The 121,065-nt window shown below is 44.9% G+C and overlaps 1 protein-coding gene across 3 annotated transcripts; it reads right to left on the bottom strand.

Annotated features, from left to right (window-relative positions):
• Window positions 1-18,894: 18,894 nt before the first annotated feature.
• On the bottom strand, window positions 18,895-61,144 carry USP38 (ubiquitin specific peptidase 38). Of its 3 annotated transcripts, none has more exons than XM_029076647.2 (10): window positions 60,411-61,144; window positions 49,163-49,298; window positions 47,203-47,332; window positions 46,348-46,449; window positions 37,726-37,884; window positions 35,536-35,729; window positions 31,700-31,793; window positions 29,112-29,218; window positions 27,163-28,516; window positions 18,895-20,128 (listed from the first exon to the last, which is right to left on the bottom strand). In XM_029076647.2, the coding sequence occupies exons 1-10, from the start codon at window positions 61,090-61,092 to the stop codon at window positions 19,967-19,969; spliced, it is 3,120 nt and encodes a 1,039-aa protein (XP_028932480.1). In that variant the 5' UTR covers window positions 61,093-61,144; the 3' UTR covers window positions 18,895-19,966. The 3 variants fall into 3 exon arrangements, with proteins under 3 accessions (XP_028932480.1, XP_028932481.1, XP_007666618.1); XM_029076648.2 differs by lacking the exon at window positions 60,411-61,144 and adding an exon at window positions 58,328-58,514; XM_007668428.4 differs by lacking the exons at window positions 46,348-46,449; window positions 47,203-47,332; window positions 49,163-49,298; window positions 60,411-61,144 and adding an exon at window positions 42,434-42,511.
• Between the last annotated feature and the right edge of the window lie 59,921 nt (window positions 61,145-121,065).

Here is a 121,065-nt window from a genome sequence, read left to right on the forward strand (position 1 = left end):
TCATAACTCTCCCAGGACTTATCTTTATACTCTATTAATTCCTTCTATCAATCGATTATTTCTATACATAGAGAGAGAGAGCCCTTACTGTTTGCAGAGCACCGTACTAAGCCCTTGGGAGAGTACAATCTAACAGAGTTGGCAGGCACATTCCCTTCCCACAATAAGCTTACAATCCAGAAGAGGCAGACATTAATATAAATAAATTAAATTGCAGATAGGTTCGGAAATGCTATGGGGTTGAGGGAGGGGTGAAAAGGGTGAAAATCCTTGTGCAAAGGTCGCACAGAACAGGGTAGGAATAGAAACAACCAGGGCTTAGTCGGGGAAGGCCTCTTGGAGGAGATACTTTTTTAATAAGGGTGGGGAGAGTGAACAGCTGTCAGATATGAAGAGGTAGGGAGTTCCAGGCCACAAGCAGGACATGAGCCAGGAGTCCACCACGAGGTAGATACCGTCTGTAATTTATTTTAGTTTGTCTCTATCCCTAGATTGTGAGCTCCTTGAAAGGAAGGATCATATCTATTAATACTATTTACTTGCTCAATTGCACTTCAGGAGCTCAATAAATAATATTGATAGTTTAGGGATAAATACTTTACCCCATTAGAGTCCTGGGAGGCTTTAAGCTTCCCTTCTATGCCACCATCAGGTGTTTCCTTGTCCCCGGAGCAGTTTCTCTCTCTCGCCCCTTCACCCTTTACCTGTTATATCAATCATCTACTTTGTGATGAATTTGTGAATTTTGCAGAAAAAGTCATCTTATGCTTTTAAACCACTAGAAGGTAAAGCAGTTCCCCCTGAAGAGGCTCCTGGGGAAGAGGTTCTCTCTTGACGACCCTCTGAGAGGCTGAAGCCCAGCTTGAGGTGCAGATGATTTCATATGCACGAGCTGCTAAATTAGAATCAAAGGAACAGGCTTGCTTTCATTGTGGTGCCAAGGCCCAGAACTTCTGGTTTGCAACATTAAAAAAAACAAAAGCCCTGCTAAATACTATCGGCTGCATGGGGATTCAGCTTACTGGACCCAGTTGGAAAAACTTTTACTGAAGTTAGGAAGCGACTCCTGGAAACTCTAAGGGTAAATGAAGGAGTTAAGTCGACAAACTTCCACTGGAAATTCGCTTGGCAGAAATGAAATGATCTTGGCCTGGCTTGAGGCTGGGCAGTTTCTTCATGGAAAATAAAAAGCTAAGTATGAATATAGGTTTATCTCTCTCTTTTAATCCATGCTACAACAGATCAATACCAGCTGATTAGCCTCAATGCCCTAGGTTACTTATAGGTGAAAGGTCTGAAATGGGCTTTGATTCATGCCCTATCCTGCCCTCTCACCCTCTTTGTTGCAATACTTTCTTCCCCTCTTTCAAATTCTGCCTGGAAAAGCCACGTCCTCCAGGGAGCCTCCCTGGATTGTCCTACATCGTAGTCACTCCATCCCTATTCCAACTTCAGCATTCACACACCATCAAAGGAAGTTCCACGTTTTACTTACATTTGAGGTTTTCAAGAGCCTACTTACCTAGCTTTGCATGTTCAGCCCTGGTTTTACTTGTCTCCCTTGTAGAGTCAAAGCTCTTTGTGAGGACGGACCTTGCCTGGAGAAGCAGTGTGGTTTAGTGGATAGAGCCCCGATCTGGGAGTCAGTAGGATCTGGGTTCTAATCACAACTCTCCCACGTCTGTTGCGTGACCTTGGGCAGGTTGCTTCACTGCTCTGGACCTCAGCTATCTCATCTGGAAAATGGGGATTAAGACTGTGAGCCTGTGTGGGACAGGAACTATGTCCAACCCAATTACCTTGTATCTACCCCAGGACTTAGAACAGTGTCTGGAACATAGTAAGTGCTTAATACAATTATTACTATCATTTTTTTTCCATCCATCCTTGAAGGACTCAGCAGAGTGCTTTGCAAATAATAAATGCTCAATGAAAAGAGCAATGATGGTGAGGAAACCTTCAGTGCCAAGGCCATCGGATCAGATGCGGACCCACGCTAAGTTCACAGAAGGCCGTGGCTGGATTGACGGGGGATTCGGACACCGGAACAGTTTAGAACCTCAGGCCCCGCGAGGGGCAGGAATCATTCTTGCACCTGGTTCTAATGCTTACGTAGAGTAAACTGAAGAAAAGCCAGGTGGAGAGTTAAGGCATCTAGGAGCCAAAGATGGAGCCTGGCCAGAGGGAGGTCGGTCACCATGTCAAAAAGGGAAAGCCCAAGGCACTGGGCTGGCAAGGGGAAGAGCGTGCAAGCCCCGAAGTCAAACCAGGCCCAGTTTAGTAGTCACTGCTTTTCCTACACTGATTAGAGGTAATTAATACATCTCAATGACAGCGGACCTTTGATTTCACTTGCACTCTTTCGCAGTCCAAGCCTTTTAACAAAATTGTCTCCCTCCGTATCAACCAATAGGATTTATTGAGTGCTAACTGTGCAGAGCACTGCATCGAATGCTTAGGAGAATACAACAGAGTTAGTAAACATACTCTTCATCATAAGGAAGAGTGGGGCAAAAGCTTTTATTTGATGGACAGAGAAACTGAAAGCCAGAAAGGTTGCATGACCAAGCCTAAGAGTCAGGGATGAAGCTGGGTCTTAATTCACAATTCGTGACTCTCAGCCCGATGCTCTTCCCATTAAACCTCCATGTGCTGAGCAATGGCTGCCTTGTTTGGATTGGCAGTGGCTGTGCTGGTTGAAATTCAAAGGGAATTATTGTGGGCAATCACTTCCCTAAAGCAACGCACTAGCTTGGAATATTTTTCCTGTTTTGTTTTTTTCAGGAGGAAAAAAATGTGTCTTGAACTGTTCTTTCAGGCTGTAGTAATTTTCCAGAATGAGAGAGGTGACAAATGCCAATCGAGGGGTTGCCTCAGAGACACGGGCTCTCTGACAGTGGATGTCAAGAGGGTAGATTTCTGAGGGCCGACTCGGGCGAGGACGGAGCTGGGCCCGGCCTGACCATAAACCGGGGCCTCAATTACCTTCAATGTCCACAGCAGTTCCTCCTCAGTTTTCATTTGTGGTGTTTTGAGACCGGTTGGGAACAAGCTGTGCCAAGCTGAGGTTCAATCACATCTTTCACCCCCACCCCCAATGTCTCTGGGAACACGAGCTGTCAAAAGTGCCATGTGAGCAAAGTTCATAAATACTGTGTGTGTCTTAGAAGAGCCGGAAGAACTGGGCTGGGAATGGGCACAGCAGCAGTGCTCTCTACTGGGCGTGATATGAAACCCAGAGAAAGCCCACATGGAGAGGATCTGAAATGCCCTCATTTCCACCCCCTGCTCTGGAAACTAGTATTGAGCTTGAAAGTAGTGGAGAAAGCAGAATGGCTCACGCTCAGACAGAGACAAAAACGTCTCCCTTGTTCAAAGTCAGAGGCAGACTAATTCCCACATGGATGGTTCTCAGATGAATTTGGGAACTCTGTAATTGAAAAGCCATAGGGACATTCTAATGCCGAAATGACAGGAAACCTACCCTTATTGACCCTTGTTTTAGCAAAGAGCCAATTAGCAAAGGCCTTCTTTTCATGCTGTGTGGCTATGGATTTTTGGTCTGACTTCTCAGCATAAAGAACCCTCAGTTAGGACTACACATAAGCAGCGTGGCCAGGTGAAAAGAGTATGGATTCTGGGGGTCTGGAGACATGGGTTTCAGTCCCAGCTCTGTCGCTGGCCGGCTGTTAACTCTCTTGACTCTGTAAAGTTTCTTCTGTAAAATGGGAATAATCTGTCTCAAAGGGAAGTGGAGTGGATACAATAATGATGTGAAAATAAAAGTGCTGGACAAATTCAAGATGTTCTTTAATATACCATCATCCCAGGCAGATGGAGGGGCATTATCTATTCTAATCTCATCCCCCTAGGAAGGTTATTCTCTGGTCTCCACTTAGAATCCACATCCTTTACCTGTTTGAATGGCTGTGCCATTTTAAGGGGTTGTTATGTGATGCTTTCCTCACGAGAGTCCATGTCCACACAGAGAGAATTCAGACCCCCTTGGACATATCTTGAACTCTTTCTCTACCCACCTGTCAATTGTAGGGCTCTGCAGACAAGCAATCAATATGCCATGGTGGCCCCTGTAAAGACTGGAAACTATACAACTCATTATCACCAGAGAGTATGGTGCCTAAAGAGGGATTGGCAGATAGCTTGTTTTTAATACCGACACCAATCGTTCATCAATCAATGGTATCCCAGTGTTTACTGTATGCAGAACACTGTGCTAAGCACTTAGCAAAGTATAATACAAGAGAGTAGGTTGATGTGATCCCTGCCCACAGGGAGCTTACAGTCTACAGGGGGACTAATGATAATAGTATCAATAATGATAAAAGAGCACAGATCTGCGAGTCAAGAGGACCGGGATTCGAGTCTGTCACTAACCTGCTCTATAAGCTCGGTTTGCTTCAGTTTCCTCCCTTGAAAGCTGGAGGGTCATTAATGCTTGCCTTTTCCTATTATTATTATCATTGTTATTATTAAGGTAATTGTTTAAGCGCTACCGTAAGCACTTTTTCTAAGCACTAGAGTAGATACAAGTTAATCAGCCTGGACACACAGTCCCTGGACCACAGTCTAAGTAAGGGGGGAAGAGGTATTGAATCCCTATTTTACAGCTGAGCATGGTGAGGTGGAAAGAGCACAGGCTTGAGAGTCGGAGGACTTGTGTTCTAATCCTCACTCCTCCACTTGTCTACTGGATGACCTCGGGCAAGTCACTTAACTTCTCTGTGCCTCTGTTACCTCACTTATAAAATGAGGATTAAGACTGCGAGCCCTAAGTGGGACAGGGACTGTGTCCAACCTGATTATCTGGTTTGTACTCCGGCACTCAGTACAGAGCCTGGCACCTAATAATGATGATGGTATTTGTTAAGTGCTTACAATGTGCCGGGCACTTAACTAGTAGGCATCTAGACACCATTAAAAAAAACCAAACCAGGCACAGAGAAATTAAGTGATTTGCCCAAGTTAGCACAGCAAAGTGGCAGAGGCAGAATTAGACCCCAAATCCCCTGAATCCTAGGCACATGATCCTTCCACTAAGCCTCACTGCTCCTACTTCACAGAAACACCGTGAGAACAAAAGGAGGTAAGCTACCTGAAAACGTTCCGGAAAACAAAAGTGCTAGATCGATTCAAGGTATTAGCCTCTCTCGGCTCATGGGAAGGTGGCTGCCACTACTCCTGGGAACCCCGGGAGCCTGGGAGTCAGAGGACCTGGGTCCTACTAGTGCTCTGCCACATGCCCGCTATACGACCTTAGGCAAGTCACAACTTCTCGTACCTTAGTTCCCTCACCTGCAAAATGGGGATTCAACACCTGTTCTTCCTCCCATTTAAATTGTGAGCCCCATATGGGACATCATTTGTACCTACTCCATGGCGTAGTGGAGAGAGCATGGGCCTGGGAAGCAGGTTGTGGGTTCTAATCCTGCGCTGCCACTTGTCTGCTGTGGCACCTTAGGCAAGTCGCTTCACTTCTCTGTGACTCAGTTTCCTCATCTATAAACAATGCTCTCTATAAAACAGGTAATTCATGAATACTCAGCTCACAATGTACTATCGTTTTACAAATGTGCACACTGAGGCCCGGAGAGGTTAATTGAATTGTCCAAGATCACAGAGTTAGACCAGTGGCAGAGCTGGGACTAAAACCCCGGTGTCCTGATCCTTCACCCTGTTCTCTGTCCGTTAGGGCACGTCGTCTCCTTAATGGTAGCCTTGTACATGCCTAAAAATGTGGTTAAGCAACCCTCAAGTCACACTTGTAAACTTCCAAAGTTTGATAGCCATTCCCCTGTCAGATGCTGTCTAAACTCAGCGTGGCTCAGTGGAAAGAGCACGGGCTTTGGAGTCAGGGCTCATGAGTTTGAATCCCAGCTCTGCCACTTGTTGGCTGTGTGACTGTGGGCAAGTCACTTAACTTCTCCGTGCCTCAGTTCCCTCATCTGTAAAATGGGGATTAAGACTGTGAGCCCCACGTGGGACAACCTGATTCCCCTATGTCTACCCCAGCGCTTAGAACAGTGCTCGGCACATAGTAAGCGCTTAACAAATACCAACATTATTATTATTATTATTAAAATGGGGATTGAGACAGTGAGTCCCCTCTGGGACCTATAATGCATCCAACCCAATTGCCTTGTATCCACCCCAGCGCTTCGTAGAGTGCCTGGCACACAGTAAGCACTTAAATACCAGAATTATTACTATTATTATTATTACAGTGCCCGGCACATAGAAAACACTGAACGAATACTGCAATCATGTTACAGAATGGCCATTAAATCAGCTTGATTGACTCATAAGTTGTGGGAAAGCCCCAGCTTATCAAAGAGAGTGGAATGAGGCTGCCACAGGGGAATAGCACATTCCATGCTAGTGAATGAAGCAAGATACAATAACCAAGTGGGGTCTGGAAGAGATTAAGTGGCCAAGGAACTAGAGAAGAAGATGGTTCTGAAGTCCTGAAACAAGAGAAAAGAGGAAAGAACTTGGGTTGGAAGCTCTGCGGGACTTGATGAGGGACTTTAGTTATGAGAAGCAGCTTAGCCTAGTAGAAAGAGCTCGGCTCTGGGAGTCAGAAGAACTGGGTTCTAGTCCCAGCTCCCCGACTTGTCTGCTGTGTGACCTTGAGCAAGTCACTTAACTTCTCTGTGCCTCAGTTACCTCATCTGTAAAATAGGGTACATGGGACACAGATTGTGTCCAACCCGATTTGCTTCTATCTTCCAGAGCTTAGTACAGTATTTGGCAAGTAGTAAGTCCTTGATAAATACCATTAACCTCCTCCCCCTCATTCCCAATAAAAAACAGGCTTTTATAGAGCTTTGAAACTGCATTGCAATACATTCACCTCGTGTAAAAATCAAATCAGTTTACCGAGCACCTACTCTGTGCAGAGTGCTGTTCTAAGTACTTGGGAGACTTCTTGAGAGTGATTCCTTCACTCAAGAATTTTACAATCAACTGATAAATAAAATACCACCTGTAGTTCTTTTCAGACTTTTTAATTTTGCAGCTTTTGACTTACGGATGATACAACACGTATTTTAATAGAAAAGCTCAGTCATACAGAATACTTATCCAGTCGGGCTTGGACTTCGGCAATCTGGATAAAAGAGTTATTATTCGTGAACAGGAGGGGACGTAGACCCGGAGATGGTGATCTGCTTTCTTAAATTAACTGTTAAATTGTTCATGGGCATAATATCCAGTGTTAAACTCTGCACAACCATGCAGTATCTAATTCAAGATGGAGTATGGCAAATTGTGCTTTGAAGTGATTTTTTAGAAAATACCAACACAGTAAGGATGTAATTACTTCACATCCAAACAGATGAAATAGTTACGGTTTCTCCACACAAGCTGGAAACTGGAAATTAAAGTCTCACACTGATTTTCAACTAGACTATTTACCTGGAGCAGTAGGGTTCTGAGGACTTTCATTTTCAAAATCCATTCTTTTACTTCTGATACCATTGGCTCTGCTTGTTGACTCTGTTGCTTCTTGTTACAATCCATTTTTATCTTTTTCTTCACTGAATGTGGGACAAGGACTGTGTCTAATCTGCTATTTCTACCCCGATGCTTAAATACTGCAGTTATTATTCACACAATGCTTCATACATAGTGTCTACAAATACTACAATTATTATTATTAGCAGTGCAAAATAAACACTCACAAACATGATCGAAGAAAGGAGCTCAAGTTGCACAGAGGTGCTCAGAGTTGGCCTGCTACAGGTACTTTATGAAGAACAGAAGCCTACTTTTAACCTAAGTTGGACAAATTCTTCACTTTGAAAAAACCATTACCATCAGAACAAATTTCTTCTTCTGCAGCCTCCTGCCAAGGCTTGTAATTTTATTACAACACCTCATTTAATGTTTTGATGTTATGCTTGGATTACTTCAAGATTAAACAAGAGTTTAGTGATATCTGTCATTATAATACAGCACATAAAGGAACATTACTTTTTTTGAGGTTCTGGAATGTATCCTAATTTACAACATATAAGTCTATGGGAAAACATACCTCACAATAATACTACGTCACGTTCCTTGAAGTTGTGGTTGAGCATATGAAATTTGGATTTCAAATGGGTTGGTGACTCTCCAGATGGAGATTGGCTGGGCTTAGAGGGCAAGTGTTGTGAGCAGCCCGTAACACCCCGGTTTTGCCCCCTCCCACCACCACCTTTGGCAGCCTTGCGGCTACAGAGTATGGTACTATGGGACTGGGGGGAGGGTGGGTGGTGGGAAGGAGAGAATGGGATGAGGAAGAAGGGCCGTTTTCAGTCCACCTTTCTCACTGGCTGTCACGGAAACCCCAACTCGTAGAAGGGGATACAGTGGGCTAAATCTCAAGGGTGGAGAACAAACACTGGATTGGTCTCTTCAGGGTCCCTCCAGAACAGGGTAGTCCGACTGGACCTGCAGAACTGGCAGAACCAATCTGTCTTCGAGAGGGGGGACGATCACCTTACTGTCTTCTCTTCCCTGTCACACATGTTGATTTGGGGGTGGGGGGTGGGTGGGAGGACTACCTTCCCCCTCTCTGTCACAAAGGTTAAACTGAAAAGAATCTCACAGTAGATGCTAAATAAAGTTCAAGAGATGCACTGTTGCCTAGTGAATAGAACACAGGCTTGAGAGTCAGCAGAAACTGGGTTCTAATCCTGACTCTGCCATTTGTCTTCTGTGTGACCTTGGGCAAGTCACTTAACTTCTTTGTGCCCCAGTTACCTCATCTGTTATTAAATGGAGATTAAGACTGTGAGCCTCATGTGGGACGTGGACTGTATCTAACCTGAATAGCTTGTATCTACCCCAGTGCGTAATATGGTGTCTGATGCATAGCAAGCACTCAAATACCATAAAAAAAAGCAGCTTCATCTGCAAGGGATTTATAGATTCCTTTATTCAGGTGGTTTTCACAGACTGGTTAAGAGCAACTCTCACTTCCCTCATGCTTCTTTCACCAAGCCTCGATTGTCATCAAGTGATTCCCTCTTTACCCCCGTCGAGACCCTTTAACTCACCTCTGCTGTTTGCACACACTAACCTTCTTCCAGCTTCCTCTTTTGGAAGGATGGCAAGTGTCCTGTGTCTCCAACCAGTCAATAAGCATAACCCTCCCTCCTCGCAACTTGGTGGGACTTTACTCCAACACTCTTCTCTGCCACTGCCCAAATCTACCCATCAGCTGAGTAACCGGAAGGTGATTCCTTGCTGATTTTAGGTCAGAATCACGAAGACTCTCCTATTACTTAATGCGAGCACTGACCCTGAAATCCATGGGAAAGAGAAACATTCAATTAAAAGCTTTAAAAATACACTGTTGAAACAGAGTGAAATCCCACTTTTGGCTACCAAGTCTCCAGGCTCTTCCACTGGCTCTCACTTTCCTCTCATCCATCTCTGCTCCCTAAATACATGAGGGAAGCACAGTTTGTGGGTGATGAGCTGTGGATTTGGGTATCTATTCTCTACATCTCCAATGCACAGCACATTTTGAACCATGTTGAAGGAATTGAAAAGTCCAGGATTTCTACCATAAAAATGGGCTAGAAACCCAGTCAGTCAATTGTATTTATTGAGTACTTACTCTGTGCAAAGCACTATACTAAACACTTGGGCGAGTACAATATAACAATATAACAGACACATTTCCTGCCCACAATGAGCTAACAGCTAGTCAACTGGCACAAACACAGTACAAGTTATTTTTTAAACCCCATAGTGTAGTCTGTGTTGAAGATGGGGAATTCAAACAGCACACAGCCATATTTGGGAGAGCTTTAACAAGGGGAACAAGGTAGCACACTGATTCCCTTATATGTTGTAAAATAAGAAGTCATCTCCCTAAAACAGTGTTGTGGGAGCTGGCTTACTGACATCATTTTCCTGAAAATATGAACCAGGCAAATGTGATATAGGATAAATTACTCGACTGGAATTCAGGAATCCTGGTTTTGGATGATACAAACTAGATTTTACTGCTTCACAGTTCCTCCAAATAAAGAAAAAAATCATAGTACAGAACTTGCTACCAGGAAGCAACCATAATTTCTGATTCGTGTGCAAGTCGAGCAATTTAGAGACATTTTAAACAGTGCTAAAACATGAAGCAATTTTTCTTAAAAACCACAATGGTGCTAAATTACAAATTTGAGGACAGGGACCATTTCTCTTTTAAACACGCATCCTTTGGCGCTGATTGACTGGCACTGCTGAGAATTGCTAGAATGACATGTATTCTGTTTTGGAATACATCTTTTTTTTCAACTTTAAAGTTGCCTTTTACCTTTCCATCTTCTCTTTGCCAGCGCTCAATCAATGGTATTTTTTGAGTGCTTACTGGGTGCACAGCACTGTCCTAAGCATTTAGGAAAGTACAACACAATAGAGTTGGTAGACACCAACCATGCCCGCAGGAGCTTAGGGGCAAGGAGAAGACAGAGTTACCCACTCCACGGGGGTGATGGGAGTGCCTGTCCCCACAGCACTTAGAGCTGGATTACTAGCTTTATTCACCTCAGGTCTCTGTGTTTCCAATCAAAACTGAAAAGATCCAAAATGTTAGTTCAATCGATCACATTTCTTGAGCACTTACTGCATGCAGAATACTGTATTAAATATGAAACGGGCAGAGATAATATATAAAAAATCCAGCAGAGTTGGTAGACATGTTCCCAGCCCAAGGAGCTCAGTCTGGTGAGTGTTCTTTCAAATCTGATGCCTTGCCAGCCCCTCCCCGTCCCCTCCTAAAATCTTATCTCATTCTAACCCCTGCACTGAAAATGAAAATTTGTCATCTAAACGGAGGAGAGGAGACTGGTTCTTTCAAGTCTTGGGGCAAGAGAAGGGAGAGAAAGGAGGGGAAGGTTAATCTCAATCACAACCTTACAGTCACCACAAAGCTGAGTTGGGACAAACTGCTCCCACCTGGCTAGAGATGACTTGCCTAGTGGTTGATGGCAGAGATGTTCTTAACCCTTATGGAAGCAGCACGCCTAGTGGATAGAGCATGGGCCCAGGAGTCAGGACTTGGACTCTGATCCCATCTCCACCACTTGTCTGCTGCGTGACCTTGGGCCAGTCACTTTTTCTGTGCCTCAGTTACCTCATCTGTAAAATGGACATTACGACTGAGCCCCATGTGGGACATGGACTGTGTCCAACCCCATTATCTTGTATCTAACCCAGTGCCTAATACAGTGTGGGCACATCGAAAAAAACCCCAAACCCCACTTGCCTCTGAATATCTAGGGTGGCTTTTTGACCTACTCCAATATAATGCCTCTTGAAATGTCAATTTATTTACAACTTATGTAGAACTTTCTCTAGTATATATTTCCTGGCCATGCTAGAGGAGAATTTAACTGCTAGGGAAAGGGAAAAAAGTTCAGCCACGTACATTACTTAGGAATTCAATTTTTTTTAAAGTGTTAAGGATCGTTCTTCCCGCATTTATTTTTAAAAAAGGCAATTATCTTCCTGCTAAGAATTGGGGGCAGTTCTGCTCAGAGGTAGGGCGATGGAACAGGACACATGGTTTTCAAAACTTAGCAGGCTTGCAAATATTTCTTTTGGCCCGTTAAATCTGCACTGATCCCAAGGCTCATTTAGCAGAGCTAAATTCTCACTTCTTTCTACTCCTCCACTAGGCTAAAATAATACAAGCAACTGCCTGAAAAACCACTCAAAGTTCATCCACTAGATGAAAGAACCCCGGGAACCATCAAGAATGACGGGACTAAGGAGAGGCAGAGACAACATGTATAAAGTTGTTTTAGGCCTTGGAAACGTGGACCAGTGTTCATTTTCCTGGCTGGACTGGAGGAACTTCTGACCACAGCAGAAATGGAGATGTAGGCTACAGAGAAATCAGTTTAAAAAGTCAAATTCAAATGGATTACGATAGAAAATCTAATTCAAACTCTCTCTGTAACAACTCTTATCATGCTCAGGCTAAAATGCTTATATAGATGAAGGCACAGGAAAGGAAGCGAAGAACTCTGGAATTTTTTTTTTAAGAGGCAAGCCTTCCAGGTGGCAAGAGCCCAGAACCTTTCATCTGGTTTCTGGCAGGGACAACAGCTTCCCAACCGACATATCCAGTAATAATATTGTTCCGTATCATTCAGTTCCACACTTAAATTATCCTGCCCTACCAGAAAGTCTCAGAATGATTAATTTATTGGTTTACCATCTTGATGAAAATCATCTTCACTCTCATCAATTTCTTTTTTCAATCCAAGAGGATTCTTACATTAAGCAGACAGGCTCCTTTATGGAGTAGATCTGTTATGATTCTTTTCTGGGCCCCTTTTCAGGCATTTGTAAGCTGTAATTAGGCCAGTCCACTTATATCAATCAGTGATACTTCAGTGCTTACTGTCTGCAGAGCACTGTAAGAAGCATTTGGAAATACAATAGAATTGGTAAACATGTTGATTCCTTTAATGACATTTGATTTCTTCAGCATTTTATCATGAGACTTCTCCTTCCTCCCTTTCACCTCTTACATTGAACACAACTGGGTCACTCAAGAATCACAACTTTTGGTTTGAGTTCTTATGGCAGTATTGCTACTTCAAGGGCTCCCACAAGAGAGATTTTATCCCATGCTCAGTGCTTGTGCACATCATCATTTGTATTTTCAATTTTATGTATTCAACTACTTCACTCTGACAAATTCATACTACTACATATTATGTCATTCTTCCTTGCACTCCTAATTTTATGCAAATAATTTCAGCCCATCCTCTCCATTAGATTGTAAACTTCTTGGAATATGTGACTGCTTCTGTCATATGCTCCCTGTTCCTTAGCTCTAAACAAAAATCCTTTACAAGTAGGTAGGTCAGGATACACATGTCAATCATTAACTGAATAAAGACCATTGATTATCCTTTCTTACAAATAATTTGATATGTCACCTGTACAAGTTCTTGCATGGCATGGTAATAGAACAAAAGCTGCTTCAAGTACCTAGTTCAGCGTTATGCACCTTATGGGCATTCAATACTTGCCAACAGTCTCTTTTCCTTAGATCCCCCTGAGAATTGCATTTATTCTTTTCTGGCCATTAATTAAATTGCTGCTTCAATGCATCCTGGTTAAGATGGAAGCTGATTATCTGAACTGATCATTTATCTGAACGGGAGCTGGCTTTAATAACCAAACAAACAAAACCAGGCAACTTCCCATTTGAGGCCACTAAATTCCATTTTATTTGAATAATGGAATCAGCCTTTGTCTCAGCGCAAGCAGGTTTCTAGTGCTTGGAAGAAGGGAAGGATCAAAAAGGAATCGATGACACCATGAAAGTGAATACGTTTGGTGACGAGAAGACTTTAAATAGAGCAGCATATTGATAATTTACATAAACCTACTTATTTACGTCCCTTACTGTAATGCCTTTCCTTTTAAGCGGTATTAAACGTGACTCGTGAAATTTTTTTTCCCTATTTTTCATTCCTATCTCATGGGCATCAGAATGAAGTTATCCAATGAGCAGTTTTTCGGTGTAGAAGTTTTTCTTAACTCAAAGTCATATCATTTCTCCTCATGCTCACATATCTTTATTTAAACACCTGCTTTTTGGCTTTATATCTACACAATACTAGTTAAGTTGAAAGTCCTAAGGCTGGCACTGGAAGCAGTGTTGGTGATCTGAGCTGAGGGACTGGAAGTGTGTGGCTTAAGGTTTTTCACGATTTTAGTAGGTGGGATAGTGCTGTGGTAGGAGACAAGTTTTTTTAATGGCTTGAGGTGTTGCTGTGCTAGTCCAAGAAACCTCATTCATGGAGTTTGTATTTTTCCCCTTAAATTTAACTGCTGAAAGAAGAGTGAACAGTTTTGTTTAATTACCCCTGTTTGTTCTTGAAAAAAAAAAAGATTCAGGCCAAGGGTGGTGGAAGAGAGGCTACTCACCAGGGATAGTGAACACGCTCTCCTAGGAGGAAACTTTCGCTCAGAATTGACTCTAGTGGAAGACAGAAATCCAAAGCAGAAAAACTCTGACCCCAATAACTGTGATGTAAATTAACAACCAGCTGAAAACACCATGCAAATGCTCTGTGGTGGAACTAGAGAAACGGCTTGTTGCCCAATGAGAGGCTTTCAAGCAGGCAAGGAAGGACAAAGTTAATGTTGACGAGAATCTTAAAAAAACCTTGCAGGTACAGGGTTCAATTATTCCAAATGCAGTATAACCTATTAATTCATGTGCAGGATCTTCTATTTGCATTTCTTTTCAACATCTCTACATCAAGCTAGCTCAAACTATTCAAGAGAGAAACTCGGTTTTCACAGATAAAGACCCTCAAATATTTCTATTGTCTGTAAATCCAGTACTGTGTACACTGACCAATACTTTCCTTCCACTCACCCCTACAACTCTACCTCTGTGCTCCCTATGACTAGCTGAAGAACCACGAGCAAAAAATTCAACTTTAGCAACTAAGAAAGAAAAAACAAAAAATATTAAATTTCCATTAGGCCAATTTCAATTCCTTTTAGTATTTTTTTTTCTTTTTGGTTACATCAAGGGGTGGAAAGCCTGTTCAGTCTACTCCTTATGTAGTAAATCCTTAAGAAAAGTTAACCAACGATGAAATTTCCTAGGTCCAGGTTTTGCACACAATTTCCAAATGCAGTATCATTTACACTGCTTTAGTTGACAAATTTACATTCAACCATCTTACAACTCTGGGAACACATGGTCAATTTATGTTCCTCAGGGCACATTAAATAACATTGTGCTAAGCATTTTACCTAACTAGCCCTTTTGAATGATTGAAACAAGATTGAAGACTTTTAAGTCTCTTGATTTTCATTTCTTTTAAAAATATTTATACAACAGAATGAGGTCTTTATCATGCCAGAAAATTGAAGGTTTTTCCAAAAAGCCTCTTTTTTGCGGGGGGAGGCAGAACATGCAGAGAATACCGTTACTCCTAGTCCTGGCTGCTTTTTCCATAACATGCTAATTTGGCATAACAAAGTAAAGCCAACAAGGAAAGCTCACTTAGGAAAACACAATCAAAAACAATCTCTGATGGTATAGTACCCTGCTTAAGAAGTTACAAAAATACTGAATGTAACTTACATTGGAAGCACACTCTATTACAGCCAAACTGGCATAAAAGCCCTTAAACCACGTTTCCCTACTGGTACAACGCGTACTCATCGGAGAAGCAGCATGGGTTGGTGAAAACAGCACAGGATGGTGCAGAGGAGTCAGGAGACCCAGCTTCTAGTTTGGGCTCTCTGGGCCTCTTTTGCAAAATGGAGATAAAATACCCGTTTCTCCCTCTCTCCTAGAATGTGAGCCCTGTTTGGGGCACGTACTGCCTTCAATCTGATTACCTCGTATCTACTCCACTTATCCCACTTCCTAACATTAATTATCTGGATACACTGGTACGGGGTACTTTCTCGACATACCCCACGTTAAGGAAAACCCATATTGCAGTACGTGTGCAAATGACAAGTGCATGCATACAACAATTTTCTCTGCTACTGCTTCATGCTCTGTCCAAATAGACATCTCTTAGAAGAACGCTCTCTAATTCCCCAACAGCATTATCCAAAACGCATCATGAAGACATGCATTCATGGAAGACCGGAGTGTGTGTATCAGCTAATTCCTGCATCCCTTGCAATCAGTTATTTGCTATAATCAATTTCTTCAGGACATCCCAGCCGCAAGACCCTTACTTGACTTCTATCCTATTTATTAACAACTGCTTACTGTGCGCAGAGCACTGTCCTAAGTGCTGGGGAGAGTACAATATGCCAGAGTTGGTCAATGGTATTTGAGCGCTTATTGTGTGGAGAGCGCTGTACTTGCAATCGGATTTTTCCATGTAGCATACTTACGACGTATTAAGTCTTGCACTAAAAAAAAAATCCAGCCTGGATTTCTACCTTCTCCTTTCGCCTGCAAGCACAGTTTAACGTGCTCCATTTGAGCAACAGCAGTCGGCCTCATCAGTCAAAATGAATACCTTTGGCTGAACTGAAGAGAAGCATTAACTGGCTCCAACCAGTTTTATCCAGTCAACCTTAGTTCAGGGGGCTTATTTGCAGTACCTGGAAGCTCTGGGAGGAAGAAGGAGGGGAAGGTGCTAGCCACGTCTGGGATGCAGAGGAAAGAAAATATCTTAAAATCCTAGGAAGCTGTATTTTTCAAGTGAACAGCTTGTTCAGTAAACTGGGGAAAATCATACTTCAAATCATAAGGCTTTTCTCCAGTCAGATGGGTTTTAACACACTTCCAATTTATGAATCATGCTTCCGATTCTTCTGGTGCCAATCCTTTCTAGACAGAAAGTCTCGCAGCAAATATTTTTAACATTAAGTCGGCAAGATTTTTAGATGCAAATCCTGAGTGCGCTGTTGCTCTAAATCTTTATGAGATGAGCAACGTGTGTTTCTGATATCAGGTTTTCTTCACTGTTTTGAAAAATCAAATGTATCACATTACAAGGAAACCCTGGTTGATCTCTCAGGAATTATAGGTTCCGCCCCGTCCCAACTACAGAAGGCGGTATGGCCTGATGGGAAAAGCAAGGGACCGGGAAGTTGGAAGACTTGGATTCTACTTCTAGCTCTGCTTCTGGCCTACTGTGCGACTGGGGCAAGTCACTTGGCCCAGCTTTCTCAATAGTAAAATGGGGTTAAAATACCTCCTCTCCCTCTCTGAGTGAGCGTCCCAGTTGGTTCAGGGACTAGGTCTCATCTGATTATTTGGTTTCTACCCCAGCAGCCTGACACATAGTAAACCCTCAATAAATACTTTAACTATGAGTTCAGACTTAGTCCTCCTAGTACGGACTTGGAGCATTTCAAACTCCCCAGGCAAGGCGGCTACCCAACTAAAATGTACCTCAAAGACTGCGACACCTCTAGGGATTTTGAGTCCCCTTCTGGATTCTCCGGCTGCCAAGCTTCCTTGCAGGTTAGCCAGTGTCAAAAGAAGAATACAAAATCCCAGCGATTCCCAGTCTGTTTGCTTGAGAGCAAACCTGACCCATCAGATTAGACTGTTCAGCAGGATAGAAGCAACAACCTCGGGGCAAACCTTAGGGAAGCAGTGTGGTTAGTGGAAAGGGCACAGGCCTATGCATCAGAGGACCTGGGTTCTAATCCTGACTCTGCCACCTGTCTGCTGTGATCTTGGGCAAGTCACTTGTTTGGGCCTCAGTCGCAACTGTAAAATTGGGGGTTCAATATCTATTCTTTCTATTTAGACTGTGAATCCCATGTGGGACAGGGACTGTGCCTGACCTGACTGCTGTGAATCCCATGTGGGACAGGGACTGTGTCTGTCCTGACTGATCGGTATATATCCCAGTGCTTTCCCCAGTCTCCTCAACTGTAAAATAGGGGGTTCAATATCTATTCTCCTTTCTATTTAGACTGTGAATCCCATGTGGGACAGGGACTGTGCCTGACCTGACTGATCGGTATATATCCCAGCGCTCAGAACAGTGCTTGACATATAGTAGGATCTTAGATAAGGTAAAAAAAAAAATCCTTTAACCCAGCATTTAATAAAACATCCCCATATGTGACCTGAACCAGAGTGACTTTAATCTGAGATCTGGAGGCCTGGGTTCTAGTCCTGGTTTTGCAAATAGGGGAACGCCTGCTTGGGCCACGCTACCTGCTTCGGCCAGGGTGAACCACAGAATATGTTTTGAGAGATGGACAGAAATCCCGAAAAATAGCTTGGAAACATGGGTGCAGTGGGAGAAGCAGCTTGTGGAAAGCAAGCTTTCCTGTGGGAAACCTGTGGAAAGCAGCTTGGCTTAGCGGGAAGAGTACGGGCCTGAGAGTCAGAGGACCCGAGTTCTAATCCCAGCTCCACCACTTGTCTGCTGTGTGACCTTGGGCAAGACATTTCATTTCTCTGTACCTCGGTTACCTATGGAAAATGGGGATGAAGACTGAGTTCCATGTGGGACGTGGGCTGTGTCCAATGTGATCAGGTTGTATCTAACCCAGTGTGTAGTACAGTGCCTGGAACAGAGTAAGTGCCTAAATATCATTTTTTTGAAAAAAGAAAGAAAGGAAAAAGCCGGCACTGACTTTTCAGGCAAGCCCCCGCTGGGTCACGGTGCCAGAGCCCACAGCACCAGCTTTAGGCTGCAGTCGTCGGCCACAAGTAGATTCCGCACATAAAAAAGGCTATGGGTTCTCCTGGCAATGAGCTTCCCACCTGCTCACCCTTCACAGTCTACGCCCCAGCGGGAACACGAGGGCGTGAGCGCACACGCCATTACCTCTAGGATCCATTCTGCTGTGCAGGTTTTCGGCCTATCCTTCTTGAGGGGAAACCCCCCTCACCACCACAATTTGCCTAAAGCCATTCCCAAATGCCAAAGAGGCAAGTCAGCAGAGGGAACCAAGTGGACACCCAAGAACCCACTCAAAGATGCAGATTCAAAGGAGTGACACCGAGACTATCCCCTTTTTCCCCATCCCTATTCCTGAGCACCCTGGGCCCGAACACTGGAGTAGGTCATCGTTTCTGTACAAATGGTTAAGGAAAACACTACAAGTGAGCACCAAACTATTCCTCCTGACTCCGTCTGCGAAGGAAAAAGTAAATAAAACAAATCTTGGAAGACTGATGAAGATGCGTTCAACACCTTTGGGTCGGGGGAGGAGGTGGCCAGCCTCTGCAATCCAGAGCAGGGCAGTCATGCACATTTTGTTTGTGTCGCTAGGCGGGCTTTGCCGCACCTCCCTGTGCTTTCACAAGACTTGGCAAACACTGCTAGACAACAACGAGCGTGCAAACGAGCCGTAAGACAACAATTTACAGGTCCACGGATCCGGGATCAAAATTCAAGGATCTTAGAGGGGTTTCCTTTTAATGCGGTCCAAAAAAAAAAATTACACTTGACTTTTGAATTCCTTTGATTTTCAGGAGTTGAAAATGAACGGCCGAACTTAGTTTTAGAATCACTAGACTTTACTTCTGGAAAAGCTAAGACCTCTCCAGCGAGCTCTAATAATTCTAATAGACAACACAAGAGTTCACGTCTAGCATTTTGTGTTCTTCGACTTTTCTGCGGCCTCAGGAAAATTCGCATTTTGAATTATAGTACTGCAAGGCACAATCAGAACCCACCTCCTTCCACACACACAGCAAGTATACTCCCTGAAATAGAATTTAAAAATCCCTTAAAACAATTAGAAATACTACAAAGTTAACAATTTCTAGTTAAAAATTTTGCTTCTACAGGACCATGCATTTTTCCTGAAAATGATTTAGCAAACATGTATAAATGTCCTTTTCCTTTTTAAACATTTGTATTTGAAATGCAAATACAGCGCATCTGAATTCAGCAGCACTAAACCTGGAAAGACAACCGGAGCGGGACAGATTTCAAGTTATTGCCTTCATTAGAGGTTGCATCATCTCTGATATATTTTCATGGACTAACAAATGTAATACTAGGAATATTATGCATGAAACCAAACAGGTTCTGAATCCTTTCCCACCCCCAAAATCATTGCTCAGTTCAATATCTATTTCCTATAAAAGTACATCGAATGAGTGATCTTTCTTTCACTCAGTAGACGACTAGGGGCAGAACAGTTTAACCGCGCCTTCTAAATTCAATGCAGATCAATTAGGGACCATGTACATATTTCCTTGGAAAGTTGTATTTTCTTTTGGCCAAGCATATCTAACCATAAAAGCAAATGGACTTTTAAGAGGTAGATTTTTCAATGATGCATTTTGTTTATAAATGAATTGTCAAGAAAATAAAAATCAGCACTAGGTAATTTTTCTTGGTACAAGGATCTAATTTGTTTTTTTTTTAAAAGAAAGCTAGATATGGTGTTGATTCAGACATTTAACAGTCATTAAGTGTTCGATGCGGTTTCATGATCAGTGCATGTGGGACTGCTCCTCCGATTAAAAAACTAGCCTGCCGATAGTACTGAATCCCCCCCCACCTCCTCCACCCGTCGGTCCACAGCTGCCTGGGGGGTCGTTGTCATCAAATCCATTGGGGCGAAATGAACAAGAGGCAGAAGCAGCTTGGAGGGCCCGGGTTCGGGCATTCAGCTCTTGTTCCTGAAACAAAAGACAAAAACAATAAATGAACACCACACTGAAAGTTGGGAGAACCATCCTGCCCCTAAGGTGATCCTGAGGGACAAGCACATTTCACGCGGTTATAACATCACTCAGAAGGAAAAACTGTGCTCTTCCGTGGGCCTTTTCTTGCCCACATCCTGCCTCTGGCCTGGAATGTCCTTCCTCTTCATATCCGACGATCACTCTCCCCACCACCTTCAGAGCCTTACTTATTAATAAGCTCCGAGAGGCCTCCCCTGACTAAGCCCTCCTTGCCTCTTCTCCCACTCCCTTCTGTGTCACCCCTGCACTTGGATTCGAACCCTTCAGTTCCCCCTCCCTCAGCCCCACAGTACTTACGCACACATCCGTAATTTATTGTCTGTCTCCCCCTCTAGACCGTAAGCTTGGTAATTCATTCATTCATTCGTATTTAACGAGCACTTTCTGTGTGCAAAGCACTGTACTAAGCACTTGGGAGAGTACAATATAACTATAACAGACACATCCCCTGCCCACAATGAGCTTACAGTCTAGAGGGGATTATTATTGTGTCCAGTCGTTTCTGGTTCAGAGCGACTCCGAGGATATACCTTCTCCAGAACGTCCAGTCCTCTGCCGATATCTGTATCCTTTCTACCCGTTCTTCCATTATCGATGTTACTGACTCTATCCGTCTAGCTGCTGGTCTGCTTAATATGCATAAATACGTTGTGGGCAGGGAACGTGTCTACCAACTCTATTGTCTCGTACTCCCCCAAGTGCTTATTATAGTGCTCTGACACATTGTAAATACTCAATAAATATGATTGATTGACTGACTGATTTTCAGACCAAGAGCATACCGGTCCTCAGCACATTCTAACCAAGTACCTGGCAAATCACTCCTTTTTTGCAGATGGGAAAACGTGCTAATTATTTTGTCTATGCTCACTGAATCAGAGTACAGCTGGGACTGGAACCATTCCTTCGGAACAAACTGCTATTCAAAATGTCCCCAAAGAAACTATTAGAGTGTGAATCACACCCACAAACACCTTGAATAAGGAATTTTTTTCCCTCACACATACACACCTGGCACGTAAACATCAAAGCCTACCCCAAAGCCCTATCAACTCTCCACCTGGGACAGTTTGGGGAATTTTTCTCTGATTACTGTCCTAAACAGGGGCCCTGGAAAAAACTGATTAGTATTACAGAAGCTGAGTTTCCCCTCTGTCCTCAGCTTTTACGCGGCACACAACTACTGACTTCTTTTAGATAGTTATACTCATGTCTCGGAGACAAAATAAATATAAATAAATCAACGGCAAATCCACCTGGCTCAAGCGCAGAAGTCATCCACAGACTGTTACACAGCAAAAGCCTTAAATTGCTATACCTATAGTGTCTTTAAGAGCCCAGTTAACTATGTCATCCATTAAAGTAAAAGCGAAAATGAAAATAATGCAAGCTATAAACTTCATTTACTCACCATTTACCCCAAAGTTTTAAACAGCCCAGTAAGATCAAACCTGACTGTCCATGCCTATTTTTAAGGCAAGAACTTTAATCCCAAGTATGCCAACTTCTCAGATGAACTTTTTGATTAAACATCACTCTTCCGTAGCAAGGTCATCTTGAAAGATTATCCAGTAATGTGAAAAAGAGCACATTTTCCAGGAGTTCCAACCTTTTTATTACCTCATCCATACGGTATCAACTTGAGATAAACAGCAGGAAGGCTAAAGTTATCACCCAATTCTACACTTGCAGCCTGCATAGAGGGATCCCTTCCTTTAACAGGGCTCAAATACAATACAGCACGGTTTGGGACAGGAAGCAGAAACTGTTTTGCATTTAAAATTTCAGGCATAATTCAGGCTCAGCATGTAATTACCAAATTTCTAATTTTGATGGCACGCTCACATCCTTTCACTTGCACACTGTTATGGGGTAGTGAATGGGGACTGTTGTATTGTTGATAATTTATTTTTTGGCTGGGGTAAGTGGGAGGGGAGGGTGTGCTAGGTTTGGTATCTCTTGTTCCTATAGCTTAAACTTTTTTCCTCAAGAAACTATCAAACTATTTTGTCCACCTGTTGTTGCAGCAAAGAAAAACAAAGAAATCCAGTTGGTGCCTGGCTGATCAGCACACTAAATCTACCATTACAAAAAGGCCAAGGTTTAAGGGATATAAACCAGTCTGTATGGCTGCTAACCCAGCCACGAATCTGTCAAATGCTGTCCAACTATCTTAGGCGAGTAGACATGCAAATGAATAACTGTAATCTTGGAAGAGCCATTCTAAATTTTCATTTTTAGTTCTGCACCGTTATTTCCACTGATTATCCAGGCCCATCACACCCATCCGACTACTCTGCTTCACCTTAGCTCATCCAAATGTCATTCTGTTACTTTTTAGGAAAGTTGTTCCCTGGAGACAGTAAATGTCTCAAAAATATCATACTACCAGGGCGAAAATAATTCAGGACTCCCTGTGGAAAACTTCAAGTATCAGCTGAGTGGACTGGTGGAATACACTGGGGTCACAGCATGCTGGTGATCTCACTTCGGGATAAACATGTGTGGGCTCTGGGCTACTTGTTGACTGAGACAAAGCTACTCAGCACAAACTGTGATGGAGGGAGGACTTCTCGGGGATTTTTCCCATTTGTCTGCTTTGTGACCTTGGGCAAGTCCCTTCATTTCTCTCTGCCTCAGTGACCTCATCTGTAAAATGGGGAGTAAGACTGTGAGCCCCATGTGGGACAGGGGCCGTGTCCAAGCCGATTTGCTTGTATCTACCCCAGCACTTGTCAGCCAACAGTGGCTGACAAATAGTAAGCACTTAAATACCAAAATTATTATTATTCTCTTGTCATCCAGAGCACCCTGCTCACTCCAGTCCAGATTAGAGGAAGGCCCAAACCCACAAAATGTGATACCTACGGCTTGGATAATCATGTCCTTAAACCTAGTTCGTTATTAGAGATGATATAAACATGAAAAAACATAGGCCCGGAAAAGAGTCAAGACGAGGGAGATAAAGGTGCACAGTTCTTGTGCTCTAACCGGCCACCTTATTGAACTACAGTCTTAAAAAAACAGCGGTGGAACACTTCACCAAAGGAAAAACTCTTAGTTGCCGCAGCCTCACTCAGTTTGGGGGAATTTTCTGGTAACTGTTGCCTAGAGTTAAAAAAAAAAAAACAAAAAAAAACCCACCCCTAAAACAGAATGAATACGCAGTGCAGAGAACAAGAAGTTCTGCACGAAACTCCCAAGGTATTTGGTGGGAGTTTTGCCTGAACTCCAAGCAACTCGCTGCAGGACAGAGAACTTGCGGCAAAGTTGTTTACTTCCTTACTCCTCTGAGAGCCTTGAAGTTTCTGATAGTTCATGGAACTTCCTAAGAAAGCAGCAGATGGAAACTGACATTTCTTTTCAATCCTGCCAGGACTGAACTGACATGTGATAGTACAACTCCACTTAAGATACTCTAAATAGGGAAGAGGGGAAAAAAAGAAGAGACTAAACAGGAAGTTGGCTTTGAGAGTCTGAGAAAAAAAGATGCGTATCAGGGAACAGCATTCTGCTTGAAATTTCACATTAACGTCAAGATTTGTGTTTCAATCATCAAATTTTGTGTACACCGCATTCCCACTAGGAACTCAAGTTAATTCCATATACGGAAGCAGGGCTAGACCAGGAGGTGCGCGTTACCAGAAGGGCCGATAACTATCAAAATTTTTTTGACATTGACATTAAGACGGCAAAGTCAAATAGTCAAAATTAAACTGTTACCACAGAGAACCGTTACCAGAGAGGAGGTAAACAGGCGGTAGCATTAATAAAGCCACTGATGCTTTTCTTGGCTTTTTCCACTGGATCCCCATACTATCATTTAAACTGCTTGTCCAACAAAGAGGTACAGGTACGTAGCGACAGCATACTGCTTGGTTACGACTTTTACTCAGATATCTGACTACCTTCTCGGTAGTCAGCGGAAACATTCTACTCCACTATCTGCTACACTGGAGCAGTAGCAGAAGTGAAATAACTTACTAGAGATGGTCCTCTTTAAAGTTCTAACAGTTCCCTGCACAACAATAAGCTGGAGAGAAAATGCTGTCTGACTCTATTAGGGTGAAAATCAAACTAGGCTTGTACTAAAATACCGATACTAATTTTCATTCAGTTTGGAAGTCTTTTATTTAACTATGCAGGTTACCTAAAATTAGATACAAGCCCTTCAATTTTAATTCACTACACGAAAATCAATTTATAAGCATGTGCAATATATCCTATTGAGATATAGCATTACGGAAAAAATGCTATATACAATGAAATAGAAGTCCTGCTTTAATTTTGTACTAAATAAGAGTGCAGCTATTTTTAAAAAACTTCATCCTTCTATATCTCAATAGTAAAAATAACTACAGAAAACGTCAATGGAGCTTCTGTTCTGCCACAATTTTTTTTGTTGCTTGGCAATTATGATGTTTATTTCCTTGACAGAAAGTCGCTTGGCATTAAAAATAGAAATAAGAATGATCCTATTTTAACTTCTGTAGCTGAACAACTCATATCTTATCCACTTATCCCACACTACAGAAAATTGTGAAGTCTAAAATAGGTATCACCTATGACGTATCCTAGTATTTCATGTGGTCTTACACTTACTCAAATTCTATCAGTTAAGGGTTTTAAAAAGATCCCATCTGCAAAGAAGGCTTAGAGGAACAGGATGGCCATTGCCCTCCTCAAGATTCGGGATTTACTTCCCAATGTGGCTCTCCTTTTCCCTCTATGGTAAATTCTTGCTCAAGCACCCATTCTCCTCCTTTCCAATTTGGGAGGGGGTGAACAGTTCCTCATTCACCGTATCTGACCCTTCATGACTTCGTAAACTTTAATAGTGCCCTCTCTCACACTTCAGCTTTTCAAATTGAAGTCAGAATTTTTTCCAGCCTTTTTTGTACTCAAGTGGCTCAACTCCCTTAATTATTTTGATCTTTCCCTGCACCTTTTGATTTTACAGGTGGTCTTTATGTTGCTAAAAGTTCATTTTCATTCAGTTTCAGTTCTACAGAGAGGGAGCCTGTGCACACACAGATACCCTAAACTGGATTATGTGAGTTTTTCTACTAGTGTAGATTTGGTAATACATGCTTTTTTCACCCCTTCCCGAGAAGCAGGTAATAATAGGGAGGTGGGGGAGAGGGAGGAGTGGAAGGGAAGGATTCATTCAGGAACAGGTTACTTCCAGTACTTTGTACTTTAGCAATGAAGAGGAAGAGAAGAATAAACTGTACTTAATGAGCATATGGTACATGTGAAGCGCTATACTAGGCGTTTTGGAGAGTGTGGTGGAGCTATGACATGATCCCCATACTACAGGACCTAATAACCACTCTCCTGAGCGGATGTACTGAATCCTATATGAATAGGATGGTAAAATCACTCTCCCATACCTTATCCAGGAGTTAGGCTATATTGTTCCTCAAGGGCAGGGGCCATTCCTGCCAGTTTTATTGTATGCTTAATCCAGTGCTCTGCGGAGTAGCTACTCAAAAGGTACTACCGGCTGATGGGATTTCAGCCAGCTACCCTTTAGTCGCACATTTTTACTTAGTTGCTATTCCTTCCTAAACGGCAACCTGTGTGGATGATATTCCAAATGAATGTGAGTGCCCTAGCATTTTCCTCTCCCAAAAGAGGCTGGGCAGAAGTCAACAACTCATTTCACCTTCATGTTCAGGAAGCCCAGCTAGTGTTTCTGACCCAAGGGAGGAGGAAAGAGTACACCACTGAAGCCGCACTCTTCCTTGTCTTATGGTCACACATTAGTGAGAGAAAGTGATAAAGGAGGTGCTCTCTGCTTTGTTACACTGGATGTTAATCCTTTCTCTTGCCCACCAAGAATCTACAGTTTAGTCTTCCTAGAGATTAATGACATTCCAAGGATTTATTTTTTACGGTATTTAAGTGCTTCCTATGTGCTGGGCACTGTACAAACTGCTGGTATAGATACCCCCATAGTTAGATGGTTGCTTCTGTTTACAATTTTCACCAGTTTCTAGTATCACCTACAAATCCTGCTAAACTTCTGTTCACTCACAGTCCAAATGTTAAATAATTCCAGACAGACAGAGCTTCCCTGATTTCAATATCAAATGCTATTTACCATTTTACAGTGTTATCTTTCACCCAAATTATTTGTACCACATCCAATCTGGGTAAGTTAAATTAAATACAAAGATGTAATTAATAAATCATTGGATTTTACTACCTTTTCCATCAACTACAAGAATGAATTAAGACAACTAGCCAGGTTACCGGCAGGATTTTCTTTGTAAGTCTTCATGCTGGGTGTTCTCATGGTTTTTAGTCAGTCCCTGACCTATCTTTCCACAATTTAAATGTGACTCAGACAATTATCGTCTCCAGCAAGGGAAGATCTCCAAGGGCAAAACACAGTTGTCTTTCCCTCTATTGCTTTGGTACTGTTTTCGGGAACTTTGTGCCGATTTCCTTGAATTTGGGAGGTGAACTAGATTACATTCTCTTATCTGTATTGCTAACTGTCATATTGCTTTCAGCTACAGTATCCTGACAGTTTTGGCAACTGCTGAATTAAAAAGGTTTTTTTTTACTACTTCTCTATTGGCAAATCACTCGTTTTGTTGAAAGAGTATTTAATGAACGAATTCAGACTCCACCGCGCGAAAATATTTACTTGAAGAAAATACGCTAAGAACTATCTGCTACCATTTACTTCAGCCTATTAGCTTCTCATCCAAGTGTCACTTCACATCATCACAGTCTCATACAGCTTCATAAATGACCCACGATCCCCATTAGGATGACATGGAAACTTATGGATCTACATCCATTCCCAAATTTCCACTTGGAGATGAATTCCCTAAAAACGTACAAGCCCTTTTCCAAAGTTAAGGATGTAAATTGATTGGACTTGCCAGATGCTGGGCAACTTCTACAAGCGAAGACTTTGGCAAGTCACTAATTACACATGATTTTGATCTTACCTGCAAATACAGTTTATTATCTTTCGTGATAGCATCCATAAGCTCCTTCTGCAGAGGGGGATCTCCATTTACCCAGAGTCCGTTGGATGAGCTAGCATTGAAACCACTAGTGCTATTCTGTTTCTTGTACAGCAGGACATAAGCGGTGTCCTTTGGAAATCTACTGGTAATTTTCTGGACCGACTGAAATGAGGTAAATGTCACTCTGCTGTCATTAAATAAAAACCATTCTTTCGACCCGTCCTTGTCGCCCAGGTCCTGTTCGGCAACTTGCTTGGGAACCTCTCCCCCAAACAAATGACCCTGAGGGGGAGCTAAAGCCAGAGTTTCAGACTGATGGCACAATTGAAAGGAAGGTTCTGAACCTGTGATGTTTCTGGCATAGGAATAATAATGTCCGCTTTCAGATGATATGCCAGAGTGAACAACAACAGAGCTTAACAAATAGGGCATCGATTGCGGGCAGCATGCTTCTTCAACCCCAGAGGGCTTCAGTTTTTTAGCTAGGTTCTCACTCACGTCAGGGAGATCCACATCTACGGCCCAACTTCCGGACACGGAAGTTAAAGAGGAAGTAGTTCGTTTGACCGGTAATTCCAAAACCAGCGGCAGTGACACGTTGTCTAGGATTTTGCGTCTTACGTGGCATTTCTGATCATATGAGAATCGCAGGAGAGTGAGAATTAAATATTCAGGCTCCTCCATGATTTGCATAGTTTTCTCTGCATTCTGCAGAGAGGCACAGTTTTCACAATAGTATCGGTTATCCCCATTCAGGATTTCTGGTGCCAGATAATAATTTAGCAAATCGGTAACTGAGGGAGTCATTTCACCTCCCGGTTTCTGAGATGCCTCTCTATTACTCTGAAATCTGTAGGGATCTTCAGAGGCGGAAGTGTTTTCGTCAGTACGGTGAAGTTCCGAGGGGATATCGTCTAACGTTCCTTCGTTCATAGCCGTTTCATAGCCAAAGCCCGCCGTGAGAGGATGACAGGGTGCTGGTTCTTCAGGAAGTACAGCTGACTCTACACCGGCTTGCACCCCTGGAGAACGGGCCGAACCTTGCGAGGAAACGTTTTCTGCGGCGGGGGAGGGACAAAACGCTAGAGAGAGATCTGTGAAGGCCTCCTCTTTCTGTGAAGTACTTCTGCAGTTCAAACAGCAGATGTTAGTTTGCAGCTTCCCTCCAAACATTTTCTCTATTAATGTTTTCTCTCCGTCCTTCGTATAAGAGATCTCTGCAAATGGTGGGGTCTGGTTGGCTACCTCTTGAGATGTCATCTCTTCAGACCCCGGATTTTCAGGAGGCTTAAGTGAAGACAGGGCTTTCAAGGTTCTCTCTTCTTCGTGGAGTCTGCAAAGAAGTCACAGATCATCCTTCACAACAGCACTTTTAGAGAGAGATCTTTGGGGAAATCTGATGTTATCTTGTAATAATAATAATAATAATTATGGCATCTGTTAAGCGCTTACTATGTGCCAGACGCTGCACTAGGTGTTGGGGAGGATAAAAGCAAACTGGGTTGGACACGGTCCCTGTCCCACGAGGGGCTCACAGTCTCAATCCTCACCCAAGCGCTTAATACAGTGCTTTGCCCAGTGTAAGCACTCAATACATACGATTAATAATAAGAGTAATAATAATGAAAAAACTCATCAGGTTACTTAAAGGGGCCGAGTCCTGTTTAAATTTAATAAATGTAAATTCCTTATTTTTAAGGTTTGTAGCTTACTAACTTGTGGGTACAGGTACATTATGCGATATTTAACCAGCGCCTGCTGAACCTGGTTCTTCTGCTGCTACAAGATCAATTGAGAGACCCTCAAGTGGCATTTCTTAAAGTACAAATTAAAATTTAAAACAATCGCGTCAAAATTGAAATGATGCTCTAGTTAAGTTTGACCGCGAAAAGCAAAAAATTACAAGAGGAAAAAAACCCAAACCATACCTGTCTAGGAGAAATCTGAGATATTCAGAGCAGTCCTGCTGGGATCGAGGAGCAAACCAGGGAGGTCTGGAAGCCTCAAAGAAAATCCGAGGGGCATACGCCTCCCTCTGTTGATGGGCCCGGAAGAAACACAAGAAGGAAGTGATTTATGCACAATGAACTACACAAACAAGTCATCTTCTGAAGTGGCTGATTAACCCAACCATTAAAAAAAAAAATTTAGGCACTCTATTTTAAAGACTCAAAACAAGGGGAGTCTCCTACATACGTCAGTCATATTTGGGTCAAAATATATTTAACCAAAGTTCAATACCTGATGAATTGCTATGCCTTACAGACTTGCAGCATTTACAGTGTTCTAGCATGTGCATGACAAATTCAAAGGAATTAATGAGTTCAATGTTCCAGTGAGGAAAAAGACACAGGAAAAAGGTGGTTGAGTATTTCAGTTTTAACTGAGGAAAATTGACAAACAGGGTGGCAGGTCGCTCTGGATTTTTCACACTGCAACTGGAACTGCCAGGAATCCAAATATCCCCCAAATCTCATGCAAAGCAGGCGGAACGTTTAAAGAACCCCACATGGGAAAGAGGATTCAAGGCCGCCTGGGTGCAGCTCAAGTCATTTTTGAGCACATTCACTGAAACCTGGACAATTAGGCCTTTGGATGATTAAGCATTCATTTAATTTTTAAAAACTCTCTCTTGCATCAACATAGCTGCACTTGTTCATTCTCCTCCAGTGATAGTGGTTTGGTAGGCAGAAATCTCTTTACCAAGCCCCTACATTCTGTTTCCCTGTTATTTTGCTAAGAGATACTACATTTTTTCACCACAGCACCCAGAATTTAATGGTACAATCCCTTAAATTTTTACCTATCCTGACTAAATCATCCAGTCCATCTGCTTTAAGTAAACAAGTTAGCAACTGCATTTCTCTAACAAGCAGAGAGTAAGGGAGAATCAGCCCTTCCTATAATTGGAGGCTCTTGCTCCTGGCCACTGCTTCTCCAGAGCCTTCTGTCTCGAAGAAAGGAGAGTGGTTAAAAGCCACCACCTCATGGCTTCCTGGACGGTGCAGCAGTCACTCACACAGGCCCCACAGTCAGAGGAAAGTGGGGAAAAGAAACTCTAGAAGATGAGAAAATTCACTCCTGAGGACCCTCTCCCTGAGGGAAGGTTAACTGTATTAGGTAAAAAGGATGTATCAGGTACCTCCACCTGCAACATAGCCAATCACAAGGGAATATTAGGAAAGCATTGGCTGGGGGGGGGGGGGGGGGGGCTAGTTATTTGCAGGAAAGAAGAAAGAAGCCCCTCGGTCATTTTAGGGATAAAGGTTTGAGATAGGGAAAAGCAGAAGATCCTGGCAGATCAGGACTCAGAAGGATTTAGGATCCTGGGGCCCAGGTCTCCCACGCTGTTCCCACCCAAGAAAAGGGGTGAGGGGAGAAGTGATTGTTTAGACCGACAACCGAAGATCCTGAGAGGAGGATTCAAATAGGTAAATTTAGTATCTGGGACACTCTTAGGGAAGAGGGGAAAGAACCAGAAGAATATATGCAACCTGGAACTTAGAGAGGAAGAAGAGTCCCAAAGAAAAAAGAGCAATCAGCATTAGAGAAAGGGAAAGGCATTTCGGAGTGGAATTCTGTCCTATCTGTTGCCTAAACATTGTTTGCAGTTCACCTCTTAAAAACCCATTCAGAGCTCTAGCGCTGGTGCCCAGCCATGATTTGGGCTGAAGCAGCTCTGGGTTGCCCGAAAGGGGCATTTATCTAAGAAGCTGAGGGAAGAGAAGGGAGGCCTTTCCTCCACTGAGCATCCTCAAGTCAGCATCATGAGGGGAGAGGGGACATCTAACTGAAGAGCGAACGAACCCCTTCCTGATGGAGGGGTGCTTGTTTAAAAGATAAAGGGTGGTGGCAGGGGCCAATGGGGGTGCAGGAGTGGGCTTTGCTAGGCAGAGAGCCTCAATCCCCTGAACCCCAGTGGATGTTATCTCCCACATGTCAGGGTCTGTTTTGGCTGGGATTTACGGCTGTGTCGCCCGAGTAAGCCACAGTTTCATAAATTATGGCATGACGGCTAAGTTGAATATAAAGAAAAAGAAATTCCTAGTGGTGGGATTTAAAAGTTGCTTATTTTCCTTTATTCATCTTCTCCTTAATGCTGCCACTTCTCCTTTCCCCCATCCCTCCATTCGTCCTCGCCTTCTTGTCTTTGTTAAAAAACAAGGCATCCACTAAAGAAGTTAGAAGATTTTCTGAATAGCAGCAACAAGTACTCTGCGAGGTCTCAGTGAATTACAAATACCACAACTTTTGAAGGCCACCAGCAATCCTCTTTCAAAAGGAAGGAGTCATCTTAAGCCTTTCCACAGTCTCGGGGTGCGAAATTAAGACATCACAGATGGGGTTAAGTGTCATGAAATCAGAATGGTCTGCTTTCATCTCATCCAGGATACGGGATGTGCATCATTATCATCTGGTATCTTGAATTTCACCCATCTGGCAGCATCACCACAGCAAGCACAGGTGTGATTTCGGTTGTATTTTAACTGAGATAAACACATACATTCGCACTTACCTGGGTATGTGCCAAAAAGGCAAAAAGATGTTGCAATTTTTTCATTAATGAATTGCACCCATTTAGATTTAAGGATAATACATGTCTCCTGAAACTGAAAGAATAAAAATGCAATAATGTATACCGTTGTCAGATTTCTTTCGATTTCAATGAACAAAGTATCAAACAGAAAAGAGGTCTGACCGACTGAATTATGGTCCCCGTAGCCTTGTTAAGAGTCAAGCAAAATGGAGTTTGGAAAAGTGATTTTCAAATCAAATGAGAGAATAGTTAAGGATACTAAAATTGATTTGTACGTTAAACAATCCCCCTCCAGTCCCCAGCTGCACTCAGAACATGAGTCCCCCAGCGCCTTCTCTCCTTTCAGAGTTTGGAAGAAAAACGGGCAGCAACAGGGGGTGCAGGAACCTAGCCTGGCACTGCCTTCGCCTCTCCACTGTTCCCTCCAGGTCAAGATTGAACACCCTAGCTCTCTTTGGGTTTTTCGGGTCCAGGGCAGTCACCCAGAAGGTTTCTGTTCCTGAACGCTGGAGAAGGAGAGTTCGCTTCAAGGCTGGGGTACCTTACTTCCGAAGAAGTGAAGGCCAGTGATCTCAGTGGAAGTCTGGGCCTTGGGAGTTCTGGGATATTTCCTTGTGACTTTAGGGATGTAAATCTTCTTCAACTCCATCAGATTGTAAAGAAACCAAGTAATTCTATGAAATCATTATCAACGAGGGGGAACGGAGCCCACGGAGAGACCTCGGCTTCCAGGCCTTTATCGCTGCCCCCAAAGAACAGAATTGAGTCACAACATGTGGCAGAAGAGGGGAAAGAGTAAAAGTATATCAAGGATCTGGCTTCTACGGTTTCTCTGTGGCTGGGGTGAGTATTCTCTATCCTCAGGGGTCATGCGACACTTCGTAGGTGGATAGATTGCTTAGCGGACTCTGGAGAAAGGCAACATCCTCCTTAGCACTCAGGTATATATGTATAACTATTCTGACCACACAGATTGTAAATAATTTTATGTTTGTCTCTCCTGGTAGAGGGTAAACTCGCCGTGGGCAGGAAAATGTGTCACTTTAGTTCTTCGAAAGCACCTAGGCCTTTGTATTGCACCATATAAGGGCCCAGCAAATGCTCCTACTCCTAGACTGTAGGTGAGCACACTGACATTTTGCATAATTGCATTCATGTTTTATATTTGAAGCATATCAGACGAGCATCTGTCAAAGAATAACGTTTCTCAGTGTGTCACTGAGAAACATTCACCGACTGCCTCACTGTGCTTCGATAAACAGAATTTAATAATAATAATAATGTTGGTATTTGTTAAGCGCTTACTATGTGCCGAGCACTGTTCTAAGCGCTGGGGTAGACATAGGGGAATCAGGATGTCCCACGTGGGGCTCACAGTCTTCATCCCCATTTTACAGATGAGGGAACTGAGGCCCAGAGAAGTGAAGTGACTTGCCCACAGTCACACAGCTGACAAGTGGCAGAGCTGGGATTCGAACTCATGAGCCCTGACTCCAAAGCCCGTGCTCTTTCCACTGAGCCACGCTGAATTTAATCGTAGGTGATTCTGAAATAATGGATCAGTCAAATGTGCGTGACTGCATCACACACCCTTCAGCCGCTTTGCCAAAAGTGATTCGTGCAGAGAAAAATACTCACATCAACTAGATCCCTTTGGAAAACTTTGGAAAACAGAGCTGTTGTTCAAGAGACTTCACGAAGTGGAAAGAGCACAGGGCCACGTGGGTTCTAGTCCCAGCTCTGCCCCTGGCCTATAGTGTGACCGTGGCAAGTCACTTAACCGCTCTGTGCCTCAGTTTCCTCATCTATAAAATGGGGATAAAATACATGATATGGCCCACATGAGACAGGGACTGTGTCTCAGCTGACAACTACGATCCAACCCCAGTGCTCACCATACAGTGAGCATTTAATAAATGCCATAATTATTACTCTGCAGGTGGCAAAATAAGTGCTTGAATTAATCAGTTTCATCTAAGCAACTGTTTTTTAAATTGTTGAATTTATACATATGAGGAAAGACAGAAATTCTCAATTTCAAGAAAGGTTTTTTAATATCCAATCCTCCATTTTTTCTCCTAACAACGCTTCTGTGGATACATCCACCCTTAGACTTTATATATACACATTGATTTACATATTCACTTACTCATTTTCTTCCCGACACTCTTGCTGCTTCTAGTTGTATCTTAAATTGCCGCCCTCTGTTTACGTACAGTTTCTATCTGCCTATTCTCTCCCAACACACAGTAAACTCAAGAGCAGGGACTAGGTCTATTACACTCTCTCAAGCTTCCAAGACAGTGCCTGCGTGTGGTAAGTGTTCAATAAAAGGTACTAAATGAATACCTTAAAATGACCTCATTTCCCTGAGAACATACCTGTCAAATGAGGTACATAGTTATTACAATTTGTATGATATAGTGATGTCTCTTCCACCACCTCATCTTCTTCATTTGCTGTTCACACTATCACCATATCAACTGTAACCACGGGTAGTTATCTTGTAAAACTCTCTTAATAAAGCCGTTTCCAAAAGTATTTGACCTATCTCTTTTGGACTTTGTCTCGTTGCCTGGGATAGCCTGGAGGTAAGACACCCATTTTAATCCCTCCCAAGGCAAAAACATGGTCGCCCTCAACCTAACTGCACCACTTGCCAAGTTCCATACGAAAAGGCTCTGAGAGATAGAGTGCTTAGAAGAGGGACCAGGCCATTTCTACGTTCTGTGAGTTTTGAATACATTGTATGTGCTCAATAAATATTAACAATATTAACATTCTTCGGAAAAAAACCTGCTCCCACCTTGTTGACTCAACTGTTTTTTTTCACGGAAGGAGCTAGTAAAAACTGTTCTGTTGACTAAGGGATAATTCTAAGCAACTATTAAAAATATTTATCTTCTGGGAACAGGCCCTAAAATGATGGCAGTGGTCCAAACTATCACTTGCCACGCATCCTATCACATCCACATGTTCCTATGTGGCAAGTGAACCACTATATGCTGAACACCAAAAAAACAAAATAGGAACTTGACTGTAAAGATGACAAATAGGCTAAATTCTCTAGGGGAATTTATAGAGAAGCAGCGTGGCTCAGTGGAAAGAGCCGGGGCTTGGGGAGCCAGAGGTCATGGGTTCGAATCCCAGCTTGGCCACCTGTCAGCTGACTGTGGGCAAGTCACTTGACTTCTCTGTGCCTCAGTTCCCTCATCTGTAAAATGGGGATGAAGACTCTGAGCCTCACGTGGGACAACCTGATTACCCTGTATCTCCCCCAGCGCTTAGAACAGTGCTCTGCACATAGTAAGGCTTAACAAATACCAACATTATAATAGACCACCTCCACGCCCCCCAAACAACCCAGATCTATAATTTGAAAAAATATATCGCTAAAATGGTCACCTATCCTGGACAGTTTAGTCTTTCATTGGACCAGATGACTTTGTGAAATGAAACCCCACTCTGGGGAGAACAAAGCAAAGGGCAGCGGTAGGTTAAAACCCTTCTCCCATAAATGCAAACACACAAGAAATACTCTGAAATTATACCGATATCCTTTTACAATCATCTTTGTAGTTAAACCTTTTTTTTTTTTTCAGTCAATGAAGTCCCAGCTCAACAATGTTCTTATGTGTTTGTGTTCCTAGACTTGTTTTCTGACCACAATACTGTAGGGACTATAGAAAGCAGTTTCATTAGTCCCTGAATAATACAAAAAATATTCTCTCTCCCTTTGCTGTTAACATAATCTGCAACAGGTTTTCAAAGTTAACAAAAGCCTGAATTAAAAAAAAAATTAAAAAAAGACTTACTCTGTGGCCATAAACAATGCCTGAATTACACTGTTCATATAACATGTATTTCCTAGGTTAATCAGACCAGTTTTCCCAGTTTCAGATTTTCCAGAAAGTCTAGACAAACAAGATGCCAAAGAATTTGATTGAGAAGTCCAGGCACTTTGATTGAGGATCAATTTAATCTTTTCTTCACTGGGTTTGGGAAGATCCTGTGGACAAAAGCAAAACAAAGACAGAGTGTTTAGCAGCATACTTTCTACTGTTAATTGAAAACTAGAACTCACATCAACACCTTCTTGAGTTTAACTCTTTTCCCTGCCATTTTGCAATTTCCCCACTTCAACAGTCCAAAGGGTGTATTTTTTATGATATTTGTTAGGCACTTACCACTCGACAAGCACTGTTCTAAGCACTGGGATAGGTACAACTTAGTCAAGACGAATACAGTTCCCTGACCCACATGGGGTTCCACGTCTATGTAGGAAGGACAACAGGCAGAGAAGTTAAATGACTTGCCCAAGGTCACCCGACAGGCAAGTAACAGAGCTGGGATTAAAACCAAGATCCTCGGTCTCCCAGGCCCATGCCTTATCCACTGGGCCACACTGCACCCAAAGGATATGACTTCTATCTGGTTTTGCAATTACTCAATACAATCCTTTGGCCACTCAAATGATCAGAATGAACAAAGCCAAAATTAATTTCTCTTAGAGGCACATTATGTCAGCTTGAATGATACTGCAGAATCAGGAATCACCTCTGAACATTTATTCTTTGTATGTTAGAAAAGTAACTACCTCAATGTAAATCAGGCAACCACAGTGGTGCAAATTAGTCAGAAAAATGAAGGAGTTAAATTTGTATGTCACATCAAAATAGAACAATGAGAACAAAGATAAAACATGCTTCAAGTCATTATACACCTTTTCTCAAAGAACTTTGTAAATATTTGTATCAAAATGCAATTTTTCTTAGTTATCCAAGGACAGACTGCTTTCCCAGCTGGCACCAAGAATCTGGAAAGATATGGGATTTCCTTTTTCTTTTCAAAGTTTTAGAACTTTGCTTCTGAGAAGCAGTGTGGCCTAGAGGAGAGCGTAGGACCTGGGAGTCGGGACTTGGATTCTATTCCCAGCTCTGCCACTCGCCTGTGTGACCTTGGGCAAGTCGCTTAACTTCTCTGTCCTGCAACTTCTTCATCTGTAAAATGGGAATGAAATACTGTTAGCCCTCCTGTTTAGGCTGCGTCCGACCTGGTTAGATTGTTTTTATCCCAGTGTTTAGTCCAGTGGTTGCCACATAGTAAGCACTCAAATATCACTATTATGAGCTTAGCTGGGAAAATGAGTGAACAACCTTTTCTGACGATTTGGATTCTCCACTGAAATATTATATTTGGTAGGTACTATAGGTTTCTGCAAATAGCAGTCCCGATGTTTTTATGTTACCATTGCCTCAATTACTGTAGCTCCTTGTGGGCAGGAATAATTGTTCTCTCCCAAGCGTTTAGTACGGTGCTCCACACACACATTAAGTTAGCACTCGAAACAATCCAATATTTTTCAGATGCATAAGAAATAAAGACATGGCAACTGGGGAGGGGGGGAGGGAAGAGTCGAGAGGACAAACTTGGGGAGCCACGTTCCTGACTGAAAAAAGCATAAGAAAGGGGTGTCTGCAACGTGTTACCCTTCAAGGTGACAGCAGATTGCCCGACATAGAGGTAATTTGAGAAGAGGGTCACACACACAAGATATTTAAAATTTGATCCCATGGTGGTAACAGGTGAAGAAACAGGAATATAGAAATCAATAAAAAGCAATTAACCAGACTATGAGATAAGCCCAAGTATTCTAAGTGACGTTATTTGTCTGGTGCACTGCTCTCCAGTGTGTCACCAATCCGCAAAAAGAGATTCTTCGCCGACCTTCCTCCTTTCTTCACTCCTCTTTGTCTTAGTTCCCTCAACGACAAAATGGGGATCAACGCTTACACGCCCTCCTACTTAGCCTGTAAGCCTCATGTGGGACCTAATTACCCACCCCAGTGCTTAGTAGATAGTAAGCGCTTAAATACCACAATTTTAGAATGGACCATATTTATAGTAAGAAGCTAGAAGCGTACTTTTCTATTTCCCTTTTGCAGCAGAACACAAAAGGAAAACCACCACAGTTCATTAACAGCTGCATGCAGAATTCACAGTACCTTAATAGCCTCCAGAATAGGCTCGTACAGATCTGGAAATCCTGAATAGTGATACATCATACAATGAATTAATTCTGTCAACTGCACTAAGAAGGCAGTACTGGAAGGTAGGCCATCACTTTTGAAAGAGCGAAGCAAGGTGACCACATGAGGAACGATCTGCGGAAAAAAAGGGAAAGAACGACTTTAGTTCGTGCCGATGTTTTCTGGGTATGTCTCAGTCGGCAATAGCCCCATTAGGACTGAATTGCTGAAATTTGGACATTCCTAAAGAGAAAACTTTATACATATGCAGTATAAAGGAGAATGCAACATAAAATTTGGACATTCCTAAAGAGAAAACTATAGTCGTATGCAGTATAAAAGAGAATGCAACAGCAGTTGAGATCACTGCTGCTTTCTTAAAAAATGCTTTATTTGAAGGTGTAAAATATTAGTTCCTATAGTCCCGGATTCTTTCCCCAATTCACATCCTCAAAAGGCAATCTGAGGATTAGTTTAGAGCTCCACCTAGTGAAAATCTCATCTTTACTTTGAAACGGATTAACCGGCATAACTCCCGGCTGGGGCAAACTGGAAAAGTTAAAAGGACGGATAACTGAAAAACGCCTCGGCCGGCCGAGATTAAGAGCTTTTCTCACATTAGGCAGACCGACTGATCAGCTGACATGACGGTATACCGAAGGGGAAGAACTTCCAAGCCTCCCTGTGGAAGCAGAAACATCGTGGCTCTGGCGCCCTGCCCAAAGAGCTCGTACGGCGGCGTGCCCGAAGCGAAGGACTTTTGGACAACCCCGTCCACCACCCGAGCCCCGTTCGATGGACGCTGTGATCCGCCCGTCAAAGTTCTGGCTGGGTCAGTAGCACTTAAACTGTGCAGCATCAAATGCATGGTTCATCCTCATTATGGATGCACCACACCTGGTTAACAGAATACACTATATCTACTTGACGGTAAATTCTACTTATCCTCAGTGTGGACAGTCACAAGCAGTAATGGGCGCAGGAATACTGCCCCGACAACTTATCTCCCCCAAGGGTGGTGAATGATATCCAGTGGCGGAAGTGCCCATTCCTTTGGGTGATGGAGGTGCTCACCCCTAAAAGCAGTCTGAGCTGGTCTTCTGGTCTCACCCCAGCTCTCTGATCACAACTCGGAGTTCCCAATCAGGGCTGAAAAGACCCCAAATTGTGATCTTTCGACTTACTGGCTCTTTGAAGCCGGCCTCACCTCAGCACTAACCCCCACCTAAAATTCCCACCCATTTTTCAGAGGGTAATTTCAGCCAATGCAGTTTATATATGTATGTGGTAGGTAATCTGTTCAAAATTACCTTAGTTGAAGGGAGGCAAAAATTGGGAATGGCTGGAAATTGGACCTGCCTAGTATTTTGGATGGTCTAGACTGCACTCCTGGATAGGAGGACCCCGATCCAAGGCTAACCAAACCATCAAACTTAAGTAATCCTCCTTCCTGGATGACTGTTCCACTGTCTTTTTTTTAAAAATGGCACTTAAGTGCTTACTATGTGCCAAAGACTGTATTAAGCGAGGGGGTAGATACAAGATAATCGGGTTGGTCGCTGACCCTGTCCCACATGGGGCTCACAATCTCAATTCCCATTTTACAGATGAAGTAACCGATGCACAGAGAACTTAAGTGACTTGCCCAAGGTCAAACAGCAGACAAGTGTCTTGCAAATGACCGAAGCATGGAGGATGTACCGTAACATGGATTTGAAAACCCGGAGTATAATCATCGGTCTTCAAAGTCTTCCTTCCGAAATAATGGTGGATACACGATTTGGTGGAATGTGAAAAGGAGAAAATCTGATGTGATTGCAATAACTTAAAAGATCTTTATAGTCCGGACTTTACAAACAGCACAGCATATGGACACCCCTATAGGAAAAGGAACAGAATACATCTGCCAGCCATTCTCTTTGCACCAGTAGCAATTTTTTTGATGGGACTGTCCGTTGTTTTTCAAAATGATAAATATGTTGATTACTGGGGAAAATTGATGTTACTGTCTATACGAGATGTTGCTGAATATAACAAATGAGCTTACGATCTTTTAAATGACAACTGAAAAATATGGTATTAAGCATAAAGGCAAGATAATTTTCTATTTTATTACTAGGAAGTGTGAATTAAAATTAAACATCATTTAAAAAGGAGATGCTAAATTATTTTCTAGTGCAAATTACAGCTACACAACACCTTTGAGTGAGAGTTAAATAACTGTACTTCTCCTAGGTTTAGATGAAACAGAAAAAAATGAAGTACAAAAGTTTCTTGCTTTCTGAGCCTTCAGGGCTGTCTACTAATGGGAAGTACTACCATAGCAAAAAGTAGGATCAAAAGATATGAATAGCGTTAAAAATGGAAGAGAATGAGTGGTTGAAGTGATGTTGGCTTTGAATGCCAGCTTCATATTAGGCATATTCAGCAGTTAAATTCCGGCCTCATGAGAATTACGGGACCAGAAAGCATAAGTTTAATGGCCTGCATTTGACCGTTGTGCCTTTATTATAATTCTATATTTTCCTACACTCCCAAATACTTTCTGAAACCTTTTGGATTGTCTATGTTGGGAAAATCCAGATGACATATAAAAATGACATTTCTTGGATACATAACATCACCAGTGTGGTGACAAAATGCATCTCAAGAGGTCAGCCAAACCACTCACCTGCATCCAGGCAAGACAACATAAAAACTATTGTAAACATGTATTTATCCTAGTTGTATATCTTCTAAAGAAAGATTCCAGAACTCGGTTCCATAATTCTCATTGTCCCTTTTTCTTTAAATCAAACCTAAAAGCTTTATGTTATTAATTCAAATCCATTTCCATTTACTTTTTTCCTCAATGATGGCTGGACACCATTACAGTCACATATCTGAAGATTTAAATTGCACACCAAGCTTCTCTTTTTCAGGTTAAAACTCCATCTTTTTAAACCTCTTGGTGAATTATTTACAGTTTGGTTTACAATTTGAAAGTTGGTTTACAAATTTCTCTCCATTATCAGTCAATGACATTTACTGAGCCCATACTGTATGCAGAGCACTGCAGTAGGGAGAACAATAGAATTAGTAGACATGATTCCTTCCTTAATGAGTTTTCATCCTAAAGGGAAGAAGGATGCTAAAGTAAATCACACTTAAGAAGTAACAGGACATAAAGATTTGTAATAAAGTGCTCTGGGGGAGGGGGTGATAGGCCTACTCAGCTGCTTAGGCACCATGAAAATGCTGAAGCGGTTAGTAGTGGAGAGAAGAGAATAAGCAGGGAAGACCTCCTGGAGGGCATGGGGGTTTCAGAAGACTTTTTAAATGGTACTTAAGTGATGATAATATACATTAAGCTCTTACTCTGTGCCAGGCACTGTACTAAGCCCTAGGATGGATACAAGCAAATGGGATTGGACATGGTCCCTGCCCCCCATGGGGCTCACGGCCTCAATCTCCATTTTATAATGAGGTAAGAGACACAGAGAAGTGAGATGACTTGCCCAAAGTCATTCATTCATTCATGATGTGAGAAGTAGGAGGGAGAGACCTAATACCATGCCTTGAATCCAGTGGTCAAGAAAATCGAGAAACTCCACTTGAAGTGGGGCGGAAAAGGCAACGAATCGAGGCTTTTGACGACTTGGAAACATGCAGAACGACATTTTAGAAAAATGATTTGGCAACAGAGTGAAGCATGAACTGGGAGTGACGGGAGGTACAGGGAGATGACAAAGCATAAGGAAAGGAGTCATCAGAGAGGGTGTTTCAAGATGGCAGAGGAGTGAAGAAGAGCTGGAGCAAAGGTTCTCATCAGGTATGAAGGAAAAGCGCTGAAGGTGCAAATGAAGGGTATAGATTTTGAAAGCAAGTAGATCTCATGAGATGGCCTGGAAGAATGAGTAAATGGGAGGGGCTAGAAGATGTCCCTAGTAAATCCCTTCAGTACAGTCTAGCTGTTTCTGAACTTACTGTGAGTATTTACTCCATTGGGCCATCTAACAATAACTGAACACAGACTTCATAAGAAGAGTCAGGGCCACGTGAAAACTACGGCAGAAGGGTACTTTACCAAGTTCTAAAACTCCGGAAATTCCTTTTTTAATTCATTCTTATGTCTATAGGCAAGGGGGTCATTATATCTACTGGCCAGCCTGATCCAAGGTGAATCAAGGTCATTATGCTATCGGGAATAGTAGAACGGAAAGCTTCAAGTCAAGCTAAATCGCATATACTGTCACGAACTGATTTTCCAGATTTATCACATAATTTAACATTGTCCATCTCTCTGTTCTTCCTAAAGCCAACCTGGCTCCTAGGAACCTTGGAGAGTCTTAATGTTGGCAGGTCCATTCTTCAATTGCTTATTCTCAGCCATATCCAAATATTGAAGAGAAGATGACTGGTCAAATTTTCAGGGTCATTATGTAAGAGATGTGCTTGATCATCACTATGAGTTATGGCCTTGGAGTTATTCCATCTCGAGAGTGCTTAAGGACTCACAGGAAAAAAAAAAAACCAAATCAAAACCCTATAGCCGAGTTTTCTCTGTCCACTGGGCTTCCTTTCATATTTTGACATCACTACAGTAAACTATATACTTTAGCCTTACCTTGACTGACATGTTCTACGGTGATTATCCTTTAAATTCTACCCAGAAACTACTTCCAGACTTAAAAAAATCACATACCAAGGCTTCATCATCTGGACAGGCTAAGTACAGCATGCTCAGTGATTCGAAAGGATCGTGACTCGCTGGATCGCGGGATATTTTCCCATATTCTTACATGTTATAAATGAGAAATCCTGTCTGGAAAAATATGACATTCCTTCACCTGCTATATACTGTAATGCTAAACAAAACCTAACTTGGTTACTCTTTGTTAAAATCATTATTTTTGTTTGGTTTTTTTTCATATTTCTTAAGTGCTTACTATGTGCCAGGCACTATAGGTTGGACACAGTCCATGCCGCACATGGGACTCCGAGTCTTAATCCTTTAGACTGAAAGCTCAATTGAAGGCGGGGAATGTATCTACCAACTCTGTTATACTCTCCCAAGGGCTTAGTACGGTGTTCTGCACGGTTAGTGCTCAGTAAATACGATTAATCTCCACTTTTCAGATGAGGTAACGGGCACAGAAGTGACTTGCACAAGGTCACCCAGCAAACAAGTGGCAGAGTCGGAATTAGAATTTAGGTCCTCTCACATGAGCTCCCGCTACTTCTCAACTGAAACATCTCATCTACTCAAAGAGGAGTTGTAACATGCTTGGGAATCTTTGCAGGCGGCTGCAGTGAATAATTTGTCCGCTTCAGGGAGGAAAGGAGCTTGTAGCAAGCCGACTCCATCTGAACACCCCTAAGCATCGCTGAACTTCTCATTAGGGTCTTCTCTAAACATACTTCTGAGAGAATTCCCGCTTGTGGAAGATGAATGCAAGACTTTCTAATCTTAGAATTTTAGCTGGTGGTAGAGAAACAGTAAATATCTATTTCAGCATCTTATAATGATACATCGGAGGGTCAAATGTGAATGAGGTCCCTTGTCCGACAACTGTTCTTCCAAATGAGATCAATGGGATTGATTGAGCGCTTGCTGCGTGCAAAGCACTGTACTGAACACATGGGAGAGTACAATACAATAGAAGTGGTAAACAGGATCCCTGCCTACAAGGAGTTTACGCAGTATGGACACCTGCGTCATCCACTTCTAAATCAAGCCGGTTGGCTGGCAGTTAAAACAGCTTCAGCGTGGCTCAGAGGACAGAGCCCAGGCTTGGGAGTGAGAGGTCGTGGGTTCGAATCCCGGCTCTGCCACTTGTCAGCTGTGTGACTGTGGGCAAGTCACTTCACTTCTCTGTGTCTCAGTGACCTCATCTGTAAAATGGGGATGAAAACTGTGGGCCCCACAGGGGACAACCTGATTACCCTGTATCTGCCCCAGCGTTTAGAACAGTGCTCTGCACACAGTAAGCGCTTAACATATACCAACATTATTAGCTTCCTGGGTTATTTGCTCAGGAGTCTACTCAACACCTTGAAAATATGAAAGACTGAGGGCAGAGCTGGTTGGCTATTTGCAAACCAGGAGGGGAGGAGACACTGAGATAATTATTTACCTGTAGTGCTCAGTCAGAACAATACGAGCATCAAACAATACCTGAGACAAGTCTTTAAGTACCACCAGCTGCATCCTTAGGCTCTAAGCACTGAGGGGTAGCTATAACACGAGCTACGCCTCTATCTGCCTCATGAGATCCCCCCCAAACCCCTATTAAACGAGTCCTCGTTGTTTTGGATTCTGCTTAATCCTGGAGAGAAGTCTTTTTTCCCCTCAAATGATCTCACACAGTTTTAATCACTGTGCCTCTGCCGTTTGTTTTCAATATTACGTCCCCTTGATTCTATTTATTGCTATTAAGTTGTCTTGTTTTTGTCCGTCTCCCCCGATTAGACTGTGAGCCCGTCGATGGGCAGGGGATTGTCTCTATCTGCTGCCGAATTGTACATTCCAAGTGCTTAGTACAGTGCTCTGCACATAGTAAGCGCTCAATAAATACTAGTGAATGAATCAATTTGAACCTCCCCTTTAAGAGGCATGTGCTTGAACCACACTTTAACAAAGGGGTTAAAAGGCTACTTTTGTAATAGATGGTAACAGGTCTCCTTTAAGAGGTGCTGTGGACTAAAGTTTTGCTAATAATAATAATAATAATGTTGGTATTTGTTAAGCGCTTACTATGTGCCGAGCACTGTTCTAAGCGCTGGGGTAGACATAGGGGAATCAGGTTGTCCCACGTGGGGCTCACAGTCTTAATCCCCATTTTACAGATGAGGGAACTGAGGCACAGAGAAATTAAGTGACTTGCCCACAGTCACACAGCCGACAAGTGGCAGAGCTGGGATTCGAACTCATGAGCCCTGACTCCAAAGCCCGTGCTCTTTCCACTGCGCCACGCTGCTTCTCAACTAAAACTGACAGTTATACGTGAAGACATTCAGATTGAAGTCACAGAGAAAATGAGACATTCAATAAGAACACTGTACTCTATTTTTCGCTGGCGGTCACGCATTTGACATACTGGACTTGAGGGCCTCGGCATTGTGACTAAAATGGCTATTTACTATACAACTGTACTTTGGAATTTATAGACTCAAACCAATGTTTCTTCTCTCCTTGGTTTCCGTGACCTCAGGCAAATTAATAGTTTTAAAATCAGAGCTCCTCAGGTTCTTTAGCACGCCGGCACATTGATTTCAAGCGGCTTCCCGAAAGGGTGGCTCAGTGAAATTCAGAGAACAAAACCAGCTTCGTACGAATTCATTTTTAAAAAACCCAACCAAACAGATGAGTGCTTGCTGAGCCTTTCAGAGGGGCTTCAAGGCAATCTCCCTGCCCCGAGCAGGACTTTTACAAGGAAAAATGATCTCATAGGCATATTTCACAACTCAGAGCACTCGCTCTTTTTCACAGTCCTAGATCCGGCCGAATCCTACATTAAATAGAGAAGTGTATTCCCTTACAGAATTAGGATTAAGTTACGGCATATTTTACATTTACAACGGGACCCTCTCTCCGTGAACCATGATATCCGAGTATAAAAATCACAGCATGGAATAATCCTAGGGGACGATTCACATCATAAAAGCTCTTCAAACCTTCCCAACAACTTGAGAAATTGATTTTTCAAAACAAAGACTGGATCTCTACACCACATAAAATAAAAGCTTAACCAGTCTTCCAAAACTGACATCGCAAGCATTAGGTGGAGGGAAAAAAAAAAGCTATCCCGAGCAAAAAGCAGTTCTAGAGCTCATGATTATCTGCAGGGCACCAAACTTCCAAGTGATTACTTTATTCAAAATATTGAATATAAAATCAGAGGGTCTTGGTGTTCATCCCTCCTGGGGCACCACGAAATAAAAAACAGGTAAAAGAATTTTCCTGCCAAAAAGCTTGCTAAAAACCAAAAAAGTTGACTAGAAGAAGAATCTTTTAAAGGACGTTGCAGAATCCTGTCTATGGAGATCCTAAAGTTATGATTAATTGTCATTTGTTAAAAATGATTGACGTGTGGTCCCTTTTAGTCTTCCAATTTTCAGTAAACAAGCTCTGACAGCTTCAGAGAAATGTAGATTTACTGCTATAAGCCTCCTAAACCACTCAACAGTATATTAATACCTTCAATAATAAACATCATTTATTCATAAATATTAAGTCTTCCTCCATATGTTCTTAGCTACTGTGACCTACCAGTCTTTTCCCCCTATCAGATTCAAGTTCAGTTTTTAGCCATTAACACTTTGTACATTTAAGATTTGGTTTTAAGGTCTTCTAAAACACAAATTGAAGTCAACTCATTAAAAATGGGTATTTTCAGTATTCCCTAATTTGGGAGTGCAGCTAACATCTCATCCTTCCCAGAAAAAACAAACTTTAAAAACAGATTTAATGACAAAAAGCAAATACTTTTGAGGGCCAAAAATAAAATGACCTGCATCCAGAGATGGCCGAGAGTTTAGGCTTCAAACAACAAAAGGTATGACTTCATACTAAAGCAGAAAAGTTATTTCCACTTAAAGACACCGAGATAAACTTACCAAGTGGAAAGCCTCTGGAGAATGCTGAAAACTAAGCAACATGTGGGAAAGAACGGCAAGAGCACCAGGTCTCACGAGAGGAAACCAAAGTCGATTAAAAACCTTTAAAACAAAAATAAAAGTATCTTAGCATTGAGCAAACGAAGCGGGAACAAATCTTGATACTCCTTAAGTGACCCAAATCTTTAAATTCTTTATCTACACTGACAGAAGGCTTCAGAAAAAAGGTCATATTCACAAAGCAAATCTTCTAAGCAGCGTGGCTTGGGGGTCAGAGGTCGGGGGTTCTAATCCCAGCTCCGCCACTTGTCAGCTGTGACTATGGGCAAGTCACTTCACTTCTCCGTGCCTCAGTGACCTCATCTGCTAAATGGGGATGAAGACTGTGAGCCCCACGTGGGCCAACCTGATCACCACGTATCCCCTCCAGCGCTTAGAACAGTGCTTTGCACATAGTAAGCACTTAACAAATGCCATCATCATTATTATTCTAAGTGGTTGTCCACAGTTTCAAAGATATTTTGAAACCGTACAGGACAAAATAATCCATCAAGCCCCACGGCACATATACAAACACCCAAATTCTTTTAATGTCTGCCTCCCCCTCTCGACTACAAGCTCCTTGTGGGCAGGAAACATCCACTCATTCAACCCCATATATTGAGTGCTTACTGTCTGCAAAGCACTGTACTAGGTGCTTGGGAGAGTACAAGAGACACATTCCCTGCCCACACTGAACTCCCAGTCTACCAACTCTGTGGTACTGGACTCTCCCTAGGGCTCAGTACAGTGCTCTCTGCACTCAGTAAGTGCTCAATAAATACCACCGAGTGACCAAAGTTTCGCACCACTTACCAGTTCGATTTTCAGCAACGTGACATCTATCAGAATAGTAAACTTTTGGACTGCTGCCAGGCCTTTTAGTAGTGCAATCACCCATGTCTCCACATGTTGCGCCAAGGGCCAAGAGAGCCAGTCAATCATTCTGAAAGATGAAAGAAAAACAAAAAAACAAACCAGAAAACCCTCATGAAAACACATCTTCCTCATATCAGCATGACTTTTAGGATCCCGGTTCATTTATTTGGCCTCTTGCTACAAAGGAATGTGTGAAGTTGTAGACGTTAAACTCCGTGGGGGCAGCGATTGAGGCCACCAATTCTACTGGATTGTACTTTCCTAAGTGCTTAGTACAGTGCTCTGCAGACAGTAAGTGCTCAATAAATACCACTGATTGAATAAGACTGGATAATATCTATACCCAGTTCTCCAATAACTCCAGAGTCGCATTTTTGGGAAATTTTGAGTTAAGGAAGACTCACGCTTGTAGCACTCACCTGGCGCGATGTCTCATGTATTTCTTTTTTTAAACATGGCTGAAGAAGTCAGAGAGCTCCCCTCGGTTCTCTAACTGCTTTCTAGCCAAAATGCTGTGGGAGACCACTTGCTGTGGCATAAGTGAAGCAGCGTGGCTCAGTGGCAAGAGCCCGGGCTTGGGAGTCAGAGGTCATGGGTTCAAATCCCGGCTCTGGCACTTGTCAGCTGGGTGACTGTGGGCAAGTCACTTCACTTCTCTGGGCCTCAGTTCCCTCATCTGTCAAATGGGGGTGAAGACTGTGAGCCTCACGTGGGACAACCCGATTACCCTGTATCTCCCCCAGCGCTTAGAACAGTGCTCTGCACATAGTAAGCGCTTAACAAATACCAACATTATTATTATAACTGAATGCATATGCTTCTGAGATTTATCAGTGCTTACGTGAAATGCAGAAGGAGCTTCAGGACCTCATTCTCTTCTGCTTAATTCTTCAATTAAAACCACTTGATTACCCTGCAACATTTTTCTTGGTGAAAATCTACTTCGTTTTTTCAAATTGACAAATGAAATGACCAAGTGTATATTAAAAATAGGCTCAGCCAATTATATGAAGGGCTTTGAGAGTAGTGTCTCATTTTTGCTCCGAACAATCCAATTAAAACCAATATTGCCTGGCTGAAACATGCACAGAGATAAGGCACCTATGAGGCAATTTTTTCTCCGGCTTGTCACCTATCAATTCTGCTCTGATCTTTAGGGATAGCTCGCTGAGGGAAGGGAATGTGTCTACCAACTCCGCTGTCCTGTACCCTCCCAAGTGCTCAGTCCAGTGCTCTGCACACAGTAAGTACTCAGTAAATACCACCGATGATCCCAGTTGTAACATCTCACCGCCTGTGGCCGGCATGGCGAAGTGGACAGGGCATGGGCCTGGGAGTTAGAGGTTCACGGGTTCTAAACCCAGCTCCACCTCTCGTCTGCCGTGTGACCTCGGGCAAGTCACTTCACTTCTCTGGGCCCCAGTGAACTCATCTGTAAAATGGGGATTGAGACCTAGTTCCACGTGGGCGAGGGACTGCGTCCAACCCGATTTTGTATCCACTCCAGTGCTCAGTACAGTACCTGGCACATAGTAAACGCTTAATAACCACCACAATTACTCAACACTCATTCAAGAATTTAAACAAACTCTTCTTTGAACTTGCTATGTTTGGCCTGCATCGTTTCCTGTGGCACGGAATTCAAAATGTTTATCCCATTTTTTACTTCAGTTTAAGTGTTTCACACGACATGCTACAAATCACTTCACAGCAGTCAAATTATTATTATTATTTTTTTTTGCCCCAGGATGACACATTTCCGGTTAAAACTTTTCAGGTAATTTTTGGTTTCGTCAGCCACGTTTTAAAAGTGTATCGAGCCTAAGAATGCAAGCATTAAGCAGAGACGGAGACACCGTACCCAGTTTCTCCCTGGAACCACAGTGAGATGAAATACCTGCACAGAGCTTGAGTCGTACTTGCATCTTTTACATTTGGATCTGTGGTAAGGCTCCTGATGAGAACCGTAATCATCTGCAGGGGAATGTGCTGCACCAGGCTTGCCAGGGCAACAGAAGGTTCATATGAAGTATCTAAAAAGAAAAGGCATGGTGGTAACTTACAGGAAATACAGAGTTATCGCTTTACGTTTCTTCTCATCTTAAACTGATAACCAGGATGGGATCCCTTCACCGCACCCAAACGCTAAATACGCTGAAAAATAATCGTGACAATGGATAATTATTGAGGTTTCCTTTACCACCTGGAGATGCTGCATAAGCTCAGTGATAATTATCGATTGTTTACCGCGTGCTAAGTGTTGTACTAGGCACTTGGGAGAGACTACATCTGAGTCGATATATACATTTCCTGCCCACAAGGAGCTCACAGTCCAGAGAGGGTGACATCATTAAAAAAAGTTATGGCTAGCGGAAATGGCAGAGTTTAAGAATATGCATTTAAGTGCTGTGGGGCTGAGGGTAGGGTGACTATCAAGTGGTTATTAATGTAGACAGAGCGCAAAACGGAGGGTGAATAGAGAGAAATGAGAGCGGAGTCAAGGCAGTTGAAAGTGTTGTGCTTTTCCTCTAGCAGTTTATGATCTAATGACACGGGTAGACATTGATAATAATGTCGGTATTTGTTAAGCGCTTACTATGTGCATAGCACTGTTCTAAGTGCTGGGGTAGATACAGGGTAATCAGGTTGTCCCACGTGAAGCTCACAGTTAATCCCCATTGTACAGATGAGGTAACTGAAGCACAGAGAAGTTAAGTTTCCCCACAGTCACCCAGCTGACAAGTGGCAGAGCCGGGATTCGAACCCATGACCTCTGACTCCCAAGCCCGGGCTCTTTCCACTGAGCCACGCTGCCTCTCTAACATTACAGAACACAGTCAGACAATGAATCAGTCATATTTACTGAATGTTTACTCTGGGAAGAGCACAGCTCCAAGCAATCGGGAGAGTACAGTACGAGAATTGGTAGACACGTTCCCGACCCACAGAGAGTTTACAGCTTGGGAGAGAAGGCAGACATTAAAATTAATTGCAGAGATGCGCACAAAAGTGCTTGGGGATGAGGGTGGGGTGAATAAAGGGTACACAACCATGTGCAAAGGGGATGCAGAAAGGAAAGGGAGTAGGGGAAATGAGGGCTTCTAGTCAGGGAAAGCCTCTCGCAGGAGGTGTGATTTTTAATAAGGCCTCGAAAGCGGGGAAAGCGACGGTCTGACGGATATCAAAGGGAAGGGAGTTCCAGACCAGGGAGATAAGAAAGGTCAGCAGCAAGGAAGATAAGACCCAAGACAGAGCAAGTAGGTTGGCACTGGAGTGAACTGAGCATTTTAAGTTGTAGTAGGAAATCGGCTAGACAAGACAGTGCTCTAAAGCCAACGGTGGAGAGTCCTTTTGACGCGGAAGTGGATGGGCAATCACTGGAGGTTCTTGAGGAGTGGGGAAACACGGGCTGAATGGTTTTGTAGAAAAATGATCCAGGCGGCAGAGTGAGGTATGGACCGGAGTGGGGAGAGACAGGAGGCAGGGAGGTCAGCAAGAAGGTTGATGCAGTATAGGGTTAGTGCTTGAATCAACAGAATAGCAGTCGGGAAGGAAAGGAAAGAGTGGATTTTAGCAACGCCGTGAAGGTTGTGACTATGTGGGTTGAAGTCGTATTGAACCCTCCCAAGTGCTTAGTACAGTGCTCTGCACATAGCGAGCGCTCAAATGATTGGGAGATGAACCGAGGATAATACCTTGACAAATAGTAAATCAACAGGAATATAGATTCACCTGGTAACAAGCCAAAAAAGAAAAAAAGATGACATGAATAAGTAAGTGAATAAACTAACACAAGGATAAGTGCTTAAAGGGTGCCAATGGGATGATGTAATCAAGGCGGGGATTAGTTGGGGAATGCTTCCCACGGGTGATGTTTCAGGAGGGTTCTGAAGGTTTGGTCCATTTGAGCAGGAATGGAGTTTCAATCGGGAGAAAGTATTTTTTGTACAGTGGGTTGGAGATACGAGAGTCGGGAGGAACGAAGAGTTTGAGCTGGGGTGAGGAGGGAGAGGAGAGCGGGTGAGTTCCCTAAGAGAATGAGGGTAAAGTGGGATTTCTGGTTTCAAGGTCGCGAGTCTTGTGACGACTGTATTTACAAAATAGAGATCAAGGGGAAATTGCGAGAAAAAAAAAAACGTATACTGACACACAACACGGGAGCTCTATCCCGACCATAAAGGCAAAGAGTCTATAAACCGTAACCAGGCAAGGATGTCCTTACAGCAGGCTGTATGGATGATACAGAGAGGCAAATCCCAGCAGAAACTCCGAGAGTGGGTGACACTGAAGGAGGGCAGTACAAATGGGTTCATATTTGTGTTCCTAAATGCACATAAATAAAGCTTATAGGCTGTTTTAATGCTGAAATTTAAGGTTACCGGATGGGCAAATAAGAATTTGCACCACACCCTATTGTCTATTTTCAAAGCATTTACAAACATGAATTCACTCCTTAACATATTGTTTCTCCTCAAGGAAAGGACAGACTGAACCAACTCTAAGGTCCCCCACCAAAACGGAGTTCCCCAACCCTTCTGGCCTGTGGCGCGTGTACCATCCTAAACTCATGAGAAGGAATGACTGGTTTTGTGGTGGGAGGAAGAAGAGAGATCAGGGAAGAGGAAAGACAGAAGAAGACACCGATGCACACGTGTACAGTTTGGTACGCAGTAGAAATCTGGAGCTCGGCACCAAACTGCGGTACCTGACTGGAGAGGATGCCTGAAACTTGTTTCCGGAGGACCACGGAGTAGCCCTGGGGCACCGGGGCAAACCGCCTAGAGGTGAGTTTCCGTGGTATTTCCAGTTTGCTACCACGCATTTCTGTTGGAGGCTCTCGACTGAGGGAGAACTGAGGGGCCATTAGAGCCCGGGCCAAGCATGGCGAAGTCGAGCTGCGTGCCAATCCGGTCCAGCCCTTGGTGTCTGCGGCCTTTCTTGAACCCACGTGCGGCTCTGGTACGCCGTGCCTCAAACAAAGAAGGCCACGCATCGCACATACGTGAGAACTATTCGAAGACAGGTTAAAGATGGCAGCGCTCAAAATTCCTAAACTACAAACGTGAGAAAATTCTGGTTTAAGTGATTTCTTTGGGCACCATAATCACGGGTATACTCCTCCTTAAAAATCTCCAGTGGTTGCCTATCAACCTCTGCACGAAACAAAAACTCCTCACTCTGGGCTTCAAGGCTCTCCATCACCTCGCCCCCTCCTACCTCTCCACCCTTCTCTCTTTCTACCGTCCACCCCGCACGCTCCGCTCCTCTGCCGCTCACCTCCTCACCGCCCCCCGTTCTCGCCTATCCCCCGTCGACCCCCGGTCCACGTCCTCCCGCTGTCCGGGAATGCCCTCCCTCCTCACCTCCGCCAAACTAACTCTCTTTCCCTCTTCAAAGCACTACTGAGAGCTCACCTCCTCCAAGAGGCCTTCCCAGACTGAGCTCCCCCCTTTCTCCTCTGCTCTCCCTCCACCCTCTGCTCCTCCCCTTTCCCCCTTCACCTCTCCTCAGCTGAGCCCCCTTTCCCTCTGCTCCTCTCCCCTCCCCTCAGCACTGTGCTCATTTGTATATATTATTTATTACCCTAATTATTTTGTTAATGACGTGTATATCCCCTTGATTCTATTTATCTTGATCATGTTGTCTTGTTTCTGTTTCATTCTGTTTTCTCCGCCGCCTGTCTCCCCCGATTAGACCGTGAGCCTGTCACTGGGCAGGGGTTGTGTCTATCTGCTGCCGAATTGTACATTCCAAGCGCTCAGTACAATGCTCTGCACATAGTAAGCGCTCGATAAATACTACTGAATGAATGAATGGGTTAGAGTCAGAAAACCATCACAATCTGCCCCTTTCTTTCCATCCGAAAGCCCACCACACACGGTCCAGACACGTGTGATAACCCGACGACTCCTGCCGTGAGCCGTTCAGATGACCTCCCTGTCTCCAACCCATACTTCACTGCCGCCCGGATTATTTTTCTCAAACATCATTCTGGGAACAACTCCCCACTCCTCAAAAGCCTCCAACGGCTGTCCATTCCTCTCCAAATGGAGCAGAAACTCCTGATCATCGGCTCAAGGCACTCCGTCGGCTCTCTCCTCCCACACTACGCCCTAGCTCGGACGCTCGGTTCCTCTGAAGTCGACCTACTTACTGTGCCTTGATCTCGTCTCCCTCTGACAGCTGACCCCTTTCTCCCTAAAACAGGACGCCTTCCCACTTCCCACCCAGCCGACCGCTGCTGTCCCCATCTTCAAAGTCCTCCCGAAATCACTTCTCCAAGAAGTCTTCCCTGATTAACTGCTCCTCTCCCCACGATGGTTACTTCAGCACTTCTGCATCCCCTGAGGCCTTGAGAAGCAGTGTGGCCTCGAGGAAAGAGCAAGGGACTGGGAATCAGAGGACCTGCATCCTAATCTTGGCTCCTCCCCTTGCACGCTGGGTGAAATTGGGCAAATGAGTTAATTTCTCTGTGCCTCAGTTCCCTCATCTGTAAAGTGGGGATTCAATACCTGCTCTCCCTTCGGCTCGGTGGTGGAGATCAAGGTACAGAGAAAAAAGGTTGGCGTTAGAGGAGCGGCGTGTGTGGGCTGGGTTGTAGAATTTCCGATCGATGCACAGGGGGTTGGGTAATCACTGGAAATTTTGGAGGAGTGGGGAGGTGAGGCCTCGAAGTTTTTTTTCGGAAAAGTGATCCGGGCAGCCGACTGGAGGAGATACGGAGGGAGGTCGGCGAGGAGGCTGACACAGTAGACAGAGCAGGAAATGATGAGTGCTTGGATCAGTGTGATAGCAGTTTGAATGTTGTGAAGTTTAAAACTGTCAGGATTGCAAAACGGAATGAATGTAAGGGTTGAATGAGATGAACAGAAGATAATGCCTGTGACACAGGAGGACGCTGGTACCGTCCACAGTGATAGGGAAGTCGGGTGGAGCACAGGGTTGGGGTAGGAAGATGAGTTCTATATCGGACATGATGAGTTTGAGGCCCTCCACCAAAGCGGAGTTCCCCAACCCTTTCGGCCTGTGACGCGTGTACCATCATAAACTCACGAGAAGGAACGACTGGTTTTGTGGTAGGAGGAAGAAGAGAGAACAGGGAAGAGGAAAGAGAGAAGGGGACACCGATGCACACGTGTAGTTTGGCATGCAGTAGAAATCTGGAGCAGTGTGACATCCAAGTAGAGGTGTTCTGAAGGAAGGAGGAAATGCAAGGCTGCAGGATAGATCTGGGAATCCGCATAGAGATGGTAGTTGAAGCCTCTGGGGCAAATGAGTTCTCCAAGGGAGTGGGTGTAGATACAGAATAGACGGGAACCGGAACTGCGCCTCGAAACGTTCGCATTTAGAGGAAAGGAGGTAGAGTAGGGGTCTGCAAAAGGCTAAGAAGGAATGGTTAGAAAGGAGGAGAACCAGAGATAGAAACCTTGGGTGAAGCCAAAATTGGACAGTGTTCTCAGTGTTGAAGGCAGTAGGAAGGCTGAGGAGGATTAGGATGGAGTAACGGTCACTAGATTTAGCCCGAAAGAGGTCAGTGGTTACCTTAAAGAGGGCCGTTTCTGTGGAGAGAAGGGGACGGAGAGTCAGACTGCAGGGGGCCGAGGAGAGGAAGTGGAGACTGTGTGTAGATAATCCACTCAAGATGTTTGAAGAGGAACAGTAGGAGGGAGTTGGGGAGATAATTGGAGGTGCCCTGCGGTTACGGTAGAGTTTTGGGGTTTTTTTTTTTAGGATAGGAAATACACGGGCATGCTTGAAAGCAGCGGGGAAGGAGCCACTGGAAAGTGAGGAGCTGAAGATGGCAGTCAGGGAGGGGGATTTGATAAGGTGAGAAGGAATGGGGTCGGAAGCACTGGTGAAGGGGAGGGGCAGAATCTGAGAGGATGCAGACCTCCCTTGGGAAGGATGGCAGAGTCAAAAAGGGAGGAAGGGACTGTAGAGGATTAGGGGAGATTTTTAAGGGACCACGGCTACTGGTTTCAATTTTTCCGATGAGCTTCGTGACCAGGTCGTTATGGGCGAGAGATGTGCGGGGGCACGGAAGAGGGAGCTAAAAGTCATAAACAGCTGTCACGGGCCAGAAGCCGGAGGTCAAAGATGGAGAAGTACCGTGGCCAGGTGGACGACAGGACAGAGTCGAAGCAGGTGAGGACCAAGGAAACGGACAAGGTCAGGCTAGCGTCTAGATTTCTGCCGGCAGCGCTCGGCAGCTCAAGCACCAGGACCTGAGAAGCGTACCGTGGAGGAGACCCGTGCTGCGGGTTGGTGATACGAGATCGGCGGAGAGACGAGGGAACGGAGGTTAGTTGAGAGGACGATGTGGATTTGTGTGTCGAAGTTGGGCATGGAGTCCAGGTGAGACATCATGACTTTAGAAGATTGGACGGGGGTCCCTCCCCTCAGAAAATCAAAAAAAAAAATCATCAGAGGACTCAGTGGGGAATAGGACAGATTTGTGGGGAAGGGGTGTATGGGAGAGAAGACAGGTCGGCAGGTCGTAGTGGGAGAGTGGAATTTTAGAGTTGATGAGATCAGAGGTTGCCCAGGGAGTGAAGATGCGATGGAGCGCGAGGCCAAGTTGGTGGGTAGGTGAGGTGGGGGTGACGTTGAGCAGGTCAAGAGAAGCTGAGAAGTGAGAGGAAACGGGAGGTGGAAAGGTTGGCGGGAACATTCACGCGGGAGGTGAAGTCCCCGAGGATCGGTGCGGGGATGGAGAAAGAGAGAAGGAATGTGAGAAAGGGATCAAAAGGGTTCCGGAAGCTGGAAGGCGGGGCCCGAGGGATGACACACGATGAGGAAATGGAGGGGTAGAGGCGGACGGGGTGGGCTTCGGGAAAGGAAAGATACGGCCGGGCCGGGTGGGAGGCGGACTGTATTAAAGCAGCACGGGAGAGGAGAGCAAGAAGGTTGCCACCTCCTTTCGCAGTGAGTCCTGGAGGGGGAGATGAGGTCCCCTTGGGAAACAGTGTCATTTGGCGAGGGCCAGGTTTCGGGAACGCCGAGGAGGAACGGCGACTGGGTCCGGAACAGGTCAAGGCTGAAGGGAAGCTTTCCCGTGATGGAGCGGGGGTTCCTCGGGCCACACTTGTCTGGGGTCGCGTTCGGGGTTGGATGGCGGTAAGGTGATGGGGACGGGGGGGTGAGGGGACGCAGGGAAGCCGAGACTGTCAAGAGAGAAAGTCCGGAGCTGCGGCAGCCAGTCTGGAGCATCCAAAGACCAAGGCAGGATTTTCGAGTGGATGGGGCCTCAGCAGCTCCCAGCCGGGTCCCCAGAGCCAATGGGAGAATGTTAAGTCCTTAGCGGCTGGGTTGGTCCGTAGAATGCTCTGGGTCCTTTCTCCTGGCTGCCGACTACCATTTTGCTCTCCAAGAACCTCCGATCCCTAGTACTCTGCCCGAGGTAATAATAATAATAATAATAATAATAATAATGTTGGTACCCGTTAAGCGCTTACTATGTGCCGAGCACTGTTTTAAGCGCTGGGGTAGATACAGGGTAATCAGGTCGTCCCACGTGAGGCTCACAGTTAATCCCCATTTTACAGATGAGGTAACTGAGGCACGGAGAAGTTAAGTGGCTTGCCCACAGTCACCCAGCCGACAAGCGGCAGAGCCGGGATTCGAACTCATGACCGCTGACTCCCAAGTCCGTGCTCTTTCCGCTGAGCCACGCTGCTTCTCTTCTTCTCAGGGTAACGATAATAATAATCATATTTGGTAATTACATATACGTGCCTAGCACTCTGATAGATGCTTCAGGCAGATACGATACAATCAGACCAGGCCCCGCGCCAGACCTGCACGGGCCTCAGTCTGAGGGAGGGAGAGAGTCACGCAGTGGCAGTTGAGGACTTACTGTGTGCAGTCGTTCAATGTTCAGTCTTAACGGAGGAGCAAACAGACGGAGAAGTAAAGTGCCTTGCCCAAGGTCGCACGGCAGGCAGAGTGGTGGAGATCAGAATCCAGATCTCCCGCCTCCCAGGCCGGTGCTCTTTCCACTAGATCGCCGGTACCCAATAAGTCCTACCGACAGACCGACTCTCTGGCTTCCGATCCCGGGCTTAACAAATGGTGACTAAATCACCAGTGTAAAACAGAATGTTCTGTGCCACTGCCTGTTGGCATTTAAGGTCTTTCCCCGATACCTCCTTTCCTCCCCACCTGTGCTTGCCAATGAGACCAAGAGGAAAGCCCTCGATCTCGTTTTTTTCACTGTCCCGAATTTTGGGGGAATATCTGATGTGGTGAAAAGGCACCTTTTAGAATATTTAAGGCCTAATTAGCAATCACATTCCATTCTTCTCACCACTGCAGAATGCAGATTCGATGGGGCAGAAGACTTTCAAGGACACTCTAACCGCCCCCTACCCCAAACCTGGTCCTCCTCAAAAGCCAATTTAAGATGGCTCCTGGACATCGTATCGCCTCTCGGCTCGACGCATGTCCGAAGATCTGTTTTGCTAAAGTAACCGGGCGTCCCGCAACGTTTTTCCGGTCGTTTCGATGTTAAAAGAATAAAACCATCCCAAAGATTTGAAATCGGAAGCGCCCCGGCAAACAACGCAAGGAACGAGATAGAACATTTCCAATAAGAAAATCCGTCCCTTGGCTGGCGGTCACGAAAACGACCGGGAGGCTGCAGTGAGGAGTCACCGCCTTTCGGATCAGGTCAAATGGGTCGCCGAGACCACCGCAAGTCTCGTCCTCTCTCTCCTCAATATCCAGTTTTAAAAAAACCCCAAACCCAACGGACGGTTTCTTCAGGCGGTCTTTTGCCCGACGCACCTCTCGACTCCCAAAATACCCCGGATCCGCTCAGTGACGGGGCAGGTCACGGGCCCGAGCATAAAAACCACTTTGGCGTCGCCGGGACGGAAGAGGTCATTCATTCATTCAATTCAGTAGTATTTACCGAGCGCTTACTACGTGCAGAGCAGTGGACTAAGCGCTTGGAATGGAGAATTCGGCAACAGATAGAGAGAATCCCTGCCCCTTGATGGGTTTACAGTCTAATCCGGGGAGACGGACAGACAAAAGCAATATCATTTATGCCAAGGCCTACCACGGTGGACAGTGACTCGATGTCCTGAAGTCACTGGGGAACAGAAACCCTTCCAAGCGACTGTCATTATCGTGGCCTTTCACGAGCGGCGACGAGCAAAAGCAGAGCGTTCCAGGAACGTGTTTCCAGAGGGTTCACAGCGAATGGCTCAGGGCCACCGCGCGAGACAAAACCTCCAGAAATGCCGGACAGGGGGAGGTGATAAAACCGATCTGAAAGGCTGGCGACGCCACTGGATTTCTAGAAGCAACGTGGCTGGGCAGCAAGAGCCCGGGGCCCGGGAGCCCGAGGACGTGGGTTCCAAGCCCGGCTGCGCCAACTTGTCCGCCGTGTGACCTCGGGCCGGCCCCTTAACGTCTCTGCACCTCCGTGACTTCACCTGTAAAAGGGGGACGAGGACCGTGGGCCCCACGCGGGACAACCCGACGCCGCTGAACCTCCCCCCCGGCGCTTAGGACGGCGCTCGGCACCGCGTAAGCGCTTAACAGCTACCACTGCTCTGATCACTTTGACTCTTGTGGCTTTCGGTGCGGGGGGTAGGAGCGAAGCGCTGTGGCTCGATGGAAAGAGCCCGGGGTTGGGAGTCGGGGGTCCCGGGTTCTAATCCCGGCTCCGTGACTTGTCAGCCGGGTGACTCCGGGCAAGCCACTTCGCCATTCTGGGCCTCAGATCTCTCATCTGTAAAACGGGGGATTAAGACTGGGAGCCCCCCGTGGGACGACCTCATTACCCTGTATCGCCCCGCCGGCGCTTGGAACGGTGCTTGGCACACGGTCAGCGCTTAACACGCAACGTGATGACCTTGTATCCACCCGCCCCGTTCCCAGCGCTCGGAACAGTGCTTGGCACAGGGTCAGCGCTCAACACACGACGTGATTACCTTCTATCCCCCCTGTTCCACTCCTACGGTTCGGAACGGTGCTGGGCGCAGGGTCGGCACTTATCTCGCAACGTGATGACCTTGGATCCCCACCCCATCCCGCTCCCAGCGCTAGGACCAGTGCTTGGCACAGGGTGAGCGCTTAACACACACCGTGATTACCTTCTATCCTCCTGCCCAGCGCTCGGCCCAGGGTGAGCACTTCAACGTGATTACCTTCTATTCCCTCCCGCCCTGTGCTCGGACCAGTGCTTGGCACAGGGTGAGCTCTTAACACCCATCGTGATTACCTTCTATCCCCCCCTCCCACCGCTCGAACAGCGCTTGGCACAGGGTGAGCACTTCAACGCGATTACCTCCTATTCCTCCCCTTCCAGCGCTCCAACAGCACTCGGCCCAGGGTCAGCACTTTTAACACCCATCGTGATGACCTCCTCTCCCCCTTCCCAGCGCTCCAACAGCGCTTGGCACAGGGTGAGCACTTCAACGCGATTACCTCCTATTCCTCCCCTTCCAGCGCTCCAACAGCACTCGGCCCAGGGTCAGCACTTCACCCCCATCGTGATGACCTCCTCTCCTCCCTCCCAGCGCTCCAACAGCGCTTGGCACAGGGTGAGCACTTCAACGCAATTACCTCCTATTCCTCCCCTTCCAGCGCTCCAACAGCGCTTGGCCCAGGGTCAGCACTTCACCCCCATCGTGATGACCTCCACTCCCCCCTCCCAGCGCTCCAACAGCGCTTGTCACAGGGTGAGGGCTTCACCCCCATCGTGATGACCTCCTCTCCCCCCGCACAGTGCTTGTCACAGGGTGAGCGCTTAACACCCATCGTGATGACCTCCTCTCCCCCCTCCCAGCGCTCCAACAGCGCTTGGCCCAGGGTCAGCACTTTTGACACCCATCGTGATGACCTCCTCTCCCCCTTCCCAGCTCTCCAACAGCGCTTGTCACAGGGTGAGGGCTTCACCCCCATCGTGATGACCTCCTCTCCCCCCGCACAGTGCTCGTCACAGGGTGAGCGCTTCACCCCCATCGTGATGACCTCCCCTTCCCCCCGCACAGTGCTCGTCACAGGGTGAGCGCTTCACCCCCATCGTGATGACCTCCTCTCCCCCCGCACAGTGCTCGTCACAGGGTGAGCGCTTCACCCCCACGGCGACGGACCTCCTCTGTCTCCCCTCCCTCGCTGCGGCGGCCCCTTACCGGTGGCCGAAATGGCGGCGAAGACCTCCTGCAGGGAAGGCAGCAGCGTGCAGGGCTGGGCCTTCCAGACGCCGTGCAGCAGCCCTCCGACGCGGGTGACCTGCGCCACGTACTCCCGCAGCTCCTTCTCCCGGCCGGCGGGGCACTGGAAGCGTCCCAGGGTGCGGACCAGCTGCTGGCAGAAGGCGACGGCCGGCGGGCCCTGGGGCACGCACTGGGCGAAGTCGGAGAGGAGGTCGCAGAGGCGGGCGCACAGCGGCGGCCGGGGCCGCTCGCCCACCAGGCGCAGGACCTCCCCCCGCAGCAGCCCGCACAGCTCCAGCCCGGACGGGCAGCCGCGGAGCAGCCGCAGCCCGGTGTGCACCAGGTCCACGACGGCCACGTCCCGCCGGTCGAGCGGGCGGGAGCCGCGCCGCAGGAGGCCCAGCACGAAGGCCGGGCTGAAGAAGGCCTCGAAGTGCGGGCGGTGATGGCGGGCGTAGGCCTCCAGGACCTGGCGGCCCACCTGGCGCTGGAAGGGGTCGCGGCCCTCCAGCATCAGCCGGGCGGTCAGCGCGAACATGGCCTGGCACTGCGCCGCGTCCTGCCCGTGCTCCGCCGACTCCACCACCTTGCGCACGATCACCCGCTTCAGGGGCAGCGGGTGCGAGGAGCTCACCAGCCCCTCCAGGATCTTGTCCATGGCGCCGCCCGCTCCTCCTCTACCGGCCGGGGGCCTCCATGGCGGCCGGGCCCCCCCCCCCCCGAGGCCGCGGGCCGCTCCCCCCGGAAGCAGAAGGCCCCGGGACCGGAAGTCCGGCGCGCGCGCGCGGACGGCTCCTCGCGCTCCTCGCGCTCCTCGCGCCCCCGGGGGAGGGGCCGGGCGGGGGAGGAGGGGACGTCGCCGACGTGATGACGTCCCGGGGACGCTCGGGGGACTCATAGGCGGCCGCGCGGGGCACGTCGGGACGTCACCCGGAGGCTCTGTCGAGTCACGGGCCCCCCCCCCCGCCCCCTCCGCCAGTCACTCATTCATTCATTCACGTATTGAGTCATTCACTCATTCATCCATCCATCCATCCATTCACTCATCCATCCATTCACCCACTCATGCGTTCATTTATTCACTCATCCACTCAGCCATTCACCCATCCATGCATCCATACCCTCATTCACTCATCCATCCATTCACTCATTCATTCATTCACCCAACCATCCACTTATTCATTCATTCATTCACCCATCCATGCATCCATTCCCTCATTCACTCATCCATCCATTCACTCATTCATTCATTCATTCACCCAACCATCCACTTATTCATTCATTCATTCATTCACCCATCCATCCATCCATTCACCCATCCATTCACTCATTCATTCATTCACTCACTCATCCATTCACCCATCCATGCATCCATTCCCTCATTCACCCATCCATTCACCCATCCATTCACCCATCCATTCACCCATCCATTCACCCATCCATCCATCCATCCATCCATCCATCCATCCATCCATCCATCCATCCATTCTCACACCCATCCATTCACCTATTCGCCCATCCATCCACTTATTCATGCATGCATTCATTCATTCATTCATTCATTCATTCATTCATTCATTCATTCATTCAACCAACCATGCATCCATTCATTCTTTCACCCATTCAGTCATTCACCCATCCATTCATTCACTCATTCACCATCCATTCATTCACTCATTCATTCACCCATCCACTCATTCACCCTTCCATTTATTCACTCATTCATTCACCCCCATCCATCCATCCATTCATTTATTCATTCACCCATCATCCATTCATTCATTCACCATTCATTCACTCATTCATTCACCCATCCACTCAGTCAACTATCGATTTATTCACTCATTCATTTACCCACCCATCCATCCATCCATTCACCCATTCATTCACCCATCCATTCACCCATCCATTCACCCATCCATTCACCCATCCATCCATCCATCCATCCATCCATCCATCCACCCATCCATTCATTAATTCACCCATTCCATCCATTTACTCATTAATTCAACCATTAATTCACCCATTTAAAGCAGCGTGGCTCAGTGGAAACAGCCCGGGCTTGGGAGTCAGAGGTCATGGGTTTGAATCCCGGCTCCACCACTTGTCAGCTGTGTGACTTTGGGCAAGTCACTTGACTTCTCTGTGCCTCAGTGACCTCATCTGTAAAATGGGGATTAAGACCGTGAGCCCCACGTGGGACAACCTGTTTTATCTTGTATCTTCCCCGGCGCTTAGAACAGTGCTTGGCCCAGAGTAAGCGCTTAACAAATACCATCATCAGTATCATTAATAATAATTATTACTATTGAGGGTGGAGGTGTGCCTCTTCTTCTGTTTCACTCTCCTAAAGAGGGACGGCGGGATATAAGATTCTGTAAGAGCTCTGTCTCTGTGTAGTGCTCGGATCTGCAGGGGTGCGTGGCCTCTCTGTGCACGCAGGGCTCCATTGTGGTGCCGCAGCTGCTAGGCCTGCAGGAGATTGCAGTTCTTCCTGACGGCTGGGGGCCAAAAAAAAACTGGAACAAGGGGAGCCTAGGCCACTAGCTCCAAAATGAGCCCAGCCTCTCTCGCAGTCTTTTCCTTAGTCATTTTCCTTTCCTTCAAGAAAATTCCGATCAAAGAAGTAAGACGATTTGTTTGTAAATGGTCGTCCTCCTCCTCTGTATCCTACCGATCACGCCTCTCCCCGCCTTTTAAGCCTTCTTAAAATCACATCTGCTTCCAGAGACCTTTCTGGACTAAGTCCTCAATTTTCTTACTCCCTCTCCCTTCCACCTCACCTACGTACTCGGATCTGTACAATTTAAGCACTTGATATTCACCTCACCCTCCACCTCTCAGCACTTCAGTCCATATCCATAATTTATTCTCTTATCTGCCTTCCCCTAAGGTAATGGGAGTATAATAATGACGTTGGCATTTGTTAAGCGCTTACTACGTGCAGAGCACTGTTCTAAGCGCTGGGGGAGATACGGGGTGATCAGGTTGTCCCACATGGGGCTCACAGTTTCAAATCCCCATTTTACAGTTGAGGTCACTGAGGCACAGAGAAGTTAAGTGACTTGCCCAAAGTCACACAGCTGACAAGTGGCAGAGCTGGGATTCGAACCCATGACCTCAGACTCCCAAGCCCGGCCTCTTTCCACTGAGCCACGCTGCTTCTCTTCTGTATAACTCTTGTACTCTCCCGAATGCTCAGTACAGTGCTCTCCGCCCAACACTCGATACATGCCACTGACTTCTTGGTTGATCTCAAGGTCTTATGTGAAATCTCAATCTGAAGAGGAGTTGCTCTGGCGAATGCCTTCAACGTGTCGATTAAAGCAGTCATTGTGGGATTAAAGTAGTAGGACGTCCTGCTGGGCCAGTGGCTTCCTCTATGATTCAGACTTTCTGACAATTAGATCGTTGCCAGCTGTGTAACTACAGACTCTGGAGACATAATGGCGATCGACCTGTTTAATTTAAAACGCTGCAGGGCCCAGACCGAAAGTTCAAATAGGGTATTTGCTCGGGGTTGTGAGAAGGCCTTTACCAAAGAGCCCTGCCTGATCAGCACAAACTTTAGGGATTATTATGAGGTTACAACAGATTCCCTTTTAGATGACCTAGTTGCCTCAACGGTTCCCAGATGGGTTTAAACCTGCTTTCTCTTAGCCTCACACCTCTGTGCCTCCGTCAGAGAAGATTTTGGTCTTAGAACTATTTCTCTGGAGAGTGGATGGGAAGGAGCTGGGGGCCAGAGGGTATGCTCTTCTTCCTTCTTTTCTTCCTCCTCCTCCTTTTTCTCCTTCTCCTTCTCCTGGTTCTGCCACTTGTCTGCTGTGTGACCTTAGGTAAGTCACTTTGCTTCTCTGTGCCTCGGTTACCTCATCTGTAAAATGAGGATTGAATCTGTGAGCCCCATATGCGACAGAGACTGTGCTAACCTGATTTGCTTGAATCTACCCCAGTTCTCAGTACAGTGTTTGGCACGTAGAAAGTGCTTAACAAATACCATTATTATTATTACTATTATTATTCTCCTTCCTCCTCTTCCTTCTTCTCCTCTTCTTCCTCATTCTCCTCCCTCCTCCTTCTTCTTTCTCCTTCTTTCTTCCACTTGATATGTGTCAAGCACTAAACTGAGCACAGGGGTAGACACAGACCCTGCTAAATTAAATAGGAGGGAGAACAGGTATTGAATCTCCGTTTTACAGATGAGGAAACTGAGGCACAGAGGAACGAAGTGATCTGTAGGCAGCTGACAGAGCTAGGATTAGTATCCAGACCTACTGAATCCCAGACTGGTGCTTTTTCTACTAGGCTACGCTATTTTCCTTGTTATTCTTCCCGGGACTCAGGCAAAAATATATAAGAATCCAGTATAAAAGGGAGATGGAGTTTTTCTCTGTCTCTACTCCAATTAAAATTTGAGGTAAATTGTATGTGCTAGTGAAATTTTAAGTTTCAGTCTCTGTGAAAAAGGAAACTAATGAAACAGCTATACAATTTGTTCTGTTCTGAATTGGCAAGTTCCCCAATTTTTCCCCATCGTATGGAAACAAGCTGCTGTTTTAAAGCACTCAGTCAGCTCTCCCCCCTCCTAGTTTACCTTGCTGATCTCCTATCGCTCCCCTCTAACGCCGACCTACTCACTCTACCTCCGTCTCATCTATCTCACCCCCGATCCTTACCCACGTCCTCTTTCTGGCCTGGAACTCCCTCCCCATTGGTATCTGACAGACCACCACTCTCCCCATCTTCAAAACCTTACTAAATTCACATCTCCTCTAAGAGGCCTTCCAGGGAAGGCCTAAACCCTCACTTCCCAAATTTGTTTTCCCTTCTGTCACTTAGGCACTCGGATCTGTACCATTTCAGCACTTTGATAGTCACCCCGCCCCGTGCCCCTTACATAATAATGTTAATAATAATAATGTTGCTATTTGTTAAGCGCTTACTATGTGCAGAGCACTGTTCTAAGCGCTGGGGGAGATACAGGGTCATCAGGTGGTCCCACGTGGGGCCCACAGTCTTCATCCCCATTTTACAGATGAGGGAACTGAGGCACAGAGAAGTTGTGACTTGCCCACAGACACACAGCTGACAAATGGCAGAGCGGGGATTCGAACGCATGATCTCTGACTCCCAAGCCTGGGCTCTTTCCACCGAGCCACGCTGCTTCCCAAGTTACATATCCCTTACATATAGTTACACCGTGGCATTTCCCCTATCTGTAATTTATTTTAATGTCTGTATCCCCCTCTAGTCTTTTTGCTCCTCGTGGGCAGAGATCATGTCTACCAACTCTACTGTAGTGTCCCAAGTGCTTAGTGCAGGGGTCTTATGTATGAGCTCTCTTTGGTAGATCCATTTTCTTAAAAATTAAAGGAACGAGGCATCCCACATTAATAATTTTGGTATTTGTTAAGCACTTACTGTGTGCTGAGCACTGTTCTAAGCGCTGGGGTAGATTCAAGGTAATCAGATTGTCCCACATGGGGCTCACATTTTTTAATCCCCATTTTTGCAGATGAGGTAACCGAGGCACAGAGCGGTTAAGTGGCCGGCCCAAGGTCACACAGCAGACAAGTGGCGGAGCCGTGATTAGAACCCACGACCTCTGCCTCCCAAGCCCGTGCTCTTTCCACTAAGCCACGCTGCTTCTCGTTAAGTAAGGCAGTCATGCTTGCCTGATTTCTGACCCATAATAGATGATGCCTTAAGCAGGGGTGGTTGGAAGAGAACCCCTCGGTTATGTTGGCGAAGAAGGCAGCAGAAGTGATGGCATCGGCTACCGTGGCCACCGCTGAAGAAGAGGAGAAATAACCATCTATTTCACTGGAGGCAACAGGAGCCACAAGCCCTAGTTGGCTCCTCGGGGCTGGCGATAGGAATTTCGTGTGCTCTTGGAAGTCTGCCATTTGGTCAGGCTAGAACAGCCAGTTGCAACATGGCCAGCTGGCTAGGGACGGCTATCGGCCCTCAACGGCCCGCTGACGATAGGCGGCTCTTGACTCCAGCGTGACAGCTCTGGGGGCCGGTGACCGTGGAGACAGCCTGGCTCCCCAGCCCAAATAAAAGATCCGGGGACCGGCGGGGCCGGGGCGGCACATAGGCCCCGTCCATGGCAACGGCGAGCCCTCTCTTTCCCCCCGACTCTCCTCTCCTGTCCACTTTCTCATCTCTGCCCTTTTGATCCCCACCACCCCCCATCCTGTCTCTCGTGACCATATTTCTGGAGGGCACGAGGTATAGCCCGATCCCGTTTACATTCAACAACTGATAATATGTTAACTTTCAGTCCCCTAGGATCTGTAATTCAAATCTAATCTTCGCTGTCCTTCAAAGTTCAGTTAGGAGCTCTAAACTCCATCTTAGGTGGATGAGCTGCTTAGAAATTTATAATTGACCCATTTAGCCACTTGCTCATTAAATTGGATCTACTCTTCCACCCTTTAAACTTTTGAATATTCAATCAATCAATCGTATTGATTGAGCGCTTACCGTGTGCAGAGCACGGAACTAACCGCTGGGGAGAGTATACTATAACCGAGTTGGTAGGCACATTTCCACAATCTCGACGGGGAGACAGGCATTAATATAAATGCGTAAAGTATGGATGTGCACATAAGCGCTATGGGGATGAGGGAGGGGAGGGTAAAGGGAGCCGATTAGGGTGATGCAGAAGGGAGTGGGAAAAGAGAAAATGAGGGCTTAGTCAGGGAAGGCCTCTTGGAGGAGATGGGCCTTCAGTGAGACTTTGGAGATGGGGAGAGTAATTGACAGATATGAAGAGGGAGGGTGTTCCAGGCCAGAGGCCGGACATCGGTGGTGAGGTAGATGAGAACGAGGTACAGTGAGAAGCTTGGCATTAGAGGAGTGAAGTGAGCGGGTTGGGTTGGAATAGGAGAGGAGCGACATGAGGTAGGAGAGGGGCAAGGTGATTGAGTGTTCTAGAGCTGATGTTAAGGAGTTAATAAATTAATTAATTTATATCTCTGAAAACCCTACTAAGCGTAAACTCCTTCAAAACCGCACGTGCATCTTATGCTTCTTCGGTCTGCCCCTGTGAGTCTAAAACAGTCTTCGGGACGCTGTAAAGACTCAATAAACATTGATGTTGAGGATGATTGGCTGAGGCTAAGATTATTTTAGCCCTATAATCTTCTTCCCACTACCCCATTCCACCACATTAAGAAAGAGACAGTACGTTTCTTGGGAGCCAAATACAGACATTTCCACCCTGTAGTGTAAAAGTAGAATTTGATTGACTGAATTTGAGTTATCCACATGAAGAGAGAGAAGCAGCGTGGCCTAGTGGAAAGAGCCTGGGCCTGGGAGTCAGAGGAGCTTAGTTCTAATCCCAGCTCCGTTACTTGCCTGCCGTGTGACCCTTGGAAAGTCACTTAACTTTGCTGTGCCTCAGTTCCCTCATCTTTAAAATGGGGATTCCGAACCTGTTTTTCCTCCTACTTAGACTCTGAGCGCCGTCTAAGCAACTTTGTCCACCCTCTAGATTGTAAGCTTGTGGGCAGGGAATGCGGCCGATAATTGTTTTATTGTGCTCTCTCAAGTGCTTAATACAGTGTTCTGCACACAGTAAGTGCTCACTAAATACGATTGAATGAATGAATGAATGAAGCTGATTTTTCTGTATCTACCCCAGGGCTTAGTACAGTCCTTGGCACACAGTAAGTGCTTAACACACACTATTATTATTATTAATATCTCCTCTGAAACTTATGCCAAACTATTCTCACTGCATACTCAACAATATACTAATACTAATAATCCATCTTGTATTCTCTTGCTTCTGAAGAAGTAAATAACTGGGAAAAATAGTCCTCTCAGTTATCAATTTTTGAAACTCACATTTAGGTGTTTAGACGCTGCATTTGTAATCCACTTTAAAGATACAAAATGTAAAATCAATTGGACTCATCTAGTTTAATGAAGCAACTTATGTTAAATACTAAGCTTTTAACTTTTATTGAGCTACGAGCATTTTCAGTAACTCTCCAAATTAATTTCCTGAAGCATAAGCAAAAGCAGTGTAGGTCACGCTAAAGAATATTGAAGTGTGGTATTTTAAAGTTTTGGTATTTTTCATTTTCCAGATTAGAAGGGAGACATTACACTCTCACTTCCAATTAATGTTGTAAAGATCTTTGCAGAAAAGAGGGTATTTGGCGAATAAGGAAGATGAGTAGGTACTCTGAAGCATGCTGTAGTGGCCGGACCAGCGGCCTGGGATGTGGAAGGTCATGGGTTCTAATCTCAGCTCCTCCACTTGTCTACTGTGTGACCTTGGGAAATTCACTTAGCTTCTCTGGGCTCAGTTACCTCATCTGTAAAATGAGGATTGAGACTGTGAGCCCCACGTGGGACAGGGACTAATAACAATAATAAAAATGAGTGGTTAGAAGCGGGAAGAACAGGAGGTAGAAAGCAATTAGCAAGATCACTGATCGATTGACTGAGTACGCAAGAGTCCTGTTGAAAGTTGAAAGCAGAGTCGAGCATAGGGGCTCAAGAACATTACGAACTTTAATTTTGAAGCAGCAAATCAAACAGGTGATTTTGTTAGTGGCATTTAATGTTGACGATATGGAAGGACTAGGGCTAGGTGTCTAGTGAAGAGAAGGCTGTAATGGGTGTTGACCAGATGGTTCGATTTTGTCCTCTTAGAGTCGTGCAATCAGCGAGAAGCATAGTTCCAGGCAGAAAAAGGAATGCAGATGCAGGGTAGGATCCGCTTTTCTTCCAAGTACAAATTGCTTTAAATGTAAAAGGAGGCAAAGTTTATGGGAAAAAAAAATGCTCTCTGATGAATGACACGATGGAAAGAGCTCAGGTACCCGCTGTGAAAACAGCCTGTTTATATAAATGGAGTTATACATCACCATAGAGATCTGTCAGAAAATAGCGGTAATGTATTGGCTGCAAAAGCATCTCTGGCTCGGAAATAAGTCAGAACATGCACTGTGGAAGAACCGACTGAGAGGCCAATGTGGAAGTGATTTTATGCATACTCCACTGAACTTCCCCCCCCCCGCAAGATGTGTCAAGTATCACATATCTCTTGAAAGGAAATGATTAATCAGATGGAAGAACAGTGAAAGAATTCCTCTTACCATCTCTCTTGCCGCGATAAGATAAAAGCGTTGATTATTAGTCACGTTTTTCTGAAACTTTTCATGGCAGCAGTTAGGAGTGGAAAGATTTAAACTGGAATTATGCAGAATGACATTATGCTTTGCTAGCTGTGCTTAGTTAATATTGGAGTGCACTGGTGCTTTTCTCAGATTTTAAAGCGGCAACTGGCAAAATCAGATTCAGGCAAATGGTTATTGTTTTGTATTGTGCATGTTGTCAGGCTGCCATTCCATCCTGTGGAAACCATTCCTGCCGGGCTGCTTAACAAAGGGTCAGCATGTTTTGGGGTTTTTTTAATGGTATGTGTTAAGCCCTTACTATGTGCCAGGCCCTCTACTGAACGCTGGGGTAGATACAAGGTGATGAGGTTGGAGACAATCCCTGTCCCACATGGGACTCACAGTCTTCGGCCCCATATTAAAGATGAGTTAACCGAGGCAGAGGATTTAAGTGACTTGCCCAAGGTTACACAGCAGACAAGTGTCAAACTTGGATTCAAACTTGGGTCCTTTTGATTTTTGGGCTTAATTCCCCTCCTCTGCCATCTTCAAAGCTTTATCGAAGACACACCTCCTTCAAAAGACCTCCCCTGACTGAGTCCTCTTTTTCTCTTCTCCCACTCCCTTCTGCATTGCCCTGACTTGCTCCCTTTATTTGTCCCCCCTCCCAGCCCCACAGCACTTGCGTACATATCTGTAATTTATTTCCTTCCTTCCTTCCTTCCTTCCTTCCTTCCTTCCTTCCTTCCTTCCTTCCTTCCTTCCTTCCTTCCTTCCTTCCTTCCTTCCTTCCTTCCTTCCTTCCTCTTTTCCTTCCTTCCTCCCTTCCTCCCTCCCTTCCTCCCTTCCTCCCTTTCCTTCTTTCTTTCTTTCTTACTCTCTCTGTCTTCTCCTCTAGACTGTAAACTCGTTCTGGGAAGGGAGTGTGTCTATTGTTATATCGTACTCTCCCAAGCACTTAGTTCCGTGCTTTGCACACACTAAGTGCTCAGTAAATATGATCGAATGAATGAAAAACAATTCTAGGCCTGTGTTCTACCCATTAGGCCACACTGCTTCCTTAGAAAGTGTCAATCAGTCATATCTTTTGACCACTTACTGTGTGCTGAGCACCGTACTAAGCACTTGGGAGGGTACAATAGAACATTTTGTGGACACTTGCCCTGGCCCACAACAAGCTTATATTCTAGAGGGGTTATGTCCTTGGGCATATAGGCAGTTACCTTATTTTTTTTTGTTGTTTTAAATGGGATGAAATTTGGTTTCTTTCCTTATATCCTCAACAGTGGGAATGCCAAATTGGCTTCAAAATCTACAACTCCTCAAATCTATTTATTGTTCTTTGTGACAACATGGCTCAAAAGATTTATGGGGTTGGGCTAAAAAGTTATCTATAGCTTGGCTAGAGATTGTCTCAAAACCATTTTTTTTTTTGGCAATTGGGCTCTGTGGACAATTGGAAAATAGTTTTCTCTTGGAGTTGTCTTTGGTCTTCAACCACTAGGGAGCTGCCTGATTTCATGTATTTTGAAAGTCTCTGGCCCTATCACGAGAAGGGCCGGGTTGTGGATAGGATATGTCCTGTAATGATGAGCAGAGCCATCAAACCCTATCGATATCTTTTTGGATAATAACAGTGAAAGTTGTCGTACATTACGTTTTATCTCCAAATGGGTTACATTGCTTCATTAATTTTGTAGTTTCATCTGTGAAAGAACTAATCTCGATTCCCTCATTCTCTTTCTTCTATAACTTTTTAATAACACTGCCCATGACGGAACCACCTCACAAAGGAACTTGCTTTTGAGAGGATGCAGCAATAAAGATGTCCAGGTATACTGTACGGTAGAGCGTATACCATGTGGCAACCTCAAAGCAGACCCGATTCAGATAGAGAAGTTAAAGCGTTCTGTATTTCCTCTGGCATTTTAGGAAGTTGTTCTACAAAATGATATTGCCATGTGCTTTTTATTGGGATGTTTGAAGAATATTAATGGATGTTTCCTGGCAACTCACCCCAAATAAGGTGGAATGAACTTCTTTTTAGAAATGTGCATATCTATCTGTTCGGCTCGAGTTCAGGGATTCACCTACAGTGATCATCATAGTCATGGAAACTGGGAAAAGCATCTTATCTTCCATTTATCTACGCTCAAAAGAGTCTTGGTTTCCCTGCATAGAACTAATGGAGAGGCACAGGTGAGATCGCTTTGGCCGAATTAGAATCTGGGCAGGGATTTTCTCTGTAGCAGTCAAGCAACGGCACCTGCTCCGCTATCAGTCATCTTGAAGTGTGTGCCATAGGATACGTGGGGTCAGGCCAACAGAAAGTTGATGGATTTATAAAAATAATCACAACTACTGGAAAGCAAATTTAGGGCATGCCCTATCCTTGAGAGGAAATACTCTTTCCAGCGCTTTATGCTTTCCTGCCTGAAAAGTCTTTATGTTGTTACAAAACTCATTGTTTCTAAACTCCAAAAAATAACTGATGCCAACGCCAGGGGAGACCAGTGACAACTCATCTGTCTGTCTCCAGCAGTTAATAGGAGTAACAGTGCAGTGGTTCCCCTCCTTTCGTACATCATAACGTTGAGTGGTGTATCAGGGACGTGCAGTTGGGGTGTGCAAGAATTTCGGTAGTGAGACCTAGTGGATAGAGCATGGGCCAGGGAGTCAGAAGGACCTCGGTTCTGATCCCATCTCCGCCACTTCTCTGCCGTGTGACCCTGGGCAAGTCAATTAACCTCTCCGTGCCTCAGTCACCTCATCTGGAAAATGGGGATTAAGACTATGAGACAGAGACGGTTTCCAAACTGAATAGATTGTATCTACCCCACCGCTTAGTACAGTGACTGGCGCATAGCAAGCACTTTACAAATATCAAAGTTATTATTATTATTTGTACCAGCAGTCAGAGTAGTAACCAAACAGAAATCTCCCGCAAAAGCTGGCAGTAAAATAAAATGTCTGCTTCACGATGTGTGTTCATCAGGCTTATTTTGCATGGGGCGAGGCGGTGCAAACATGCTGACAATCTCGTGCCGCGTAAATGAGCTCAGAATGCGTCGATCAGTGCTTCGAACACTATTTTGCTTATTCTTCTTTGTGGTAAATCGTTGCTACACTTTAGAAGTACAGGTCTGTCAACCGGTGTTAGCGTAGCTTAACTTATAAGCAGGAATTGTGTAAGCAGGCTCAGGTCACAGCGCAGAGCACAAGGCTGATGACAGGGGTGCGTGCTGTGTAGTTGCTAGGGAAGGAGAGGATGGGAAGGAGAGCGAATAGTCCCATGAGCACTCTGTAATCAGTAAGGATTTTGAAAGGGGAAAAAGGACGCTGAAACAAAAGAAAGTTTTCTTCAAAAGTCAGAAATTCCCTGAGAGAGACAGAGGGAGAGAGAAAGAGAGAAAGAGAGCTAGAGAAAGGGATAGAAAGAGACAGAAAGAGAGAGATGGAGAAAGAGAGAACACACACATTTCTGGGTAACAACTGATAAAGAAATTCAATCCTACCTGTCATTCACAGGGGCTTCATGTTGGAAATCCATGCCCTCTGTAATCATGACATTTCCCCAGTGCCACCTAATCTAAATACAAGAGAACCCTTGCATAGGGAAATCATCTAGCATAACTCTGCCACTTGTCAGCTGTGTGACTGTGGGCAAGTCACTTAACTTCTCTGTGCCTCAGTTCCCTCATCTGTAAAATGGGGATTAACTGTGAGCCTCACGTGGGACAACCTGATTACCCTGTAACTCCCCCGGCGCTTAGAACAGTGCTCGGCACATAGTAAGCGCTTAACAAATACCAACATTATTATTAGTCATTTTAGTAAATGACCTTCAGGGACAGGTTTATTGGTTTGTGACTAAGTTATCGGACATTGGCCCTGCGGTTTCCTTAGTTCTCAGCTGCTCTCAGGTGTCTTGTGGCTCTCTCTCTTCTAGCTGTTTTGCGTGGGACAGAATTTCCTGGGTTATTCGACCTGGATAATAAATAGTGGAGGTCCGCTTGCCTGCATGTCTGCAGTCCTCTGGGAGGGAGATGGTAATAGCAGTAGTCGTTTTTTTATTTTTTAATAGTATTTATTAAGCGCTTACTCTGTGTCAGGCACTGTAGTAAGGAACCTATGTTGTTAGCACTTATGCACATGATCTTTATACTCTATTTTTTTCACCGTATCTGTTGAGCGCTTACTATGTTCCAGGCACTCTGCTAAATGCTGGGGTAGATACCAGCTAATCAGGTTGGACACACCTCCTTAATCTCCATTTTACAGATGAGGTAACTGAGAGACAGAGAAGTGAAGTGACATGCCCAAGGTCACGCAGCAGACAAATGGCAGAGCCGGGATTAGAACTCAGGTCCTTCCGACTCCCAGGCCCGTGTTTCTCTCCAATGGGCCATGCTACTTTTAGCGTCTATGGTTTTAACTGTTCACCCACTGTGAAAAGCACTTGAGAAGTACGAAACAGAAAAGTGGCAGATTCCCTTCTTTCAAAGAGCTTAATTTATGGCGTCATGTGATGCTGAAGCAGAGTTGATAGCAAAACAGAAATATTTATCTATTTATTTATGTTACTGTCTGTCGACCCCTCTAGACTGTGAGCTTGTGGTCAGGGACTATGTCTGATGTTACAGCGTACTCTCTCAAGCGCTTAGTACAGTGCTTTGCACACAGTAAGCACTCAATAAGTCCAATTATTATTATTATTATTAATGACAACAGTGATAATAATTCCTAATAATAAATTATAAGGAGTGAGAACGTCTGAAAGACCAAAGGGGCATGCCAAAAGTTTCACAGAGAAAGGAGTGATTGGATAGATCAAGTGCCTGAGTTAGTGGATCTGTTGCCTAGGAAGACGGAGGCAACAGACCCCTTCTCTTTCTCATCTTCCCTCCCTCTCCAGTCCTCACTATAGCAGGCTGGAATTATGTCTGCTGCTTCTTCTCACATTCTCTTCCTCCTTTCCTCCACTCCCCGTCCCTCCCTGGCACACTCAGGGAAGCAAAATGGCCTAGTGGATCGAGCACGGGCCCGGGAGTCTGAAGGACCTGGGTTCTGATCCTGACTCTGCCATGTATCTGCTATGTGACCTTGGGCAAGTGACTTAACCTTTCTGTACCTCAGTTACCTCATCGGTAAAATTGGGATTAAGACGGTGAGCCTCATATGGGACAGGGACTTATGATTATTATTGAACCCGATGGTTAAGGAGAGGAGAGCCAGAAGGAGAGCAGCAGGGACACCTCGGATACTGTAGCCCAGGTGGCTACAGAGATGAAGTCCTTGTGTGGACTGAAGATGGGGAGAGTCTGGAGGCAGGAGGGCTCGCAAGTGAGCTGATACCGAAGTCTAACCACGGTATGGTGAATGCTTGAGCCAAGGTTCGGGGGTGAAGAAGTGACAGATCCAGGAAATACTGTGGAAGAAAAATTGGTTAAATTTAGCAGTTAGATGAGAATGTGAGGACTGACAGGGAGTTATTAATTATTATTATTAGTAGTAGTATATTTCTCAAGCACTTACTATACGTCAAGCACTGTTTTAAGTGCTGGGATAGATACAAGTTAAGCAGTTTGGACACAGCCTCTGCCCCACATGAAGCTCACAGTCTAAGTGCGAGGGAAGACAAGGACTGAATCCCCATTTTGCGGTGGAGGAAACTGAAGCACAGAGAAGTTAAATGACTTGCCCCTAGCAGACCACTGGCAGAGCCAGGATTAGAGCTCAGGTCCTCTGATCCCGGGCCCATGCTCTATCCAGTAGGCCATGCTGCTTCCCAAGATGGCCTCAAGTCGAGGCTGACCCGAATGTTATGGGCTTCTAGGACAGGAAGGATGGTGGTGTTATCAAATGAGAGGGGAAAGGAAGGTAGATGAGAAGTTCAGTTTTGGACACGATGAGTTTGAGGGGCTGACTGACCAACAAGATGGAGGTGCTCCGGGGCCAAGAAGAAATAAGAGATAGAATAGCGGGTGAGATATAGGAGCCAGGAAGAAAGATTTGATAGAGAAATGTGAGATTCTCTTTTTTGAAAGAAAGATAGAGAAGCAGCGTGGCTCAGTGGAAAGAGCCTGGGCTTGGGAGCCAGAGGTCATGGGTTCGAATCCCAGCTCTGCCGCTAGTCAGCTGTGTGACTGTGGGCAAGTCACTCCACTTCTCTGTGCCTCAGTTCCCTCATCTGGAAAATGGGGATTAACTGTGAGCCTCACGTGGGACAACCTGATTACCCTGTATCTCCCCCAGCGCTTAGAACAGTGCTCTGCCCATAGTAAGCGCTTAACAAATACCAACGTTATTATTATTATTACGATTTGGGAGTTACCTGCATAGAGGTGGTAGCTGAAGCCATAAGCTCATGGTGGACAGGGAATGTATCTATTTATTGGTGTATTGTACTCTCCCAAGTGCTTAGTACAGTGCTCTGCGCACAGGAAGCACTCAGTAAATACGATTGATTGAATGAATGAATGATTACGTGAGCTCCCTGGGAGAATGAGGGGAGTCCAAGAAGAGTAAGTCACTCAGAACAGAGGCTGCCAGGGAAATCATTCAGGGCTTTATAAAAATAGACAGTCAGGAGCTTAGTATCATTCTAGGAATATGTAACAGAACTTTTTTTTCAGGAACAAGGAGAAGGAGAAAAATAGACTTGACGCTCCAAATAAAGACATTCCCTGCTAGTGAGTTATCAGCCAGGAGAAGAAGAAATCAGAGTTCAGATTATGAGAGACAGGTATAACAACATGAAAATAGTATAATTTTTTCTTGGCCTTCTGATGATTAAAATGAGATATATTCCCAGCTCTCCTATGTTGTGGGACTTGCAGTCCTTTCAAATCCCATTTTAAGGAAAATCTGCATTATAGGGTATGTGGTAGCCTAACCTTCACTACATCAACATGCGGATTTGTTTCTCCTCACATCACATCACATTCTATCCCCCAAAATGGGCACTGTCAGATGAATTACGCCCAGATTCTCCAACAGTTTTCTATCCAACGTGCATAATGGAAACACACGTTATGAGAAGTATGCTACTGGGAAACACTTGTTAATGAGAAGCGGTGTTGCCTGATGGAAAGAACCCAGGTCTGAGAGTCAGGAGACTAATCCTGGCTCTACCATTTGCCTTCTGCTTGATCAAGGGTTTCTTCGTTGTGCCTCAGCTTTGACATCTGTAAAAATGAGTGTCAATATCTGTTCTCCCTCCCCTTAGACTGAGACTCCTCTGTAGGACCAGGATTGTCTGATCTACTTATGATGTATTTACCCAGTGCTTAGTATTCCCTGCCCATAACGAGCTATCAGTATGCAGGATGCGTGCTTGTGCTGCCCAGCACAGGAGTGTTTTGACCTGTAGAAGATTGCCTTCCACTCGGTAGCCACTGCCCAAGCTAGGAATGGAATGGGTATGTCTCTGCTTGACTCTTCCTCCCCTAGTCTGGACTGGTAGAGGACTGGAAACTCTCCAGATGCCAGAGAGGAGAATGTGTGCTACCTCGTCTTTAAAAGACTTTTATGACAAATAACTCAAATAACTGTATTTATTGAGTTCCTACTGAGGGCAGAACACTGCACTAAGAACTTGGGAAAGTACCACAGAGGAAAGCCTCGGTTCCCCGCACTCAACATGCTTAAAATCTAAGGTGGAAATGCAAATGATCAGATTGTACTTCTCAGAGCAGCAGAATTCTTTGGGGAACAATTACCTTTTTTTTTTGTTTTGGTATTTGTTAAACACTTACTGTGTGCCAGACAATGTCCTAAGGGCTGGGGTAGACATGAGCTGATCAGGGGGGATACAGTCCCTTTCCCACTGGAAGTCAGTCTTAATTCCCATTTTAGAGATGAGGTAAGCGAAGGCCAGAGAAGCTAAATGACTTGCTCTAGGTCACACAGCAGACAAGTGGCGGAGCCAAGATTAGAACCCGGGTCCTTCTGACTCCCAGGCCCGTGCTCTTTCCACTAGGCAACACTACTTCAGGAGATTGCCTAGTTGCTGGTGGATTGACGGCCTTCCAGGATCACATGATCTTTGCTGTCTGATGCGTATGACACATAAGGAGATGGTGACGAAATAATAATAATAATAATGTTGGTATTTGTTAAGCGCTTACTATGGGCAGAGCACTGTTCTAAGCGCTGGGGGGGAGATACAGGGTCATCAGGGTGTCCCACGTGAGGTTCACAGTCAATCCCCATTTGACAGATGAGGTAACTGAGGCACAGAGAAGTGAAGTGACTTGCCCACAGTCACACAGGTGACAAGTGGCAGAGCCGGGTTTCGAACCCATGACCTCTGACTCCCAAGCCTGGGCTCTTTCCACTGAGCCATGCTGCTTCTCTGTTGCATGTGTGGTCCTTGCAATTCTCAGCCATATAGAGGTCTAGGCCCTGCGATTAAGTTGTAGATTTCGGTCAGTTCGGGCTGAGGGCTGATGTAATATGAGCAATACTAAATCTTCCAGTGACATTCGAGCCTTTTGGACTCATTTCTTCATCTCTTTATCTAGTGACGCATCCCTGGAAAATGTGGGGCCGTGGAAGTTGACTTCAGTGCCTCCAGTGAACCCTGTGTCGTAGAAGAACACTCCTGCTTGGGGATGTGCAGGCCTGGCTACAGGCTGCTACCTAATCTTCGCTGTCGAGCTGAAACGGCATGGCCTAGTGGCTAAAGCCTGGGGCCGGGAGTCAGAAGGACCTGAGAGAGTACGGTACAACGGAGTTATTCGACGTGTTCCCTGCCCACAAGGAGTTTACAGTCCAGAGGGGCAGACTGACATCAAAATGAATTACAGATATGAACAAAGGCGGTATGGGGCCGGGGCTGGGGTGAATATCAAGTGTCCCGAGTGCGTAGGCGAGGCGGGAGGGAGGGGCGGAAGGAGGAACGAGGGCTTAGCCGGATAGGGCAGAGTTGTACCCAAGTGGGAGGCAGCAGAAGAAGAAAAACCAGCTCGGGATGAGGCAACTAGAGACGGTGTGCCACTCACAACAATTGACACAAGAAAGGGGCGGCAAAGGGAAGATTGTAACTGGTGCCTGGCAATGTGGGTGGCATTGTGACAGTGTGGAAGATGGGTCAAGTCATGCATCGGTCACAGGCTGATAAAACCCACGATTAGTAGCATCATCTTTAAACCTGAAAGGCGGCTGTCTACTTTAATACGCCCACCCACGTATGTATTTATCTTTATTTCTTTTTTGGCATTTGTCAGGTGCTTACTATATGCCAGGCTCTGTACTAAGCACTAGGAGAGATACAAGCTGATCACTGTGGACTCGGTTCCTGTCCCACATGGGACTCACAGTCTTAATCTCCATTTTACAGATGAGGTAACTTAGGCACGGAGAAGTTAAGTGACAAGGCGGACGAGTGGTAGAGTCAAGATTAGAAACCGGGTCCTTGTGACTACCAGGTCCAGGCTTTATTCACTTAAATGAATAAACATTCACCGCTTCTCCCCTTCCCCCTCCCTCCCTTTTCTCCCTCCAGGTCCTAAAGTTTTTCCCTCCGCCTCCCGCAGAGTGAGGCAGAGCAGTAGGAGAAACTTGTGTTCCAGGCTCAGCCGCTGTTGGGCAAGGGCAGAGAGGGGAAGTTGTGACCACTGTCCCTCTTGCTCTTCATCTCCCTTGCCCTTCTCCCAGCCCTGCTACTCTACAGCGTGGCTCAGTGGAAAGAGCCTGGGCTTCGGAGTCAGAGGTCCTGAGTTCGAATCCCGGCTCCGCCACTTGTCAGCTGTGTGACTGTGGGCAAGTCACTTCACTTCTCTGTGCCTCAGTGACCTCATCTGTAAAATGGAGATTAACTGTGAGCCTCACGTGGGACGACCTGATTACCCTGTATCTACCCCAGCGCTTAGAACAGTGCTCTGCACATAGTCAGCGCTTAACAAATACCAGCGTTATTATCGTTACCGGTGCAGAGTCTCATCTCAGTCAAGCCTGAGCGAGATGGTGACATTAAATTAAAGTGACAGCAACCCTGGAAGGAAAGACTTTGGAAAAAGAGATGCCAGCTGCCCAGTTTTCCCCTGGAAAAAAAAAAAATCACATCTACCATAGCCAAACAGATTCAGGTTCCCAAAGAGGAACAAGTTACACATAGGGCTTAGTGACGAGAGGCAAGTTTCATAAAGTTTCCATGATTTTCTCTGGTTGCTCCCAAGGAGAAACACACAGTGTACACACACTAAATTAACAGTGAATGGTTGTTGATTCGGTCACTGGTATCCGGGGATTTGGTGAGGGAAGAGGTACAGAGGCTTTTAAGGGAAGAGCAACAGGGAAGGCCACCCGACCTGCCTCAGTGCCCCCGGGCTTCTCCCTCGTGCAAGAGCGATCTCAATTTATTTTCCTCATCAGGTAAAGGCCAAAGGGATTCCGTCATCAGGACACTGGCCCTCTGTTAGATTATAAGCATAAAAAGATCATGAAAAGCAGTGTGAACTAGTGGAAAGAGCATGGGCCTAAGAGTCAGAGGACCTGGGTTCTCATCCCTGCTCCACCACTGATCTGCTGTGTGACCTTGGGCAACTTCTCTGCCCTCAGTTTCCTCATGGGTAAAATGGGGATTAAAACCGTGAGCCCTTTGTGCGCCACTGACTGTGTCCAACCTGATTATCTTGTATCTATCCCAGCGCTTCGTATTCATTCTTTCAGTCGTATTTACTGAGTGCCTACTGTGTGCAGAGCACTGTACTAAGCGGTTGGAAAGTACAATTTGGCAACAGATAGTACAGTGCTGGACACATGGCAAGTGCTTAAATTGCAGCACATGCAGAAGCAGCATGGCATAGTAGATAGAGCCCGGGCCTGGGAATCAGAAGGTCATGGGTTCTAATCCTGGCTCCACCACTTGTATGCTGTGTGACCTGGGGCAAGTCACTTCACTTCTCTGGGCCTCAGTTCCCTCATCTGGAGAATGGGGATTAAGAGTGTGAGCCCCACATGGGACAACCTGAATACCTTGTACCTACCCCAGCGCTTAGAACAGAGCTTGGCATATAGTAAGCGCTTAACAAATACCATAATTATTATAAATTATATAAATTATTATTATAAATACCCTTAAAAATAAATATAAGCCCCTTAAGGACAAGGATTATGTCTTCTAACTCTAGACCGTATGTTCACCGCAGACAGAGAAGCAGCATGGCTCAGTGGAAAGAGCCTGGGCTTCGGGAGTCAGAGGTCATGGGTTCGATTCCCGGCTCTGCCACTTGTCAGCTGTGTGACTGTGGGCAAGTCACTTAGCTTCTCTGGGCCTCAGTTACCTCATCTGTAAAATGGGGATTAACTGTGAGCGTCACGTGGGACAACCTGATTACCCTGTATCTACCCCAGCGCTTAGAACAGTGCTCTGCACATAGTAAGCGCTTAACAAATACCAACATCATCATCATCATCATGTCTACTAACTCTGCTATGTGATTAACTGAGTTATATGGTTCTCTTCCAAGCGCTTAGTACACTCTTCTACACATAGTAAGTGCTCAGTACATACCACTGATTGATTAACTCTATCGTACTCTTCCAAGCGCTTAGTACAGCGCTCTCACTCAATAGACACTCAATAATTGATTGATTGGTATAGGTGGAGATGGGTCCGGGATTAACTTTCTGAAATGGTCAAGAAATAATAATGCCAAGCCAGGGCTAAATCTAGCTGCTTCTAAAACCTAGGCAGAGAGTATTAATTCCAGTTGCCTTTCCTAGCCATATATTCCAAATGCTTAGGTTATTTTTAAAGTGGCAATCTTGCAACTGGGTTCCTGTTAGCTTATTCATTTTGAGAGGCTAGCTAGTTTATGAAAGCTCTCACAGTGTGAAAGCTGCTAGTTTTCTTAATCATTATGTCACCTTGAAGTCTCTCTTTCCATAGCAGCAAACATCCATCTTTGAGAATGGGTCCTCATAACATCTAGGCTCTGAAAGTAATATTCGCCACTGAGGCCATCAGTCCTACCTGCAGTTCCTCAAATGGGATCGAGCAGCCAATGCAACCTATTTTATTTTTTATTCTATCCCTTGGCTAAGAGAAGCTAATATCTCATTTGCCTTTCTTCACCGCTGCTGTTCACTGGGCTGATTATCTCGATGCTTTTTCCCCACAATAACAGTCAAATCTTTTTCCTGTTCACTGTGCTGGATGATTGTCCCATTTGGTACACATTCCCTAGGTTGATTCCCAGCTTCCAGGCTAATTATTTTACAAGGTACATTGGCAAACATGAACGGTTATATGAGGCTGCCAGTCTAAACACGGATTGTAGAATGTGTCGTTTCTTTCCCTTTTTCCTAAACAGCAGTCCAAATATTCACTAAGAAAATGCAAGCCAAAAATGGAGTGAACATGGAGTGTACACATTGCCTGAGCAGGAACGTCTTCCTGGAGATCCAGCCCTCCTTCGGAAATGTCAAAAGAACAGCCAGTTAATCCTCAAGGTCACTGATCACCCTTTTATAGCTTCCCGGTTTCCCTTTCATTCGGCCCAGTCCCTACTCCCAGAAAAGAAATCATCTGGGGAGGGGCTTTACATAATTATTAAAAAAAGTATTTAAAAATCTTTCACTGTCGGTACGTGAGGTCGTTATGATTCCATCTCTTTTCAAGGCAAAAGACTTAAAATAAACATGCACGTGTGCTTCGAAGACCCGGCCCGAACATTGAACTGTAAGGTAGTTATGGGTGGGGAATGGGTCTGCTAATTCTGTTGTATTGCACTTTCCCAAGCATTTCTTACAGTGCTCTGCACACAGTAGGCACTGAATAAATACCCCCAAAAAACACAGTGAAAGGTGACTGTAATCAGTCAATCAACCTGTGCAGTTTTAAATCTCACTGGTGGCTCTCCATTGGAATCTCTTTATGCATCCTTTCTTGTTGAGGCATCCATTAAACGTTAATTGCTGACCATCATTCAGTCTGGGAGCTGTTTCAAACACAGTTTCCACAGCTTTTGTAGAGCAGCATCTGGATCCTGACTAGGCAAAGTCTCTCTTTTGTTTGAATGCCCTGGGTGCAGAATAATAATAATGATGTTGGTATTTGTTAAGCGCTTACCTTGTGCAGAGCACTGTTCTAAGCGCTGGGGGAGATACAGGGTCATCAGGTTGTCCCACATGAGGCTCACAGTCTTAATCCCCATTTTACAGATGAGGTAACTGAGGCACAGAGAAGTTAAGTCACTTGCCCTAGGTCACACAGCTGACAAGCGGCGGAGCCGGGATCAGTGTTACTCCTTATCCAGTGTAGGACAGCAAGGAGGCCCCAGTTTTACAAAACATGTCATTCTAACAATAATGCTTATCGCTGTTTTGGTCACTTTTTGGGGATTTTAGGAGGACACTAATCCTATGGGCATTATCTCTGAGCTCTTCATTTTCATGGAACCAGTTAAGAATGCTCTCATGGTAAAGCAGCATTTTTATACACTAAATGTAGCATACATTTGTCTTTTTTCTCACCTATTAGATTATAAGTGTTCTGCAGATGGAACAGCTTCTTGCTGTCCATAAGAACTAAATTCAGGATGAGATCGCCTCAGATTGTTCCCTCTATTTTTGCATATCATAAGACTGGAGATCCAGATGGCTTCCAAGTTGATGTCCTTGTCTCTAGACAGGCAATTAAATCAAAAAGGAGATGATTGACTATCTGAATTCTTAGAAAATTCAGTAAATATCACTTGTGTTCCTGATCTAGATTCTGCTATCTGATGTAACAGCCCGCAACTGCAGTAGACTGCTTCTAGTAAACTAAAAATCGAGATGCAGTTATGATGTACCAAGGCCACACCATCTTTCAAACTCTGCTGCTTCGTACGGAAGCCTCCTTTTGAAATTCCACATCCATCTTTTAGACCCTTGGCAAACTGAAATGCCCAATCTTTATTTGCTGGGTACAATTTGGCATCTTTTCAACAGAGTGATAAATAACTTCAGCTCTTACACTTATGGTATGGATTTTATGGTGACGGTCTAGTTGTGCTAGTTTTTTTAATTATGAAAGAATGTGTCTATCAACAGCATCCATTTATAATTCACTGGTGCGAAGGAAAAGCGTTCCTGTAGATAGTGGGACACTATACACGAAAAACAAATCATTGTGTTTGTCCTTAAAGAGTTTATTCTCATTAGGGAAATGACAAATACAAACGTGTGATAAATACATTCGAAAGAAACCAGAGCTGCTCAGATACCTGGTGGGAGGTAGGATTATTCTCAGAATGCTTGGCGTAGTGGATAGAGCACAGGCCTGGGAGATAGAAGGTCGAGGATTCTAATCCAGGCTCTGCCGCTTGTCTGCTGTGTGACTTTGGGCAAGTCACTTCACTTCTCTGTTCCTCAGCTATCTCATCGGGAAAATGAGGATTGAACATTTCATTTTCATGGAACCAGTTAAGAGTGCTATCGCGGTAGAGCGGCATTCTTATACACTAAATGTAGCATACACTTGTCTTTTTCTCTCCTATTAGATTATAAGCGTTCTGCAGATGGAGCACTTCATCTGTGTGAGGTAAAGTCACACAGCTGATAAGTGGCAGAGCTAGGATTCGAACCCAGGTCCTCTGACTGCCACGTCCGGGCTCTTGCCACTAAACCACGCTGAGAGTCTGACTATGGAGGCTGAGGTTGAGGGAGGAGTAAAGGATAATTGCCGTGGTTTTGAGCTTCAGGGCTGGGGAGGATGATAGACTTGTCGAGTGTGATGGGAGATTTAGAGGGAGGAGAGAATTGAGTAAGGAAGAGGAAGAGTTCAGTGTGGGGCACATTAAATAGCTTGAGATAACTATGGGACACCCAGTTAGAGATGTCATAGAAGGAGGAGGAGATGTGGGATTGCAGAGGAGAGAGGTCAGGGCTAGTGAGGTAGATTTGGGTGTCATGTCGTGCAGACCGATACTGGTTTGGGAGCTTGGAAATCAACAGCCTCAACTCAGAGCTTGGCACGGGAACCATGACAGAAGCAAATATGCCCATATGACAAGCTGGGGTCCCTTCCCAACAGCCCTGGGCCACACCAGGAACGAACGAGTTTGCGATGAGGTAAGGAGGACACCTAGTAGGCAAATAAAACCCCTCCTCTTAAGGTTTCACAAGTACCGAAACGTCAGAGACCATAACCTCATCAGTGTAGAAGGGGGATGGGGCAGGAATAGGTTTGAGGTGAGGGACGGGTCACAGTTCTGCGTAGCCACAAGCCAATAGTAGAGAACCCTGCAGGGGACTACAACCTCGCACCCAACAAACCATGTCTGTGTAATCTCACACAGTTTTCGGTCTCTATGGAAATTGCAACAGATCACCAGTTGCGAATTTGGTCTTCTGGGCATCTAAGTAAGGCCGTTAGAAAACATTAGAATTCTGCATTTTTTAAAAAAATGGTACACTGGTTTCACCGCATCCAGACTCAGCCGACAGCCTCTCGTTGCATACATTACCCTTTTCACTAATTGCTGATTTATCTCCCTGCCCCCATATCTTTATTTATCCATGCTATGCAGGGCTCGTGGGAACCAAGTTCCTGAACCTCTACTAATGAGGAAGGTGAACAGCCCACAGTAGGTATTCAATAAAGCTAATAGTCCGAGCCAATGGGGAATAGCAGTAACAATCTTCTCGTTTAGCTACTGCGTACTCCTGCCTCTCCCCACGTCCCCTCCCGGGAAAAGCTATGCCTCACTTGAGGTGGACTCCGTTTTCCCCTTGCTTAATCAATCGATCAGTTGCATTTATTGAACTCTTACTATATGCAGAGCACTGTACTAAGCACTTGGGAGAATACAATGCAATAGAATTAGCAGACACGTTCCCTTACCCTAATAAATTTATAATCTAGAGGGGGAGACAGACGTTAGTATGAATAAATAAGCAATTTATAATAAATAATTTAAAGATACATACATAAGTGCTGTGGGGTTGGGGGTGGGGAGAATACCAAGTGTCCGAAGGCGAGAGATTGAGCTGCCGATCGTCCGTCGGTGAGAGTGTGGGTGCCTCAAGCTGCTAGGTTTGCTGTCCCATAATCTCTCCCGTAGCCCGGGCTGAAAGGAAAGAAGTGCCCAAGCACTTTTAGAGAGGCAAGGGCAGGGTATATGTATGTTCTATTGTTATATTGTACTCTCCCAAGCACTTAGTACAGTGTTCTGCACACAGCAAGTGCTCAATAAATAAATTCGACTGATTATTTTGTATCTACCCTAGCGTTTAGTGTACTGTCCGGCACATAGTGAGCACTTAACAGATACCATAAAAAAAGTATTAAGTGCTTACTGTGTATGGAACACTGAAATAATAAGAATGCTGGTATTTGTTTAGGGCTTACTTTGTGCCAAACACTGTTCTAAGCACTGAAAAGCAGATGAGAGAGTACAGTCCAATAGCATTGGTAGGCCCAATTTCTGCCCTCATGGGGTCACAGTCTGAAGGGAGAGACTGGCAGTGAAATAAACCAAGAAAAAATAAGGGCCTGGTAGTCAGAGTACTTGGGCTCTAATCCCGGATCTGCCCCTTATCTGCTCTGTGACCTTGGGCAAGACACTTAAATTCCCTGTGCCTCAGCTACCTCAATTGTAAAATGGGGATTAAGACTGTGAGCCGTATTTGGGGCAGGGACTGTGTCCAACTCAGTCGTCTTATATCTACTCTAGTGTTTAGTAGAGTGCCTGACACGTAGTAAACGCCTAATAAATACCAATACAAATGTATCTACTGTAATTCCTGGTTTTCTTAAAAAATGAAATGGTCACCGCAGAGGTCTGACTCCTAATTCCCCCCAATACCGCTGGTCTTCAAACCCACCTCCCAACCCACCCCTCCTTCACCCTTCCTTTGCTCTCAGAAGAGATAAATTGGAGAGAAGCCCCCTTAAACCTGCTAGGAAATATAATCTCTGGGTGCCTACCAAATATAGGGATAACAAATTCCTACATTCCCCCACTAAAGATGGTACTTAGTTATCCCCTTATCTCCTGCACCCAAATGGGAAAATAACAACATTTTAAGCCTTTGCAATTAACTACATTGTCGAAGGGAGGGTAAACTTGATAAATAGGGAAGGAGCATGGCCTAGTGAATAGAACACAGACCTGGGAGTCAGAAGGACCTTTCATTCATTCAATAGTATTTATTGAGCACTTACTATGTGCAGAGCACTGTACTAAGTGCTTGGAATGAACAAGTCGGCAACAGATAGAGACAGTCCCTGCCGTTTGACGGGCTTACGGTCTAATCGGGGGAGACGGACGGATGAGAACAATGGCGATAAATAGAGTCGAGGGGAAGAACATCTCGTAAAAACAATGGCAACTAAATAGAATCGAGGCGATGTACATTTCATTAACAAAATAAATAGGGTAATGAAAATATATACAGTTGAGCAGACGAGTACAGTGCTGAGGGGATGGGAAGGGAGAGGGGGAGGAGCGGAGGGAAATGGGGGGAAAAGAGGGTTAAGCTGCGGAGAGTTGAAGGGGGGGCGGTAGAGGGAGTAGAGGGAGAAGGGGAGCTCAGTCTGGGAAGGCCTCTTGGAGGAGGTGAGTTTTAAGTAGGGTTTTGAAGAGGGGAAGAGAATCAGTTTGGCGGAGGTGTGGAGGGAGGACGTTCCAGGACCGCGGGAGGACATGGCCCGGGGGTCGACGGCGGAATGGGCGAGACCGAGGGACGGCGAGGAGGTGGGCGGCGGAGGAGCGGAGCGTGCGGGGTGGGCGGTAGAAAGAGAGAAGGGAGGAGAGGTAGGAAGGGGCAAGGTGATGGAGAGCCTCGAAGTCTAGAGGGAGGAGTTTTTGTTTGGAGCGGAGGTCGATAGGCAACCACTGGAGTTGTTTAAGAAGGGGAGTGACATGCCCAGATCGTTTCTGCGGGAAGATGAGCCGGGCAGGGGAGTGAAGAATAGACCGGAGCGGGGCGAGAGAGGAGGAAGGGAGGTCAGAGAGAAGGCCGACACGGTAGTCTAGCCGGGATATAACGAGAACCCGTAGCAGTAAGGTAGCCGTCTGGGTGGAGAGGAAAGGGCGGATCTTGGCGATATTGTAGAGGTGAAACCGGTAGGTCTCGGTAACGGATAGGATGTGCGGGGTGAACGAGAGAGACGAGTCAAGGATGACACCGAGATCGCGGGCCCGAGAGACGGGAAGGATGGTCGTGCCATCCACGGTGATAGGGAAGTCTGGGAGAGGACCGGGTTTGGGAGGGAAGATGAGGAGCTCAGTCTCGCTTATGTTGAGTTTTAGGTGGCGGGCCGACATCCAGGTGGAGACGTCCCGGAGGCGGGAGGAGATGCGAGCCCGAAGGGAGGGGGAGAGGACAGGGGCGGAGATGTAGATCTGCATGTCATCTGCATAGAGCAGGTAGTCAAAACCGTGAGAGCGAATGAGTTCACCGAGGGAGTGAGTTTAAATGGAGAACAGAAGAGGGCCAAGAACTGACCCTTGAGGAACTCCAACAGTTAAAGGATGGGAGGGGGAGGAGGCGCCAGCGAAGGAGACCGAGAATGACCGGCCAGAGAGGTAAGAGGAGAACCGGGAGAGGACGGAGTCCGTGAAGCCAAGGTGAGATAAGGTATGGAGGAGGAGGGGATGGTCAACGGTGTCAAAGGCAGCAGAGAGGTCAAGGAGGATTAGAATGGAGTAGGAGCCATTGGATTTGGCAAGAAGGAGGTCACGGGTGACCTTAGAAAGAGCAGTCTCGGTAGAGTGGAGGGGACGGAAGCCAGATTGGAGGGGGTCTAGGAGAGAATGGGGGTTAAGGAATTCTAAGCATCGATTGTAGATGACTCTTTCTAGGATTTTGGAAAGGAAGGGTAGTAGGGAGATAGGGCTATAACTGGAGGGGGAAGTGGGGTCAAGAGCGGGTTTTTTTAGGATGGAGGAGACGTGGGCATGTTTGAAGGCAGAGGAGAAGGAGCCATTGGAGATTGAGTGGTTAAAAAAAGAAGTTAAGGAAGGGAGGAGGGCAGGGGCGATGGTTTTAATAAGGTGAGAGGGAATGGGGTCCGAGGCGCAGGAACTCTGCCACATGTCTGCTGTGTGACCTTGGGTAAGTCACTTAACTTCTCTGTGCCTCAGTTACCTCATTTGTAAAATGGAGATACATTTGTAAAATGGAGATGCATTTGTAAAATGGAGACTGTGGAGACTGTTAGCCCCAAGTCACTTGGATTGTGTCAAACCTGATTAGCTTCTAGCTACCTAATTAGCTTGTATTCTTAGTATTGCCCCTGGCCCATAGTAAATGCCTAATGACTACCATGAAGTAAATAAATGACTAAATAAATGAAGTCAGGTTATCTCCCGTTCAGTCGTAATTTAGAAAGAGCATACACGCCAATTAGGAAACAGCTCCACAAGTCGTTATATAAAAAAAAGAATCCTGAGAGTGAGTTTTAGGAGAGAAGGATCTTGGTTACTGAAAGTTAATGCTGATCCTTTACTGTGTGGGTAGGGGAGTGTTGTGACAAGCTGTCACCTCAGCAGGGGCTTTCTCTTTCTTTTAGGAAATTTCAATTTGCTCCTCAGAGTTTTTCTCTGGGAATTTTCCTCAAGGGAGCAGTTCTGGCAGGAAAATCTCCAAGAAGCAACTTGAAATTTATATGAAACCCCACGCAAGCTGCATCCATCTCCCCGTTCCACCTTTCCCTTCCCAAATTCGCGACTTGCCCTGAGACGACCGATTGCAGGATACTGCAGTCCTGGACAAGAGTGAGGTAGCTGTCGGAATTGGAGCCTAGATTCGATATCCATCCAAGCAGAACGGATTTCAGAGGTTGGAAAGGAAACAATGAACCCACTTGTAGTTACCAAAGAGATTGGAAAGGGAAATGGGCAGGTTGAGAAGTATCTTTACTTCATTAGCTTCCACTGATGATGAAGTCTTGAATAGATAATGCCTGGGGTGATTATCCAGGCCAGCTTGCTGATGGTCATTGGCCTCAAAGCCATTGCTTGTATTATTTTTCTGAGATAACATTTCTCAGAACATATAGGGAAAGCCACAGAGCGTGACATTCTTTCCATTGCTAGTCCTTCCAACAGATGAGAGAATTCTCATCGGATGGTGTTTTGGGTGGCCCTAATACCCAAACACTTACTCGTAGAGCAGTATCTAGAGGTGTTTATTCCCAGAAAATACATTTTTCTTTCTGAAATATTGCTTTGGTCTAGGGTATTTTGGAGCGCATCACTGCTGCACAGTTGGAAGGGACTTCATTAAGCAGGATCATCATATGGCTACAATCCACATTTAAGGCAGAAATTCAGAAAGGTCAAGTCTTACCCCGTGCGTAGGTATCAGCTTGTGATTGAGGTTGGCAGTGGGTGCAGGGTACCTATTACAGGTAAATTAATGCGTTATCAGAAGTTTGGGGACATTTTCATTTCCACTCTTCTTTCCATTATCTTCTTGGTCAAGAATCATCATTTCTTTTAAATATAATTTCTAATTATTGTGCTATATTGCTCTACCTATTGATTCCCTCATCTGTAAAATGGGGATGAGCTATGTGGGATAGGGACTGTGTCCAACCTGATTACCTTTATCCACCCCAGTGCTTAGAATAGTGCTTGGCACATAGTAAGCGCTTATGAGAAGCAGTATGGCTTAGTGGAATGGGCAGGGGTTTGGGAGTCAGAGGTCATGGGTTCTAATCCCAGCCCTGCCACTTATCAACTGTGTGACTTTGGGCACGTTACTTGACTTCTCAGTGCCTCAGTTACCTCACCTGTAAAATGGGGATTGACTGTGAGCCCCACGTGGGACAACCTGATTCCCCTGTGTCTACCCCAGCGCTTAGAACAGTGCTCGGCACATAGTAAGCGCTTAACAAATACCAAAAATAATTGATTAATTAATTAATGTGGGACAATCTGATTACCTTGTATCTACCCCAGTGCTAAGAACTGGGCTTGGCACATAGTCAACACTTAACAAATACCATCATCATCATTATTATAATTATTATAATAGCCTCCAGAGCAGGGACTATGCTCTATACGTCTATGTCATCCCTAAGTATGTGGTACCATATTTTATAATTGATTAATAGTTTGGTTGATAAAATTAACTTGTGTGTTAATCTTACTTTACTTTTAAATTTTTATAACTATGTTGTTTTCTTTGGGTTGCCCTTCTAGGCTATTTCCCTTCCATATCCTCACTGCTTCAAAATACTTTAGTTTTTCTTAGCTTCCTTTTTCACCCCTTATCCTCCCTACCTTCATCCTTTCTCAATTACCGAGCATTTATTCATTTTAATTTATTATTGATCCCCAAGCTAACTTTTCTTTGTAACTCTACTACGGTTTTTCATTATTTATTGAGTAGGCCACCACTGTGTTCTATACCTCGTCACTGTCCTGATGAGCTTGTTGCCACAGACCATGACATAATGACGATACAATATAAGGAAAATAGAGCTCATTTCTCCCTTTTATGCTGGACAAGAAGGGATATGTGCTTCCTCAACTGTCCCCCAGCCCTCTCCTCAGCCAAGGGCTACATTCTCCTCTAGAGTCATAGCTTCACCAAATGCAGTTTTCCTACTCCTCTGTGCTCGTTCCACTAAAAATACACAGTTGCCAAAGGGGTAGAGGCTCTGCAGGGGGTCGGCCCGGCCGCTAGGTTCTGTGGAACCCGAGTTACGGGGTTGGATTGACGGAACACGGGGATCTGATTGTGTGTCCTCCGAGATTTATGAGTGGAGAGGGGATGTGATTCTCAGGTGCCTTCCTGGTCTCTTCATCAATGTTTGGCACACTGAAGAAATGCCAAAGGATCTCAAAAATGCCACAGTGACACCATTTTTCAAGAAGAGAGGCCAGAAAGTTTCCACCGCTAGCTGTTGTGGAATCCCACTCTTCTCCATTGCTTGGCAACACTGTAGTCGGAATACTTTTGAACCCTGTTACCAGTGGTCCAGGGGACCACTGGGCACAAGGCAAATGAGTACAGTGCTCTGCACATAGTAAGCGCTCAATAAATACTATTGAATGAAAGTCAGCTGCAGAATAATAGCAGTGAGATGTCCTGCATCAGCTCAGAGCAAGATAACCTGGAATGGCTCAAGGAGGAGGTTCGCTCATACTGGCATCAAAACTAAGCTCTCTTAAGGAAAGTGTTTCTGCTTACTATCAACCCAAGGGGGGAGAACTGTTTTCATCATCAGAAAAGGAATTTCCTTAAAAAGAGGTTCCCTGCATCTTCTTACATAGGATCTTTAAAAGGAAGGAGCAACTTTGCTCATCCGGCAGGATTCTTTGATGGACTGAGAACTAAGGGGAGGAGTCAGAGAAGCATTAGGAATTTGGATTCCTTTGGCTATAATAGACACAAGCCTTCACAGCAAATGTGTGTGTCTACCAGATCATGCTGGGATGGTGCACCCTAGCACGTTAAAGGGCTTTAACAAAAAAGATTTGTTGTAAACCACGATCCTGGTGTGTGTTCTCTTTTCTAATGAATACTTAGCAAAACACTCCTGTTGCCAGAACAGGTTAATGATAACAGATCCACTGGTGAGAAACACGGCTCATTTATTTATTTATTTTTTAATTGTGAAGCACTTACTATGTGCCAGGCAGTGTACTGGGGTAGATGCAACATAGTCTGGATAGACACAGTCCTTGTTCCACAGGGAGCTCGCAGTCTTAATCCTTATTTTACAGTTGAGATAACAGGTACAGAGAAAATAAGTGACTTGCCCAAGGTGACACGGCAGACAAGTGGTGGAGCTGGGATTAGAACCCAGGTCCTCTGACTCCCAGGCCCATGTTCTTTCTACTAGGCCACGCTGCTTGTCGGTGCAGCGTTTCGGTGTTAGAGTGGTGCCTGAGAAGCAGGGTGGCCTAGTGGAAAGAGCGTGGTTCATTCATTCATTCAATAGTATTTATTGAGCGCTTACTATGTGCAGAGCACTGTACTAAGCGCTTGGAATGAACAAGTCGGCAACAGATAGAGACAGTCCCTGCCGTTTGACGGGCTTACGGTCTAATCGGGGGATACGGACAGACGAGAACGATGGCGATAAATAGAGTCGAGGGGAAGAACATCTCGTAAAAACAATGGCAACTAAATAGAATCGAGGCGATGTACATTTCATTAACAAAATAAATAGGGTAACGAAAATATATACAGTTGAGCGGACGAGTACAGTGCTGTGGGGATGGGAAGGGAGAGGGGGAGGAGCAGAGGGAAAAGGGGAAAAAGAGGGTTAAGCTGCGGAGAGGTGAAGGGGGGGGCGGTAGAGGGAGTAGAGGGAGAAGGGGAGCTCAGTCTGGGAAGGCCTCTTGGAGGAGGTGAGTTTTAAGTAGGGTTTTGAAGAGGGGCAGAGAATCAGTTTGGCGGAGGTGAGGAAGGAGGGCGTTCCGGGACCGCGGGAGGACGTGGCCCGGGGGTCGACGGCGGGATGGGCGAGACCGAGGGACGGCGAGGAGGTGGGCGGCGGAGGAGCGGAGCGTGCGGGGTGGGCGGTAGAAAGAGAGAAGGGAGGAGAGGTAGGAAGGGGCAAGGTGATGTAGAGCCTTGAAGCCTAGAGTGAGGAGTTTTTGTTTGGAGTGGAGGTCCATAGGCAACCACTGGAAGTGTTTAAGAAAGGGAGTGACATGCCCAGAGCGTTTCTGCGGGAAGATGAGCCAGGCAGGGGAGTGAAGAATAGACCGGAGCGGGGTGAGAGAAGAGGAAGGGGGATCAGAGAGAAGGCTGACACGGTAGTCTAGCCGGGATATAACGAGAGCCCGTAGCAGTAAGGTAGCCGTCTGGGTGGAGAGGAAAGGGCAGATCTTGGCGATATTGTAAAGGTGAAACCGGCAGGTCTCGGTAACGGATAGGATGAGCGGGGTGAACGAGAGAGACGAGTCAAGGATGACACCGAGATCACGGGCCCGAGAGACAGGAAGGATCGTCGTGCCATCCACGGTGATAGGGAAGTATGGGAGAGGACCGGGCTTGGGAGGGAAGATGAGGAGCTCAGTCTCGCTCATGTTGAGTTTTAGGTGGCGGGCCGACATCCAGGTGGAGACGTCCCGGAGGCGGGAGGAGATGCGAGCCTGAAGGGAGGGGGAGAGGACGGGGCGGAGATGTAGATCTGCGTGTCATCTGCGTAGAGATGGTAGTCAAAGCCGTGAGAGCGAATGAGTTCACCGAGGGAGTGAGTGTAAATGGAGAACAGAAGAGGGCCAAGAACTGACCCTTGACGAACTCCAACAGTTAAAGAATGGGAGGGGGAGGAAGCGCCTGCGAAGGAGACCGAGAATGACCGGCCAGAGAGATAAGAGGAGAACCCGGAAAGGACGGAGTCCGTGAAGCCAAGGTGAGATAAGGTATGGAGGAGGAGGAGATGGTCGACAGTGTCAAAGGCAGCAGAGAGGTCAGGGAATGTGTCTGTTTATTGTTACACTCTACTCTCCCAAGAGCTGAGTCCAGTACTCTGCACACGGGAAGCACTCAATAAATACAATCAAGTGAATGAATGAAAATTGGAGCCTCACCTATTGCCATCTGCACAAATTCTTCCTGGCCAGGTTTGGGTTTTCTATTGCTGTTGCCTGCCGCCTCTATTCCGTGGTTCCCCAAAGGATATACATTTTTCGGGGCAGTGATCCCGCTCTTTGGTGAATGCCTCCAATATAAGGAAATGAGAAGTATTGTGTTTTTTTCTTAAATGATATTTGTTAGGCAATTATTACGCGCCAGGCCCTGAGATAAGTGCTGGAGTTTTACAAGGTGGGACGCGGTCCATGACGGATGCGGATCTCACGCTCTTAATCCCCATTCGACAGATGACGTAACTGAGACACAGAGAAGTTGTGAATTGCCCAAAGTCACACAGCAGACAAGTGGAGAAGTTAGGATAAGAGCCCAGGTCCCCTAACTCCCAAGCCCACACTCTTTCCACTAGGCCACACTGCTTTACAATCAAGCATGCTTTACACAACACTTTTTGAAGTGCTTTACAAAGACTGAGCTCCCCTTTTCCCCCAGACTGAGCTCCCCTTTTCCCTCTGCTCCCTCTACCCCCCCCCTTCACCTCTCCACAGCAAAACCCTCTTCTCCCCCCTTTCCCTCTGCTCCTCCCCCTCTCTCGTCCCACCCCCTCAGTACTGTACTCGTCCGCTCAACTGTATATATCTTCATCACCCTATTTATTTTGTTTAATGAGATGTACATCACCCTGATTCTATTTATCTGCTATTGTTTTAAGGAGTTCTTCTTCCCCTTGACTCTATTTATTGCCATTGTTCTTGTCTGTCTGTCTCCCCCGATTAGACCGTAAGCCCTTCAAAGGGCAGGGACTGTCTCTATCTGTTGCCGATTTGTATATTCCAAGTGCTTAGTACGGTGCTTTGCACATAGTAAGTGCTCAATCGATACTATTGAATGAATGAATGAATTAAGCATTTCATATTTATTAAGAATTTTCATTTCTGTGCTGCAAGAATAGAAATTCAGTAGAAATGTGACTCCAGTTGCTGTTGTGAATCATGGTTTTTAAACTGATTTGATTATCTCCACCTTCTGGGAGTTGCTTAATTGTAGAATTAGCAATTGGAAAAATTGAGAATTTTCAATAGTTCTTTTTCCAACTCTGGCAGAGGATGGCCAAAATGTAATATTTCTAAGGAAACGTTTTGCCTTTTGCCCACCTTTGTTTGTGACTATGGAAATGGCTATAGCAAAGCAGCTTGCACTAGTGGAAAAGGCACAGGTTCCACCACTTGTCTGCTGGGTGTCTTTGGGCAAGTCACTTAACTCACTTAACTTCGCTGTGTCTCAGTTACCTCGTCTGTAAAGCGAGGATTAAAACTGTGAGCACCATGTGGGGTATGGACTGTGTCCTAGCTGATTATCCTTTATCTATCCCAGCACTTAGAACAGTGCCTAGTACATCATAAGAGCTTGACAAATACCATTAAAAAAGAGTGCTGGGCCGCAAGTTCTGCAGTAATTTTGGAAAGGACATTTTATGGTTTTGGAGTAATTTGGTGTTAATGTTTTATTGATTTGAAAGAATAGCAGCCTCTGTTCCCTAGGGCTTTTTCATCTGTTTTAGCTGAAATTTTATAATCTATTCTTGGTCAGCTCACTTAGTGAAAAGTGGGGGCGGTGAGTTTATGAACCATGGTTTGTAGGAGAAGTCATAATAATCAATTATAGTACTAAGCAGAATTGCAATTTTTTTTTTGGAGGCATACACATTTGTAATTACGTAGCAGTTCTGAAGATGACTCTACTGATTGTGAGACTTCTATCAGTTTCACCAGCGTGTGCAAGCGTGACTGAGAATGTCAATGCATCCTTGACGATTCCTTCCACATTGTGTGAAGTTAAAGATCATTCCTTGCTGTACAGTTGCATTCGTTACCTTAACGCCGGGTTTGTTTTCAGTCTTGCTTCCTCAGCTCGGTACCTTCTCCGAAAGCTTTTGTTCTAAAACAGTCACCCCCATTACATTGCCGTACTCCACACCTACCTGTCTATTCTGACTTTCTCCCAAATATCCCCAAATCGGATATTTTGCCCTGCTGTGTCTTTAGAGTGTCCGCTCATTCAGTCGTATTTATTGAGCACTTACTGTGTGCAGAACTCTGTACTAAGCGCTTGGAAAGTACAATTTGACAATAGAGACAATCCCTACCCAACAAAGGGGTCACAGTTTAGAAGGGGGAGACAGACAACAAAACAAAACAAGTAGCCAGTGTTCTTCTGGGCTCCCATTTTGACTCCCTATAGCACAGCTGTTCTTTTACTGTGCCTTGCCCAGAGAAGGTGGTGACGAGATGAGCATCGCTTCTAAGCTGGTGGACTGTTTGCAGCACCATTTAATGTGTGATTTTTGTCTTGCCGTCTGATCTTGATTATTGCATGAAGGAGATATGGGTGGAACTCTCTAAAAGTCAGATGTAGAGGGTTGAGGTAATTCCAGTTCTCACAGCCATAAAGGTTGGACTCTGACAGTTGCTCTCTTGGTCTCCACTTTGGTTTAAACATTAAAGCCATGAGAGTGCTAAACTGTTAACCACCCCCCGCCGACCTCCAAAGGACTTTCTGGCCTTGTTACTTCCATTTTCTCCTTCTTTGTCTCTCCTTGAGTCATTGACAATGTGCCGTCTAGATAAAAACATCTAAGTTGTCCCCAGAGAAGACCTTTAGCTGTGTATGGAGTCCGTCAGATGCGGATTAATATGTAGCCTCCGTCTTTTGATTTTGGAAAGCTGTTCGTAATAATCTGCACATCTTTTTAAGTACATGCTTTGACAGCACAATAATCAGCGTGTAGAATTTCTGTGTGAGTCATTCAAGGACTTTTGATGATGCTTTCAGCCTGAAAATATTTCCTAGACGAGAAGAATTTTCTGTCACTAGTTTCCTGATTCTTTGTGTTGTGGTCAAACATAACTACACAGAGTAGTTTGAACAGGCCTGAAACTAGTGCATAATCCTACTTTGCTCCATTTCTGACGTAACCCACCATTTCATCTTGGAGTAATCTTAGAATCTTGAAAAATTTCTCCTAGCAGTCAAACTCTTTCAGTAGTTGCCACAGTCCAGAGCTACTGGTGATGTCCCTCTAGATTGTAAGATCACTGTGGGCGGGGAATGTATCTGTTTATTGTTGTATTGTACTCGCCAAAGTGCTTAATACAGTGCTCTTACTTACACAGTAAGTGCTCAATAAATACTATTGATTTGAATTGAATGAAAGAATGAATGTCAAAGCTTTTGTAGGAGTATACACACACTATGTGCAGGTCTTGATGTTGTTCGCTACACTACTTCATCCAATGTGTACCAAAGATCATTTCCTTTATGATCCGCTATAGTTTGAAGACACACTGGGTTTCCGGGGGCCCATGCTCAGTGACGTTCTTCAGTAATCAGTTCAGAAAAACTCAGACTAGGATCTTGCCAACAGTGGAGAACAGCGGAGAACAGGGGAATCTCACATGATTTCCTTCTAGACTGTAAGCTTGTTGTGAGCAGGGAATGTTTCTGTTCATTGTTCATTCATTCATTCATTCAATCGTATTTACTGAGTGCTTTCTGTGTGCAGAGCACTGTACTAAGCACCCGGAAAGTGCAGTACAGCAAATAAAGAGAGACGATCCCTGTCTACAACAGGCTTACAGTCCACTCTCCCTAGTTTACCCTCCCAAGTGCTTAGTAGAGTGTTCTGCACACAGGAAGCACCCAATAAATACAATTGAATGAATGAATGAATGTAAATACCACTCTCCCTTGTTGGCTTGAAAATGGTAATAACGGGGGCTTCTGAAATCCTGTGACAATTTCCTCAGTGTGACATATGCCGAGGAATAAGCTCTGCAGGTGACTGAGTATAACATCCCTTTCCTGTCTGTAGACCTCAGCAGGTAACCCATCAGATCTGGCAGTCACCGTTCTTCATAGCTCTGACGGCAATGATGACTTCATATGTGAAAACAAGCAGTGTCATACGGGATAAGATCAGCACTCGACGCAGACCAATCTTCTGTCTCTACCTGGGTCATTGTCTGGAGAAATCTTATGATACTTGCCCTACCTGTTATCTATCCTTTTGGTTAGGGATATAGACTAATAATGTACTCCCCCAAGCACTTAGTACGGCGCTCTGCACAAGGTAAGTGATCAATAAATACAATTGACTGACTGCCTGCCTGCTCTGGAGCCAACTGAGGTGAGGCAGAAACTGGAGTGGCCCTCAAAGCCCGGGGACAGCACTTAATTGGGGCCAGCTTTATTTAGCTAAATCCTTCTTCTCCTAAGGGGTCTGCTAATGGTTACTGTGAGTTTTTCAACCACCTCCCCTCCCTCCCCCGACGCCATTCTGTGAGCCCGTCCTTGGGCAGGGATTGTCTCTATCTGTTGCTGAATTGTACATTCCAAGCGCTTAGTACAGTGCTCTGACATAGTAAACGCTCAATAAATACTATTGAATGAATGAATGTACAGTGAGAAACTCATTCCCTTCCACTCCTCTGGAGAATAAGCCCTTAATATAGACTGATAGAGTGTTTGGCCGAGAATGACAGGTGAGACTTGCGGAGACTCTGGGCCTGAAAACCCAGGTGAAAGATTGGATTAGACTGCTAGAGACTGGAGCAACACCACTCTCATTGTCTTATTTGAAAGTCTTGTAGAGAAGCCAAGTGAGTAAGAGAGCAGGGCACAGCACATAAAGTGCACACAAGAATTATGAATGAAATCCATTTATGACACAAATGACCACAGATTAGATTGGATTTGGGCCAGAGCACAAAGACCTGACAGATGATTGCCTCAGTTGTCTTTGCTGCCCATGTGAATCAGCGATTTTCAGGTTTCCTATTGAGCCCTAGATGAGTCTTCAGTCAGAAATTTTCACCACCTTCTCTCTAGCCCCAACCTCTCTCCTTCTCTGTAATCTCCAACTCTTCCTGCCTCCACGACATCTCTTCATGGATATCCCACTGACGCCTCAAGCAATCTCCCCACATTTCCCCCCAAATCATCTCTTCCAGTTAACTTTCCTATCACAGTTGACAAAAGCACCTATCCCTATCCCTCAAGCCTGTAACTTTAGCATCATCCTTGACCGTCTTCTCTCTTTCAACCCCTAAATTCAGGCCGTCACCGAAGCCTGGCGATTCTTCCTCCCTAACGTCTCCCAAACCTTCCCCTTCATGTAAATTGTCCCCACGCTGGTCCTAGGATTTGTCATATACCGATCCAACTTCTGTATCAGCTTCCTCAAAGACCTCTTTGCCTCCAGCCTCTTTCTCCAGTCCTTACTTCACTCTGCTGCTGGCCATTTTCCTGAAACACCACTCTTTTCATGCCTTCTCAGAAACCTCCAAAAATTGGCCATTCCTCTCTGCATCAAGCAAAAATTCCCAATTATAGGCTTCAAGGGATTCAGTCAGCTCTCTCCCTCTCATTTACCCTCTTTCTGCCCCACTACACCCAGCTCACATGCTTCATTTCTCTCATGCCAACCTACTCACTGGGCCTCATTTTTGTCTCTTGTCACTGACTTCTTGCTCACATCCTTCCTTCTACCTTGAATTCCTTCCAATTTCACCTCTGGCACAGCACAGCTCTCCCCATCTTCTCAAGACCCTCCTAAAAAACACATCTCCACCATGTGTCTGTCCTGATTGATCTCTCATCTCCCCATGCTATTCCCCCTACCACAATTCCCACTTCAGCATTTTTGCAGCATCTAAGCACTTCCAGTACTCCTCTTCTCCCCATTTGCAATATGTACATATTTTTATACTCAGTAGTATCTCCCTATCTGGCAGCTAACATCTCCGCCAACTCTGTTGTATTGTACTCTCCCAAGCACTTAGTACGGTATCTGCGCACAGTAAGTGTTCAATAAATACCATTGATCGATGGATAAATTGATTTAACTTAAGCTCCTGGAGGGAAGGGATCATGTTGAAGCAGCGTGGCTTAGTGGAAAGAGCACTAACTTGGAAGACAGAGGTCGTGGGTTCTAATCCCAGCCCCGCCACTTGTCAACTGTGTGACTTTGGGCAAGTCACTTAGCATCTCTGTGCCTCAGTTATGTTATCTATAACATCGGATTAACACTGTGAGCCCCATATAGGACAAACTGATTACCTTGTATCTATCCCAGTGCTTAGAACAGGTTTGGCACATAGTAAGCACTTAAATATTATTATTATTATCATTATTATTTTTATTGTGTACTGTGCTCTTCATGTCCTGCACAAGTAAGTGCTCAATAAATATTAACTCGTTGACACTCCTCTACTCTGGCTACTTCACTCCCAGCCCCACAACAGGCTGTGATCAGTCTTCGTGACATTACATTGGTGTAGTTACCACTGTTAATCGGTTTTTGTTAATTCCCTCAACTCCATTTGCTTCTTCTGAAGGAGAGAAGACAAATGACATCAAATGGCCAGCAGAGTGTGCTCCATGTTTAAGTAACTTCCAAAATTCTAGGATGAAAAGAAGTTCATTGTTCAGATCCCAGCGACCTTATAGATTAGAAAGCAGTGAGATAAGGGAAAGGGAGCAGAGAGATGGCAGAGCCCCGCTGTATAAATATTATCCTCTATCTTCCAAATCATGTGGCATTTACACTGAACACCGAGGAAAGTTGGAAGATGGTATCTAGGGAGCGGCTTTCTCTGTCAAAATTATTGCTACGAGAATCAAAACTGATGGGAAATTAAGGAACAGTTAACTGAAATCCACAGACACTTTGGAGGACTTTAAGGTATCTTGGTGGGTGCTCCTTTGGTCCCCCTGCCCAGATTATTTGGGTAGCTGATCCCTTTTCCCATTTTGTTCTCATGGAGACCTGTTTTTCACAGGAACTCTAGTTTGAGGCTGTATACACCAGTTAATCTCCGCCCCCCCTCCACCCACACATCCTGCTGCTAATGCACAACCAAGGTTGAAAGGAAAATGCAGAGTAACTGGTATTTATATGATGTACATTTCTGGAACATGTATTCAGCAAACTTAAATTGTAGAGGATAAAGACATAGATTTACAACTGCATTCCTGAGTGGAGAAAATGATGGGGGAGAACCAAGAATGTGAAAATATAAAACTGAAGAAATAAGTGAGGGATTTTAAAATGGCCTTTTAAAAATCCAGTTTGTAACTGAGTTCTGTCTTTTTGCTGTTGTCTTCTTTCTTTGCAGAGGGCCAAGATACAGTAATAGGAATTCGATACCAATGACAACTTGCTATGCTAGAGGGTAAAAGTCTCACCCTCAAATACGATCTTCTTAAAATTGATGCATTTGGCATTTCTCTTGCTAGCTTTCCTATTTGTGCGATTTCTGAGTTTCGATGGCAATTTTTTCACTTTTAGTTTCTGAGGTATTCTCAGAGTTAGAATTACCTCCCTTACATCAACTCAACTGTCAAATAGATGTCCACATAATATTTACCTTCATCTGTGGCTAAATCAGACTGAGAGGGCTGCCGAGTCAACACAGCTTTTACATCTTCACCTTAACCACTTAATTAATACCACCTTCAGTTCCCTCTGTAGACTGCCCTCTCCCCCAGACCCTTGGGTGACTAACCACCTGCCCTCAAAGAAGTGAAAATGAGGTCTGCACCAGGTTTCTCTAAAACGCTTGTTGAGAGGAATGTTAGAGTTCAGTATGAAAAGTTTAATTTTGTATTCAATCAGTAAGCCAGCCAGTCAGTAACATTTACTGAGCAACTGCTATATATACAGTCTTTGGATAGCCCCTGGACATGAAAGTATACAATATTTCAACTGGTTACACTGAAAACAAATTTCTGCCTTTCCAACTTGATTTAGAAGAGAGTTTTGAATCCATGTGTAAATCCCCCAATATTCTCTTTAAATTTAACTCATAGGGTTGATCTCTTTTCCACCTGTCCACCCCCACTGCCGGGAAGTGGGCGTGGGGAGATGACACATATGACAGTGTATTTCATGAAAACCTCTCCAAAAATGTATTGTTTAGAAAAGCATTCAAGACCCTATTAGAAGCAGGAGGAGTGAAGAGCTTATTAGTTTAATCATCTTCTTCTCAGGCACTATATTTCTCAGAACCCCCAAAAACTGACTTTCCCAGACTCTTTTTGAAGCCTGGAAACTTCTGGAAGGTTCACGCTAACTGTGAGTACTAGTTGGGTGCAGGTGCTCAGACTCAAGAAAGCTCTTGTGTTTGTTTAATGGGGGAAGCATAAAGGTTTGGATTTAGACTGTGGCTCTCCTTGTGCTCTCTGTTTGAATTAAAGCTGAATTTCCCATGTTAAGATTGAAAGTTTTCCCTAGCTCTAATTCACATCAGCCTGCTTTCAAAAATGTCATGTGGATTATATTTGCAGTCATATAATGCGAAAGTCATGTAGAATTGGAGCCTTTAAAGAACAGAAAATTTAACAGGAAGCATCCCCTAGGTAAGAAAACTATCCCTACCTCATGCTTGTCCCTCCCCATCACCTATAGTATGTGTGGCTATTGTGGAATTATGCACCACCCTATTTTATAGAACCTGGCCTTTAGGATGCCATGGTGAGAACTTCTCATGATCAGGAAGTTGTTATGTTCTAGGCATTATGTTCTGCCACAGTTGCACAGGGGGATTGTCTTGGCTAAGACAATTGGCAAAATCGTTAACCACAACTCAGGCTGCTTTTGGCTGCTAGGTTCTTTTCTTCTCCAGACAGGTGTACCTCTGAGCATAAATGGAAAAATCAAGTCTTTGAGGCTTTGACTCTCATGTTTAATGAGTATTTTTCTGTATCGTACTCTCCCAAGTGCTCAACACGGTATTCTGCAAGTAATAAACAGCTAAATGCCATCACTAGTGATGGATTTTCATTTCTTCTTCTGGTGATTTGCACTGGCTTTGAATAAAATGCAATCTAAGTCCCAAGAAAATGGATGTCTTCTTTGGGAAATCTGTGTGCAGGGCCATGCTTTGGTCCTTTTCTGTCTCTGGCAGAATACTGATTGTTTACCATACTTCATCCTCTGCACTGTGTTTGGTTCCGCTGCCCCGTTGGCTCTAGGGGTGTATTTTTGGAAGCGAAGATGCTGATGGTAGAGGTCATGGGCACCTTTCTCTCATCTGCTCTTTCAGGTGGGCAGAAGCTTCCCCCTTCCACAATTCCCTAATGTGAGACAACTGTGGTCAGCTTGTGATAAGGCTCAGTGGGCATGAATCATTTTCTGAGAACAAGAGGATAGAATATGTATTCTCTCCTTTCTGTTATTTCATGCATATCCAAAAACAGGCAGGCATGATCCTACAAGTTTTTTTCTGGTGTTTTGAAGCACTCTGCAGTGTCCTATCACCATTTTCCCGATTTCTTGCTGGCACGGTCACAGACCTTGATCTTTAAGTTTTGATTTGTTTTCCTCTATGGTATCCTATATGCAGAAGGCAGAGGGGATTTGATTCTGTATCCTAATTTTCAGAAACAGTTGCCCATTCTTCAATCACAGACTAGGGCCTGTCCTTCCTTTCCCCTATGGCAGTCTGTGCACATTTGACTTCCTTTGATCTGTTATCAAGGAGCTCCAGATGGAACTCCGAACACTTGGTTTGCTTTCATCATTGTTCATTTCGAGAGCGTTCAGTGTTCTTCCCACCCCCCATCCACCCAAAGGGATATGTATTACCATCTCAAGTTGCTTTTTTGCATATTACCATTTCAAGTTGCTTTTTTGATTTATCAATTTGTCATTTCAGATGATTAGTCTCCGTTCCCATTTGACTAATCTGTTTTACAAAATACAGTGAATGGGGGCTGAATTCAATCAATGGTATTTATTGAGCATTTACTGTGTGCAGAGGACTGTACTAAGCACCGGTTGGGGGTGTGCAATATAAGAGACACGTTTCCTGACCAAAGTGAGCTTTTGGACTGGAGAGGGAGGCAGGCATTAATATAAATAGATTGCTGATATGCACGTAAGTGGTATGGGAGGGGTGAATAAAGGGTACAGATTCAAGCGCAAGAATGACGCAGAAGAGAATGGGAGAAGAGAAAATGAGGGCTTTGCTCAGGGGTCATGTAGCTAGTTAAATGACTTTTCATACAGTGCCTCCAGGGGGTTTTGTGCTTCTGGCAAAGGCTTTTCCCAGCATGCAGCAAGTACTCTATAAATATTTATGGATAACAATAATGATGAGGAAGAATTGTGCAGATGGCCCAAGCCCTAGGAGGTACCTGGAAGAAGGAAGTGTTCCCTACCTATGGTATTATACAGGGTGTTTCAAGATCATGATGCCCCAAGTCACATCTTTTAAAGGTTTATAAAGTACTAAAGGAGTGTGCTAACCAGTGTAAACCAGTTGGAAGATGGGTAGGTATCTTTATCTTCTAGGATGAATTTGTGTTGGGTGGTTATTACAGTTCTGGTATTTAAGCACTACTATGTGTCAAGCGCTAGGGTTAGTACAGGATAAATCAGGTTGGACACAGTCCCTGTCCCAGTGGAGCTCACAGTCTAAGTTTGAGTCGGATTCAATGCGCTAAAGGTCAGTAGTTCATTATGAAGCTGACCCACTTAAGTGCTCAATACATTTGACTGATTGACCACGAACAATGAAAAAAGAGTTGAAACCTCATCGTCTTGGACCTCACTGGTTTCCCCAGTTCTCCCTCAAAGCAAATTGTAAATCTGGAGTGATATAGCATTTCACATCTAGTATCCTTTTCTGTTGGGCATGGAGAAAATGAACCTAGAACAGACATGCTTGCTTACTGTCAAGGGAAAAACTGATCTGGCGCCTTCCACTCCCTCCCTCTCTCCCCTCCCAGGTTGAAAGTTCTGGCTTGTGGAGATCCAGAGCATTAGTTTTCCATTTTGATTTTCTGTGCCTGAATATTTCTTGTCATTATTTTTACTGCCATACTAGAGACAGAAGTGAGAGAATTAATTTGTTTTAACAAAAGCAGCCCAATTTTAAAGAAGAAATCAGAGGTCAAATCTAGTGTTTTCCCCTCCCTTTCTGAAGATGGTTCCACAATTATAACAAAGACTACTTTCTCCTCTTCCTGATGGCATAAACATATGGTATCTGTTAAGCGTTAAACTATGTGCCAGGCAGTGTGCTAAGTGCTGGGGTGGATACAAGCAGATCAGATTGGACAATAATGTTGGTATTTGTTAAGCCCTTACTATGTGCAGAGCACTGTTCTAAGCGCTGGGGTAGTTACGGGGTAATCAGGTTGTCCCACTTGAGGCTCACAGTTAATCCCCATTTTACAGATGAGGGAACTGAGGCACAGAGAAGTTAAGTGACTTGCCCACAGTCACACAGCTGACAAGTGGCAGAGCCGGGAGTCGAACTCATGACCTCTGACTCCAAAGCCCAGGCTCTTTTCCACTGAGCCACGCTGCTTCCCACAGACTCCCTGTCCCACGTGGGGCTCAGTCTCAATCCCCATTTTACAGATGAGTTAACTGAGGCCCAGATAAGTGAAGTGACTTGCCTGAGGTCACACAGCAGACAAGTAGCAGATCCAGGATTAGAACCCACGACCTTCTGATTCCCAGGCCCTTGCTCTATCCACTTCGCCATGCTGCTTTCTAATGTAACAGCAACATGTTCAGAGACTCAGGCTAAGAAACCACTGAAGATTTCTGTTTCTGAAAATGCAGCACAATAACATGTCACCAAAATTCCAAGTGAAGTCTATTTTAGGAGGGGAGTTTGAGAGGAAGAGGAAAAAGGGAGGGGAATGTCGAAAACGTTCATCTTTGTGCTATGTTGTGTAGCTTCAGAACACAAAGAGAATTGATTTTTGGGGAGAAACAAGTTGATTATAGAGCTTCACGCCCGGATGGAAGCTGGTGCTTCGGAGGGCCGGTGTGCTTTAGAACATACAATATGCAATATTTGGACTATGTTAAAACTTTGATTCTTAATTTAAAATACAAGGGTGACGTAGAGCTGCTTCAGAACGTGTTTCAGTGAGATACTACTATTCTAGCTGGGAATGGAGCCAAAAATCAGGAAAATTCATGTAGGGAGAAATTACTGGAAATGCTGCACTCCAAAGAGGGGAGCTTACAAAGAGTTGGAGGTGTGGGGTGGGGGTCAAGAGCGGGACACGGTTAAGTGATCTGCAAAGTGGGGGCTGGGTGTGAGCTGGGAAGAGTTGGGTGGGCAAAGCTTGTGGGGGAACCCTGGGGTCAATGGTAAGGATTTTTTTTATTACTGTGGAAGTTGGGCAGCCATAGGAGATTTTGAGGAGTGTGCTGAGTGCAGTTTCAGGGGAAGAAGCGGACTGTGGAGTATAGGAGGAGAGGCTGGAGGCAGAGAGACCTTGAGGAGGCTGTTAGAGTTGTCTAAGTAAGATATGAATAATACTTGAACCAGGTTGGTGGCAGAGAGGTAGAGGGGAAGAAGAGGACTTGGGGAGTGCTTGGAGAAAGAATAGGCAGGATTTAACAAATGTGCAAGCTGAAAGGTAGTGAAGAATTCATGCATGACACCAATCCGGCAGACTTCTGGAACAGGGAAAATGTTATCGACTTCATAAGAATGTCAGAGCCAGGGTATATCTGACACTGAGGCTACCTGGTTGATTTACACTGAATGAAGAGCAGATGAAAACCCTCCATTCTTCAGCACCCTGAAAAGAAATAAGATAATTTTCACAAAGGCCAAAAGAACACTCTGCATAAATCTTTTAGAATGTTTTAATAATATTTGTTAAGCACTTATTGTGTGCCAGACACTCCACTAACTTCTGGGGTAGACACAGCTAACCAGGTTGGACACAGTCCCCGTCCCACATAGGACTCACAGTGTTAATCCCCATTTTACATATGAGGGAACTGAGGCACAGAGAAGTTGTAACTTGCCCCAGGTCACACAGCAGACATGACTCCCAAGCCCAAGCTCTATCCACTAACACCACACTGGTTCTCTGTTATGAGTGATTGAAAGTGATTGCTAACAAATAAGCTTTTAATCAAAGATCCAAATGGGGGGAAAATGAAGAAGGAAATTCCCACCCAGGGCAGCCTCTTACAGTGAGTCAGTCCCTTTGCTTCCTGGAAAATGTAATTTCCCCTCTTTCCTTCTCTGCAATTGCCTTGTGTGCGAATTAGTTTGAGAGCACACACCTCTTCCCTGTGAGACAGGTTATGCTCAGGCTACTAAAGGAGGAAGAGAAGGTTTAAATAATAATAATAGTAATGATGTTGGTATTTGTTAAGCGCTCACTATGTGCCAAGCACTGTTCTAAGCTCTGGGGGAGATACAAGGTAATCAGGTTGTCCCACGTGGGGCTCAGTCTTCATCCCCATTTTACAGATGAGGGAACCGAGGTACAGAGAAGTGAAGTGACTTGCCCAGAGTCACACAGCCGACAAGTGGCAGAGCCGGGATTAGGACCCATGACCTCTGACTCCCAAGCCCTTTCCATTGAGCCACGCTGCTTCTCGCATAAGAGTGGTATTTGTTAAGCACTGGGGTAGATACAAGGTTTACAAGGTGCCAAGTGGAAGAGCCGGGTTTCGAACCCACAATCTCTGACACCCAAGCCCGGGCTGTTTTGAGATGGAGAGTTCAATTTTTGCTATCGAGTTTAAGATGTCAGTGGGTGATCCATTTGGAATGAGCCCAGAGGCTGAAGGAAATACAGGATTATAAGGCCTAGGCGATAACAGGGCTGGAGACTTAGATCTGGGTATCATCCATGTATGACGTGTAAACAGGAGGAAACTGAAACCACCTGAGTGGTTGATTTGGCTGAGATTTGTTTGAAGGTATGGGGGAAGAGATTTGCGATTATTATGTTCTTTGAAACAGTGCTCAATGTTGAATCTTTCTTAGTTCGTAGTCCGTTATGGTCCTTCGATCCTTTTCTGCTCCATTCGCCCAAAACCCCATTGTCTTGAAGCCAACTATATTCCATTGTAACACCCAAGTTCCCCAGTTTTAGCCAGTAGAGAAGGGGGAATTTTTTGTGGTAGGAGGAAAGGTTGTATAGGAAATGTCTGACAAGAATTCCTGAAACAAGAATTCACAGTTATCAGAATTGGTAAATTGCTCTACCTATGGTACTGAAGGATGGTATTAGCATAACCAGTGATGAGTAGAGCTTTTTGAAATTGAAAATAATAAAATCTATTCACATTTCTCTATGGGTCACAAGAAGTTGAATGGATTAGTTGCTTGAACATAGTAGAAAGTTGTCTTTTCTTAAATGATGAATTGCTTGGCAGCAAAGACACCTCACACAAAGTGATTTTTATACTGCTATTTTCTATAAAATATGTGATTGGTTTTATGATCAGTTTACTTTTTATTGGTTTCATGAAAATCCTTGCAATAAATTTTCAATATGATTTTTACAAGGACAAAAAGATAAAAATTTGGAAGGATCTGACAGAATTTATTTATTCAAACACCTAAACAATACACGTGTTCAGTTTTTGCAGGCGCTTTTAAAATTTCTACAGATTCTCAAGGAACATTGTTTCCCCAGGTGAGATTGATGGGATAGAAGAAGCCAGTAGCTGCTTAGGCTGGTTCAGTAACTAAAAGTTCCCCTCTACCTCCGCTTCCTCTGCCTTCCTTTCCCCGGCTCCCATGCAAACCAGAAGTGGTGGAAGTTGCATCCGTGAATTGGGGTTTCTCGGAGATAGCCCATAGCTACTAGCATTTCAAATGAAATGATTCAATCCATCATATTTATTGAGAACTTACTGTGTGCAGAACACTGTTCTAAATGCTTGCAAGCAGCGTGGCTCAGGGGATGGAGCATAGGCCTGGGTTCTACGTGGTTCGGTGGAAAGAGCCCGGGCTTGGGAGTCAGAGGGCATGGGTTCGAATCCCGGCTCGGCCACTTGTCAGCTGTGTGACTGTGGGCAAGTCACTTCACCTCTCTGTGCCTCAGTTACCTCATCTGTAAAATGGGGATTGAGACAGTGAGCCTCACGTGGGACAACCTGATTACTCTGTATCTACCCCAGCGCTTAGAACAGTGCTTGGCACATAGTAAGCACTTAGCAAATACCAACATTATTATTATTATTATTATTAATCCTGGCTTTTCCACTTGTCAGCTGTGTGACCTTGGGCAAGTCATTTTAGCTCTCTGTGCCTCAGTTCCCTCATCGGTAAAATGGGGATTAAGACTATGAGCTCTTTATGGGACAGGGACTGTGTCCAATCTGCTTGTCTTGTATTTACCCCGGTGCTTAGTACAGTGTTTGGCTCATAAGTGCTTCACAAATACCATTATTAATAGAACGGAGATGGTAGATGATGGTAGAGAAGGTAGATTCGCTCCTTGCCCACAAGGAGCTTACAGTCCACAGTACTGTAGATTAGACTCCCTTCCAAACGAACCATTTGTTGTCAAAATCCTAAATATGATTAGTCCCTGTCCCAGGTCACATAGACTAAAGTCAGCTCTGCTGACCTAGTAGCCTCCTTTGCTCTCTCTGATAGTCACTTTTGGTTTCAAGCCAGAAGTGCTTTCTCTTCCCTCGAATTCTAGATCTTGAAACTTGGACTCTGTTCATGCTCTGGAGTAGGATCTCTTCTCCTTACCCCTTAATTGCATTTTAGCTCCGTCCCCTCCTGTCAGGATTAATGGCTCCTCCCCGTGGCTATTACTGCCTGGACGGCAATGCTGAGCTGCCTACCATCTATGTGCAGGTGGGAACTGGGGCTCCCAACTCCATAGTTTCCTGAAACCAGAGCAAGGCACAGTTGCAGTTCCGTGACTAGATCAATCGAACGGACGCGATGATCACGATTTTCATTCATTCAGTCAGTCATATTTATTGAGTGCTTACTATGTTCAGAGCACTGTACTGAGTGCTTGGAATGTACAATTCAGCAACAGAGAGAGACCATCCCAGCCCAGTGATGGGCTCCCAGTCTAAACGGGGGAGACAGACAGCAAAGTAAAAGAGAACAAAACAAAAACAACACCATCAAGATAAATAGAATCAAGGAGGTATGCACCTCATTAACTTCACTTCTCTGTGCCTCAGTTAACTCATCTGTAAAATGGGGGATTAACTGTGAGCCTCACGTGGGACAACCTGAAGACCCTGTATCTATCCCAGCTCTTAGAACAGTGCTCTGCACATACTAAGTGCTTAACAAATACCAACATTGTTATTAACAAAATAAATAGGGTAATAAATAAAATATACAAATGAACACAGTGCAGGGAGAAGAGCAGAGGGGGAGGGGGAGGGAAAGGGGGGCTCAGTCTGGGAAGGCCTTCTGGAGGAGGTGAGCTCTCAACTTTCAGGGTTTTTAGGGTTCAGTCTCGACACTCGAATTGCTGAAGGTGGGATCCATTAAAGGTCCACTCTTTATTGGGGTAGGGAGGGGAACCCCTCAGCTGTGGTTGTGATGGTGACGGCTGCCATTAGAGGGAGGAGAAAAGGGAAGAAGAAATGGAAGAGGAGGCTGGATATCCTCCACCTTCTCTTCAGATGGGGCAGCAACTGCGATTACCACTAATAGGGCTCCTGTTATTGGCAGCTCTAACGGTCCTTGCACGATTCTCTTGACTAGGAATTTCCAATATAACTGGAACTATGAATTTCCATCTGCACAGGAAACTCCTGTTAATTCGTAAGCCTAGAATGGGCAGACCTAGGCAGAGCGGCTGCTAGAGTGGCTATTGCTGCTTTCTGGATGTGACTCAGGCAAAGCTGGCGCCATCCTGAGTTGTTCCACTGATTCTGCCATTTCACCTCAGTCTTCCCCAGGAGACACCTTTGGGCCAGTTTTTCTAAGAGCCAGCACAGCTGGGAACATTCCCCTCCTCCCATCAGCTCTTTCCAGTCTCTCCCCTTCCCCACCTCCCAGCTCTTTCTGGTTTCTCTCTCCCCTTTTCCCCCCACAGCTCTTTCAGGTCTCTCTCCCCTTCCCTCGGCTCTTTGCGGTCTCCCTCTCCCTTCCCCTGTAGCTCCTTCTGGTCTCTCCCCCATCAGTTCTTTCCAGTCACTCCCCCCACCCCTTAAGCTATTTCCAATCTCTCCCCTGCACTCGTCTTGTCCCTCAATACTTTTACTTTTACTATGTGTCAAACACTGTTTAAGCACTGGGGTAGATATAGGATAATCAGGTTGGACACAGCCCCTTTCTCACATGGAACGCACAATCTAACCCCCAATTTATGGATGAGGAAACTGAGGCACAGAGAATCTAAATGACTGGCTCAAAGTCACACAGCAGACAACCGGCAGAGCCTGGATTAAAACCCAGGTCCTCGGACTCCCAGGCCTGCGCTCTTCCCACTACATCCCGCTGCTTCCCGAAGAATGTATCGCTTTGCAGTACATATAGGCTAACACCCACTTCCTCTGACATTCAGGAATGATTACTGGGCGAAGCCTTAATCGGAGTTCACAAACCTAAAATCACAACCAGTGCTTTACAAATTGGACCACTTATGTCCAGTTTAAACACATGTGAAAGAGGCATGAGACCCCATCTCATACGAAAAACACTGTGAAGTGATTGGCCCTATGCATCACTGAATCCAATAATGTATTTCATTTGTTTGTGAGCCTGCTATAGAGTTCAGACAGTCTCTGATGTCCAAAGGTTAAACTCAACAACTAGAAAAATGATGACAGTAACAAAGCTTAAATAACAAGAATGCTTGGTGCATGAAAACCAATCTTCAAACCCTATAAAACTACCACGGCCAATTCCTCATTACATTTTTAACTACACTAAGATTATACTGCTTGAACTGCTGTTCAAGTTGAAAAAATAAATAGCCCGTCTTGCAGCACTGTTTTCTCTAAGACCACACTATTTTGAAAGCACATTTTTCATCTATTTCCATATAACTTTAGATACACATGGCTCAAATTAATTAATTGGAGATTTTAAAAAAATACGGAGGGTCCTGTTTTCTCCCCAGGTCTTCGTAAGAAAATTAAAGGAAATTTTCATAAGTTGAAGCACTGCAAAGCATTGCTACGTTCCTTAATATCCTCAACACCATTGTCTGTGCTCCAAAATGAATTTGTTTTCCAAGAAATGAGAAATTATTTTCCACAGTCAGCAGTTTATGCATATTCTACTCTGTGAAAATTCCTTATTAATGATCATTTCAACAATGGGTAATATTCTTTAACTTTAGAATGAAAGGGAAACCCATTTTCTATACTTACATCTGTATGGTAACTTGAACATTTTAGAAAATCTGGCAATGTGTGGCAGATGACCCAATAATAATAATAGTTATAATAATAGTAGTAGTATGTAAGCATAATAGTTATAATAATAGTAGTAGTATGTAAGCAATTACTATGTGGTAAACACTATACTAAGCACCAGAATAGACACAGATAATCAGATTGGACATAGTCCCTGTACCAAACAGGGCTCATAGCCTAAGTAGGAGAGAGAACAGTTACTTAATCCTCATTTTGAAGATGAGGAAACGGAGGCCCAGAGCAATTAACCAACAACTTGTCATGATCACTCAGCAGGCAACTGGCAGACTCAGGATTAGAATCTAGGTCCTTTGATTTCCAGGATCCTGCTCTTTCCGCTAGGTCACGTTGCTCCACATCGAACTCTAACCTGTTCAAAATGAATCCCAAGTTTTGGAATATTGTTCAGTAAAAAATTTACACTAGACAGGAAAATTGCTACTCACCTGCACAGTGTAGGTACCGTGGTATTTTTTTTTTCCAAACTGGAGGTTAGGATCTCTGGAGGAGCCATGAGTAGCATTTTAGATGGCTAAGGAGATTGAAGCAACAGACCCTCCCCAAAATATTCCACGGCTCCTGACATAATTTATTATCAAGCAATCAACTATATCTATTGGGCACCAGTGTGCAGAGCATTAGCCCCTTCAACTTTCTAAGGCCATCATGCCCCAACTGGTCTCCTTATTTTCTCTTGAAACACAAATCCACACCCTCCACACCACCCTCCACTAACCTCAAACTCCCTTGCTCCTGTGTCCCTTTGCCAATTTTGTACCACTAACCCACAACCCTGGATCACCTCCTCAAGTTTGGGTCTTCTCCTCCCTTTGGAAATCTAAACACCAGGCCAAACTTCATCTCCAGTTCATCCTCATCTGCTTTAACTCTGTCCTCTCCTTTGCCCCACAGCATTGTTTCTCCATCTGATTGACTCCCACACCTATTGTTCTTGTCAGTCGTTTCAGATGTCTAACTCCTCCTTCAAATCCTCTGACCCTCAACCACCTCCATCTCTTCTCTCTCCCCTAATGACCTGGCTTCATAATTCATTGATACAATTGAAACCGTGAGGCATGATCTCCTTAAAAATCTCCTCTGCTCCTCATCAGTCCCTTCCTCCTCTTGCCGCCTATTCAACTCTTCCTCTTTCCCAGCAATATCTCAAGAGACCTCTCTTCTCCTCTTAAAATCTGTCCTCTCCACCTGTGCTTTCAATCCCATTCCTTCACAATTTATCAAGACTCTTACAACTTCTGCAAGCTTTTATCCACCAGTCAACTAATCCTATTTATTGAGCACTTACTGTGTGCCCACCACTGTACTAAATTCTTGAGGTAGAACAGGGGTTCCCCGCCCTTTAGGAGGGTACATTCTAATGGGGGGACATGGACTATCCCTGGGGCCTTTTTTTTTTCTTGATCGTCTTGCACTTATTATGTTGCATGCACTGTACTAAGTGATGGGGTAGATACTAGCTAATAGGCTGAACACAGTTCATGTCCCACATGGGGTTCACAACGTTAATCCCCATTTTACAGATGAAGTGTTTGAGGCCCAGAGAAGTGAAAGACTCACCCAAGGTCACACGTCAGGCAAGTGGCAGTCAGGTTTAAAACCCAGGTCCTCTGACTCCCAGACCTGTGCTTTATCAGATGTAGATATCTATAATTCTATCTATTTATATTAATGTTATTGAAGCCTGTTTACTTTTTTTGATGTCTGTCTCCCTTCCTTATAGACTGTAAGCCTGTTGTGGCCAGGGATTATCTCTCTCTATTGCTGAATTGTACTTTCCAAGCACTTAGTTACAGTGCTCTGCACACAGTAAGCTCTTAATAAATACGATGGAATAAATAAATACTCACAATACTTGCTAACCATGGCTTAGATTTTTCGAGACATTCGCAGGCCTCCAGGCCTTTAGTCTGATTTTTGCCTTAGACTACAAGGCCAATTTTGTGCTAAGTGAGAACTTCATGGAGACACTCTAGGGAAGCAGCGTGGGTCAGTGGAAAGAACTTGGGCTTCGGAGTCAGAGGTCATGGGTTCGACTCCCGGCTCTGCCACTTGTCAGCTGTGTGACTGAGGGCAAGTCACTTCACTTCTCTGTGCCTCAGTTACCTCATCTGTAAAATGGGGATTAACTGTGAACCTCACGTGGGACAACCTGATGACCCTGTAACTCCCCCAGCACTTAGAACAGTGCTCTGCACATAATAAGCATTTAACAAATACCAACATTATTATTACTATTACCTATTGCTCCATGGATACCATCAAACCATTTATAAAGATAAGAAACATCTCCCATCTCACACAGGCAATGTTCTGAAAACTCTATGGGACATGGTTATGGAGGTTATCTAATTGGCAAAGAATAATACACAGTGGAAAAAAATGTTTACAGAAGTATTAAATTTACATTTGAAGATCTGAGCTTTTGGGATGATAAAAGGGGATTCGATTCTCAGATCACTGCTTGGCAGTGAGAAAAAAGAACAGGTGTGATTACAACATTGAATAATAGGTGTTTGAAGTGTGTCACATAGTGAAAATATTCCTCTGGCTAATGCCTAATATTCAAATCTCTTTATACCCTCAATTAAGTGTGGAGGATTAAAATGATAATAAACATTTTCTAAATTTATGCATTTAACTCTAATTGTATGATGACTGTAAGAGATATAACACCCACTTCAACTTTTATAATAAAAATTATACTCCTAATGCAGTGATTAAAATTAAACACCTCTAATAGAAATAGAGAATTATTAGCCGATAACACTGCCTTTCAATTCATTCAAATGATTTACTGGTTGAAATTACTTTGTTAAAGGTTAAAGCTAGGTAAGAGGAGGTTCAAGGAGAAAATTCAGGTACTTTTAACTTTTTTTAGGCTGTGTTTACATAGGGATATATGAGACATATTATGCACACACCTCTCATCATATCCTTATGCAGCTTTTGTTTTAAAAATGATGTTCCTGTCTTGACTGCAGTGCACCATGCTGGACTATCTGTGGCATCTGACTCCCAGATTTCAGTTAAAGGGCGCAAAGCATTTTCTGAAGCTTTGTTTTACCAGTCCTTAAAACATTTCTTCTGCCTTCCCCCCACCCTTGCTTTCAGCTCCATATAGCTCTTCAAATAGGAGGTGTTTAGGTGTCCTTCAGTTGTTCCCAAACGTCTCACCCTGCACAGCTGTGTTGGGCTGGGTCATCTAGTTTCAGTGTTAGGAAATGACTTTATTCAAGTGCCCCTGTGGCCCCAACACCAACAACCTAATGGTGCCTCCTGAAGTGATTGCCTCCCACCTTTACCCCTAGTCCTGGCCCTGCTCTTGGGAAGGAATAGTTCTTGTACTCTTCACTGTTCCAACACAAAACCACCTCAAGTACAAACTGTCACATACTTGCAAACCTTCTAAAAGTTAGGCAGTAGGCTTTTGCCTGCCCCTACTCTATTCTCCTTGATAGTGGCAGATCGGGAAAGGAGCCATTGCCTTGGGAAAGGGGGTTCCAGGCTCTCTGGCTGGGACTCCAGTTTATGGGAGCTTCTGTGAATCATTGCCTGCTTCTCCTTTTTCTCCTCCCCCATCTTAATTCATTCAATAGTATTTATTGAGCGCTTACTATGTGCAGGGCACTGTACTAAGCGCTTGGAATGTACAAGTCGGCAACAGATTGAGACAGTCCCTGCCCTTTGACGGGCTTACAGTCTAATCGGGGGAGACGGGCAGACAAGAACATTGGCAATAAATAGAGTCGAGGGGAAGAACATCTCATAAAAACAATGGCAACTAAATAGAATCAGGGTGATGTACATCTCATTAAACAAAATAAAAAAAATAAATAGGGTGATGAAGATATATACAGTTGATCTGGACTCACTGTCCCTGCCCCACAGAAGCCACATCCACTAACACTAGATGAAACAGAAAACAACAGGGACATTTCTAGTCACCATTTTCACTTCTCTGATACTATTTATCAGCGTGTCTTAGGGGAAAGGGCACGGGCTTGGGAGTCAGAGGTCGTGGGTTCTAATCCCGGATCCGTCACTTTTCAGCTGTGTGACTTTGGGCAAATCACTTCACTTCCCCGTGCCTCAGTTCCCTCATCTGTTAACAGGGGATTAAGACTGTGAGCCCCACATGGGGCAACCTGACTACCTGTACCTCAGTACTTAGAGCAGAGCTCGGCACACAGTAAGTGCTTAACAAATACCATCATTATTATTATTATTTAGTGATAACATGTTTGCTAATCATTTCACTAAGAATTCAATAGTAATTTTCCGCTTTCTTTAAAATGCAGCCTTGCCAGTTAATTTTTAGCCAGATTAAGCAGTCCATTCACAAGAGTGAGTTTGACAGAGGCAGATGGTAAAACCTGTTTCATGGGTCCTCTGGAAAGGAATTTTGGTTAGCCTGAATGGCGGGTGATATGCCTGTATGCTGACCCCCTAATTTCTGACCTTCGGCTTATTTGAAGTTGTTAGTGTCCAGTCCTCTGTCACACTCCTGTGGGTAGTGCAGACTCTTTCCTCTGGAGCTGAATATGGACCATGGCCTCGAACTAGGAAAGCGGGGGACTAGGGGATTCTAGATTAGAATTCCATCTTTTTCTCCAGTACTCATTTGGTTAAACTCCCAATGACTTCCTAAGGAAGTTTAGGTGGATATAGAGACCTCATTTATTAATCTGGAAAAGTAGAAATTTTGTGGATGTTTGTGCCCCTGATGAATAGTCTATTCTTTATTTCACCCTACTGAAAGATGGAACCCCAAATTATATGTAGCTGGTGTAGGTGATATTCACTGTCAGTAGTGTCTTGAAGTAATAATAATAACAATAATGTTGATATTTGTTAAGTGCTCACTATGTGCAGAGCACTGTTCTAAGCGCTGGGGTGGACACAGGGAAATCAGGTTGTCCCACACGGGACTCACAGTCTTAATCCACATTTTGCAGATGAGGTAACTGAGGCACAGAGAAGTTAAGTGACTTGCCCACAGTCACACAGCTGACAAGAGGCAGAGCCGGGATTTGAACCCATGACCTCTGACTCCAAAGCCCGTGCTCTTTCCACTGAGCCACGCTACTTCTCTACGGTAGCACCTTAAAGCTGTGTACCACCTATCTCTTTAACACATTCTAGCCAAGTGAACATAATTGGAGTGACTTGATGTGGAAAAGAGCGAGGGCCCCTGGCAGGGGATAGGCACATGGACACGCTCGGACTCACACACACACACACACAGAGCAGTCTCGGCTTCTATTGTTGCTGCGGAGTCAGCGAGACCCACTACAGGACACGTTCTGGCGGTTTTCGGTGCAGTTTCCCTGCAGAGCCGGTATCAGCCAGAACGCTCAGAGAACCCGCCTGGAAACAGTTAGATCAGGGCAGCAGTGGCTGCCAGAAGAGCAGCAACGACTGCAGCTGTCTCAGAGAAGGGAAACGATGAAAAGAGCAGACTGGCAGCCTCTCCTGCATTCTTTCATCTCTCAAAAGCTTTGTCACTCCCCCCAACTCTTTGGTTTCCTCCTGCCAGCTGAATGTGGGACCTTCATGGTTCCCCTCACAGGTGGAACCCCACGATCTGTGGCTGCCCTCCTGATTCAGAACCTTGGGTCACATTACTCTCCAGCCTCCCCGGCAGATCAATCAATCAATTGTATTTATTGAGTGCTTATTGTGTGGAGAGCACAGTACTAAGCACTTGGGAGAGTACGAAATCATGGAGACGTGACCGGCATAACTGAAACGGGGTGGAACCTGCAATGATTCCAGAGAGGTGGCTGGGTGGCTGGGGAACATCCTCTTCCTTGGCATGAAGAGAGAAGGAATCTGCTGTCTTTTTTCATTTGAAAGTTCTGATGGTCCCCGATCTGCTGAAAAACATGGGAAGAAAATCCCTATATGGGAAGAACTGAGGCAGCTACACTGAAAAGTGAAACAAATTTATTTAATATGAGCCTGTCTTGTTTGAAACATTGGAAATGGCCAGAGCACAGGAAAACACTATAATATTTTAGTCCAGGGACTGCTTTAATGTTATAAGGGAATGGAGTTTTGAAGAGGCGAAAGGGACATAAAAACCTTTTGACTTGTAGTCAGAGCAGAAACTAGATTCACGATAAGTTTATATTCTGCTTTCCGCCTACCTCCTCAGAATTCAATATCCAAGTGCACAGGCAGTTTTCAGGGCAAAGAAAACACCTCAGAAGAAAGGGCAGGAACCATGTACTATTTTCTTTAAATCTAGACTATTTCATGCTGAAGTGAATGTGTCCAAGTACCAAAAGCCAAATCCTCATCACGCAGATGTCAGAGTACATGGGCCCAAGGTGGATGTCTTAAAGGAAATATTTTTAAAAAACAATGATGAAGTGTTCCATATTGAGAATATAAAATGATTATATTGTATAATATTATAATATATTATATGATGATTTTATTCCTCAGGGAATGTTAGGAACGTCATGTGTCATTTTCTAGAAAGAGCTTCATCTGGGCAGTGAGAAAGAGAGGAAAGCTTCCTAAAATTTGGAATCCCAGGGCTGGAAGGAAGACACGTAAAGTCCAAATGAGGGGAGTGTGGGCAGGGAAGGGATACTTCTTCAGCGGAAAGCAGGATCAGCTCCTTTTCCTCCTCTTTCTCCTCCTTCTAGTCTCTGCCAGATGGTTGCTTAAACACTAGGAGAGCATAGAAGAGGGGATAAACTGCAGTCCCTGTCTCCACCCCTCTGCAGAGCATAGGAGGCTTGCGTGGAGTTTGTGGTCTTGGCTGAAAGAAACTGAATCCTGCTCTTTCTGGCAGGACCACATCCAAACCATTCCAGCCAGGTGAGTGGCTATTCTAGCTCTCTCCTTGGATGTATTCAATAGGAAATCTCTAACTTCCCTCAGTAGCCTTCTCAAAGTTTCACAATTCTTCCTGGTAGGAAATTTTTTTCTTCTGTAGAGCAGTCACCTCCCACACTTCAGTCTAAACCCAGTTCCTCTTGTGCTTTCCCTGACGGTAGTAATAATGGTATTTTTTTAAGTGCTTACTATGTTCAGAGTACTGTACTAAGCATTGGGAAAAATACACAGATGGAATTTAGACACAAAGTATTAGTTTCATAAAATTGCTCTTCACAGGTTATCATTGAGTCTCTGCTCAACCTTTTCCATCTTCCAGGATACATGTTGTGAAGCATATTTACTTTTTCCCTTCAGTGGAAATCATGCATGCAAATTGTAGTTTGTTCTCAATCTGGGGCTAGACTATAATGGCAGGGCACCAGGGCTAGAGAATTTAGAGCTGTCTTGCAACCACACATATCTTTGGGGGGCAACAGGGTCCTAAGGAAGCAAACATTCTAAAGTGACCGAATGTAGAGGAGCCCCAAAATGGGCCAGAGACAGACCCAGTAAGAAGGGAAAAGAGCAAGAAAGGGGCTAAGGCGAAGAAGACACCAATGATGGTGAAATTGACCATTCTTTCTAGTCTGACTCCCAGTTTTCAGTTGGAATGCAGCATTGTATGAGACTGTTTTACTGTGCCCTTAGGAAATGTCTTTGTTTTCAGTTTCCCAATTTCAGCTCTTCCTAAAGCAGTGGTTTGGGTCTACTTTGGTTAATTTTCCTCACATATCCCTCTAACATAATTGTAGTGGGGCAAGCCTAGCTTTGGTGCCTGGAGATCGACTTCCTTCCAAAATTTCATTATCTGTGATTCTATCTTGCCATTTGATATTGAAATAGCCTGTAAATGATGCTGAAGGAACAGCTTAAGGAGTCAAATGTGGTGTCCATGAAGTGTTCAGCTCTCACAGCTGCAGAGGAGGTTGACTCACTAAAATTTTCATTGATGAGTAGCCTCTCAGATCCACCCCAAGGTTCTGTGAGGTAGGGGAGAGAGAGAAGGTGCTAAGGGCCTTAAAGCTGTTGGTAAGGAGTTTCTGTTGAATGTTTTTTGTTTAATGTGGAGGTGGATGGGCAGTCATTGGAGGTTTTTGAGGATTAGGGAGATATGGACTGAATTTTTTTTCAGAAAAATGAGAAGTAGCATGGCTTAGTGGAAAGAGCATGGGTTTAGGAATTAGGGGTCCTGGGTTCTAATCTCTGTTCTGCCAACTGTTTGCAGTGTGACCAATTCACTTAACTTCTTTGGGCCTCATCTGTGAAATCCGCCCTCTTCGATTCTCTCCAAACTTATAGCAGTAACTCAAGAAGAGATCTCGGTGTCTCTAAAAATCTACCCCTTACACTTACATCTCTGATCCCATCCCTTCATAATTTATTTGTCCCGCCGCTTTTTCACTCCCTGACTGCCATCTTCAACTGTTCTCTCCAGTGGCTTCTTCCCTACTGCTTTCAAACATGCTAATGTATCTCCTATCCTAAAAGGTCCAAAACAGGACTCCTTATCTCCCCATCCAAGCCCTGTCTTCCCCTTGCTTTTCCTGTTATTATAGACAATACCACTGTCCTCACCATCTCACAAGCCTGTAACTTTCACATCATCCTCAACTCTTTTCTCTCATTCAACCAACATATTCAGGGTCTCCAAATCCTTGATTCTACCTTCACAACATGGCCGAAATCCACCCTTTCCTCTCCATCCAAACTATTATTACGCTGATCCAAGCACTCGTCCTATTCTGCCTTGACTACTGCATCTGCCTCCTTGCTGAGTATTCTACTCTCCCAAGCATTTAATACAGTGCTCTGCCCACAGTAAGTGTTCAATTAATACCCGTGATTGATTGAATTGATTGAGGGGAGAGACAGGAGGTAGAGAAGTCAG

This window comes from Ornithorhynchus anatinus, chromosome 12 (genome assembly GCF_004115215.2).
Source record: "Ornithorhynchus anatinus isolate Pmale09 chromosome 12, mOrnAna1.pri.v4, whole genome shotgun sequence".
Lineage (NCBI taxonomy): Eukaryota > Metazoa > Chordata > Mammalia > Monotremata > Ornithorhynchidae > Ornithorhynchus > Ornithorhynchus anatinus.

Bases quoted from the DNA above. Each gene is read 5' to 3' on its own strand.
- USP38 (XM_029076647.2), bottom strand. From the start codon at position 61,092: ATGGACAAGATCCTGGAGGGGCTGGTGAGCTCCTCGCACCCGCTGCCC. The intron at 46,450-47,202 runs GTAAGTGGTGCG...TTTGTTTTAAAG, and splicing joins CGTTGCTGAAAATCGAACTG to GTTTTTAATCGACTTTGGTT. The intron at 35,730-37,725 runs GTACTGTGAATT...TTTTGTCCACAG, and splicing joins CTATTCTGGAGGCTATTAAG to GATCTTCCCAAACCCAGTGA.